This window comes from Chiroxiphia lanceolata, chromosome Z (genome assembly GCF_009829145.1).
Source record: "Chiroxiphia lanceolata isolate bChiLan1 chromosome Z, bChiLan1.pri, whole genome shotgun sequence".
Lineage (NCBI taxonomy): Eukaryota > Metazoa > Chordata > Aves > Passeriformes > Pipridae > Chiroxiphia > Chiroxiphia lanceolata.
The window spans coordinates 74,202,414-74,308,023 of NC_045671.1; the positions used below are offsets into that span (position 1 = coordinate 74,202,414).

General features: G+C 41.6%; 3 protein-coding genes across 5 annotated transcripts; 2 read left to right on the forward strand and 1 right to left on the reverse strand.

The window, feature by feature from the left end:
* Window positions 1-616: 616 nt before the first annotated feature.
* On the reverse strand, window positions 617-26,683 carry HABP4 (hyaluronan binding protein 4). 2 transcript variants are annotated; one of them, XM_032676520.1, is made up of 7 exons: window positions 26,352-26,683; window positions 16,617-16,764; window positions 15,560-15,754; window positions 13,480-13,563; window positions 7,400-7,568; window positions 5,526-5,702; window positions 617-4,436 (listed from the first exon to the last, which is right to left on the reverse strand). In XM_032676520.1, the coding sequence occupies exons 1-7, from the start codon at window positions 26,647-26,649 to the stop codon at window positions 4,380-4,382; spliced, it is 1,128 nt and encodes a 375-aa protein (XP_032532411.1). In that variant the 5' UTR covers window positions 26,650-26,683; the 3' UTR covers window positions 617-4,379. The 2 variants fall into 2 exon arrangements, with proteins under 2 accessions (XP_032532411.1, XP_032532412.1); XM_032676521.1 differs by having other exon boundaries at window positions 15,560-15,721; window positions 26,352-26,682.
* A 5,420-nt stretch (window positions 26,684-32,103) lies between these two features.
* ZNF367 (zinc finger protein 367) lies at window positions 32,104-39,555 on the forward strand. The gene is made up of 5 exons (XM_032675607.1): window positions 32,104-32,561; window positions 33,578-33,728; window positions 35,366-35,485; window positions 35,840-35,978; window positions 36,965-39,555. The coding sequence occupies exons 1-5, from the start codon at window positions 32,211-32,213 to the stop codon at window positions 37,203-37,205; spliced, it is 1,002 nt and encodes a 333-aa protein (XP_032531498.1). The 5' UTR covers window positions 32,104-32,210; the 3' UTR covers window positions 37,206-39,555.
* SLC35D2 (solute carrier family 35 member D2) lies at window positions 37,232-61,149 on the forward strand. 2 transcript variants are annotated; one of them, XM_032675609.1, is made up of 12 exons: window positions 37,232-37,788; window positions 43,417-43,450; window positions 45,023-45,109; window positions 47,892-47,959; window positions 50,418-50,489; window positions 52,170-52,238; window positions 53,261-53,363; window positions 54,084-54,176; window positions 55,823-55,890; window positions 56,633-56,711; window positions 58,395-58,477; window positions 59,067-61,149. In XM_032675609.1, the coding sequence occupies exons 3-12, from the start codon at window positions 45,023-45,025 to the stop codon at window positions 59,167-59,169; spliced, it is 825 nt and encodes a 274-aa protein (XP_032531500.1). In that variant the 5' UTR covers window positions 37,232-37,788; window positions 43,417-43,450; the 3' UTR covers window positions 59,170-61,149. The 2 variants fall into 2 exon arrangements, with proteins under 2 accessions (XP_032531500.1, XP_032531499.1); XM_032675608.1 differs by lacking the exon at window positions 37,232-37,788 and adding an exon at window positions 40,343-40,500.
* Window positions 61,150-105,610: the final 44,461 nt, after the last annotated feature.

Consider the following 105,610-nt stretch of genomic DNA (forward strand, 5'->3'; position numbering starts at 1 on the left):
GTGTCTTCAGTATAGTTTATGTTACTGTAAACCAGAAATGCCACGTGACACAAACTATCTTCAATTAAGTACATTTGTTATTAAACATGACACCCCCCATCCATGGGAAAAATCTCCAAGAACCTTGTCAAGTGCTGGACTGTGACAAAGAAGTTGGAGGAAAGCACCTTGGAAGTCTGTCCTTTAAACACACCTGGTCCACATCTTCCCTGTTAAACTCTGTCCCAGTCCACAAAGCTCTGGAAACCAGCACACAATCCACAAGTAACAGAAACACAACCAAACCACTAACAAGTACAGAATTCCTGGATTCTCGTATGTCAACTTATTATTCTCTTCTGGCAAGAATTAAAAACAAAAAAACCAAACCTGTACCTTGCTGGTATTTTTACCTTTGGCAAGGTTATCCTGCTAATTCGGTTACATTATGCAAAATTCAGTATCTTTCATTCAAATGGTAACTACCGTACAAATACAGACAGAGGAACTACTTCTGCTAAAAGCAGACAAGAACTTACTGAGTCCTATTAACTAGCTGTAAACATTGCAGAGACAACAAACAGAACACAGATTGTGAATATTCACACTACTGAGCCTAAACAAGAAGAGCAAAAACTTCAATTTATTAAGGGCTAGTTTGTCTCAAGCATAACAAACACTGTCCTTAAATGTGATACAGCATCTAAAGCTGCTCTGGAGACACAACCATCTCTCTGCAACAGTCATTGGATCACATCTTCAGAAGGCATTTGTTTGCAGACCAATAAAATTCTGCTGAAGATATAATAATGTATTTCAAATTAAATTCTAAGTAGCAATCAAAGTGTAAGTCACTTTGATTAACACAAAGTGTTACTTCTTCCAAAGACTGAAGGTTCCACTTTCAAGCACAAACTGTTCTTGTTCAGTGTGTTACTGAAAAAGTTCTAATTTCATGCCTGTTATTCGGTGACTGAAATGTACTTTTTGTGCAAAGTAACCACGTTTCACATTCAACTGCTGATTGAATGACAATGAGTCAATGTTGCATTACTTTGAAGACTATATATATGTGTGTATATATATACAGTTATTTTCTTGTGTATGTGCCAGTGACAGCTCTGAAAGAAAGAAAAAATTACTCAAAAATTGTGCAAGAGTACTTTTAATTACATAAATGTACTAGGGCTATGGATTTGGGGTTTGGGCCCAAAGGATGCTCATACCCTAAGGCCTGTTTTCATAAAAACAGGTTTAACCAGAGCTGAAAGCTTATTTCCCATGAGCTCAAATTGCCCAATATGCCTATTTATCAACTCAGGTCCTTCTGAGTATTTTTCTTCATTCTTTGATACTTTTAAGTACAGACATTCCTCTTTCCTCTAAAGGCACTTTCATATTAATATATTCTTGACAATCTTAAACCACAGTACCACCTATGATTCACATCAACACTATCACATATAAACAACAGCCCTGGAGAGAGGGGAATTCCTCTCTTTGCAAACTTGATTAATCTCAAACTGGAAGCTGAAATGCTTTAGTTTCTCCTGAGCCACTCACTGTATTAATCCATTGAAGAGTAACGTGACTCAGATCTGCAACACAGTCTCAGGGTGCTTGTGTATATGTTTACTAGTGCTTGCGCAGTAGTATTTATTATTTATTTAGTATTTATTATTATTATTTACGCCTGCTCCCAATTGCTTTACAGGAAGGAGTAAAGCTAAACCAGGAGTGGCTGTTAGCAGCAGAGATGTGCTTAACAGAGACAGCTATTTTGGTACCTTAAATGTGACAGATGGCTGAGATTTACTGTTCTCTTGTCACAAAAGAATTGCATCACTGTCACCACTTACAATTAATGATTCCTTCTCTACACTTGGATATACCATCAACTAGAGAAGCTCTGAGGCCACAATCAAGTCGGACAGACTGAAAAGCAGAATTGTCACATGTCACTTCTCTAAGAAACTTCATTTTTAAGCAGTGATCAACTACACTAACACTCATTCTCACGAAGTTTGGGGTTCTAGTTTTGGTCGGTTTGTTCTGGTTTTTACTTAAACAGACTTGTAACAAGCTTTTTTTTTTTTTTTTTTTTTTTTTTGTAACCAGGTGTTTTTCTAACACTCTGCTGAACTAAAAGTTGATTACACAGATACACTTTGACAAGTACTTTAAAGCATTCCCCAAAGAACCTATTTGTCATTCTGTTTGGAAAAGCAGATCAAAGTTGGAGGAACAAACAGTAACTTTGCAGCAGCAGGAAACAGCCTGAAATATAAAACAACTCTTTCAGCCTTCACAGAGAACAGTCAGAACTGAACTAGATTACACCAGATTCAGCCCATTAGCACACCAAAAGTTTCAATTTTTTGGTAGAAAAAGAGAGGGTTACTGTTAAATATTTCACTGCTTTCCTTAGGAAAAAGAGGTACTGGGAGAAGAGGAGGCTACACTTCCAACACAGGATGGAAAATAGAAGCAAGCCTTGCAAAGAAGCTCTCTATGTCTATACATACACTCACTCCTGCAAGTAAAAGTGTAAATAAAAATTCAGAGACATTTTCCTGTCCAATGGAAAAGTGGAACAGGCAGGGAAGAACAAGCAAATATATTCCATGACCCCCACAGACAAAATCACTTATATTCCACAATCAGTAAATTGCCATTTTTGGCAGAAACTCACTGCCTGGGAAAAGGGCAGCAGCAGTTAAATTTTAAACTGCACTGATTTCATGTAGCAACTTTTCCTACAAGGTGAAGGAGTCACGTATATTATTTCATCCAGTTCAATTAGTCAAATAGCAGCAACATGGATTCCTCTTACACCAGCACCTGGTCTGCTTTTGCGCACTCTTTCTACTACAAGTTGTCAGAGTATCTCTCTGCTACTAAAATGAACTCCTTGTAGAACATGAAATCTCATGTTATAGCAAATTGTCATGTAAGTAATTTAACAAATGCAAGAAAAAAAAAATCCTTTGGGCTGAACTACTCTGCAGACCCTATGTTTGGAGCATACAGAAAAGTCTGTAGTCTTTCTAGGATGATTTTCTCCTGCTTGTGCAAAGCCTTATCAGTGAGATAAGTCTTTTAAGTTGCTGAGTACTCCTAGAGCTTACTCCAAAGCAAAACATTTTTTTCCTTTTAAGTCTCATCTCATTTGCTTTCTAAGTAGACTGCTTAGAAGTGAGGTAGAGAACTGGAAAAAATGAAAGGTTGTATTAATCTGCTTTCCTAGTAAACAGAAAGAATGAGTTCAATGCATTTGAAGACTCCTGTGAGCTACTTCCAAAATGTCCAGTGTGGTCATCCACTCATTTTTTTTTCTGTCATTGCTTCTGGCACTATTTCCTTGTTTCTCTCAGATCTCCCAGAATGGTTCTGAGCATCCCCTTGGACAGGAAACAAGTGAGGCTCAGGTGAGGAAGTGTGTTAAAGCTGCAATGAAGGAACATTCCATTTCTCCCCAATGTCACAAACTTCTTGGTAAGGCAGGAAACATTTTAGTTTGTAGTTGCTCCTGCTGGAATCAAAAGCTTCCTTAACAATTTAGTTCTGTCTTTAGCTCAAAATTCTTACTGTACTGAAATTTCAACATCTTCAAAGTAGTTGCAGATTATATCTTGGTACTGAAGTGGGACTTATCAAACAAAAAGCATCTGTGTGCCTTAATTTTACAGATCACTTTCATTTAGAGAGATGTAAAGACTGCTGTTTGAGGTTTGGGTTTGGTGGGGGTTTTTTTGATTGAGTTTTTGGTTGGTTGGTTGGGGGTTTTTTGTTGGGGGGGTGGTGGTTGGTGGGGTTTTTTGGGGTCTTTTGTTTGTTTCTTATTTTGTTCCAGACGACATCCAAATAGCAAAAGCTTCATTCTACCACTCTGACTTTTTAAAATAATACCTCAACACCAAACCAATGAGCACTTTCCTTTATTTGCCAAGCTAAGAACTGCAGCTCGTGACTGTCTGAAATATACACTTCACTCAAAGAAAATCAGCTTTCAAATGTACAGTGAAAGAGTCTCAATTGTAGACCGTGTTGTACAGTTCACATTTCACCATGGTGGCATGGAGAACTTGATAGAATCTCTATATATATACATTTTGTAAAAACACTGTTCCCTTTAACTTCATTTGAAGCCTGGTAGTGAAGTCCTGTGAGCCTTCCCACAGCTCTAACAAAGGAGACACTGGGACCTGCCGCAGGATCCCAGTCCACCCATATTTGTAGGACCCGCCTCTATTAGCAGACAGCTGCAATCATTTCACACCAAACACCTAAACAACTTTCCCACAAGGAAACAGGCTTCCTTTATCCCCACCCAGCATAAAACTGGTCTCTTCACAGCTACTCCAAAGCTACTTTGGGAGGCCACCATTCCTGGTGGTTCTTCAAGCCAAAGCTGGAAAATCCTCAGGATCATCAGGATTTGGAGCCACAGGCTGCACCTGTAAAGTAAGAAAAGAAGCTTTATAAAAATGAATGCGTTTCAAAAAGCACCTGACAGCCATGGAGATGTATTTTACCCTTAAAAGGGTTCATTCTTCCATTCAAGTTCAATGCTGCTGCTACTAAATCCCACTTCCAGTCAAGTTGTATCCATCACTATCACAGAAATCAGGAACATTTATCTCAGAAGTTACGACTACTGTAATTTCCGCAGTGTGAATGGATTTATAATGCTGATCCACTGCCTGGAGAGGGCCAGAAGATCATAAGGTTTGCAGCACTGAATGAACAGAGAAAGTAAAGCCCCCTCAAGAGAAATACTGTGTGGTTTTATAAGCAGCATTGCTATATTTTTACATTCTAAAACTACTGCACAAATTGGGTTGTAGCTTTAAACACTATGCTCTGTTTACTATAAAGAGCCTTTTTTATTCAGATGAAACAAATGCATCAACACTTAGATATTATTCTGAAACTTCCCAGCCTTAAAGCATTTTAGTCACAGTAAACTGAGACCTTCCATTAGTGTGAAGAATAGAGATGTCATTTTCCCGTGTGCAAATGCCTTTTTTTTTAAAGAAAAATTAAGTAGAAGGTTTTTTTAATGGCTATATTGAACTCATCATTCTGTAGGATCACTGATTACTGAGAGATCAGAAAATCTAAGTATCATTACTGTACTATACTGAAATTTTTCCCAAGAGATACAAGCCTTTAGTAATTTTAATTACTTTCCAATTTATGTCAAAACTCATTGCAGAAACAAATCTTCACTACATTCTTTCCTCTAGTCACCATTACAGCATCCAATAATCAGACCTTTTGAAATACATGCATTAAGAGCTGTGAGCATGAACCAGTATTTGAAGTAACATGATATGGGCCAGGAACTCAAAATAAGCAGGCCAACATACTATGACGCAGGAATAGGAAACAAGTCTGTCACTGTGGAAATCAATAATTCCACACAAAAGGCAGTGGAACAAACACACAAACACCAACAACCCAAAAACAAACAAAAAAACAACAACAAAAAAACCCAAGCAAAACAACCAAAAAAACTCATATAAACTCATAAAAACCATTACCACTGCTTTTGATTGAGGTCTGATCTCTCCAACTCTTCCGCCACGACCACCTCGTGCCCCTCTTGATCCACAGCCAGGGCGAGGAAGGCTCCCAAAATTAATATCCAGCTGAGATGTGATGTCATTCACCACTTTTCGAAAGACAGGAGAATCATATTCAAAGGCTTCTTTTTGCAACTAAAAAGAAGATCTGGTTAAAGCCCACAGTTTCCATGGACAAGCTTCTCCCCTCCCCAGCACAAACACACGCACTTGTGTTACAGACTAAGCAGCAAATGGATCGAGGGGACACCTGGAATAGAAGGCACGGGATTTTAACAGAGATGAGGCAATCACAGCTTCCCAGATGCCTGGGAGAATTCTTTGTTGGCTCAGAAATTCCTGGCAACAAAATCTTCTGTACCAGCTCTGTAGTATTGAAGAGGTTTTTCAGAAATATCATCTAGGAGGTTTTCAAAGGCACTAGAGAATCGGACCTAAGCTGCTTACTCCTACAGTTACCTCCAAGTAATGGACAAAAGGCCACATCATAAAGCTGTGTAATTGGCGTATTTGTCTGCATGTCTTCAGCTATGAGACTGCTGTTGTTCTAACTCTGGGTGTTCCTAACAGCCAGTGGATGCCAGACTATCAGACTATTGCCCATCACAGGTTTAATGTGCCCTGTAGTAATGATAATGTATATGTTAACTCATCCCATACAATAATAAATCACTTATTCAATGTCTGATTAAGGGATTTGACTTGCCCACATTACACAGTTCCTGTACCTCCTATTCCATGCTCATTTTGACAAGGTCTCTTGGTACTGCCAGAACTGCCAGAAACTTTATGGGCAAGAAGAACAGAAATCTGTATGCACTCCTCACACATCTGCATTTTCTCTTCAGAGTGTGGGAGTTATTCTCCCCACTCCTACCACCACCTCCCTCAGAGAACGAACAGGGGATAATGGCAACTCTGACCAGCAAAGTCCCACTAAAGAGAGCACAAGGCCACTTCAGGACCAGTGTCTGCCCCAGAAGTGCTCAATCACCTGAAGGGATTAAGCCTTAAAAAATTGCAAGGTCTGATGTTAATATTGTAACTAGACACAAGATAATATGTATCCATAAATGCATGCAAGGATCAAAATTCACTTTTGTGACCCCCCCCCAAAACCTGAAATGTACCTAAGCAAGGGTCTGAAAGTAGCCTGCCCTCTCTCTCCAGACCTAGACTTTATCCCTGAAATTTCAATCTCAGGGACATCAGGAAATAAAATACAGGGGGAGGGGGCAGAGTGGGTAAGCACATCACAGCAGAACAATCTGTCCAGAGTTAGTTATTAGAAGCAGGACCCTAAAACTGAAAAAAAAAAAAAAAAAAAAAATTAAAATTCATATATTCCAAGTGCACAGTGAGAGCTGGAATCCAGCACAGATGAAAAATAGACCACTTAGCATCCAGACTGACAGATGCCAAAACCTGAGTTTAATATATATACATGCAAGTGTATACTGGCAGGATTCAGAGCTAGGAAGAGAAGTTTTTAGTAAACCAAATTTCTCTAGCAGCATTACCAGACATCTACACAGGTGGCAGCAGCAAGGACACATTTTATATGGATAAGACTGAGCCATAAGGTAGAACAACTCAATACATTATGTATTTGCATACAAAATAGGTGTGATAATCTGAGAGGGAGGAAAAAAAAAAATGAACACACAGTAAGTTTAAAGCAAGTTTCGGGCCACGTGTCATTAAAGTAATAAAGCTTAGATACTGTTCTCTTGTCTGTTCAGATTATACTAAAACTAATAAAAAAGAACAGAGACAGTTTCCTAATCCTGGGCATAAAGGACAGTTTACAGAATTCCTGAGGCAATGCTTACATCATGGCTATATTTTGACTTGTGAATCACCACTGCTTTGGAAGGAACAGTGGATTCTGGCTTCCGGATGTTGAATTCAGGCTTTGGTCGATTCTGTTGCTGAAGACTTTTCCACTCATCTAATGTCATTTCTTGAACTACTTCTTCCACTGGCTCTGCTTCAGCAGCTCTAAAGGTTTATAGTTGTAAAGTAAAAACCATTAGCTTGCAACATGCCAGGATGAACAAGAACACTAAGCTCTAAAGTAAGGATACCAAACAAAATATCTGGAATATTTCTCACCAAACTGTTGTCCTTAAATTCACTTGCTCACCACAGTAACTCTGTGGGAGAGTTGTACATTAATGTAAGTTGGAGCATTGTTCAAAGTCAGTCATATGAACAAATGCCATCTGCAGCCACCTCTATTGCTGCTCATCCAGTAAGTTCAAGCACTTAAGATTCTAGATAAAAAACACTCTGCCTTTTGATCTCTCATACTCTTAACCCTACAGTTTAATAGTGGATCTATCCCTAGCAAATACAGCCACAGTAAAATAAGCACCTAGAGCAGTTTTAAAACACCCCAATTGCACAGTTTCATTGTCCTGGAATGAGGTGGATTCACGTTTCAGTGTAGTTTTCAGTCATCAAAAAGATATGATTATCACATCCTGGGATCTTCTAGGTAATTATTAGCATTTTCTTTGTTAATTTCACAAGATGCTTCTTTAATTTTTTTTTGTCAGATATAGTAACACACAAGGAACCATTATTTATCACCCAGAAAAACCAGATTAATCCTAGTCAAGTTTTAATTTGTCACAAAGTGCAATGATGATGGAAACATATTGCATATTTTTGAACTATAAAGACAGAAGGTTTTATGTCTGTAAGATACATAAATAAGACAGGATACACAAGACAAAACTAAAGATTCTTCTCCACTCATCACTGCTTTACTACTCTCATACTGACCACAACTGGCTTGCCCTGGACCAGCAGCTCTTGGAACACTACAGGTATATTTTTTAATAATACCTAGAGAAAGCTGTCCCCTGCCAAGCAGTACCACACACAGGGAGCACAAATCACTTCATCCCTGCAACTCTCTGCTGCCTAAACAAGTTAAATATCATGAACTACAGGAAAACCCACACTGATTATTCCCAGACACTTGAGAAACCGTTTCTCCTTCTCCCACAAAACTGCTATTGCTATAGCAGTTGAAGCAGTTGAAATTGAGTATTTCCCTTACGCTGATTTTTCTGGAAAACCCTTTCCTTAGGTCCCATATGGGGGAGAACTATGGATTTGGTTTTCCTCAGTCAGTTGCAGTTCCAAGTCTTCTGCCAAATGCTGGTGATTTTCCCAATGTAAATATACAGTTTATTAGATGTAAGTTAGAAATTTTTATCATGGAGAAAAGTAGAGTCAAATGACAGTCAGTAAACTGTGCATTTTGGTTTTTGAAGTTATAAGAGCAGCCCATCAGACTGCACAAGTTTGTTTGGAGTGTTCTGTACATTATAGAACTATCTTATACAGGAACAGGGCTGGTCCCTCTTCCTACTTGATCTTGAAGCAAATCATTCTATTTCTTGCCAGTCAAATTCAGACAGTATTTTTCTGAGACACCCAGCATGTGACAGTTAGAAGCAGAACTGAACAGTAAAGCAGCTCTTCATTTTGATTTTAGGATGAACACAATTTTAAATTCACTTGACAGAAGAACAACACACAAGTCCTGCACTACATGCCTCCCCCTCTGACATGCCCTCAAGCCCTGTTATTTTGAAAATTCCAGCTGTATCAACCAAAAATTAAAGGTTAAAAGACTGGTAAGCAGTCTGTAGTTCCATGCTGATTAAGATCTGAAACTATACTAGACAGATTGAGTTAAATAAAAAAGATACTTGTGAAAGAAGCAGCTACTTCTGGAAAAGCACAAATGGATACTGTTCCACGTGTAACAGCATTAAGAACAAATTGCACCCCAAACATTTCAATTTGTTGTCTTCAAGAGTAAGAGGCCAAATAATTTTTGCTCAGTTACCTCAAGTTTCAGTTTTGGGAGCAAGTGCTGGAAAAACAATATTAGTGGTAAACACCCAGAGGAATTAAAAAAGAGAAAGCAAACCAATAAAAGGGGTCTCTATTAAACTGGTTTAATTTCTTCTAAAGCCTACCTCAGAATGGAATCAGTAAATTGCATATCTGAACTTTAGGAAGTCCTCTCCCATTAAGTTTTCAACACATTAGAGAGACGATGTCTTAAGGGGTGAGAAGCCTTTAAAGGTGTGGTGAGGAAATACAGAACACTAAAAAAAAGGGAGGTTTTGCATATCCATAATAGCAAGGCAAGACACTCAGCTGAAAAAAAAAACAAACAACAAACCCTAACACAGCAGCTTCTCTTTTTTAAGTATTAGAAAGACCATCAAGGGACATTGAAATCTCTCTCGGGACATTAAAATCAACCAGACAGGCATGAGAAGTGACAGCTACAGCTAGTCATGCCTTGGGTCAGAAAGCCCCCTTTCAGGTTTAAATTGCCATGACCACAAGATAACAGGAGGACATTTCACTATACAGCAACTTGACCTCTCAAAGAGCAAACAAAGGCATTGCTTTGAAAAGTACACGTCTATCAAAAGCAACCATTTGCCAGTTCTAAAGGAAATACTTGTGGATCTACAGTGTAATATTTGTTTTTTCAACTGCATAACACGGTTTGATTTTTACACCAAAGGATGGTTTTAACTGCTAGATTATTAGCAGTTAAAATTTGTTTTAGGATGTCAAGACTCCCAAGGGAAAACACCTCCCATGAGTGAGGCACATCAACAGAAACCTGCATATCACATTTTGGACAGAGACCCAATTGCAGCAGGTTATTTTGGGGCACCAAGCCTGCATGGGAGTGCACTCTGTGCATTACTTTCTACCTTCTAACCTTACACATTTCTAGTAACTGCTCGGTGTGCATTTTGATTAATCAAATTAATAAGCTCCTTGGTACATGAGCAATCATGCTCACAAAATACTGCCAGACAACTAAATGCAATCTCTGGACACAACGGAAGTCCCACCAAATCACTAAACAAGAGCCTTCAGTGACAGTTCCTACTGCTTTAATGTTTTCAGTGGATGCCCATAACCCTCTAGCTGTGCCTTGATTACTGGGCATACAACAAACAAAACACCTTTTCTTTTTAACAGAAGAAATGTAAATAGAAAGTAATGGCATTCAGCTCAGCTATTATTTTCACATCATTAAAAATGATCATAGCAAGTCTTTATAATCATAGCAAGTCTTTGTCAGATCAGCTTTTGTACTGTTCAGCTGCACAAAGCAAATTCTTAGCCAGCTTTTATCAAGAAGTCAATGACATGAATCTTTCCCACTAAACAGCACTTACAGGAGCATTACCACCAGCTGTAGCAGAATTCAAAGTTAAACAAGGTAAGATCAAACAATGACTGTACGACTTTACCACAGAAGAAAAACACGAACCAAATATTTATGAATCTCTGTCTTGATCTGTGAATAGCTTTATGTCACCACTGAACAAAAAACCAACCAAACAACAACAACTAAACCAAAACAAACAAAGAAAAACAAAAAAAGAGATAAATAGCTCAAAAAGCTTGAAGATAAATTTACTAACTGTGCAAATACCCTTTAGGAACAGGAATTGATTAGCCTGTATGTTGTACCGAATAAAAAGAAAAGTCTATTAATTTGAATTAGTCAACACAAGTGTGTCACATTGCTCTGACTGTGAGGACAAGTTCAACAGAAAGCAGATGTGAGGGAAGCTTATCCTGCTGTACTACCCTTGTATTTTCTTACACTGTTAAGGTCAGGTTTTGCTTTTGCAGCAAACCAAACCCCAGTTATTAGCATGCAATTTGGGGTGATATAAATAGAGACAGATATTGTTGATATACTCAATAAAATTTGAGGGTATGGGAAAAAAACAACTTGCTTCATATTACAGATGTATTAAAGCAACTCTTGTCCTGCAATACTTTGTAAATAGAAGCTCAGGAATGGCAACACCGACACAGTCCTCAGGGCAAGACCCCCTAAATTAGAGAAGCTTACAGACTCTTTCCAGAGTTGCATTGAAATTAGCCACTACCACACCAGAGAGACTCACAGCATCTTCACAGGAAGGTTATTCCCAATTTGCAGGATTATGTTTTTTTACAGATTAATTTTAAATGGAAACAGTTACAACAGGAAAGAATGAGAGAAGAAGCAAACCCAAGCCTTCCATCTCTTTCTCGACAAAAGCACACCATTGCAACAAAACAGCAGAAGAGAAAGGGTTTCCTTGCAATCACTGCATTATAGAGCCAAAATGAGAAAGATCCTAGCAGCAGCCTAAGCAAACACACAATCCTATATAATGTTGAGGCTGCAGCAAAAGCGGAAGGCAGCAGCTCTGGAGAGCAGGGGCAACCTAAGCATATGAGACTTTTAAATACATCCTGAAGCATAAAACCAGCTTTTGCTTTTAAATATTAAAAGAACAACAACCAAAAAAATAAAATCCCGTATGTTAAGACATATGCCTACAACCATCCCTAATGACCTAGGCACTGTTCCCACATTGCCTCCTATTTTAAAATACATAAAGTCACTGAGCTGACATCCCCCCAAAAGGTAAGTGCAATGAGATAAACGTAACTCGTGTTTTGTATATATATTTGTAAGCCTTCAGGACAAGACTTACTGCACTGAAAAGAGCACAACCGCAGAATTTTCTACTTGTAGCTTACTCACTTTTTTTTTGGATCTTATGGATTTCAGTGGACTATTCCTAAATGCAGCTTTTAAAAAAAAAAACCAAGCAGGAGTAAAATCTCCAGAAAGGCTCACAGCCTGACTGAATACTTAGTGATTTCTAAGAGAGGTAAAAGAGATGTAGACAACTGGTAGATTCTGAGAGGGGCCTTTTCCAGTGCATACACTTCTCATGCCTTCAGCTCTACAAGGAACTGCTACTGGGACATGTCTCCAAAGAGCTTGAGTCGAGTTAGAAACAAATACAAGTGTGAAACAACTAAAGGTACCAGCAGTTGACAAAATAAAAATAAAAAAAGCTGAATAATTTCTCATATTTAACTAATACAGTGCATTTTTGACAATGTATCTGCACTACCCATCTGATTTAAGTTCATCTAGAAACAGTTTTTTGGAAATTCAGTCATAAGTCACTCGATTTCAGAGGAAGATTTCCCCATGTGTACACATCTTTAGTTATATATTAAAAGCTACTTTAAAATTAAAAGAATCAAGGCTGTATCAACTTAACTTCTTGGGGGGTTAAACAACCTGAACATATAACACAGGTTTTGTATTCCAGTTAGCTTTATAATTAAGAAATGAACCCACGTCACTAATAACTGGAGCAGCACCATTAGGTAAAAAAGGTCATCTTTCACCTGTCAAGAATGCAATTGAATTATTTGTTAAGTCTCTTATTTGGCCAAGATTGTCCAGTTACTTTTTCTTAAGCCAGTGTTTATCTGCTGTTAAGCAAATTCTTTCCAGACACTGGACAGAATGAAAGCCAGAAGACAAGGGGCAGATTTCTCTTCTCAATTTCCCTACTTCTAAGGCTCACTGCATTTCCAGAAAGTTTTTACAAGTTCTGCATAGCCCTTCATGAATAGATGACAACTGCAGCATATTAGTGACTGATTACTACAGACTTAGAGTATCTTAGTGCATTTTAAATGTACAAGCACCTTGAATACCTTTTCTCAGAGAATTTCAAAAAGCACAGTAGTTCTCACAAATTAGCCAAGTTAAAAAGGTAAAAGATAATATGTAGCTCCTCCTGAAATCTTAGGAAGATAAGCATCGTGGTGCAATTAAATGCAACCTCCAGCCACCTGAAATCAAGCTTTAGTCAGAATTACGGATGCATTTTCTATACTCACAAATATAGACAAAGCTTTTCTATTTTTAAATATGTGCACTAGCAAAACTTCACAGTTCACATTTCAAGTGTCTCCAAATACAACAGTAAAAATCAATTGTTTTCTTTGCATTTAGAAAGAAAATATTTAAGTCAGACAGTACTTGCTCAGAGGGTCTCCTTCAGATGTCCCTGGCTGTTCAGCAGTTTCTACAGTCTCTTCCATAGGTGCAGCCTGTTCCATCCCACTAAAACAGGAAACAATAAAAAACCACCACAAAGTCTTTATGAGTCACACTGGAAAAAAAAAATACCTTGCAGACCAATACATCACTTTTTTTTTCTAGAATTCCTTGGGAAGAAGAAAAAAAAGTAGAAAAGCTCTTTGATCATAAGCAGAAAGATCTATTAAGTGACTGGCTGAGCAACTAACAAAATGAGGAGGATTAGGAAAATACAATTTCTATTTCTTTTTAAACAAAAAACATGAAAAGCATGTATGAAGACAAAATAATCCAATCATGAATACTAATACAAGTACTTGGTTACAGTATAACACTGGTGTTTGAGTTTGCCTTTTTGCTTCTTTTCCATAATTAAAGTTTGCAGCTTCTGTAGCATGGACATCAGTTCACTGTCAAATGAGAGCAGTAACTTATTTGCCTTCCACTGGTAAGTATACATAATTAAAATTAACACCTTTTAGCTTTGATGCATGATTAGTGCAATTGAGGCCCAGACATGCTTTTAGAATTGTTCAGATAGCTTCAATTTAATGTCACTTCTACCACATCACAAGAAATCCTTCATATATCATAAGTTCTGATGCTACTGAACTGGAAAAAAAAAAAAAACAAACCAAACAACAAAACTTTACTAGGGAGAAAAAAATACAAGGGATCTTACACTTCTTGTAACTTCAGGAAGTTCACACAGCCTTCCCTGACATCCTACAAAAGATAGTTCTCAACTGATAGCATAAAACTAGCTGACCAAAAGCACAAAACTATGTTAACCTAGCTGATACTTTGATAAGCCAGAGCACCTAACCAATCTACTTTTAGTGTGAAATACTATAGAAGAGAGAGAAGTTAGTACAACCTTTCAGAACTTGGAATATCAAGTCCCAAAAATTATTACAAACCAAGGCTGCATTTTTCAAACCTTTAGCACAATTGCCTGAGTCCACAATCTAAGTTCCAAAGCTTAGATTTTAAGATAAAATTTGATTTTTAGAACAATTTTGTGAATGTGTACGTGGCCAAAGACATTTGCTGTAAGTTCAAAGCGCTGCCTTTTCTCTGCCCTTTATCAGCCTTCAATTAGTGTTCTAGATGTACATGAGAACAAAAGCTACTGGAAAGAGTAGCTTATTGCTAGGTGCAGAGAATGGACAAAAGCCAGCATTTTCAGTGAGATCTTACAAATCTGAACAGAAACCAGTGCCACTACAAGAAATACAGACCTGAACAGAAAATTCCTATATTTTTTTTAATCTAACTGACCATTAGCTACTGATTTTCCTGTGCACTTTAAAATGCATTTCAGTGGTAGAGTCAGCCAAGTATTAGCTCCAGAGCCACACTGAATTGTATCACAGTTCTGCAGTTTAGGAATGATCCATAAAACTCAAGAAAAAGAGACTGGACTTTAAGCCTCTGAACAGAGTTTGAAACTTTTAATCAGCATTTTGGAACAATGCCATTAAATACCACCTGACTATTGAGAAAAGTCACAACTTATTTCCCTTAAAGGACAAATTGGCTACAGTCAAAAGATTTTGGCAGTCTCAAGTGAACAAACACCATCATGCCTTTGCTACAATTTAATCTTACCATCAGGAAGGAGACAAGTTTACAAAACTGTGGAACATCACAACAATAACGGAAAACAACACTTATAAAGCTCAAAATGAACACAAAAATGATGAACAGAAAATGATCTAAGGTAGGGCATGGAAAATTCTGACCTATTGTGGACACCAGGACATGATGTACCTCATGTCAACTTCAACTGCTCTGCAGTTGCAAGCTCCACCTCCACCCTTTTTGTTATCTGCTTTCATTCCTCTGGAGAGGAAAACAGAATTCTGTGACTTCAGGAGCTTTTTCCCACTAGGACCTCAAACTAAAACCAGTAGTGACTTTTTGCCTCCAGCTTGGATAGAGAAGGAGAGAACAGAACACTCAGGAGACACACTACTGTAGTGTACACCCAGCAGGAAACAGCACACAAAACACTTACCTTTTGTCATTCCCCCTCTTTCTTTCAAATTCACGTTTTCCTCTTTGGTCAAAGCCACCAAAACTTCTGTTTATTCTACCACCTCTTCCTCTACCTCGCATTCCACCTCGTCCTCCACCACGACCTCTTGTTGGTCTTTCACAGTCTAATCTTTCCACTGGCCTACAAAGATGACAACCAGTAAGATTTTTTTCCCTGCAGAACAGTGAACAAGGAGGAAAAAAAAAATCATATGCTTATATTTGTGCAGCTGCGGGACACGTCAGTATATAACAGCTACTGCACGGTTTTTAGAGGGCATCTTTTTACAGCACACAGTGCAGTTGTTTCAGTTTTGTCATTAAAAATGGACATTGACTGAATACAGGAGGAATTATTACAACAAACGAGAACAGAAAGATCAGCTGTTTCTTGGTAACACTGAAAACATCACAGAAGTTAAAGAAAACATTATAAAACTGTCAAATCTTCAGTAACTTTATTAGGCAATAGCTCCACTGTCTAAATCCAGATTTAGACGCAATTACTAAAAATTTCAGCCAATTTTTTAAGTACCAACTATTGTGATGTAAAGGAAGAATAGCCACACTCTGAAGCATAAAAGGTTTAGTTGGAATTTCCTACTACTTATGAAGAAAGCAAAATTGATATGCATTCACTGTCCAAACAGTAAGTAACATGACAAAGGTCTGTTTTCAGTTTGAACAGTAAAAGTCATTCAACTTGGAACCTCACCACATGCTCTGCGAAGCTTGGCATGTGAGCTCAGAAATGAACATTATTAATATGTTGCAGACTAAGTGTTACATTTTCAGGCCTTCACACTTCAGTTTCATCTTAGATTTCTGACATTTAACAAAACCGCTCCAAATCAACACGCAAGAAAGCTGGAACTGCAGCTGTGACAGGCATGAGCCAAATCCTGCAACAAATCTACACACTAATAATGTGTAGATCATGCCTTCAAATCATGCCTGGCTATTAGAAGAAGTAGCTTTTTAAGAAGGTGATCACTCTTCCTTCCCACTCCTGTGCAGATCCTCCTCATGGCACATACTTTTCCACTTGGAATTCCACTTGTCTTTGTGCTCCATCAGGACGGTATTCCCAGAAAGATGGTCTCCACGCAGCCTTGTCCTGTTTCACCCCTGCTCCTCTGTTGCTGAAGCCTTGCTGTTCTCCCCACCAAGGCGGTCGCTTCTGGCCTGCACAGACACACACAGATCACCAACAGCTCATCAGTAACTGTAGTAGTTTAGTCTAGGCCTTCCTTGGTGACCAGCTTGTAACCAAGGAAGTGCCCATATTACCCAGTATTCTCTACGATTTTTACATAAGCCAAGAGTATAAGAAGAAAGGAGGAGAGGCCTTTGGTCTCTTTTTTCCTTCCAGTGGCTCTGAGGGTGCGGATTCCCTGCTGTTGAGTCTGCTGTGTTGGGGAGTGAGACCTGGTGAGGCCTTGCCGACCTTGGGAGATGGAGGTTGCTGGCGGTCGTTCCAGCACGACTTTCTGTTGTCCCAAGGAGAGTAGTAAGATATTCTTTTGCTAATTCTTTAGTTTGCTAGATCCTGAGTTTCTGATCGTGTGTATATCTATTTTGGTGGGGTTTTTTGGGGTTTTTTTTCCTTCCCCCTTCCCTTTCCCTTTTCCTTTTGAAATTGTACATATATTTCAATTGTATATAAATGTAATATAAGTGTAAATATATTTATATATATTGCTTTAGCTGCCTCTCTCTCGTTTCAGTTCTCTTGGTTTTTTTTTTTCTTTTCCCTTGGTTTTTGGGGGGGAGCTCTTGCAGTGAGGTTTGGAGACTTGGCAGGGAGCCAGCTTCAAGAACCACCTCAGTAACTGCATTGCACTTACCAAACCACTGACTGAAAGGAGCTGATTACACTTTATACTCTTCAGATTTACCTTCTCCAACCTCAAGTCCACCAAAACATTAAAAGCCCTCATAGTTAATGTTGCCAGCAACTGTTTGAAAGACACTTCCTACCTATTCTGTATTGAGGAACCTGCAAAAATACTCCAGGTTTTGACGCAGGTCAGATGTTTCCAGAAAAGACAGTCTAGAGAAAAATCTAATTTTGCTCACATTAAGTCATAGAAAAGGAGAACAGAAAGTGTTTCATGTATACTGCAGGATGAGGCAGAGAAGCTTCAGTGGAAAAGAGTAATTGCATGATGGCTGCAGGAGCAGTGAACGAGGGCAAGAGGAGGACCCTCAAAGACAAAGTTGATCGTGAAACCACACACCTGACAGACGAGCTCAGTTTTGCAGTCTGAGCCTTCCACTCTACTTTAAGCTCCTGGCTATGGTATCTAACAACCAGAGCAGGGTCACTTCCTTCTATTACTGTTCTATGGAGAAAAGGACCACTCACCAACACCACAGGGCACTGAGTTTAAGTGGCAGAAACCCAAGCAGTGAGTAGAAAGGCCTCAACGCCACTAATTCCAGAATGTCAACATATTTCAACATAAAATATATTTTCAGACTTTTAGGGTTTTGTTCAGTCATTGTCAGGGTCAAGGAGGATCAGGATGGGAAGGGTGAATGGAGAGAAACTGTACACTGTAAGAGAGAATAAAGTGAGGTTTTCTACTCAACCTGTATACATCTAGCAGAAGATTAGGGTTCATTATGTGCTTCCTTCCCGATTTTCCCAAATTCTGTGCTCCATCTGCGACAAAGTTCTCCAGAAGCAAGCAAGCCTTTTGCCTCCTAGGCCTCTATACTTACACTGAAAAGGGTGTTGGTTTAAGTCAATCAATCAAGGAACTACAAAAAGATGGCTCTCAAATCAAAAACTGAGCTACTCTGTCCAGGAGAAGCAAACCTGAGCAAATTACTGAACTCAAGTCACTGAACAAGTGACAGTCCTGGCTGGTGGCACACAGAGAGAGAAAAACCTATTCTGTGCCACAATATAAAGATGCAAATTAATTCACAGCTCAACAGAAATGACCACATAAGATCTCTGATCAAAGCCTCGGTGGCCAGCACAAAGCCTAATATCATCCTTCAAAAGAAAATTTCAAAGAACTATCCACTTAGTGAATAAGGAAGGAGAGAAGTAAATAAAGCTTATTGTTATACAGTAACGACAGTCATATTTGTACACACAAGACAGTAATTCTCCCTTCTCAAGGTCTAGGACTACTCAATCCTTAGAGCAGCAAGCATGTGTGCATTCCCCAAATTACAATGTTATCTCTGGCTGAAGGACAACTTTTGAAATTGGTGTTTGAGTAAGCTAAAAGTAAAAGTACAGTACTAAAAAAAAGTACAGAATTGTACATCTGTCTGCTCTGCACACATCTCAGCTACACTACCAACTATACAAGTGTTATTTCCAAATTGGAATCTTGCTGTAGAAAAAATGACCACTCGTTTCTGAACTCATTTTTAGTTATTTTGTTTGGGTCTGAGTGCATGACTGCAACAGAAGACTGTATTTTAATTTATTTTTTATCCTCTCATTGGCTGTCAGAAGCCTCAGTTATTCTAAAAAGATTTATTTGGCAAGAATGCAGTAGTCAGAGACCACCTCCCCTATGTACTTAGTATTAAGCTCAGCTTCACCTTCAGATTCAAAGAGCTCCTTAGAACCAGTAAAGCAATGCCAAAAAAAAAAAAAAAAGTGCAAAAGTAATTTTAACAAGACAAGACTCTGGTTCTGTTACCCAGTACCATTTAGAAGTACTTCAAAACAAGCCCTCTTACCAGATATGTCAGATATGACATGTCACTAGCACTGAACATTCTGGACAAAGCAGTCAGTTCTACTCCAATTTCACTGTAAGGCTGTTCCACTTTGATTCTAACAGGTGGCTACAATTACTGCAGATGGATTTTAAACACTAGAAAGATCATCTGTGGCATTTATTACCTGCCTAAAAAAAACACCTGTAACTGGTTTGACAGACATGAATTAAAACAGTATGCAGCACCTATACCTCTCTAATAAGATAAGTCAACCCCAGGGCAGAAGTTTGTGTGACCTGCTTGTAAATCAGTTCAAACACAACTTTCAGCTCTGCACATAAGTGCAAACCAAACCTGGCGGCAGGGATAGCATAAGCTGTACAATTATAGTCCTCTGCCGTATGTATGTCCCAGTGTAGACTTATTTAAATTTATGGAGCTGAAGGGCCACCTACCCTTTAGGGCCAAAAAGGAAAAAAAAAAAAAAAAAAAAAGGCAAAAAACCCCAAGACAAAGTACGAGCAATCTTGTATAGCACTGCCACAGTAGCTTTCACTTAAAAAGAACTGGGCTACACTCTGCGAGTACACCCCAATTTTGTCTGCTTGTTTGCATATATAGACCAGTATGCAAGTTTTCTTCAAAATCACACACAAAAGAAAAGCTCTGGAGTTTTGTGGGTCATCTGCTTGAGGTCTTACAAACATCACACCGGAAACTGAAGCTCACTCTTTCCTAGTTACCCAGTCTAGCCTCTCTTTAAAGTGTTTTTTCTGTGTCTTACAGTTACATCTGTAATCTGTATTCACCTGAAGATGCATTCCACCGTTCTCCACTTCACTACAGCTTCCCTGGAAGGTTACTGCAGCAGCCCGTTCTCTTGGATAAGTTGCCTGTTGCTTTACTTTCTAGAGGAGGAATCAAAGAAATCTGATGCTTAAACTGTTTCAACAGACACAGCTTTTTTTTTTTTTTAATTCCAGGAGAAGCAGCTTGAGCTATTGTTACAGGAGAAAACACCTGTAAATACTAAAATTACAGGTACTAGAACTAGACACTGCTAAAGAAAAAAGCCTGGTTTTACAAGCTGTGGAGTAAAATCAGCACTGATGCAGACCTGCTAGTTTTGGCTTAACCCATAAATAAAAAAAAAAAAAAAAAAAAAAAAAAAACCACAAAAGGAAAAAACCCCTCTCCAGCTCTAAAACAGTATCCTTCTTCCCAGGGAGATGAAAAGAGCATTCAAAACCACACAACAAGGTACAAGGAGTTTTGAGAGTAGGTGCATCACCATATAATACTTGTCTATTGCTCATGAAGAACAGATTAGATGAGGATGTACCAAAATATCACTCTGTATGACATTTTCAGGCAATTAAGCAACTTCCAAGCCTCAGCTGTGCCATCAGAAAGTAAAATATCTAGTACTAATATTAAAAAAAGGACAAAGATTAATAGACCCAAAACAGGTGCGGGCTATGGTAGAAATACCTTGACCAGCAACCAAGAAAACAATTGTAAAGAATATTTTAGGTACAGTAGGATACTGAAAAACCCAAATACCAAGTCTAGGGGACTTAAGTAAACCATTGAAAGAAATTACCAAGGCAGAGGAAGTGGAGTCCAGAGAAAGAAAAGATTTTCCAAGCTATAAAAGGAACGTTGGTTCTGGGTCACCTGACAACTGTGTGCACCACATGAAGTGGAACTGATTCTTAAATGACATTCTACACAATCACTGTCCTCTCAAAAAACACATTGTTCTGAATTTAAAATCATTAATTCACCTACTATTACCCTGAAAAGATGTCATGTTTTGAATTCAGCAACTTCACTGTTTGTTCCTTCCAACAGTGAGCCACATCATGGTTGTTGTGAGGTGTTTCTGTCCAGTCAGCTATGGGAAGATCTGCAAAATTAGCCTCCAGAGACCTCAGATCTAATCCTGTTCACCAATGGATCTTCATACCACATAAAAAGAGAACAACACATGCGTTGTGCAGTGGTGAGACACTGTGAGGTGCTTGAAACAGAACCTCTACAACCCTTGGTGACTGCCCAAGAGGCCAAATTAATTGAATTAGCAAGAGCAGCCTGGTGGGAACGCGACCAGCAAGTGACTATTTATACTGATTCTAAATATGCTTTTGGAGTGTGTCATGCAATGGGTATGCTATGGAAAGAATGAGAGTCCCTTACTTCAGCAGAAAATAATATTTCTAATGGATCTGAAATCCAAATGCTCTTGATAGCCATTAGGCTTTCAAGGGAAATTCCTGTAGCACACTGTCCAGCTCATAAAAAAGGCTTCAACTGAATGCAACAAAAAACCCCAAATCAAAACAAAAAGAATTACTCAGATTTGTAGTCAGACAGATTTATAATGGCCTCGAGTTTAGGAATAGCACTTCAGGATTTTATGCAATGTTGGGAAATACTCCTTGCCAGCATATAGGGTTGTCATCAATAGGAAGAGTGAATGGGAAGGGTCATAAACTGTCCTACTATGTACTTGTTTTGCTGTTAAAGCTTTAGGATATTATGCCTATTGCTTGTAATAACACTGGATTGTAGTCAAATGCCTTGAAAGGCTTCATGAGTTCTTTTTGACACAACAGCAAGAAAGCTTAAAAACAAAGGGAGAACTGTTGTAAATTAAGTTTAGTTAGCTGAACTCTTAACTGGATTCTCTTACCAAGTAGTTTTGCTTACTAAAAGCAGCTAAAGTTGCTGCAGCTTTAGGCAGCAAGCTGCAAACTTTCACCTTGAAATGGTGAACTAGTCTTGTGCTATTGTTTAGCTACAATAAAGGGAGGCTCTGAGACCAGTGCAAACCAAAAGATTAAGAAGCCCTGACTATCAGCAAAAGCTGCAACCCATCCAGACAAAAACAGCTACAGAGAAAGAATGTGATAAGGAACAAGAAGACTCCAGAACAAGAAAATCTCCATTGAAATCAGAGGTGCATGTGAGGTGTGTGATGTGTGTAAAGCACAGGTGCATGGGTTGTAAGGGTATAAAATCCCAGGGATCTCTTTGTTCTGGGTCCCTCTTGGGAAGCACCTAGGTGGAGCTGTACCAAGTGCAGTACCATTCAATCACTAATTTTTCCCCCTAGAAACTGGATGCAAGACTCAGATGAGGGAAACCTAAGGTAAAGAAATTTATTTAACAACTTAATCTTCCTTTACAACAAAGCTGCATAACTGGAAGTAGTAAAAGGCAGTTCACACTCTCAGGGATTTATTCTGCCATACTTCAGAGTGTGGTAGATTTAAGACTCCACAAACAATCTTACTTTCTCCCCTTTGAATGTGTGTGTCCACATGATTTTATTACCAAACTTCAATTAATTCTGTGAACTAAAGCATAGCTAATTACATGACTTGCAAAATAATAACAGAATGCCCCAAAATAACAAAAAAAGGCTTCAGCTACTGCAACACACCCAAGAAAGTCACATGGAGCTAGACTTTATTCTGTGGTCTTCTGTTTTCATGTGTGCCAGTACTCACTGAATTACAGAACTGCCTACTACAGCTTTCCTCTAGAAAATCCTTATGACACTGTAGCTGAAAGAATGCTATCAGGATAAACTATTTAAAAATACAAAAATTGCAGCCAGCCTAAGACAAAACTCCCCAGAAACTTCCCATGCCATATTAGCTAAAAATTCAAACACATAGTATTCAGAGGGACTATATATAAATGGTACCAAAACCATCAAACATACACGAAAGAAGAAAACCTCTCAGAGGTATTAGCAACAAAAGTTTAGAGATTTCAAAAGAACCGAGCTTATTACTGCATGATCAACAAATTCAATTTGCCTGGATCGGTAAAGAATGCAAGCTCTGCAACTGGGCCTTTTGAATAAAGAGCTGGCAAATGCAGTTTGGTCACTGTGGTAAGAATGAACTGAGTTAACATTAAGAGGTGCAATTAGAAGAATTGTAATACCTACAACCAGTCTTTACCCAAATCCCAATATAGTCTGAAAAAAAAAAAAATCACAAAAGAGTCAGTAAAAGACAAAAAAATACATCATTAAGGTCAAAAGTGTAGGTTTTGGTAGGCCATGAAATAGGAGTCCAGTTTCTCCTTAAAAAAGAAAGATTAAAAAGTTGTCTCCTTACAGTTGTGTTAATTCATATAGTAAATAGCTAGATTTTAAAAGTCAAACTATTGCATTGCCTGGCAAAGTCCTCTGAAGAGGTTGCTTCAAATTGAAATTATCTCCAGAAATTTAGTAAAAACTCCTCTGAAAAAGGCAGTGAGGAACTACATAAACAAAATGCCAACTTACAAAACTTTCTGAGCAAACCTTCCATTTTAACTTTGAAATATAACACCACAAAAAAAGTTTCTCCAACTACTGTAACACTTTTTATATTACAAGACAGAAGACTAGGTTTGCTTTGAGTCTTTCTAAAGGTAAAGACACTTTTGTTCTGATTTAACATGCTCAAGAAATAATACTGTAATAAAACAAAAATCATGAAACTTTTAACAAGACTTTTTGTAACCCAAGCAAGCAAACACTTGAGAAAAGACTGGAAGGGCTGTGTCTCTTCTCCCTGGAGAAGGCTTGATAGAAGCCACATCACAGCATCCCAGCACTGGAAAGGCTACAAGGAGGATTAAGGCTCTCTCTTCACAAGGAGTCACATGGAGATAAGGGGCAAGAGTGGGGATAAGCTACATGAGGAGAGATTTTTGTTTTTTTACTTCAACCAAAGCAGCACCAGAATCTGATTCAGCTGTTAAGGTGAGTCTAGATGCTATTTTATGGTGTTTAATTCCTAATCAGTGAATTTTAGTTATGCCCAAAATAAGGAGGAAAAAAAAAAATCAGTAAGAAAGTCTGGAAAGAAAGTCTTAAAATACAGCTTGGTGTGGGGGGTTTTGGTTTTGTTTGTTGTTTTGTTGTTGTTTGTTTGTTTGTTTTAATAACAGTAATTAGTTTCACCATTTAGTAATTTTAATCAATATTATTTATTTCCCCAAGCAGAAATGGACTCTTCTAGCAATGTGTCCATCATTAGAAGTTTTATGGCAAACTCAACTAGTTCGAGGACCTTCCCAAGAAGTTACTCATTCTCAACCATTAAGATGATACTTCTCTGACCCTTTTATAGAATCCAGAAGCTTTCCAGTTGAACCCTGTGTAAAAAATCAACTTTGTATGGCCCAAATAAAAAGCTGACCCCCCACCTTACTGAAGACTTTTCCCCCAACACACCATTCACTTTATATTTGTCAGCTACACCATCACTATGTAGTTGCCCTAATTCACAAAGTGATCTCTGCCCTACAGAGCAGACATGCTAAGACAGCACATCCAAAGAAAGAACACATAGTTAGGACCAAGTCTTGACTATCTACCCTGGTTTAGCATCCTGAGCAGTCCTTATTTCTTAACACACCCAAGGCAAACATAAAGCACACATAAAATCCAGGATAGCCATTTTATTTAAAAAAAGAAAGTGCATTTTTCAGAAATAACTCTTCTTAAAACAAATGTTCATTCCCTTTGAATAAGGATACTATAGCCAACAGTCTTTTTTCCACTTTAAATTAGCAGGAAACGAGGTGCACACGTCTGATGCCTCTGTATGAGAAAATGTGTTCCTTAACACGAAGGTTAAGAATAGTCAAAGATACTCCACAGTGCCACTGTGTATTACCACAGAATTAAGACACTGTCTTACAGACAAGCAGGAGGTAAAGGATGGTCTTCACATACTACCATGCTCCTAGTAGGTCACTGATAACCACCAGTCCTTGTTCAAGAACATTTTCATCAAAACTTGAGACTCTGCTGTTCACTGAACAGGCTCCTACACCTTCTGTTGATAACCACAGCAAAGTATCTTTTAAATAAAATAAACTGTTACTACTGTAAATATTGGTCTTACAGGCAGTGATCTCTGACAAAGTCACATATCTACAGAGGAACCTCAAAAAGATGAGTTTCACATAACCGTCCAAAGGGACAGTGACAATTTTTTGATATCATCCTAAGATGCTCGTTGGCCAGAACATGGAAAGAGTCTCTGCTCAACTAATTGCTGTGGGGAACGGTGTAACAACTGAGCCTAAGCAAGTGAATTGAAAGCACCAGTTACAACTTGATGAAGAAACCACACGGAATCAAAGGTCTTTTTCTAGGACATTAAAACACACAGTTCAATTATGGTGAATTTAAAGGAAGCCTTTACTACAGGAAGAAAATATCTTTATAATAGATTATGTGTTAAGCTTCATTGCTTGCTACAGGAGAACAGGAACTTTAGAGGCTGAAACTCGAATCTTCAGTGCAGAGATTCTCCGTATTCGGAAACAATCAGCCAGCCCTTGGATACTTTAGATACTGAATCCAACAACCTGCAGCTCAGTACCAGTAGTAGTAACAATCAGACTCACAAATGCTGTACCTCCAAATGCACGGAGGTACAGCACAGCAAAGCCTTCAGCTGCAAAGAGGACTGTGCCAGACTTCTTGGTACAAAAGCTGACCAACTCCCTATTTCACCAACCAATATTATGCATCAGAACCTAGCAGCTGACATACAACCCCGGCCATCACTCAACACCGTGATGAAGAATTCACCCGGGAAATAAGGCTGGCACATCAATGCAAGATTCAGTTAAAATAAGCACAGATCCCTGGAGACGTTAGAACCCTGAAGACGTTGAAATGCCAAAAAACCTACAGATACTGAGAAAATAAGCCCGAAAGCAACAAACACTTAAGGATAACGTCCAGGGCGATGAAAGACATCAACAGGGCTGCTAAACCAGCATGAAAGCTACAGACGCTGCAGGGGAGGAGTTAATGCTCTTGCACTTGTCTCTTAGGGGCTATTGCTGAAGTTTTCATTTACACCTCCAAAGGCTGGGAGCACGGCCACCAGGCTTAACACTACTACTGCCCTGTCCCCGGGGGCTTCCAGGTGTGCCTTCACCACGGCAAACAAGGGTTTTCTCAGCCTTGCCGTGACCCCGCTGCTCCGGCCACCGCTCTCGGCACCGCTCCCCCCTCGCCCGGGCAGCCCGTGCCGCCCGCCCCGCCGTACCTGTCAGTGGCGGCTCGGCGGCGGCCGCGGAGCACCCCGGCTGCCTGCGCTCCTTCTGGCTCTCCCTCCTGCCGCCGGGCACGGCTCTGCCGCCGGGCACGGCTCTGCCCGCCGCCGCCTCCTCGCGCTTCTTGCGCTGCTGCTGCTGCTGGCGGCGCTCGGCCTCGCGCAGGATGTCGAAGGGGTCCGAGTCGTCGTCCAGGAGCTGGTAGAAGCGATTGGCGACGGTGCAGCCGAAGCTCTCCTGCGTGACGGCGGCCACCGCGCTGCCCACCGCGCTGCCCACCGCCCCCTTCATCGTGCGCGGGGGCGCCTCTCCCGCCCCGGCAGCCGCCACCGCCGAGGCTGCCGCTGCCGCGGGGCCGGAGGTGGTGGCGGAGGAGGAGCGGCCGCCGCGGCCCGGCCCGGCCGAGCCCTGCTCAGCCCGGCCCAGAGTGCCCCGCCCGCCCCGCCCGCCGGCCAATGGGGGCGCGTGGCCCCGCGGCCACCGCCCATAACCACGGCCGGCCCCGCCCACCGCCGGCGCGCGAGGCCAATGGGAAAACAGAGCCGCCAACGGGGCGCTGGGCCCGCCCCCAACGCCGCTCTGCGACCAATCAACGCGCGGCACCGGTGCCGTCAATCACGGCTCCTGACCAATGCGGTGCCGAGCTCGGTTATTCACGAGGTGTCACTCGCACCCCACCCCGCGGGAAGGCGCGCGCGGCGCCGGGACACGGAGAGCGGGAATGTCCCGTGTGAGGGAGGCACTGGGCATTCCTGCCTGAACCTGAGGATATACATAATCTTGGAGTCTTGGGACTTTTTTTACCACTCGTGGGATCCAGAGAAGGACTGTGACCACCACTCTCACCAACAGCTTTTCCCCTCCTTTTACTTTGGACTCAGGGAGGCCCAACGAACACTACTTTGTTCACGCCCCAGGGTGCTGGGTTATACATTTGAGGTTTGTGGGTTAAAACCAATTGTTTGTCTGTCTAATTGTATTTATTGTATCATTTTATTAAATTGTAATTCTGACTTATAATCTCTCTTTTGAGTTGGGTTCATTTCCCCTGCCAGTTTACCTTTAAACCAGCACACCATCACATACATTTTCCAGCAATGCAATTCTACTGAACAAAATTAACTACATGAAGCCTTAATCCGAACAGTAACAAGCTACCTCAGCAGAGATGGACATGCTGATAGCAAGCACTTGTTGAGGAGCACACCTCGTGCCAGCAGCTCTGCACGTGAGCTGGGCATTGTGCCCTGGCTGGAGCCCCAGGAAAGGTGGCCAGTCATCCAGAGACCCTGCAGGACCCAACCAGAAATGAGAAGACCCCAGGTGTTGATATACTGATTTGACAGAAAGAAAAACTTGGAAGATGTAATAAAAAAGACTCAGATAAAAGACACTACGACTAATGATAAGTTACTACATAAGTCCATAACATACAATTAAGTCACATGCAGTGTGGTTAAGCATTTGCTATTATCTATCTAAAGGCCATCACCTTCTCAAAGTTTTCTGAATTTTGAAATATCGCTAGAAATGGTTGAAGCATGCTTTAGAGAGGCAAAGTACCTATTTTCATTTTCATCTGTCATGTGTTTGTGTTCTGTTTCAGAGAGTTAGCTGTTGTTTTTATTTCAGAGTTTATTATCCCAAAACGCCATAGTCATCAGGTCCTTCTTGAGTCTAACTAGCTGGACAGAACACAGGAACTTTTTCCCTGCTTTCTCTTGAACCCTTGCTCCCTATCCTTTTACAATTCCTGTATTATGTCACTGTGATAAAAGGTAAACTTTGTTGTAGTAAGTAGGATTTGATCTGACTGCAGGTTGTATCACGTTTAATTATCTCAGTCCTTCACCTCTCAGAGAGAACTTTCTCTTTTTTCTACACTAAAATATTAATGCTTTAATACATTAAGCCAGTAGCATAGCATCAAAGTATTATAAAGAACAAACATATTTAATATTGCCAAGACACTATAGCTCAGATGATTCTTTAGAACTTTTTTACATAATGTTACATGAACTGTTACTTTAATTCCCTGTGTAGTGACAAGCAGTGTGTTTTATGCCCTTTAAGCCACACACATTCTGTGTGCATGTTTCCTCTTCCAGGAGCAGGATCTAGACAGCGAGTTAACTTCTCTCTGATTATTGTTATTACTACGCGAAACACTATTGTTCAAAACAGTTAAAATATCACAAGTGGCATCAACTTACTTCTTCCCTCTCTTGTGTTTCCTCCATGAACAAAGTTCTATTAGTTGGAATTAGAAAAATTTACAAGATCCATGTAAAGAAGTTAATCTTCTGCCAAGCCCTTGAATATCATCACAAAGAACAATGGGGTGGCACAGGTTAAACAGGGAGATATTCAGTTGCTCACAATGCACTGCATCATTTCCAGTGTCTACAGTTCTGTGGACCAGCTCATAACATTAGTTCCATCTGTCCATCTGAGTTCTTCAGCAGCTACATACACTGTTAAAACATCAGGCAGGTAATTTTGGAAAATCATGAAGGGTTTTGCAGTTTGGTTTTTGGGATGGAATTATTTTAACATGAGTCATTTTTTCCCCCCAGTAGATTTAACATATCTTTCTGTATTACCAGAACTGTTCACAGTGGGTTATTTTCAGGGCTGAAGGTTTTTAAGGGGGTCAGATCCAAGCATATGGAAAACAGTTTCCTCATTCTGGAAACAAGTGTTGCAAGTTGCAGCATTTTCTTTCTGGCCTGGTAATCATGGCCTGAGCTGGCACAGTAGTGGTAGGACTTTATCAAGTAACACTGACTGTGAGAAGCTGGAGTATCCTTACTATGAACAAGCATTTGAGTTAGTTTAAAAGGACAGTTGTGACAAACCAAACTGTAATTAATAATGAAAGGGCTGCCAATCTCAGGGTGGATATTTAATACTGCAGTCCAGTACTACAGCCTTTCTGTGCTCAAAGAACTGGTGTAGTCATACGGTACAAAATTGGTCTTCCCTGCACTTTCCTGTTCCTGTCAGCAGTGATGGTTGTGCCAACACTCCCAGAAACAGTGGCCTGCAGCATACAGACTGGTGAACATAACTGAGCAGGGGAAAAATCTCACCATTTTTACAGCTCTGTGGCTTGTCTGTGCTCCTGATATTGGCCTCAAAATTTAGCTATTCACGTAAGAAACAGGATTTAATTCTTTCTCAGGCCATAACTAGTCAGTATGATTCACTGCAGTGGTAAGACACTGAGGCAAAGGGAGCATGTTGATGTAACACTACTAGTCAACTTCAGCATAAGAGGCCCACATCAAATGCCATTAATGTGCTCCTGCTTTAGAACAGTGAGTTCTATTGCTTAAAAAAAAAAAAAAAAAAAAAAAAACGCAGAAAACCAGCATAAAATAAATTAAGTACTGCTGTCTCTGATACAGCTAACTTCTTTTCAGTTTCAAGTAACCAGAGTTCCAAAGGATTCATAAAGCAGGCATGGTGGCTGCTTGCAGATTTAAAAACTGAACCTGTGTTTTCACCAGCTGTCAGAGACTGAAATGGTTGATGATTTATGCATTCCAGGAGACTCTTGCAGGATTTTGACTTTTGCATTATACCTCTGATGGGCAGTTGGGCCCATCCCTCCCTCCAGTGCTGAAGGTGTCAAGCCCTGAAAAGGCAGGACCTCTGATGACCCATCAAAGCCCATTCCCCCCTCTGCCAATCTAAAAGGGCGGGAACTAGACCAGACACAAAAACTCTGCACAGGCCCAGGGAGAGTTTGGAGGCTCGAGGCATGGCCCGTGACACTGACCATGGATATAATAACTCATAACTTCTTGGCGTGTGGGGGCTTCCCTCCTTCACCCCCAGCAGATCAAGGCCACCACTTCAACTGACAGACATGGAAGCTGCAACTCCCAAGTGTCATCGCTGGACCCCGTGGGCGGTGACTATAGACATCTGTCCACTCTCAGCTTTGCTTTTTCCTTACTCCCCCTTACTCTTATCCTGGCTTTCTCTCCCCTATGCATTTTCTCCCCCCCCAAAGGTTATCTCTATGTCATATTGTTATATGACAGCACCCAAAATGCTAGCATAGCTGTTGATACAGAATTGTTAAAATAAACCTTATCGATATGTGTTTTCAGACACCGATTATTCAGTGTCTTTTCACTCTAATCCACCCCAAGGGAATTATTGATAAAAACCTGGGTTACTCTCCCTCCCCTTTTCCTGGGGCGGGTCGTAACACCAGCTAAAGCTGGACCAGTGTCACTGTATTTCCAATCGCTTCTAAGTAACACCAGTTTTTCCACACTTGGAACACACAGCTCTTACACAGGTGAGTTAAAGCTGACACAGAACAAGGCTGTGGGAGCCTTGCACCCAAGCAGACCTGCAGCCTCCCTGTTTGGGGTACCAGGCTGCACAATTAGACTGGGTCTCGGTTTCAAAGGGCACAGGCTGGAAGACTAGATTTAAGATGCCATTTTAGTTAATCACAGTGTATAAATGCTTGAACAGCTATAATAGATTGGGAGGGGAAAAAAATTAAAAAACCCAAACGAAACAGCCAAAGACCTCCACCCCTCAAACACAAATATACTAAAACTAGTGATCTGCACAAACTTCACGGAGTCACAGAATAATTAGGGTTGGAAGGGACCTCTGGAGAGCCCCCTGTCGAGGCAGGGTCACCCAGAGCAGGTTAAATAGGAACGCATCCACGTGTGTTTGGAATGTCTCCAGAGAAGCAGAATCCACGACCTCCCTGGGCAGCCTGTTCCAGCGCTCTGCCACTTTCAGTGGAAAGAGGTTCTTCCTCATGCTGAGGTGGAAGTTCTTACGTTTTAGTTTATGGCCACTGCTCCTCGTCCTGTCGCTGGGCACCACTGAAAGGAGTCTGGCACCACCCTCTTTAAACGCCACCTGCACGAAGAACCTGCCCGTGCAGACGCCTCCTGCCCACCTACAGCCCCGGGGCCGCTGCCCGCAGCTGTACACCCGCGGGTGCCTCCCGGCCGCGGGCAGCGCGGCTGGAAGGGGCGTCTCTCCACCAGCGCCATAACGGCCGCGCCGCCACGACAGCGCCCGCGCTCGCGGGGCGCCCTGTCCACCGGTGAGGCGGCGGGGACGGGGACAGGAACAGAGCAAGGCCTGCCGGCCGCCGGAGCCCGTGCCCCCCGGCCGGGCGGCGCCGCCGTGTCCGCGGCCCCTTTAAGGCTCTGGGCGCGCCAAGACCCCCGCGCGCCCGGGACCGGCCCCGCCCACGGACAGAGCGCGCCAAGGCTGCCCGCGCGCGCCGGCCCCGCCCCCCGCCGCGCCGGACCAATCAGCGCCTCTCGCGGGGCCGCCTGCCCAATGGGATAGCAGCAGTCGCGGCGCCGCGCTCTCGGGACCCGCCTCCCAGGGCGGGGCCGCCGGCTTCCTCGACTCGCGATTGGCCGGTGGGAGCGCGCGCCCTGTGACGCTCGCGCGCGGTGATTGGCTGCGCTCGGGCGCGAAACGTAACGCGGGAAAAGCGGCGGGTCGGCCAGGGCGGCGGCGGCGGCTCCTCCGGGCGCGCGGCTCCGGTAGCGCTTCGGAAAGGTGCGGACGCGCTGCCATCGCTTCGGCCCCGCCGCCGCTAGGGCCAGGGGCCGCCGCTGACGGCGCAGGTCTGGTCGGGGGTGGCCGCGGAGGCGGAGGGGCGCGGGGGGAAAGGCACCGAGAGCGCGGGGGGCCGCCGTCCCGGTGATGAGCGGCTGAGGCGGAGCCGCGCGGCGACAGGTGGCGGCCGCTGTGGGACGTCCGTGCGGCTGCACGGCCCGGCGCGGGTGGCGGGGCCGTGCCCTCCCTCTCACCGCGCTCCCCTCGTCGCTGCCCGCGAGCGATCGGTGATGGCGGAGCGGCTGCCGCCGGGAGCCCCCTCGGTGATTTTTTGCCAGGACTCGCCGAAGCGCGTCCTGGTCTCCGTTATCAAAACCACCCCGATCAAACCCTCCCCGGCGTGGGGCGGGGGCGAGGAGCCGATGCCCGTCCCGCCGGTCCCCACCAGCCCCGGCTTCAGCGACTTCATGGTCTACCCGTGGCGCTGGGGCGAGAATGCGCACAACGTGACCCTCAGCCCCGGGGGCGGCGACAGCACCGCCGGCCCCTCGGCGCTGCCGCCGCCCCGCGGGGCCGCGGGCAGAGCCCCCGCCGGGGACGAGGAGCCGGCGGAGAGCGGCGGCCGCCACCGGCACCGCAAGGTGAGTGCGGGGAGGGGGAACCCGCGCGCGCCGCCCGCGCCTCCGCCCGGGCGTTTAAAGGGAGGGCACTTCCGGCAGCGGGGCGCGCCCGGGGCAGAGCGGGACGGGACCGGGACCGGGACCGGGACCGGGACCGGGACCGGGACCGGGACCGGGACCGGGACCGGGACCGGGACCGGGACCGGGACCGGGACCGGGACCGGGACCGGGACCGGGACCGGACCGCGTCCATGGAGGACGCCCGTTCTCTGCCCTCCCAACGGCAGGGCTGTGTCCAGCTCAGGGCTCTCAGGGTCAGGGAGCTCCTGCAGCGCGCCCAGCACGGGCTGCGAGGGTGGTCAGGGGACAGGAGCATCTCTCACACCGGGAAGGGCTGAGGGAGCCGGGCCTGTTCAGCCCTGAAAGGAGACGCTGAGGAGACCTCATTAAAGTGTGTAAATACCTAACGAGGATGACAAGAGGACGGAGCCAGGCTCTGCCCATGGTGCCCAATAACAGCACAAGGGGAACGGGCAGAAAGTGATGCACAGAAAGTTCCACCTGAACATGAGGAAGAACTTCCTTACCGTGTGGGTGACCACACACCAAACAGATTGCCCAGAGAAAGGTGGGGTCTCCCTCACTGAGGATATTCCGGAACCCTCTGAACACAATCCTGTGCCATGTGCCATGGGATGGCCCTGCTGGACCAGGGAGGTTGGACCAGATGACCCACTGTGGTCCCTTCCAGCCTGCCCCATTCCGTGGTTTTGTTGCCAGTTTTGTTGTCGGTTTCTCCCCATGTTCCTGAGTGCGTGATGGAGTGCTGGCAGTGCCTGGCATCTCCCCTGCTGCCACAGCCCAGCCACCAGGAGCAAGTTGGGGATGGGCTGGACATGGTCTGGGCTGTTTCTGTGCTGTCACAGCACCACTGTCACCATCCTCAGTGCTGTCACTCCGGGGCGTGCTGTGCCTGTTGGCCACACTGCAGAGTGGGGAAGGTGCTGGACTTTAGTTCCCTCATTATTTACGCCCAGGATGGGATCAAACGTGGGCGGCCGAGAGCAGACACCGTCCGAGACCTGATCAGTGAAGGAGAGCACTCCTCCAGCAGGATACGCTGCAATATCTGCAACAGGGTCTTCCCACGAGGGAAGTCACTGCAGGCCCACAAGCGCACTCACACGGGTGAGTAAAAGGGAGGGGTGCATTGCTGGGCTGAGCGCTTTGGAAGCAGCAGGGAAGGAGTTAAAACTCTGCAAACAAACCACAGAGGAACTCCCCAACAATTGGCCTGTTAATATGTTATTGTAACTACGAATTTAATCATACTTTACTTTCACTGCTTGTTAGTCACTCACAGTCTTTGTAGCTGTGTTTGTCGTGGTGAAGTGTAGCAGCAATTGGGGCTGTAATAGTGTAGGCAAATTACAGAAATATTTTATCTGTTGCAGTCACAGACCTGCTTTGTAAGAGGGAGAACTCTTTTTGAGCTTGGTGCTCTGCACTTGAGCTTGGTAGCACTTTGTATTCTGACTGCCTCTTCTCTGTTATTTTTTTCCCTGTTGCTGTTGTGTTTTTCACACTGCATTGAAGTTTCTTGTAAGAGGTTACAGTAACTTAGAAAGTAGATAGCAACTTCAGCACTGTAACACCCTAGAAGTGCAGTTTAAATGTTGAGAAAAGAGTCCACCTTCTTAAAATTAGCACCCAGTTGTTTTTTCCCACCATCTAGAATTTATTTTCTTGGGTCATGCTAATTCTCTGAGCAGTATTTAGTAGGCAGCTTGCAGTTAAGTGAAAATGTAGGATGAACTCATTCAGCTGGGCTTGAACTGGAGATACTGTTGGTTTAGGTTTTTCAACCAAGCAAATACCTTTTTTTTTTTAATTCATGTTTCAACAGCACTCTGTATTTGCAATAAAGTGTGAACTAATGTAGCTCACAGTACAGACACAACCATCAGCACTCCCCCCCAAGCCAAGCAAACAAAAGCCCACAGAAACCTTGGCTCCCACCTTCGCTTCTTCTGATTCAAGTCCCTACAACTAATCTAGATAAAGAAATTAAACAGCAGTTTCCTCATGGGTTTTGGTCAAAAGACATCATTATTTCACTTGGTTGTACAAGCTGTTGAACTTGAAAGAACTTCTTACCTGAGCAGAGCTTACCCTGCTGTCATTCCTCCGAGTCACCTCTATTTGCTCTCCTTCCTGAGGAGCCCTCTCAAGGAAGGAGACACTTGCTGCCTTGTTTTGTCTGATTGCAGTTTGCATGGAGAAGTCTTCCTTGGTGACTTTTCTAAGAAAACTTTGTTGACTTAAGTCTGGAATAAGTTTTTCATGCAGCCTGCATTGTTATGACTTTTCTCAAAAGCGACACTTTCGCCTAATGAGAGATTTCTGCAACCTTGTATGTTATTATAATGTTGACCTCAAGTATTTCACCCTAGTTCAGGCTATGTTAAGGATAAAATTTCTCTGGTTACAACTTGAATTACATCACTTGTCCATTTACTTCCTATATTTCTTGCTCTATAGGGGTCCACAGTTTCACTGGACAAAGCTTATTTGGTGTTATCTAAGAGTCTTAAATCAGAAAACATGACAAGGGAAAAAAATATTTTTTTTTCCTTTCTGGAAATAAGTATATTGTCCAGTAGCATAGAACATGTACTTCAGAGTAAACCAGGACTTCTTAAGTAGTTGCAAGTGTCTGAGTGGCTAAAAGGAGAGCTTGCTTGTGTAAGTCTCATGCCAGGGATCACCACTGGGTACTATGACTCATAGTCAGCTTTCATAAATCTCTGTTCATTATTTTTAAGGTGAAAGGCCCTATTTATGTGACTACCCAGATTGTGGGAAAGCTTTTGTACAGAGTGGGCAGCTCAAAACTCACCAGCGTCTCCACACGGGAGAGAAACCATTTGTCTGCTCAGAAAATGGTGAGTCATCAGAGAACAATTTGCAGCTTTCTAGGGTCAGACCAATACTGGAATTGTATACAAGTTCACTTGGCAAAGATACATAAAAGCCTTGGAGTTTAATTTTGGTGGAACTTCTGGGGTGATTCTGCAAACATGTATCTAAGGATTGCATATGTTCTCTGTCAATAGATACTAACTTATAAAATGACAGGACATATTATGAACCTTGCAACTTTGTTTTCAACCAAACCTAGGGTTTTGTGAATGAGGAAGGTTGGATTCAGTGGCATCTTCATCCCACAGATGTTATGCTTAGTCACTGGTTGGCTGCTTTCCATAACGTGTTCTTCATTTTTGCTTGGTGTTTTTAAGGCTGTTTGAGCAGATTCACACATGCAAACCGTCACTGCCCAAAACATCCCTATGCCCGGCTGAAGAGGGAGGAGCTCACAGACAGGCTGACCAAGAAGCAGACGGCTGACAATAAAGCTGTGGCTGAGTGGCTAGCAAAGTAAGTTCCCTCAGGATGTCACGTTCCTTGAAATACTTATAAGGGTGGTCTGACAAAGCATTTTATTCTTCAGAACAGTAAAACCCCAACAAACCAAAACTATACGCTCCTCCAGTACATATCAGCCCTCCTTAAAGGATTCTGAACTCCTTTAAGACAAAGTTCCTCATGAGACTTTTTTTCTTCCAGTTTTGTTTTGGTTTTGCTCTCTGCTTAAATGCCCTTCTTTGCTTGATCAACCCCTGCTAATATCTTGTTAGTGCTACAGTTGCTGAATTTGCCATTGTATGAGGGGCAACAACTGTGTTTGCCTAGGGAGAAATGCCTGCTGGGAATACCATGTAGAGGAGAAACCTGTCACAGATATTCACTTGGGCACTTCACACTTAAAATACTGAATAAAGAAGGTTTCTGACAGCATAAATACTGTCCTATAAGGGCTGAAAGATAAAATCAAATGCAGTGCTTAGTCGGATGCAAGTCAGCACTTGGGGAGAATTTTGGCAGCTTTGGATTGTTGTCAGGTGTACTCATAGAATCACAGAATCAGCTGGGTTGGAAGGGACCTCCGAGATCATCAGGTCCAACCCTTGATCCAACCCCCCTGTGGTTCCCAGCCCATGGCACTGATGCCACATCCAGGCTCATCTTAAAAACCTCCAGGGACGGAGAATCCACCACTTCCCTGGGCAGCCCGTTCCAATGCCTGGTTACCCTCTCTGGAAAGAAATTCTTCCTAATATCCAACCTAAACCTCCCCTGGCACAGCTTAAGACCGAGCCCTCTTGTCTTGCTGATCGTTGCCTGGGAACAGAGACCAACCCCCAGCTGGCTCCCCCCTCCTGTCGGGGAGTTGCAGAGAGTGAGGAGGTCTCCCCTGAGCCTCCTCTTCTCCAGGCTGAACAGCTTCGTTGCTCTCCTCTGGACCTGCTCCAGGAACTCAATGTCCTTCATTTGACAAGCGTTCCCCACATTTGGTGTTACAGATACTGGGAGACCAGAGAGCAGCGTGCTCTTGCTTTGAAGACCAAAGCAATGCAGAAAACGGACCAGGAGCAGCAGGACCCGATGGAGTATCTCCAGTCTGACGAGGAGGACGATGAAGATAAGAGCAGCTCTCACTCAGCCGCCTGCCTGCGCCGGCTGCAGGAGCAGCGCGAGCGCATGCACGGGGCACTGGCTCTCATCGAGCTGGCAAACTTAGCCGTGGCACCCCTGAGACAGTAGATGGGAGCAGTCTCTGCCTACACAAAACATTACCTGCTGGTGTCACTTAACCAGTTAGATCCCAAGCATAAGCTAAGCACCTTATTTGCTTATCATAGGCTGCTATTCTGTAGAATTTATGAAGAATGTTGTTGCCCCGTAACACGGGGTGAGAGAATTGCACTTTTGATAAGATAGAAGACATATGTAAAGTTTATAAGTGTTTTGTAAATATAGGGTTGACAAATTTATGTGTCTTGGGAAGCTAGATTTTGCAAGGTTAACTCATTTATTTGGAGCAGTTTTCACAGGAAGCACTTTCTGAACAAAGTGTTCACAATTAGCAGAATGGTACATGTGGCCAAAGAAGGCTGACAAAAAGAAAAGCATTTATCTGACTATTTAAACAAATTTATAAAAAGCTATAGGTCTGGGGATACTGTTAAACAGCAACAAAACTGTGTTTTTCTAATGTCAGTATGTCTTTACCTAGTATCACCAAGGTGAAAGGCAAAGGTTAATCATCTCAACTTGCAGTGGGAAAGGAACTGCTTCGTGCAGGAAATCCTAAGGTTGTTCAGTATCTTCACTGTGACTGCTCAAGGTATGAGGCTTGACTTTGCTGCTTTACATTTTCTGATTTGATTTCAGCAGAATCTCTTGGTAGCACTTGTTATTCCTAACATGTGACGTTGGGAACTTTTGCACATTGTTTTGTCTGAAAATGATTAGTCTTGCAAAGTCTAGACAAAGTTAAACAATTGGTAATATTTTTTCAGATGTTTTTTGACCCTATAGTGGTTTGGCACTTGATTTTGTTGATAAAGGGGGTATTTACAGGGTGGTATGGATTTCTAGTTAACTATTCCAGATCTTCTATTAGCAAACACTAAGTTTTAAAGTATTGCTTTCATATGATGATCAGCAGATATGAGCCTCCGTACTTTCTGTGCCTAAAGCCACCTTACTGCTTTATTTCAGGATAACATGCCAATTTTGTCTTCACTAACCATAGCACAGCTATCAGTTAAACACTGCAGGAAAGTATTCACTATACAACTAGAAAATAGGCTTCCAAAAATAGTTACAAGTGTGTTAGCAGTGGGATTTCATGTATTTCCCAAATAAATGAAGTTACAGAATGCTGCCTAGTACTCAGATGTTGATATAAAATGTTTAACAGGGTATCTTGTCGCTTTGAGAATGCTGTATACTTCTCAGTAGCATCGTCTCATGGTGATCTTTTTCCATAATTTTCTTTGAAGGCAGCCAGAGATTCCTAATATTCTAACAAAACTTTGTTTTCAGATTGGACTTCTTGTCGTGTGGTTTTGTTGTTGGTTGTTGTTATGAAGCTACTGCTTAAGGGGATATTAATAATGTGCATTTACTGACCTGCTTGCTTTAACTCCTTCCTTTTGTTAGAGGTCAGGAAATTCAAATGAGAAGGGAAGCCTCTTTCTCTCTCACTTAAACAAGAGGAAGAAATAATTTTATCAATCACTTGATAAAGGCTGACCAGATGCATACAGCTGTTCCAGAAAAGTAGAGTGGTTTTACACCAGGAACTGCAACTAGTGAAATGTGTTCTCTGATAACCTGTTGTGTTTGAAAATCTCATTAACCCAGTTCGTTTAAATATTATGTTGATGCACTTAGCTAAAGAGTAATTGAATAATTAAAATAAATCGCTTTCATTGACTGTAAATGATTTTGCACCAGTGATACGGTTTAATTTTTGCTTCAGCTTCTGAAAAAAATAGAAAACACTAGTCATACTAGGCTTCTTAGCCTATGTAAAACTGGTAATTCATGTATGTAGGTTTTTGAGTTTCTCAAAAAAATTACATGCTGTTGACTGTTAATCTGGCTTCATGCAAATAATCTGATCCCAAAATGAGCCCTGGACATAAATCCGTTGTAATTCTGAGTCATAACTGAGAATTGCTCCTGAGTAGTGTTTCAAAGGGCAGGAGACTCTGTAATTACCAGCCAGTTGCAGACTGGTGTTGTAACTTCATTAGGATTTTTTTTTTTTTTCCTAGTCAGCTGTAATGCTTTGGGCAACTTGCAGGATATTTCCTCAAAAATGACAAGTACACTGAATTGTAGTTGGCTGTAGACAAAATTCAGACCGTTGAAGCAGTTCTGGATCATGACAAGTTTTGGGTAAAATACCAAGTAAAAGGAAAACCCAGTGCGTGTAAGACTGCTTGTTGTTTTAAGTGATTACATACAAGGAGTAATTACATGAAAGTGTTCAGTGCTTTGAAAGATTAAGTTGTAGTTTGGCATGAGTTAAAGGCAGAAGAGTTGATGTGCTGTCATTCTAATAGATGCTTTCAATAAAAACTTTAATTTTCAGGTTTAATGTGTGCTGTTTGGTAATCCTTTAAGTATTCATCCTGCTCCTTGTTTCTGTAATCCTTACAACCCGACTTGTCGCAGAGGGTGAAGGTCCAAATTTGACCCAAGTTAAACTACCCGAGGCAAATTCCGTAGAGCGTTTCTTTACAGTTCGACAGAGCTGTGGGAGTCCCGGGGGCTGCTGCAGCCCATCCCTGCTGCCGTGCCCGTGCCCGGGGGCTCGCACCTCTCCCTGGCCCGCGGGCGAGCGCCCGGGGCGCGGCTCGTTCCCACCGGGATGGTTTGACACCAGTGGGGGCTCGGTGGCACTGCCGGGGGGTGGCCATGAGCCTGGGGAGCCGCTGAGGCGGCGTCGCGGCGCCCCGGGCTTTCACCCCGAGTCCTCTTGCTCGCCGGCCGAGCCCCCACAGCCGGGCCCCCCACAGCCAGGCCCCCCACAGCCGGGCCCCCCACAGCCAGGCCCCCCACAGCCGGGCCCCCCACAGCCGGGCCCCCCACAGCCGGGCCCCCCACAGCCGGGCCCCCCACAGCCGAGCTCCCCACAGCCGAGTCCCCCACAGCCGAGTCCCCCACAGCCGAGTCCCCCACAGCCGAGTCCCCCACAGCCGAGCTCCCCAGAGCCGGGCCCAAGAGCGGCGCCGGGGCGGCAGCAGCGCCTCCTCGGGCGGGGCCTGGAGCCGCCGTTCCCCGGCTCGCCCGGGCGGCGCTGCCGCCGCCGCGGTTGGGGCCGGGCCGGGGCGGAGGAGCAGCAGCAGCAGCAGCGGCATCAGGAGCGGAGCGGGGCAGCGGCGGGCCCTGCTCGGCCCCTCCTCGCCGCCATGAGCACCGGGCAGGCCGCGGGGGAGGCGGCGGCGGCCCCGGCGCTGCCCAGGGTGCTCTCGGCGCTGTTCTACGGGACGTGCTCCTTCCTCATCGTGCTGGTCAACAAGGCGCTGCTCAGCGCCTTCAGGTGAGCTCAGCCTGCAGGTGAGCGCCGGCCAGGCCGGGCCCGCGCGGTCCCGGGAGCCGGGCCGGGCTCCCCGGCTCGGACCGACCCGTGCCAGAGTGTGCGGGCACGGCGGGCCCTGCCGGGAGCGGCGCGTCCCCCGGCTCTGCCTCCCGAACAGACTCGTTGCCTTCCTCCTTCTCGGGGGTAGCCAGAAATGAAAAGTGAACTTCGTAAAATTGCTTAGTCATAAAAACACTGAAGGACTCTTTGACTTGACGGGGCTAATTCCCATCGTTCCGCATCCCGTGATGTGAAATCATTGTGATAATTGGCATCGTGTAGCACTGTGTTAACTACAGACCTCTTGCACTTACCATTCTCTTGCAGCTCGGGAAACAGAGGAACTTGAGCATTCCTCTCCAATTCGTATTTGCCAATCTGGATTAGTACTTGGACTTCGATGATTCTCATGGGTCCCTTCCAACTCAGGATGTTCTGTGACTGTCCTGTGGCTGTGATTTTTTCTCACCATTAATATATTTTACTTTATCTTTGCTCTAGTTTTGCTGTGGTTTTCCTCATTATGTACCAAAATCAGAACAAGAAAAAAACAAAAGGAAAAAGAAAAGTTTAAAAGCCAAACTGGCTGTTATTTTCTAATGTTTGCTGCTGTTGGAACACACAGGAACTGTGTATAACATCTCTCAGTATGCAGATGGAGAATGGCCAGTTACTGCCATACTTTGAGTAGTTTTAACTTGGTGTACATTAAGGGGGGGGGAATGGAGACACTCAGGCTTTTCAGGTGTTCTGCTTGAGTTTCTGTCTTCCTAGCTTTTGAGTATCTGAATCCAGGAATATCCAGGGACCTGCGATGTGGATACTAATTAGTATTATTAATATCATGATGGCTGGGCTTCGCGAACGAAGATTTGGGAAGGCTTTATCCACATTTGTTACAGGCACGTTGGTGACTTATGAGGCCAATACGTGACAGACATATCCGATTGCAAAAGGCACAGCAGAAAGACTCCTTAGATGGTGTATTCCGCAAGTATATATTAGTATATACTAATATACTTAGTATTATTAATATTATTAGTATTACTAGTAATTAGTTCTCTAGAACTAATAATGTAGTATCCAGGGAACTACAGGCTGGTCAGTCTCCCCTCAGTGCCTGGCATGATCACAGAGCAGGTGCTCCTGGAAACTATGCTAAGGGACATGGTAAATAAGGAGGTGATTTGGCTGCGCAAAGGGCAAATCATGCCTTGACAAATTTGGGGGCCTTCTACAATGGGATTGCAGCAGTGGTGGATGAGGGAAGGGCACCTGGACTTGTGCAGAGTATTTGACTACGTGACATTCCTTGTCTCTAAGCTGGAGACACATGGATTTGATGGATGGACCACTGGGTGGATGAGGAATTGGCTGGATGGGCGCAGTCAAAGAGCTGTGGTCAACGGCTCAGTGTCCAAGTGGAGAGTGATGAGTGTTGTCCTTGGAGAGAGGTGCTGGGACTGGCACTGTTTAACATCTTTGTTGGTGATGTGGAGGCTGGGATCAAGTGCACCCCCAGCAAATTTGTGTAGTTGACACACTGGAGGAAAGGGATGACACCCAGAAGGACCTTGGCAGGCTTGAGAGGTGGGCCTGTGTGATGCTCATGAAGTTCAGCCAGGCCAAGTGCAAGGTCCTGCCCCTGGGTTGAGGCAATCCCAAGCACACATACAGACTGGGAGGAGAATGGATTCAGACTAGCCCTGGGGAGAAAGACTTAGGGTTGTTTTTGGAGCAGGCAATGTGTGCTTGCATCCCAGAAGGCCACTTGTATCCTGGGCTGTGTCAAAAGAGGTGTGAGCAGCAGGTCCAGGGAGGGGATTCTCCCCACTCTGCTCTGATGAGACCCCACTGGAGGGCTGTGTCCAGGTCTTGGACTCCCAGCACAAGAAGGAGCTGGAATGAGTCCAGAGGAGGATCACTAAACTTATCACAGGGCTGGAACACCTCTGCTGTGAAGACAGGCTGAGAGAGTTGGGGTTGATCAGACTGGAGAAGATTCTGAGACATTATTGTGGACTTCCAGTACCTTAAGGGGGCTACAAGAGAGCTGGAGAAGAACTTTTTACAAAGGCATGTAGTGATAGGACAAAGGGGAAAGACCTTAAGCTGAAAAAGGCAGGTTTATATTAATGTTAGGAAGAAATTCTTTACTGTGAGAATGGTGAGGAACTAGAACAGGTTGTCCAGAGAGGCTGTGACTCTCCATCCCTGAAGCTGTTCAAGACCAGGCTGGATGAGGCTCTGGGCAACCTGGAATAGTGGAAGGTGTCTCTGCTCATGACAGGGAGCTGCAACGAGATGATCTTTAAGGCCCCTTCCGATCCAAACCATTTTATGATTCTATCCGTGCTTTCAGCTAAAGCTAACTGAAGCTGAAGGGAATGGTAGGATTTGGTAGGAATGTAGCCCTTTAGCAGACAAGGGATGTTTCTACAACATTTACCCAGGAATCTGATTTTCACAGAAACATATTACTAGTACATTTGGACTGTCGAGATAAGCTTCCAAGTTAGGGCAAGAGCAAGAGATTTAAGTTACTATACCTCCTCAGAATGCATAATTTGTATGTGAGGCCACTCAAAAAATGATGCATTGTTAAGAGTTCACTGAGTGTGTTACCTTCACTTACAAATGTCCCCCAAACTATTAGCAGTTTAGAATTGACCGCCTGTGCATTTCCAGTATTATCTGGATTACGTTTTGCTGCGTAAATAAAATATCAGGACTACAATAAGTGTAGCCCTGAGCACTTCTGAAACACAGGTCAGTCATTCTGTCAGTTGTTGGTTTTGGTATTAAATTTAAACTTTTTTTTTTCCTGATTGTTGTTTTTCCATTCCTCAGTATTAAGTATCTGTTAATGCTTTTCAGCTTCCCATCACCAGTGTTTCTTGGAATCGGACAGGTATGTTCACAAGTACTTTACGTATTCATTATTTTGTAAGTTAAACTAATGAAAATAGAGTTAGATTTTAGAGGACCAAAATCCCAGTTATACTGAACTGCTCATCTTCTGGATTAGATAGACTATAAGGAACTGTAATTTGCTTGATGGAGAACTGGGAAGTTGTAAGTTCAAGTCAAAATTATTGCCTTAAAAGAGTCACGTAAAAGACTGGGAATGCCATTTATTTCTCCTTACGAAGTTCAATAATTAAGAGATCAGGCCTTCAAAACTGTCAAGGTTTGTTCTAGAAAGTGCATACATCCTGTAAGAGTCCTTGAGCATTTAGATATTGCCCCTCTTTGTAGCAAAACCATGTATTTCCTCATAAATATGTCCCTCATTTCCCAACAGTTTTGCAATAGCACCAGCACAAAATTTTGATTCTCTGTTGCTTTATTTCCAAGTCACAGTACTGCAGCAATGTTTTTTATTATTTTTGTTGTCAGTAGGCATCGTAATAAAATAAAAAAAGTTCACATGTTTGTAGGTGTGGTCCGTAAAGAAGAATGTGTGACTGCAGAGGGATCACTGGGAAAGATAGAGCCTTGAAGAAAGCTTTTTTTTATTTAGGCAAATACATTTTAAAGAGGATTTGCTCTCTGCCAGGGTTGCATGCCAGGGGGTAGTGAGGAAGAGGTTAAAACAGGGTACTACAAGCCTGACGTCTCTGCTGTTCAGTGCGGGAGACAGTAAAATGTCTTGTAAAGTCTTTGTAAGTGGCAGGGAGAGTTTTACACATCCAGAATGTTCAAGGAACCACAGATCATGTTTCAGTGGAAGACTACAAAATGCAGCAATAATCTATGTGATGCTATGGCTTTGTTTCATTGCAGAACCTAAGACTTAATGGCATTTCCATTTTTTTTTGTTGACTGATCCTTCCAAGATTTCCCTGAGCATTTTGTGAAGTACATAATGTATGGTATAACACTTTAGTCTGCAGAACATGACTCCACTGCTTCTCTAAATATTCAACTGCTGTATTTTTGTATAAGGAAAATTTTACCTTTTTTTTGACTCCCTGAGGACATTAACACTTGTGGTGCGATATGTGATTGCTAGGATATTCATCTTCATTCTGTCTATTATCTGTATTATTTCTTCCTGATATTATCTACAGACTGATCAATGCACAACCACTGTCTTGCATTACGAAAAAAAAAGCTTTAGGAGTGGTTTTGCAGACTAAACAACTCTTTGAGTAAAAATCTCATGGTTAATCTGGGATTGTGTCCTGTTTTATTTTTCAGCTCCCTCTCAACATGCACTGTTTCACAGAGTGCCACCAATTTTCTTCAGATAGGAAAGGGCATGTGTATATTTTACTTTTAAATAAATAGCTGGCAAAATTGGTAAGAATAAAGTTATTTCAGTTTGTTAACTGCATGCTGTGTTGTTCTTTGACAGAAATACATAATACATAGTATTTGTTAATTGCATGTAAAGATTTTGTCTTTGAAGCAGTTCTTTTATTCATACATTACAATTTTGCTCTTACATGACTTCTTTTTGTTTTTTCTTTTTGTTTAGATGGCAGCCACTATACTTATCTTGTATGTGTCAAAATTAAATAATATTGTTCACTTCCCTGATTTTGACAAAAGTATACCTGTGAAGGTAAGAATTATGTATGTCTTGATATTAATAGCAAGGAGTTATTTCTTATAGTGGCATTCTTTCCTATGCAGACAAAAAAAAATTACATTTGTTTGTCAAGTGGGTTTTATTTGTATCTATGTTCTGTTTAATACTGGATTTGATAGTTTTAAATTCTTAGCAATATTCTTGTATGTTTGGGCTGTAGGGATAAGCTCTGTTTGCAGAGAAACCTGCTGCCATTTGGTTATGGAGTAGATGGGAAAGGGTGCTGTACCTTCATATAGCTGGATGAACTCTTTCATATTCATGAAGTGTTTTTCTGATATATTGTGGTCGTTTGACAGCTCTCTGTGGGATCAATGGGAGATATGAGTTTGTGAAAGACTTCTGCACACAGCATGAAGGGAGAAGGGCTGCTTGGAAATCTCAATGGAGCATGTGATGAAACAGTAGGAAAAGAACACATGATAGACCAAAAGCCTGAACAACAGTTGACTCTAAATGTGAGATTTATGTCCCATAGGAGGGGCTAAGATAATGCCCACTGAAAATACTGTAGGGAGCAGCTAGGTGCATTGTACAGACCTTAAGTGCATATGGTCTAAAGAGGCAGGCCAGAGCAAATAGGAAAGGATCTCCTGTTACCTCAGTTTGGGAACTAGGATGTGAAATGACTGCAGCAATGATCCTTGTAGATTTTTGCATCAATGTGCAATGTTGCTGGAGTTTTACTCTGATGCATTAGCCCATGAATTTGAGTCTTGTTGCATGGTGTTGGTTGGTGTTTGCTCAGAGGTACAGAGATGGTTTCCAGCTCTGCTGCAGGGCTCAGATATTGTATCTTTTCAGGACAGCATCTTCATTGCAGAATCTTGTCTTGTCCGTGTGAGGTTTTCTATGGATGTCTTGCAGACTTGTTCATTCTTAATGCAGGTTGAAATCATTGGCATTTCTGCATGTAAAAAGTCTTGGAGGAAAATCTGTGGTGTCAATCCTAAAATGGACAATCCTTCCTTATTCCAGAATAAGAAAGAAGAGGGTTTCCCAGAGGATAGCTTTGAGTTCCACATATAAGCAACTTACTGAGACCTTGAGAAGTTCCTTCCCTCCACCTCCCTCAGTCCCACTGTGCTCCCTCTCTGCTGTTGTCTTCACTTTAATGTCAGGACAAAGGCATTAGCACAACACAGCTCCCATTTTCTTTATCCTAATAATATCTGTTCTTTGGAAGACTTCCCTGGATGGACTGGGAGCAGCCAGCACTGGAGCACCCAGGACTTGCATATTGCTTGTAGTGCTGGATTTGACCAGTCACAGTGAATCAGCTGGATTGCTCATTGCTTGTTTCTTTACTTTTTAAAGAACCCTTAGACCAGCTCTTCATCCTTTTGACAACTTCTGCTTTGACACTAAGATAATCATTACTTTTCACTCCTGCAATGGTTTATGTCTTCAGTGCTTTCAGCTAGAGTTTTAAAGTAGTGAAATGCTTATTTTAGCGATGAAGCTTTGGAGTTCTTGACCCTTTTTAAGTATATTATTTACTTATCTCTGGTGTTGTGCTGAATGTTATAATTTTGTCTTTATAATGGATAAGTTTTAGAGGAAAGATAATATAATGTCCTCTTTTTGTTCGGTCTATGTATGAAATAAACCAAAATGTTCCAAAAAAAGTCTGTGAAAGAGATAGTACATTACAAAATTTTTGCAAACTTATGTTGACAAACTGCATATTTATTGTTACTTATAGTCCTGCTTTCTTTATAGTCCTAACTTTAACTGTTACTTTCACTTAAAAGTTAACTTCAGTTAAGTATAGTTAACTTTTACTTCACTTTTCTTCTCACCCGCTGTAAAAGAAGTGCAGAATTTTTGACATAGATAAAATGCAGCCCACTTCTCTGTATGCTTTTCCAGCAGACCATGTTTTATCTCCTGAAGCTTGTGAAGGAACAGCAGCAGTTATTAGGATAGAGGTCTGCTTTGTCTTCCTACCATTCCAGTTCCACCTGACTGATAGTGAATGGGACTAACTGCACACACTACCTTTGTCCTCATTGATCACTTTAGTTGGTTTTTATCTTCTGCAAATTCCAGCCTCACCCCTTCTCTGATACTGCAATTTTTCTGTAACGGAAAAATTAACAGCTTTGAATTGCAGCTGAGTATTGTGTGGAGATCCCTGCCTTCTTTTCTTAAGGTTCTGAAGTTCTGTTATGTTTTCTCTGTATTGCAAGTCAGTCTCTTTATGCTAGAAGCTATGATGGGTAAAGTTTAATTTATCCCTAAATACTTATCTTTCCTTTCTAATGTCTTGCATAACATGATTTGTTGGGTAGATCTAAAATGTTGTAACTTCCAGGCTTACTAATATATGTGGAGTCTGTAGAGAAGCACAGCATACTTACAGTTTATTCATTGTTTTATGCCACCTGTTCACTTGCTTATTTAGCTACTGTTATTAGTATTTATACCTAAAATTAAATATGAGGGTGGGTATCAATCTGAGGATTATAGTAATTAAAATAAAACTGACCAACATTTAGTCTAAATGGAGTCTAAGTCTTCTTAGAGGTAGATTGCAACTCTTTTAATGAATCAGTGAAGCTGTGGTTGTGAATGGTCACATAAATGTGAGCTGCAGATGAGTTTGCAGCATAGGCACATTTTTTCCCCTCAAAAACCCCCGTCTTTCTTGCTAAAAGTACATCTGATATGGGTACCAAATTCTATCAAGTAAAGTTTCTCAGCAGTGCTTCAACACATAATAATCTGAGTTATGCTCTTAATTTTATCACAGTTGTTTCCTCTGCCTCTGATTTATGTTGGAAACCACATAAGTGGATTATCAAGTACCAGCAAACTCAGGTACAGTAAATGGAAATTATAAGTAGATTGTTTTTTGTCTTGTGAGGTAAAAGACTTTTCTCTTGTGAGGTAAAAAATAAACACTAAAGAAGAGCATTGGGTAGGGCCTTAAATGCATGTGGTGTCTGTCTGTCTCTCTAAACCCCTTGTGCTATTAGGAAATTCTTACCCAGTCATTTGATCTGTTTACAAGGTGTCTGCTTCTTTTAAAAGGAGCTTAGCCAGACCTGTACTGCCATAAAATCACAATTTTTCTATGTGACCATGAAAGTGCTTCCACTTTGCCCTCACACCCAAGTGCCCAGCTTTTCATGGGTGTCCTAACCAGAGAGCTGGAAAACTCCTAAGATGTTTCTGAAGGAAGAAGCATAAGTTAAAGAGGTGTAGCATGATGTCATTGCAGGTGTTTAGGAATCACCAAGAGATGGGAAAACTACTGGGTAGTGGGGTGGTCGTAGATCCCCAAAAGTAGGTTGTTGGGGGGTGTTGCTGAAGGGCTCCCAGACTCCTGTGTGCCTGTCAGCATGGATTAGTGAGAGTTCCTTCCACACTAGTGCTAAAAAGGTGCAAGTTATGTACCCAGCATGCTGTAATAGATTGAATGACCAGATTTCCTGTGGAAGAGGAATGCAGAAACATGATGGCTGCATCAGGACTGGAGGATACAGCCCTGCCATTGTGGTGGTTCTTTATGTGTTACTGCAGGCTCCTAGGGGTTTGGTTGCAAGCTAAACCAAAACAGGGAATTTTGCAGGTTTATTGCGTTTCCTAACTTTGAGAGAGATGCTGGGAAAGAAAACAGAATCATAAAATCATAGAATTGTCAAGGCTGGAAGAGACCTTTAAGATCATGAAGTCCAACCATCAACCCAGCACTACCACTATAACCCCTGAACCAGTAAACCATATCACCCAAAGCCAGATCCAGATGCCTCTTGAACACCTCCAAGGGTGGTGACTCCACCACCCACCTCCCTGGGCAACCCATTTCAATACCTGACCACCCTAACAGTAAAAAAATTTGTTCTAGTATCTAATCTCCCCTGTCTCACCTTAAGGACATTTCCACTTGTCCTCTCACTGCAGGCACAGTAGAAGAGAACAGCCCCCACCTCACTACAACCTCCTTTCAGGTAGTTGTAGAGAGCAACGAGGTCCCCCATGTATGACTTTTAAGTTGTTTACATTTCTTTTTATTTCTTTTTATTGTTTACATTTCTATTTATTAATTCTCTATAATTAGAGAATTAATTTTCCCTATCTAGAAACACTGGATGCCTGATTCTGCAACTTTTTGTTATATGCATTCAGAAATTGTTCCACTGAAGTGACTGTTTAGGCAGACAAAAAGACTTAGGCAGTACTGTCCCTGGTAGCACTTCAGCCATTGTGAATGTGAAAGTAGTTCCAATCCTGTAAAAGTTTGATTCATGGGTTTTTCTTTCACTTTCCCCGACTGTAATTTTAAATGTTTAGTATGGTATTCTAAACATACGTGCACCATCTACCTCTCCTGTGGCTGATATACCTCTCTTAGATTTACTATTCATAATTAATTTTTATAACAGAAAAGTAAAAATGGCTGCAGCATTTCTACCATTAACTTATTGTTACAGCGCATTTTGTTATGATATGTGACATTTGTTTATGCTGTGGAATTCTCCAGCTAGTTTGGATTGTCTGGAAGGTGTAGATGATCCAATGCATAACTTAAAAATACCTGTTTTAAACTGATTAAACTCTGTGTTAGGATTTGTATCGTTTATTAATGCAGTTGGTAGTAACTATCTTAAGCAGAGGATTAATTGGTCCGTATGGCCATGCTGTCAGATTTCCAAAGTCAGATGCAAGTGTTTTCTCAATCAAAAAGATTTCCAACTGCATTACTTCATGAAGATCAACCATATGTTGCTCAAAAGTGACAGTTTGGTAGTTGCAGCTGGTCCCCACCTTTCATGTTTCTTGTACTTGCTCTGATTTTTTTTCTCATGGATTTGTTTTACTTTTTTGAAGGTACATCTTGTTTACTAAGCATGGTTTGTTTGTATTTTATTTCTTTTACATGTTTTCAGAGACAAGTTTATTGTCCATCCTCTAAGTTTATTATAGAAATAATTTTTACTTAACCTTGCCCATGAATTTTGAAAAAAAAAATAAATTTCATGGGGTTATGCTAGGTAGAAAATATCTATTAAATTCCATTTCACTAATGCAGAGGGACCTCTAGAAGGTAGCCAGTTGCACTGGCTTACAAATTATCAAAGCTTGTTATTTTTCAACAATTTGGTTATCTAATCTGTGTCTAATGTCAGACTGATGCTAAGTGATTGGATATTTGATTTGTTCTTTACTACTGGACTAATGGTTCCATCCTCTGTTTAGGAAGATAAGAATTAGAACATAAGAATGTTGTTAATCTGATACTATGCTTGGATTTTTATTTTGTTTTTTTTGACAGTTTGCCGATGTTTACAGTGCTCAGGAAGTTTACCATTCCACTTACTTTACTGCTGGAAATCATCATACTTGGGTGATCCTTTTTGTTTTGTTTTGTTTCTTTTTCATTTAAGATACCTTTATTTTAGATCACATCAAATGGATTGCTTGCGACAGCTCATCAGAATATTGAAAGAGTGATTTTTGCTGACAAATAGAGAAAAGCAAAGAAAGTGGTTTTTTTTTGAAGACACAGATGCATAGATTTTAGGGAATGCAGAAAAAAAATAACCTTGCTTTCATTTGCACGTCTCTCTTGGCTGTTGCACAGGATTCAGGTAAGCAGACACAACTCAGACACTTTTAGTGGTTATGTTTGTGTCTCATCTGGAAGGCCCCTAGGCTTCAAACAGACAAGTCCTTTTGTCTCAAAACAGTGGTGATAGTATAAATACATCTTATTTTGTCTACAGCTTCATAGTTCTATCCACATGGCTGGTGGTAGATTAAGATGAAGTCACAAAGGGAAAAACAACTTGCTGAAGCTGAACCCAGGCAACAAGAGAGTGACGACCAAGCTTTCCAGAAGTAGACTGTCATCTCCTTTTGCCTGAAGCAGCAGCTGATCAGTGTGATTCATATTTGGAGGTGCTCTGGTATTCTTTGCAGTTGTAGGTTCTCACAGGGAAAGCACAACTTGCTGTCTTCTCCTGTGGGCCTGAAGACTCCCACAAGCATGTGAGAAAAACATAAGTCAGTGAGATTGTCATATGTGCTCAGCTGGACTACAGCCATGTGTCTGTGAGTGCAAGCAGCATCCTAACATCCCTCCTAAGGGAAGCTTAGGAGCCTGGGACTGTGTATTTCCTCAGGGCTGAAGATGAAAGGACTCCAGAGAGTCTGTGCAGGTTTATGTCAGGCTTTGAAAAACAGTCAAGGTATGGCTTGTTACTGTTGAGAGTCATTATGATCAAAGATTGATATGTCCAGAGCCTGCATAAAGCTTTATTGTTGGGACTGTGGTCCACAGCTGGGCTCCTTTGACACACAGAATTTCTCCAAGAGCATTTTTCCAACAGCACTGTACATTTTGTTTTGATGGATCTCCTCTCTCAGGCTAGCCTGACTGACTAAGGACTAGGGAGATGTCTCTAAGGTGTATCACATGTGGTGCGAAAAATGAGCACTTAAGGCATTTCGAAATAAAGTAATGTAGCTATATAAAAGAAAGAACAGCTTTACATTATGCTTTTCACTGCTTTGTGGCAGCACTGTGGTGGTGAAGAATATCATAAGCTCCGTGCTTTCCCTTTCATGCACGAAGTTTCAGTTTGACTTCAAAATAAGTATCTGTTTGAAAAACAGTCCAGATAATGTGTTTTTCCCAGGAAAAGTGATATGAAAAACTAAGTGAGAGATACACAGTGATTTTCCCTTGTTGGATTGCTGCGAGACACTGAAATATGTCCATTACAAATACCAATATGCATTAAATTGGTTTATTCCAGCGCTGTTACTTTAAACCTTTAGTATTTACTGCTGTAATTATCCAGTAGCAGAACGCTCACGGTGCTTTTTCAATCTCTGTTCTCAGGGGCCAAGGTCTGACAGTGTGGCACATGGGCAATCACGTTGCTTCTGCAAGGTTATCAAGACTTTGCCCTCCTGTTAAATGTTCTGTTACTACTAATTGCTTTGAAGCTTTTCAGGCAGACAGCCATTTAGTCTCCTCTTCAAATAATGAAAATGTGAACTGCCTTATTTTTGCCTACAGGAAGCGGTACCCACTGAGTATTATAGTCAGCGTGTTTGCCATCATTCTTGGGGCCTTCATAGCAGCTGGGTAAGGTTTTAGTTTGTTATATGAAGCCATTTTATGAGGGGAGGGAAAACAGAAGGGTTTTTTCCTGGTTTAGTTCCAAGTAAACCTAAGTTTAGATCAGTTACTCTGGAATAAATTGGTTTGTAAAATCTCTCTGCTGACATCACTGGGAGGTGCAGGAATACAAAGGGGAAATTTTGGTTCCTGCTGGAAGTATTTGGGTGCTTCTATTTTCACGTCTAAGTTTTTCCATGTTTGCAGGATCATAAATGAAGCAAGCTAAAGCTGTGTGAGGAATGTTGCTTTTATTTCATGGTATGAGTGTATTTTAATATTCTTAGAAAAAGATATATTCCTGTTCTGGATAGAAAGACTGATTTTTTTGGTTGTCAGATATTGAGTTAGGTATTGTCTAATTTTAATCACTTTGAATAAGTTCAATTGTGAGATTAAGTTCACAAAGCACTCTTATGCTGTTGTCCTGTGCTTTCTTTCTGTTTGAATATTCCTTTACCTAATTGGAAATGAAATGGGGTGTTTTGTTTGTTTCTTGGCTTTGCTGTGTACAAAGGTAAATAATTTCCATGTGATGTGACTCAGATAGAGCCATGTCCTATTAAGTGAATTACCCTATATCCATGAGGTAACTGGTCAAAACAGAAAGGATGACAATATGTCTGGCCTGACTGTAACAAACCCTAGCTACTTTTTGTATTAAAAGTAATAGATAAGTATACTCAGTAATAATTGGACTGGTTGTCAGGGTTGAGATGGGTGGAATTTTTCACTGACTGAAAATTGAACATTTCCTGCCACTTTCACACTGACTGCTGGGAACTCTCCAGTGGCTCATTTGTGAAGGTTCTGTGACTGGAGAAATGTAGAGTACTTTGACTTACAAAGAATGCTTGAAGCAAAACCTGTGACTTACTGGAGCTATCAGGATTTGCATATCCTCATTTACAGTGTCCCTCTAGGTAAGCAAGGCAATGCAATGCATTGCATACTGTTTGCTTATTTACAGTATAATATTTCTTCCCCAGGTCTGATCTGTCTTTCAATCTGGAGGGCTACATCTTTGTGTTGCTGAATGATATCTTCACAGCAGCAAATGGAGTTTACACAAAGCAGAAAATCGATCCAAAGGTAACTGTGGGGTGATTAGATTGAATTTAACATTATGACAATATGATAACGGTGGATTACTTGTTATGTAATTTTATGTACTTAACAGTTATGAACTAATGAACAGTTTCATTTACTTTCACATTTCCATTGATATATGTGTCTTCAATACAGAACAGCCTCGGAAAATTTATTTGAATCACTGACCAGGCTTAGGTAAACAAAGAGTATATTTTTTAGTTTCTCCCAGGTCTCCTAGACAGAGTTTGTGGTTACTTTAAAACCTTGCTTTTGGGAAAAAAAAAAAAATTAATCCAAACCATAAATTAATCATTTATGTGTCCGACTTCATTCATTTTCCTGTTACATGTTTTCATGGTTAACTTGCAATAGGTGGAATGAGTAATCCCTTGGCTAGGCAGAGCATTATGTGGAGTCCTAAACAAAGCAGTTCTGGACCAGTTCTTTGGGAAGTTTCTGGCTAGCTGGCATTGTACAGAAACTGTCCAAGGTATAACAGAGCAGTCATATTGTGCTGAGTGTACAGACAAAGTGACTGAAGTGGAAATTAAGCTTAGTACAAAACAATGAATCCAAGGATCACAAGGCTGTGTTTTAAACTGAAATGTATTATGTCCTGTCTGCTCATTGGCAATAAGGTCAGGAAGGTTGCCAGAGTCATATGTAGTATTTTGCTCCCAAGTGGCTTGTAGTTCCAAACACCATCTTTCATTTTCACAGGAGCTGGGAAAATATGGTGTCCTGTTCTATAATGCTTGTTTCATGGTGGTTCCAACAGTTGTTATTAGCTTTTCTACTGGAGACTTTCAGCAGGTAAGTAGCAGTATTGCATATCTCAGACTGATAAATTTATTTAGTTCAGGTTTTTTTCTCTTGGGAAGTGGGTGGGCTTTTTGTTTGTCTCTAAAGAGGTAATTCTACCTCCATGTTATTGACTAATATATGAAAAGTGTACCTTGGACTTGCTCTTCACAGGTAGGATCTTGTGATTATTTACTTAATAAGAAGGTGAATTTGTGTGGTAGTCCTCATATGAGGCTTTGTTTAAGAACTAATATATGGCTTTCAGCTAGAGCAATTTGGTTGATAATCCATCTGCACTGTGTGGTTTGCCACATGCTCTAAAATGAAATTGGAAACACACGGACATTTCCAGTCTTTCTGTCATTTTGGTGTGTAGGACAGATTTCTGTTTAGTCTTAGTCTAGTTTGATAACCTACATTTTGCATTCTCATGGAATGACAGCAAGAGCCTTCATAGCTAATCCTGATACAGTCTCATAGTCAGCATGTCCTGACACATAAAGGATCAGACCAGAAGGTTTGTGTTTTTCTGACTCCCTCATAGACTCGCTGAGTTGTCTTTTTCTTACCAGTAAAACGAGTCTAGTCACTCATAGTCTTTTTTAGAAATGTTTGAGATTTGCCACTGAAAATTCTTTGGAGGGTGTCATAAATCATTGCTGTATTCTCTGTTGTATGTTGTTGTGCCCTGGACTCCCATGATTTTGTCATTGTGTTCCTAGAAGTCTGTAATAAGTGGAAAAAATTATCATTCCCTGAAAGTGATGGATTTAGGTCTGCTGTGAATGTGAAATCTCTTTGTGACATCAGTCCATCATGATCTTGAGCCAGTTTAGGAGAATGCAGCTGCTGCCCTTCATGGAGAAAGGGCCCAAGTTTGTGTAGTTGCAAGGTTTGAACTGCTGTTCCAGCACACAGGGCTGGAGGCATTTTGGGAGACCTGGGCAGGGAAGTTTAACTTGTTGCTAAGTTTGCTCCATGGGAAAGATAAACAGTGTGCTGTGGCCACTGCCTGATTTGGGGCAAGCAACTTAGTGCTCAGTTACCTGGAAATAATAAATATATATCAGAGAGATCCAGTTTGCCTGTTGTGTATTGCATTGGCTTGGTCACTCAAAAAAAAGTCCTGTTAAATGATGCAGGTAACCAGTGTCAATGTGACAGAAATTTAATCACAGAAAAAAGGGAGAAAACGGAAAAATACTGATGAAAAGTGAGCAAATTATTGTAGATAACACATGTATTTATCAGATTTTCAGGCCAGCTTTTATCCTAGCAGAACTTATTGTGTTGCTCCATCGCAGACAATGCACAGCATATGTCTTTTGCCAGTCAAAACATCAGTACCATGTCTGTGTGATAAGGACATTGCTTCTGCTCCTCTAGCTAGTTCTGGAACAATAGCTACCACCTCATGCAGGCTGTAGTTTTTGAGTGTCCCAGTTATTCACTTCTCTTTTACCAGCTGGTCCACTGTGAGGACAGTTAAATGCACTGAACTGTTTCCAGTAGTAGTATAAATGATTCATAATTTTAGTATGAATTAAATGTATTTTGTCATTTTGCACATTTTCATATTAAGCACGTGTTATGTGTGTTTACAGGTAATTATATAGCACATAATTCTCTCTCTCTCTTTTCTTTTTTTTTAATAGGCAATACATTTCCAGCACTGGACAAATTTTTTATTTCTCTTTCAATTTACTCTTTCCTGCTTGTTGGGGTAAGGACACGGGGAAATCAAGAAAGATGTTTTTATGACAGTGTTTCAAATTGCAAATCTCGAATGTAAGACTCACTAATAAGTTATGTTAGAGTTCAAAGAAAATGTTTTTTTTTTCCCCCAGGCTTCTGTTGTGTCTTTTAATTATTTCTGATGTTTGAAATAACCGTTTCAGTACTATCTGTGTTGTTGACCTCACAATACAGTGAGGTAACAGCCTGATATTTAGCTTTGTACTTTCTGTACTCTCTCTTTTATCTGTCTCTTCTGACGTTTTGCAGTAAATGACATATAAGTCCTTCAGTGTAGGAAATGTTTCAGTGTGTTCGTTCTGTAAAGTAGCTGGTGAAAGTATGGGAGACTCAAAAGCAGTGACCCAATGCTTTGTTCCTGCTGGAACTGCAGAGTCAAAGGAAGAACAGAAGAATGAGTTGCATCTTGTTTTCTCTTCCACACATGACCAACCAAGGGGTCAAACTAATTTCAAGTACTGACATTTAAAAAGCACAGAGAAGAGGGATGGCTCTGCTAGGGCTCAAGCATGTATTTTGAATATTCTGGATACATACATCATTAATTTAAAATACAGATCCACAGGTTTGGTGGGTTTTTTTAGGGTTTGAAACAGGTGGGATTGAAGATCCAAGAAAAATACTGATCCTGAAAATGTTGAACATCTCAAAGTGTTGCTAAACTTCTGAACTCCCTGGGAAGAATTTATAAAGTTTTCTCTGTTATTTAGGTTTCTCTTGATGTATTCTACTGTCCTATGCAGTCATTACAATTCTGCACTCACAACGACAGTAGTTGGTGCCATCAAGGTGAGTTATGGAGCAGAAGAGGGAAACAAGAATGCTCAAATAGACAGGGAGGAGCATTGGCTCAGTAGTGATTCTAATTATACTCCTCTGAGATGGAAAGTCAAAATGAGAGCTAATAGTGAGACACTGCTTGTGCCACACCAAAGGGTGACCTTGTTCTCTTCCACTAAAGCTCATGTATGCCCTAGAAAGCAATGTTAGTGTTCGTTTATATTTTTTTTTCCTACAAGAATAACTTGAACCACTTTAATTTAAAAACGTATATTTAACCACATTTCATCAGGTACTATCTGCTTCTGGTCTTTATTAGGTTATTATGGGTGAGTCAAAGTGGCCTGCTGCAAATGCAGGTGAATTGACACAGACTAAGCTGAAGTAAGGAGCATATTCCTTTTTGTTTAACTGCCTCAGCCTCTGTGTGAGAATTTGTGTGCCAGCTGAATGGTTCGTGCAAATTCTGGTCAATTTGATCAGCAGCAAAACATGCATGTCTTAAAAAATCGGTTTCTTAAAAACTCAGTGTCTTTACAGTCTGTTTTCTCTGACACAGTTTAATTTAAAACCAGTGCAGCTTCCTTGGTGTTGTTGAGGCCAACAAGTCTGAACTGGGAACATCTCTGCCCAGGCACCTGGAACAGCTTTAGAAGGAGATAAAACTGGTGCAGTTGTGGGCCAAACACTATCAGAATCCAAACTAGTAAAGGCACAGCAATAACAGTCCTCAAGGTCATCCCTTATGTGGGTGGCTAAGGAAAACAATACCTCCAGCATAGCAAAACCTGCAAAGGGAGGATGGTACTGCACTTTTCCCAGGGTTTTTTTTTCCCTTTTTTGAAAGCTGGCAAGATTAATGTAGTAGTTTTCATTCTGTGGCCCTGAAAGTGTTCTTTACATTTTATATGTCTGCATATATGAAGTCAGAGCAACACAATTTCTATTTTCTGAGCTATGATAGTCCTTGAGACGCTTTGTGCAGCTTTAAAGTTGAGAAGCAGTTTATGATGCAGCAGAGTCCAGTAGAGGCCAGTACGAATGATGTTGTTGTCCACGCTAGGTGCTAAAACATCTGAAGGCAACAAAGTGTTGGTAAAATGATCACACAGTTCTATAGCTTTCTTTCTATTTTTAGGAGACATTTTTTCCAAAGCTTGAAGGGGGTGGGTGAGAGTTAAAATCTAACTCTGCCTGTGTGGAACGGGTGCCCAGTGCTTTCAGTGCACATTTCGTTGGCAAAGTAAGCAGATAACCATGTTAAAGTAATAATAAAGGAATTTTATTGTAACTTTTAAGTGTCCTTTTTATGCTTGAGAACCCAAAACTCACTTTTAAGAAATGGGATTTAAAGGGAGCCTTCCAAAGATTATAAAGAAGTAGATTTCAAAAGGTGGCCATAGCTCCATTTTGCCTAATGTCAAGTAGCTCATTTTCTTTCTTTTATTTTTTTTTAACCCAGAGAAATCACTCTCAGTGCATTTAGAAAACATGCTGATTTTATTATTCTGTTTCATTGCTACATTATCCATAAGGCTGACATCACATGAAAGGAATTTAAACACTGATTTTAGAGTGGTCAGTAACAGAGTATATCTGTTTCCCTAGAAAAGTAATTTAGCTGATATCACTTATATTGATGGGGATGAAACCTGAATTAAATAAAGGCATGACTTTTTTTTTTCCTTTCAGAATATATCCATCGCTTACATCGGAATGTTGATTGGCGGAGATTACATATTCTCTGTGTTAAACTTTATAGGCCTAAATATTTGGTGAGTGAAACTTGAATAGCCTTTATTTGTTAGAGCTGAAAATCTCTCAGTGAGCTGTAGATTTAAGGGTTGTTTGATTTTTTTGACCTGATGAAGCACTGCCTCAGGATGTAAAAGTACATTACAGTTAGTTTTATCATGTCTGTTTTCAGGTATTGAATCAAACTGTGGCAGGGTCTGAACTGTGGAAGTATTAGTAAAACTGTGAAGTTTTACTGTGTGGGATTGAATTGATTTTTTTTTTTTTTAAATGAGCAGCAGTTCTGAGCTGCAAGGCTTGCAAGCAAAAGCCCAGTGGTGTAGGAAGTGAGAGCACTGACTGAATAAGTTGTGCATGTTGAATATAAGTTCTGACTCGTGAGCTGTTGCTTTTTGTCCTTGGATGAGCTGTTACATCTGTGTGTATGAATCTGTGTGAGCAACTGGTGATTGATCTTTGCCTGCTCAGATGGCTTACCTAGCTCTGAGGCACTCCTAATTTATGGTAGCTGGTGTTCTTTAATCCTCTGGAAGGAAGGGTTCATATCTATGAAATGGCATCTGTAACATCAGACATCTCTGACGCTGCTGTTCATTTCCTTTTCTTTAGCATGGCAGGAGGACTGAGGTACTCATTTTTAACATTGAGAGGAAGCAGCCAGCCTGCACGACCTGGGGATGAAGAGAATGCACGTCCTGCCTCAAAGAGTTAGCCAAAATGCCTGCCTTGAAAGGGACTGAAGATACAAGTGTGCTTAGCATTGCTGAGAACTTAAATAACTATATGATGGGACACATTTGGAACTAGAAAATCTACCTCGATTGTCACAGATGTGATTCATTGGCTCAGAAATGTTCTTGCACACCATGTTTTTTACATATAGACTAGTTTAATTTCAGGTTTGGTTTTTTTAATACCACAAGCCAATTTATAGGAAGGAATGCTATGAGCAAATCTCAAGCCGTAAATTTCTGTATTTACCTGTGTTTGGGTGCTGTTTGTACTCACCAAGATCAGTGTCTGCCAGTAGTCTCTTGAGGCAAAACTCCCTTTAAAGACCATGAAGCCTGATTCACTGTTGCCTTATGCCATGTGCAATCCTTACTGTCAGTGAAGAGATCAAAAATCCTGGTGGTGCAGACTGTTTTCACATTTACCTCTGTGTGGGTGATACAGAACATACGGGGCAAAGAGGATATGTTCCCACAGATTGTTTCCTGTGTTAGTGTTGACTAAAAAACTGGGGATATGTCCAGGTGTGTTCAGTATACATTGTGTAGGCATTCCCTTTCAGTCTTTTCTTCATCCTCAATAACACCCTGGTGCTCTGCTGCAATTGGCACTGTTAAAAGTGAATCCTCATAACTTTGCAGCAGGATCAAGGAGAGCAGGAAAATGACAGAGGATTTTTTAGTATTTAAAGTTGTTTTTGTGCGTGTGTGTGTGAGAGCAAGTACCAAAAAAAAGTAAATCTGTTTTTGTTTACGTGAATTTTTCTTTTAGAACAAGGATCACCTCCTCTGATATTTTGTCTCTATCTTACTGCAGAGAAGTGATGCTGCTATGTACAAACATAGTAGGGAGGAGAGACTGATTGGTATATGGGAGACTAACTCGTGTTTAAAATGAGAAAAAAGGCTCAGTGTCTTGTTGTGTCTTTATACATGTACAGTGAAAGTTTGTCTGGTACTAGTTTATGCTTTAAATTCTGAGCAAGGAATCATTATAAGCCTGGGGATTGCTGGAGTAGGTACAGTCCACACAGTGATGGTCTGAGTTGTCATCTGGGACAACATTGACACTGCTCTGTATCTGTATTTCCTTCTTTGAAAATATGGTTGACAATGCTTACCTGTGCCTCTGAGGATAAAGTGTTAACCTCTGAAAACGTGATAGAAGCACTGCAGCACTGGAAGACAGCAGAGTAATTAATCTTGTTGAAAGTCTCAATTCCCTGCAAGCACGAGCCAAGATTTTTGAAAATGATCAAATCAAAAGAAGATTTCTGAAGACTTTGACGTGGAACCAGTGTGGTCTAATGACTTGTTTGATCCCCCTCAATTAAAGCAGAGCTAAATCTGAAAAGCATTACTCTGTGTGTAGCACATGGATGACCAGTTGGATTAGGTTGAAGAGATGTGGGTGGATCACACCAGAAGCTTCCGGGAATGACTGGGCTTCCCACTGCCTGCATGGGTGTGAATGGCAAGTGAAGCAGTGACTGGAGATACTACAAGTGGAATTTAAGGGCACAGTTGAAGTGAAAAGAGAAATCTGAGCTCTCACAGCTATCCTAAGAGATGTGACTTGCATTTTCTATCTGTTGAAGGTCTGGGGGGGGAAGGGTTTGCTGCAAATATTTTAAGAGTTTTTAAAGATTTCCTTTATACTTAAAAAGCTTTCAAAATTTTTGAGTGCATTCTTTTGTAGGACTCCTCTTTTTCTGGATCATCTCTACCTCCACAATCCAAATTATTGAACCTCAACCCTCTGCAGTAAGACAAGGCACTGGAAGGTTTTCATTGATTATGAAATGATTATGAGTGCCATTTGATTGCAATACTGATGAACAAACAATGGCACCTGCTAAATAAGATGTAGTTCCCACCAAGGAACACCTACTGTGTGCATTGAATTAATTAATATTTTGCTGTACCTTTTATAAATAAAAATATATGAATTATGGTTTTAATAAGTTTTTTGATTTTTTTTTTTTTCCCCCATGTGGATGGACATCTACTCTCAAGCACATGCCCAGGACAAATATTTGCTTTCTCTGTAATCAACTGCTATAACATCCTTGAGGTAGTTTCATTGGTTCATTCTGTACCACAGTGGAAATGACTTTATTTAATTCATTGTTCGTGTAATATTTTTGAGGTCCTTCAGACTCAGACTTCTCACCTAAAATACAGACCTGATTTTCATAGTCTTTATGATAGTATTACTCAGAATTATTTAAAAAATACATTTAGGAATAACAACAAGTTGGTACAATCTAGAAGATCTTGCAAGTGCTTGCATACTTTCACAAAGCAACTCAGCTTCAGTCACTTACTATTTTCCTCTGTATCTGCAGAGATAATGTAAAAGATGAAAATTTGCTGGTTAAAACCCCGAGAATATGGGCTCAACCAGCCACAATATTGTGTTAGAATTTAGGCAATTACAGAAAGGGCTGTTTCATTCAGAACCTCAGAAATTGTGTCTTTCAGCTGATAAGATAGGAATTTAAAACTGATTTTTGTTAGATACAGCTGTTGATAGTCCTCACCTTTTCTACAGATTTCATATTAATGAAATTAAGGTTTTAAAAATTACACTGGTACCATTACAGGAGTCAGGGTATATTTAATACAAGGGAACATACAAAGAAAAACAGTAACTGGACTAGCAAAGAATATTGTCCTGTACCTTGATCTGTTCATACTCTAAATTTTATGGGGATTTCTTAGCAGGGGCCTAGCTCTAGTGGAGTGAGATTAAGAGACAAAAAAATATGGTCACCCAAAGAACTTCCTGTCCATGCACTTTGTAAAGTTCTCGCAGTGATTCCTATGAAAGTCAGAGAGGCAATATCTCAGACAAAAACCTTAGAGTGGGCTCAATAAACAAGTCTTCACATTCTTAAGAATTTATTATTTTCCCTCTCAGTATCTAATTTACTACTAGGCCCCTGAAGTTCCATAGTCCTATCTGAGACTCCTTGTCGACCTCAGGAAAACAAAAATGACAGGGTAACAGGGAAGAGTGGAAGAGAAAACTGGCAGCTATGGAAGTCTGTGTTTTGAGTCCATCATCAAATTTAAGGGATTTTTAAAATTATTATTATTATTTTAATTTAGAGGAGGTATTCAGCATTATTTTTGCGTATGGAAAACAGTGAACCTTGTTCAAATTTAAACTATTCCTTGAATAGGGAGTGATTCTTTGGGTAATTTGTGGTTGTTTGCCTTCTTTTAAAATTTGACTGGCCTTACCTATGAGGTAAAACAAAAGTGGAAAAATTAAGACAGCTTTAGTCTGAGGAAACTGGGTTGTTGTTAAGATGGTAATGATATTTTTATCTTCTTGTTTCAGATAGTGTTACCTGACTTGTGATCTTTACTTGTAAAGCATCTTCATATTGTGGTTTTCTGTCTGAAGGTGTCAGTAACATGACATGTTAAATTTTTTGTTCTGGTTTCAGCGTGAACCCTCAAGGCCATACAGCAGGTGAAAATCGGCAAGGCAGCTGGGGTTGATGGAATTCCACCTGAAGTCTGGAAACATGGGGGCCTTGCACTCCATACCAAATTTCACGAGTTTGTGGTGCGCTGCTGGGAGCTCGGTGAACTACCGTCAGACCTTCGTGATGCTGTCATCATCACTTTGTATAAGAAGAAAGGTATTAAATCAGATTGCTCAAACTATTGCGGTATTACTCTGCTCTCCATTGCTGGCAAAATCCTGGCAAGAATACTCTTGAACAGACTAATACCCACTATAGCAGAAGGAATTCTACCTGAAAGTCAGTGTGGTTTCAGAACCAACAGGAGCACCACAGACATGGTGTTTGTTCTCAGACAACTGCAAGAGAAGTGTAGGGAACAGAACAAAGGTCTCTATGTAACCTTTGTCGACCTCACCAAGGCTTTTGATACTGTGAGCAGAAAAGGTCTGTGGCAGATTTTGGAACGTTTAGGTTGTCCCCCCAAGTTCCTTAAAATGATCATCTCCCTCCATGAGGATCAGCACGACCAAGTCAGATATGGCAACGCACTTTCTGAGCCCTTTTTAATTAAGAATGGTGTGAAACAAGGCTGCATTCTCGCTCCTACCCTATTCACCGTCTTCTTTAGCATGATGCTCCAAAGGGCCACAGCAGACCTTGATGATCAGGACGGGATCTACATTTGATACCGTACTGATGAAAGTCTATTCAATCTAAGGCGTCTGAAGGCCCACACCAAGACCTTAAACCATCTTGTCCAGGAGCTGCTTTATGCTGATGACGCCGCCCTTGTTGCCCACACAGAAGCAGCTCTGCAGCGTTTAACATCCTGCTTTGCCGTCGCTGCTGAGCTCTTTGGGCTGGAAGTCAGCTTAAAGAAGACAGAGGTCCTCCATCAACCTGCACCTCAGGAAGTCTTCCATCATCCCCACATCACCATTGGCCAATCAGAGCTCAAATCAGTCCAGCAGTTTAATTACCTTGGTAGCCTCATCTCCTGAGATGGTAAGATCGACGGAGAGATAGACAACAGGTTAGCTAAGGCATATAGTGCTTTTGGAAAACTCCACAAAAGAGTATGGCGTAATAAACACTTGAAGAAAAGCACCAAGATCAGTATTTACAAAGCCATAGTGTTGTCTGCTCTCCTATACGGCTCTGAATCCTGGGTCATCTACCGCCACCACCTGCGTCTCCTCGAACGCTTCCATCAACGCTGCCTCCGTACAATCCTAAACATCCACTGGTCACATTATGTGACCAATACATCTGTACTAGAGCAAGCAGCTGTCACAAGTATTGAGGCCATGTTACTGAGAACGCAGCTGCGATGGGCAGGGCACGTCTCCAGGATGAAGGACCAACCACCCCCTCCCTAAGATCCTGCTCTATGGTGAACTTGCCACTGGCTGCCACATGAGAGGAGCCCCAAAGAGGAGATACAAGGACTGCCTGAAACAACATCTCAGCCTTGGCCATATTGTTCACCAGAACTGGTCTACTCTGGCCTCCAGTCGGGAGGCCTGGAGACACCCCATCTATAACGCAGCTGTCTCCTTCGAGAACACACGCAGGATCACTCTCGAGGAAAAAAGGCAACGCAGAAAGAACCGTGTCTTGCAGAATACACCACCTGAGGAGTCTTTCTGCTGCGCCTTTTGCAATCGGATATGTCTGTCACGTATTGGCCTCATAAGCCACCAGCATGCCTGCAGTAGATGTGGATAGTGCCTTCCCAAATCTTCGTTCGCGAAGCCTAACCATGACAAATGTGGTTGTACTGTATCAATGTTATTCTAATCTAAACCCTGGATATTCCTTGGAAAAAACAAAATCATGTGGTTTGATTAGTCTTCTCACTTCTGTCCCTTCAGAACAAAACACAGTTTCTGCTAACTATGGTTTGCTTGATTTCTTTTCCTTTTCTCCTAAAACTTTGGGTTTGTGGGCCTGAAGATCTTTGGTTGCTTGGAGAGAATAGAGAAATAGTCAAAGTGGTAACAGCTCACACCCTGACATGTAGATGGGAATTCTCTCCCTGTTCCTACTTCTGATGTTTTTTGCTTTTCTGCAAAGGCTTTCATTTTAGTAGCATATCCTTAGTTTCCTGGTGTGTGAAGCAACCAGTTTGTGTCTAGCATATGTTCTCTGCTTTTCAAAGTAACTTTTCTTTGCTCCAGTGTGGGTTTTTTCCAAAGTGGTGACCTCTCCTTAATGGTATCATTAATGAGCTGAGTGTGCTCTAGTCTAAAATCTTCAAAGGCTGCAACTTGGCAGTGCTTTTTTTAAAGATAATGTGCATTCTCATAAAATAACAGGAAAGTTTAATAAACACCTTCTTCTTCCCATTGATCACTGATGTCTTTCTTAAGCTTGTTAGATGATCAGTGTGAAGGAAGAATGAACAGGTACTGCAGTTTCTGAGTCCCTTGGCTACAGATGTTGCTGAAAGTGGCTTCTTGTTAAGAAATGAACTGAACAGTACACTCACGTTTCATTCCTTCCTCCTGCCTTAGAGACTTGATGTGACTGGATTAAATATACCTTTAATTAGCACATCTCACAATGGATTAATAAGAAATTAAATCCATACCTGTGCAGAAGACCTTCCTGAATACCAGATGCTTCCGAAGCAGTGCATAAATCCCATTTTTATTGAAGTGAGGCAAGCACCTCCCTTCTGTGCATGACATGAGGAGCAGCATGTGGAACTTTCTGTGTAAAATCTTCATTTCCATTGAAGGTTGGGAGACTTCTTTCCTTTATGATCTGTTTTTATAAACAAAGTCTTTTGGGCCCAGTAAAACTCACAAATCTTGGATAACTATGTATCCTGTGGCACATGAGATTCTGAGAATCATGAAAATTAAAGTTGGCATATAGAAGCTTGTTTCCCAACAGGCTCTTTCTTTTCATTTCCAAGTCTGCTAAGCAGGTAAAGATTCACCAACTGCTTCACTGGGATCTCATTTCTCTGTGAAATGAGAGAGTAATTGCTCTTCTGTTGGCAGCAATTAACCATTCAGAAACATCTATCTTTCCCTGTGTCTCTTGCAATATAGAAGTCCTTAATCCACATTTTTTTGATATTGACTCTTTTTTAATTTGCTCTGAAACTTATAAGATTTACCTCGTACTTGCTTTGGTACTTTGCTACTTTATTTCTTCTAATTTCTAAGGTGAGAAGGAATTTCTTTTTAGACTTCCTCTTTGGCATTTATTTGCATAGCATTTAAAGTTTAGGATGCTTTACAAATCCCAAAGATAGTTTGTTTTCCCAGTAACACTAAATCCAAAAGTAAACTGAGTAGAGCAGCTCTGAAGGAAGAGCATTTTCTAGATTATGGTGAATTTGCTGTGATCTTTCCTTAGGGATAGATTTCTTGTGTGAGAAATTGTTATATCAGCTTCAGACACCAGTTAGTCCTTGTCTCCTACTACTCTGCCACCAGCAAATAATGCCAAGCAGAACTTGTGAAAATGTATATGTGGAAGAAAATTCTGCCACATCTGAGGTACTTCTTGCTTGTTGACACCACTGAAAATGAGGGTAATAATCACCTCCTGTTATCACCCTGTAACCTCAGCAAGGTTACCCTGGGGAGGGATTTGCTTTGAAGACAAAAATTGCTGGATGCAGTAACTGAAGGATGCAAAGGTACAGGAAAAAAATTTTTTTTAAAAAATTGATTCTGTGCTTCAGGAGAGACACATAGGTTGCAACATTCGAGAAATGCAGATGATGAAGATTAAGGATTCAGAAACAACGAGCTAAAGCAGAGCTCCAAATGGAATCCTTATCCTTCTTTTTGCTTTCTCCAGTAGTCACGGGAGCAGGAGATGGGCTTGGAAAAGTCCATCCCTTTGAGGTAAGTTAGAATATTTACCCTTCAGTTTGTTTTAACAAAATGGCCATTGCTATCCCTCCCTCAGTCTCTGCAATTTAGTAAGATTATTCTAGAATTCAAAGCTGCTGTGACAAACATGGTGCTAATCCTTCTCCCCTGTATGAGCAGAGTAGTGTTAATGAAATTCTGAAAGGAAACTTGTGCTGCATTTCAGAGGAAAGTCATTCAGACCTCAGTGGTCTTGTCAAACCAGGGAACTAAAATGAATAATCCATGAATGTCTGTCCAGAGTAGGAAATCTCCTAAATTGTCCACTTTTTCCCCAGTTTCACAGTTAATCTGTTTTTTCACCTTCAGTAGGCTGGTCCAGCATTAACACACAAAATGTACTTTTCTAGCTTTTACACTTGCAAACACATTTTCAAAGTTATATGTGAAGTAACGAATAAGGGAGGAAGCTGTATAAATTAATATAAACTGAAAGTTCTGAAAATTATAAGGAATGGTTTAATTAGGAGTAGCTCTAGGAGGCTGCAGGAGGAAAAGGATGTCTGTGCTGTCCCTGTAGCTGTGCAGAGTCACTGCAGCAGCACCTACCTGTTGTCCCCTGCTGTTCAGCACTGAAGGCAGGGTGGCCTTGTCCTGTGTTGTTCCAACCTCGCTACTGCTGATAGTGACTGAGGGGTAGATTTTCTCTTTGGTGCCTTCATTTTACACTGTCTCCCCTTCTAGAAGGTGAACAGCAGTGAAACATGAGTTGCTCTCTTCAGAGCTGAGGTGACTGGGTAACAATTATCAACCCGTAGTATGCAAGAGTTCAGATGTGATGCCTTCTGCTCACAGGTTATAAAATATATCTCGCAGGATAGGAAAATGAGTTGGCTTTTCATTTACAGGATTTTTGCACTAGTCTTTTTAGGTGTGTCCGTAGTTTAAACACCTACCTCGTGATTTCCATTACTGGGAGTGGCAATACAGTAACTACTTTTGAAGGAATATCGAATGTAGGAAGCACAAGATAAACACCAGATATTAGAGTTTAACATTTGGCATAGTTGTGACAAAAATCAGAAGCTCTCCCATGGCAGAGAAGGGACAATGTTGCCTCCTGTCTACTCACTGAGTTGCTGTAGTGGTAAGCAAATGGGACAGATCTGGTGAATACATACATCCAGGGGGAACTCAAGGGGATCAACACAGGGAGAAGAATAATCAGACGTACTTACACATTTATTTAACATCATGCCTCTGGGTGTAGTCCCCTGTACATGCAGCTTGCTGGAATAATTGTGTGTGAGCACCTCTAAGTGGTCAATAAAACCACAGATCCCAGGTCAGGGGTAGAAACTGGGATCTTTACTGAACACATGACATGCAGTATAAGGTCTTGGGGGCAGGACACGTTAATGAAGAGGATGTGTTATGCTAATTAGAGGATTGCATAATTCTCTATTACAGTTACACACATGGTTAATATTTCCCAAAGTGAGGAACCACATGGGGAAGAGAGAACAAAAGGTTTTCTACGTGATGTTATCTGACAACATCACCACAGAGTCTTTCCATGTCTTGCTGAAAGAGACAGGACAGTCAAACATAGCTAAATATTAAAATATTAACAGGTCTTGTAATGAGGCTCCTCAGAGTAAGGAGCTTCTCCCAGCTCCTGCTGTCCATGGCCTACTACATAATCCTATCAGTTCCTTTTCTGCTGATATCCAAGTTTTGGATTGCAACAAGCACCTGGTGATATTTTATCCTTGTGAAGCATGCAAGAACCTGCGAATGTCTAGATCAGAGCTTCTGCCATTTTTCTGCTTCCTTTGTGCTATGTGGGTTACACAACAGTAAATCCCATTTAAAAGGCCAGCTGTAACATGTTTTATACCATGGCTGCTTTATACCATGAGAAAGAGTACTACTACCTTTTTTTTTTTTTAAACATCTCTGGAGCTGGCTAGGTTTTGTGGAACATTTGTTCATTATTTTTGGCATTTGTGGGATGACTCAGAGCCATCTTTGTCCACGCTGAGGTGTCCCGTCCTCCCTAGGTGGTCCCTTTGATTGAAGCTGTGCTCAGCTACTGCTCTGTGGGGCAAATTCCAGGCTCACACCACATGAGCTCATACTTGGCACATCTTGCTGGCCGAGGTCGAAGCACGGACTTGTGCGTGGCTTGTGGATAAATAAACCTGACCCTGCTGTTTTCGTATCTCTGTGCCTTCAGAGTTTCTGGCTCAGCGCTGCTGTCTTGCTGCTCTGATGTCAGGGGCACAAAACTCTCTGATGTTCTCCTGCTGTAGGTTCCTCTGGTGTTGTGTGCTGATGTGAAGGCAAGCCTTGTTTGATGGTGTGGTGGCTTGAAAAACCCTCGAAGCCCAAGAGGAGCTGCTCAATGGAGGTCAAGCAGCTGGTGGGGGGGTGCAGCCTGACCCCCCAAAACCCTGATTGACAGAGAGAGAGACAGGCTTTAATTATCTCCCCGAAAACTTCTCCTGAACTGATGTGAAAGGGAGTGTCCAGGGGTGGTAGAAATTGTGTTAATACTGTGTATTTATTTATTCTTTAGTTTAAGTTTTTTTAGTTATAGTTTTCATACTTAAAATTGTTGTGTATATATGTATATATGTTAATAATGGTTATAATATATTTCCCCTTTCCCCTGTACTGAGTTCTGAGTTGTCTGTGTCTGGGAATTTTTTCTCTCACACACTGAAACAAGTGGTGGCAAAGTTTTTGAAACTAGCTTGGCTCTTGGAGCCCCCGTGTTTTTCAAACCACCAGAGATGGGCAGAGTCTTCTGTTCTTCTAGAGTTTGAGTTCTGACACCAGGCGATGAATTTCTGACATCCTGAGCTCAGGCAGGGGCAGATAACAATTCCCAACTCACTTAAGGGTAGTATATGCTACTTTTGATGGTAGTATATGCTACAGGATACTAAGAAGAGCAGTTTTTGTGTTTCAGAAGGCTAATGTGGTGTGGTGTTGTCTGTTCAGTGTCTTGTGGGGAAAGCCCAGTAGGTGGTTCATGGGGTAAAACACAGCAGACTGAGGTCCAGGGAAGGATGACAGTGTTTACTGTTTCAGTACCCTTGTTTCCAAGGTTTATGGCTAGATACAGGTCTCTGCAAAATCTCCCAGGTTCCAAAGCTGCCTGGGGCTGTGTGAGGAGCCTGGCAGCTGTGAGGTCTCAGAACACTTCTTTGTTGCTGCCAGGACACAGACCTTTAGCTTCCCAAGCTTGTATTGAGAGGCAACCACACACACAACTTGAGCACAATATCTGTGTTCAAGTAGACCAGGGTGATTTTGAAGGACTGGTCTTCCTGAGGATAAAGACCCCAACCTTTTAACTGACTAATGTGGTGTCAGAGTACTGGGCTTTGGGGTCTATTTTGCTATACTTATTTGAAAAGCCAGGTTTCTGTTATGCTTGGTCCATGAGTTTTTGTCTTGGTTTAAAGTTTAAACTGTGTGTGGTATTACCAGTAGCATAATACAAGTAATAAATATTATCTGAGTTTTCCTACTCCAGTTGTAAAAGTATTCTATTTTCTCCACTTGATCTTGGATTTATTCCTGAAAGCGCTGCTATTCTACTTGCATTGAACAGATGTAGGGCTAGCAGAAAGATTGCAAAATCCTTCTGTCCTGTCATCACAGTCCTGGTATGCTAGACCAAAAAAGGGTTAAAATATTTGGATCACAGCTTTGAATGAGTGAGTCCTTCAATCACAGAGATCCTACAGGTCTGAACCTCAGGTAGGGAAAGACAAAGGGTGAAACACTGGGGCCATATCAGCACAGTCCTGGAGAAGAGAGAAGAATCTCTTTTCTAGTAGGTAGAAAATTATGGTAGGCAGCTACAGGTTCCATAAAGCATTACAAGGGATTTTAAAGTATTACATCCAATGATCCATGTAGAATATAATGAGCTTGTCGGGGTAAATGTAGCAATTGCATGCATGATTTGAATATAAAACCTGTATCTTGCCTTTCATGAAGCTTTATTGTTTAAAAATTCAACTCAGACTGAGCTGCAAAAATGTGCTAGAAAGTGCAGAGTGACTTAATCCTCATTTAATGTGGGTTTAAACTTTTTAACCGTGCATTTGTGAGATTCCAGAGCGCTGGTCCTGCTTGAAATGTATTATTAGCCCCATTTCTAAATGGTGACTTGTCATAATTCCTCATGGCTGGAGTCGGTAACAGTGATGTTACTTTTTGGCAGACCGAGTCTCAGGAGCATTTCAGTCCTTTGCCACTGGGAGTCAGGCTTTCCTAGCACGAGCAGCTTCACATGACACAGTGCTGGGAGCCAGTGCTTGTTCTTTACTGGGAGGGGAAATACCATCCTCTAATGCCAAAGCCTTTGTCTGTTAGGAAAATCCTATGTGCTAAAGTTACACTGAAAGTTACCTTTATTTGAAATATTGGTCCAGATTTAACCTTTCCAGCAGATGGTCAGGAAATTCTAAACACAGTTCTTTTTGTTTACTTGACAGTCCATTTGAATCTTGTGTGGTTGCAATGTCCTAAAAATCTAATTTCTAAAAAGGATGCATATTTTCTGTGTGGGTGAGGAAGCAAAAGAGACCAGTCAGGTGTGCAGCCTACTTTGCCCTGAGAAATGCCTTATACTTCTGGTTAGCCTGGTGCACAGCAGCAAGGGAGATTCTTCTCTCCTGGTGGGTAACAGTTTTACAGGACTGCCCCAAACGTGTCCTTTTAGCTGAAATACAGTGTGATCTTAGTAACAGCAACCCTTTTTTAGTTATGTTTTAGGAGGGATTTTTCTACCATATGAAATACAGAGACAAAGCTGGTATGATACTGAAAACGCCAGTAAGGCAGAAATTTTTTTTTTAATTTTCTGTGTGACGTGGCTGATATTTGGTCTTGGGTCTGAAGGTGCAAAAATTAAACCAGTCCCTATCCAAACACCCTCAAATGGCAGAAAGGAGCAAGTGAACATGGAAACAGAGATCACATCTCAGATTGGAAATGGACTTGAGTCAAACTCTTTGTAGACAAAATCTGCCAGTATGTAGACAATTAGAATTCTCTTCCTGAGAATTTCAAGTGGAGTGCTTGAAAGAGACTTTTGTGGTGACCAATTTATCTCTTATTGCTCTCATGGGCATTTTTTCTGCTTTTAGTTTTATCTTTACCCACTCAGCAACTCAGCTCAGCTTCTACTTGTTAATAACTCAGTCTCAAAAGCTGGGGCCGTGTTTCCTTCTCTGACCTCGTTATATTAAATAGTATTTGCAGCTATAAAATTCCAGCTAATTGCCAACATCTTTGTGGATGTACTTTTATGTTACTCTATTTTGAGCATTTGTGTGTGGACTTCACCTTTTTTTCCTTGATTTGATTTCTGATTGGTTTTCTTTTCTTCTAAGTTTACATCCAATTAAAAAAACAAGGGGGGGGGGATTGAAATTTATCCATCTGCCTGCATCAAATTTTATTTCTATTACAAAAAAAAAAAATAAAATGCAAATCCTTTCAAACTATTGGGTCTTCAATTAAATATACTTAATCTACTTCCTCAGGATAAAAAACTGTTACCGTGGAAGGTGAAGTTGTAAACCAACTGGGGAACCATCAACATACCTGGGCTCACAGACCCAAATGAAAATAAAGGTGTGTTTTTGGGAAATATCATGTAGTTTTCAGTCCTTGAAAGCTTTCACTCATTTGAAGTTGGCTCTGATTATTTATTTTTGTTCATATTACTGGGGTTTGATTCTTGTCCAGTCTGTTTTCCTTGTAAGGGTCCAAGAAGGCTGATTATTGTTTGGCCTGGTTTTAATACCTGTTGTTTACCCACTAGGCAGGTGACAGGTGAAAGAAAAACAATTTAAAAAAATCTATTATTGCTTTAAAAATTTTTATTATTTTAATATTATTTTTATTATTTTATTTTTTAATATATTTTTATTTTTATATTTTTTTTTAAATAATACTGTGTCACTTGAACCCTTCTAGACATGGATCTCTTTAAAAATATATCCTGTCTTTCAAAGAGCATAGTGGGTTCGATTAAAAAAAAAGAATGTGTGTTCTTTACTGCATTTATCTGCCCTTAAAATCTGTAAATACTCACAAAGGAGATGTAATAGGAGATTCATCAGAGGGATCTATCAAACAGTTTGTGCTTAGGAAAATAAGGTTACCTTTAAAATAGTTCTTGGAACACAGCAAAGGAGGACTAAAACTGAAATGAAGTTTGTTTGTTTGTTTGTTTAGGTTTTCAAATTACATTTGGCTCTCGATGAAACAGTTTCTTTAGAATTAATGTTCCTTTTCTTTCCCTCAAAGGAAATTAGCCATTTACCCTGGGGAACAACCTGTAGAAATACACTGAGATTGACAGTTAGAATTTATTTAGGAGTCAAATGAGTTTTATCCTCCATTAACTTCACAGATTGCTATAATGAAGATTATTCTTTGCACTGCCTCTCTTTTTATACGTGGCTTCTGTCCACCAGATTTCTTGGTTCACTTGTTTAAGGTATGTGCCACCCCAAGACCATATCTCTGTTGTAAAGACTTGTCTTTAAGGAGGTCCAGCAGGCAACTCCAAGGAGCATCAAGTCAGGACACTTCCCTGAGAGAGAGCAGTGCATCCATCAGGGATGTGCCAGGCTTGAAGCTGGTAAAAAAGTCTCCAACTTTTGAACTTGTAGCTACCAAAATCAAGGATTAGACTCTGAAATTTTCTAACCAATATGCTTTTTTTTCTTTTTTCTTTTTTTTTTTTTTTTTTTGGTGGGGAGGGGGGTAGATTTTTTTTCCCTTGGAAAGCAAGGAACCTCTGAGGAGGAGAGCAAAAACCCCCCTCACTCTGTCCCTATAAGAAGTCGTAACTGTGACACCAAAGTGGCAATTTCTACACGAGTCCCTCTTAAGTGAACAGCCATAAAAAAATGATTTCTTTGGGAAGTAGGTGAGCTCTGGTGCCATTGCTGCACTTCTTTGCAGCTGTGTGTTAGAGAACCACAGTAACAGAAACCTGAAGAAAAAAAGGCTAAAGAGTTTTTATAGTTTCTTTGCGTTGTAAATTATAAATAGAAACAAAGAAGAAAAATGGTTTCCCGAGACTGACATAGCTAAGTAAAGGAAAAAAAAAGTGTTGGAGGGCTGGGAAGATGACGTACTGTGAATTCCTCTGCACTGTGATTTATTACAAGGCTTTATTTATTATTTATTATTTATTACTCTACACCTTCCTCATGGAGGCCATCCATGTAATCCAAGGTGTGGAGATGTGGCTCCAGGAGATCGGACTGCACTGATCAGGTATGGACACTGCCTTCAACTTGGTTGTGGGCAGAGCCTTCCCCAAAGCTTGCTGAGATTGGTGGCAAACCCCAGTTTTCAGTGGTTTTGGTGGGTTTTGGCTGAAGTGCAGAGCGACTCATCTGTTATTTGTTGTGTCAGGTTGGAAATGGGTACATAAAAACAAATAGATGGCACAAATAAAAGGGAAGAGAATAAAATACAGCGATGAAAAGCACAGAGTATCTGATGTGGAGGCACTAAAACCAGCAAGGAGCCCTGGTTGTAGGCTTATGTTAAATTTTTGGAAATGTTCCATGGATTCCAAAGTCCAGGCTCAGGCTTTACTGTAGTTAAGCTAAGCAGTCATTGGGAAGGAAGGAAAGTTTAATCTTAGTGTGATGTTGCGAGCAAATAAACCATAGAAGCCAAAAATGAAGCAGAAATGTGATCAAGAACGATTGTACTCTTTTTTAAATTTTGTAACTTTCGGAGATGTTTTCTTTCTAAACCACCTAAACAAGAAGTATCTCACTCCAAGCAGCTGAACACACATGCAAGGAAATCAAGGCACTGAAAGACACAAAGAAAAAAATATTGGATGTGTTTGTTGCAGGACTGGACATGTTAATCTTCTTTCCTTTTTTTCCTTTATTCTTTTTTTTTTTAGGCATCTACAGCATGCATTTTTCTCCAGTCAGTTGGACACCATATTGGCAAGACTTGACTCCTTTTTCAAACTGATGGTATTATTTGCCTGATCACAGTCACATCAGTTTGGTTGCCAAGCACTATAAATTAAAAGAGTCTAAACTGGGGGGTAATTTCAAAGATCTCAGTATTTGGCCTTCCAAGTCCTGTGGGCCACAGGTGTGAACTGGAGCAGGTAAGTAAAAAATAGCAAAGTAAGTGCAGAGAGAACCATCGCACCAGGTATACTGTGATTTTAACACGTTCAGTAGTGAAACATTGATCAAACCACAATACTGGGGGATTATAAATGATGGAATGCTGTTCACTGCCTCCTTTTTTGTTTTTCTGCCTGTATTTCCTAAGCAAGCTGACAGGCAGAGTTAGGTCCTCTTTGCAGAATTATTTCTTAAGACCTATTTGTATGACCAGGATTTGTACCATTTGGTTGTTAAATGCCAAATAAACAAACAAACAAAAAAAAAGCCACTTCTGTAAGATGTAAAATTCTTCACAAAAAGTGTGGTTGGGTTTTGTGGGGTTTGGTAGGGATTTATTTGGGTTTTTTTGGTTTGGGGCTGGGGGGGGGGATTTTTTCTTTCTTTTTGGTGGGGTTTTGGGTTGGTTGGGGTTTTTTTTGGTAAAAAGAAATCTTAGTTTAAGGGAAAATAAGCTATGTGACCCTCAGTAAAAATAGAGCTGTATCAGTGTAGACTGGCTGAGCATGCAGTTAATGAACTTGGATTTGGTGATGCAGGAAATATGCAGAAATTATGCCTGCTAATATACAATAAAGTAGTGAGTAAAAAACCAGTCAAGATACAAAATGTGCCTTGCTCCCACTGAGCCCTGTGAAGGTGCTGGTTCATTTATCTGTCCTACCTGCTGTGATACCCTCTTAGTGATACCTTTTGTAACATATCAGATTAAACAACTTCATTCAGGTTTTTAATTTTCTCTCCATTAAAACAAACCAGATCAACAATAGCAACAAGAAAATAACCTGTCTTGAAGCTAAGTTTTTTGTGTCTGAAATGTTTAGGACTTTTAAACAGAGTTGTAATGGCTTGTGTCTTCAAAGACTGTCATAAATCTTTGTCACAGAAAGGGAGAACCATAGGAAATATTGGAAATTGTTTTTTGTCTCACTCCTTTGCAGAATTGTTATAATTTCTGAAGAGCTATCCCTGGATAATTCATTTGTCAGCATGAGGGTTTTACTGGTTTTTTAATATGTTGGTTTATTTTTAAATGCATCAGAGGAAAGCCATCTGGAGTGCTTGTTTGTTGGCTGTGCTGGCTGGTTGCAGCAGTACAGCTCTGAACAGACAAGTCCTTCTGCAAATAAAGTCCAAATCTTTCGAGATTTGTTTGCTCCTCATTTTTATGTTGCTCTAGTTTTGGCTGCCCACCTGACTGCCCACAAGAAAGATGGCCATAACATTGCTGCACTTTTTAAGACCATCTCATTTTGTTTATAGAGTTCTTCAATCAGAAGGTCACTGTAGGTGTCTGCTCCAGCTGTTGCGCTGTTCTTTCCCACTCAATTGCGTTGACACTCACGATGTCCTTTTATTTATAGTTTCACCACTGGCCCAGCCTGGGACCATGACGGGCTCATTTGCCACTAGAGTTGCTTTTATAGGTTGAAGGTTCAAAGGATGTTTTGTCCCTTTCATACAGAGAACTGCAGCTTGGAAAGAGAGCAGGGAAAAGGGCACTCCTTCCTCCTTTCTTCTGTCATGGAGACAGATGTCCTCTAAAATTGCACACAAGATGCAACCCACATTTCAGATCTGGAGTCGCAGTGCCTGCTTTTTCGTCAAACTGCATTGCTGGAGTGGTGCAAGGTGGTAGAGACTTGCAGTTTGTTCAGGGGCAAAGAGGAACAACTAGGAGGGAACAGCTTTATCTCGCCCTCCAACAAAGGCTCTGTTTTGTAGCAAGTTGGCCTGGTGGACCCAGAGCTAGCTTTTTGCCAGCCTTGCTCTCCTTCAGGAGCTGGTGCAAGGCTTCTTCTTCCTGCTGAAAGCACATCCAGGGATGAGGCAGAATTTCTGGGTGGAAATCAGTGACTCTGATTCTTATTCAAGGCAATGCTCTCTGCCTCCTGTACGATAAAATCAGGCTCCAAACAAGCAGGGACAGTTTCTCCAAGGCATGCTTTCTGCCATCTGTGTGCACCTGAATTCCTGCCACTTGCCGAGAGCCTGCAACACAATATTCTATTGACATTTCCAAGCTTCGCCTGTCACTTTGTCAGCAAACTTCATCAGGATTTCAGGTTGCCCATAAAAACTTGAAAGCAGCTTTAGCAGCAAGAATTTACAATGTGAACATCTAGTTAGAAGAGACCTTACTGGGCCCCTTTAAAGGAGAGCCTTGCCTTTAAAAGTGAGTAAATAAGAGCTTCTATGACACTTCCTCGTGAAACTTCATTGAAAATATGAACAACAATAAATCCACTGCTGAGAAAAATGGTAATGTACAGCTGGGCTCCACTCCTGCATAGCAATGACACTGGAAAAATCACACACATTTCCCTTTTCCTTCTGTGTAAATTGACCTTTTCAAATTTAAGCTGTACCCTCTCTAAAATGCCTTTTGATGCTGCAAAACCCTGGGTGAGGTTCAGTCTGTGGGATCACAAATGTCAAAACAGGCAAGGAGTTGTTTGAAAATAATGCAGGAAATACTTTATCACACCCATCCTTGTTTACCCCTCCTCCTGTGTAAAAAGATAAGTTCCACTTGTTAAAATGCTCATCCATCAAAATGCTTCTAAACCATTCTGCAAAACTGTGCTTATGTAGAGGATCTGGCACTCACATTCATCTGTCTTACCTTTGCTGACAGTGTTCATCTGTAAATATTATGATATCCAGGAGAATAAGTCCTGTGTGGTTTATTTCTGCATTTGTTTTGTTTTACCTTACTGAAGGACCAAATCTTGTTTAGATTTTAGAAGAAAAACTCCATTGATTTTGGGGCATAAATCCATCCTATATTTTGCCAGGCCACTTCCCTGAAAAAATTAGGTAGACTGAGAGTGTTATGCTTGTGCTGTATTATTTCTTAATGGAAGAAAGTTGAAATAATTGCTTGTACAATGGAATTACTGAATGAGAGATCTACTTGTTTCTCAACATTGATTGTAATCGTTACTTAATTACAGCTCTCCCTCTTTCTGGGTAGATGTAAAAAGGTTGGGGGTTTTTTTAGGTATTGTTTGTTTGCTTGTTTTATTTTGAGGGTTTTGGTTGGTTTTTGTTTGGTTGGTTTTTCCTGTTTGTTTGTTTTTAATTACAGAGCAGGCCACAGGTCAAAAGGTGAAGGTTATACAAGCTGATTTCACTAAAAATTCAGTGTACAAGAACACTGAAAACAGTCTGAAAGGGTTAGATATTGGTGTTCTGAGTGAGTCATTAAGGTCTGTTAATTGAAGAGTGTTTTATGACTGTGGTGTATTAAACAAACCCTGGTATAAATGATCTGTCATAACAAATTAGCCAAACTGTCTAATGCATTTGAACTTTACTCATCATGAATTTTAAAAGTGAATTAGGATTCTCCAAAGTCTTCTTGCTTCTGTGTGCTGTGGGTTCTTTACTGTGACACCTCTTGTGCCACTTTACAAGCAGCATCCAACTTGTGGGGTGACTTCCATTTGACATCAAGGAATTAATTTTCACTGTTGGTTGTTTCACAGCTGTTGGCAACTCTTATATTCATTCTGAAATGAGCCTGTGGCTGACATTATCCAGTATGATTCATGAAGGAGCAGTGAAAAGATGGGGTTTTGAAGGTTTTTGCTGTTCTTTTTTAAGATGAAAATCTTTTTAATAGTGAAGCAAATGAAACAACAACAAAACACAAACAAACAAACCCCCAAACTGTAGCAAAAGTCTGTATTTCTGTTCCCTGTAGTCAGCACTGATCAGAATTGGTGACTTTAGTGAGAACAAGACCTGATGCTAAATAGCATTTTTCTTTACATACAGCTCAAAATCTCCTGGGTCTTGAGGAGAAGCCATTTGTTTAACCAGATGAACTATGCACTTTGTCTAGATTTGGTTCTTACCATTATATTTTCCTTGACGAGCTAACAATGTTGAAATGCTTCATAATTCTCTTTCATGCAGTTTCCTTAATGAACCAGACATAGATGATGCAGGATTATTCTGTAGATTTCTACTTCTAATATAGCAATGAGGAGTTGTAATTGCATTGAACAAGGGACAGATTCTGCCCCTGCTACAATCAGTGTGTATTCAATTGAGTTGGAAAAGAACTGGGCCTGAAGAAGCATATTTTGATTGTCTCCTTCCTTTACAAGAACATTTAGTATTTCGCGCTTTCCAGCTGATTAAGATTTGTGTTTCTCTGCTGTTTGCAACCAGCATGTTGACATGAACACAAGAAGCAGAAGAACTTTGTAGTTCATCTCAACCTTGGCTTTCACTCCTTTCATGTCTCTCTAAACATGACATGAAAATTAACAACAGATGCTTATCTTTCTTTGACTAGTAGAATTTACATCCTAAATTTGTACTGCTGCTTAATGACTTCAGATAGCAAATAATGTAATATCAGTTGAAGCAAAGTAGCCGTTTAGTGAACTTGATCCTCTTGGGGTTTTCACAAACAAGTCCCCTTCTTCCAAATTACAAAGAGGAAAGTATTCTTTTGACCAGCATCCCTTGTGGTTTGGTCCAAATAATCTTCAAATCTTTTTTTGGTTTTCTTTTCCCCTCCCTGTCTGGATTCCTGCTAGGATCCTGCTCACCACTTCTTGCAGTGTGATGCCTGAGCTCCAGGTATCCTGGCTCCCACAGATGTCAGTGGGATTGTCAGCACTGCACAAGAAGGACCTTTTCCCTCAGTCTGCACTCACGTGGGAAGTTGCCCAAGCCAATGTGCAGGACTTTGCACTTGGCCTTGTCGCACTTCTTAAGGTTCACATTTGTCCACGCCTCAAGCCCGTCAAGGTCCCGCTGTGTGGCATCCCTTCCCCCAGCTGTGTCAACTGTGCCACTTGGCTTGGTGTAACTCACAGACTTGCTGAGGAGACACTTGATCCCTTTTTCTATGTCCCAAGTGATGCTGGGACATTTCATGACCTTCAGCTGGAAGAAAAGTTCCATCTGGTCAGGCTTGCGTTGGATCCCAAAATATAATATCTGCAGAGAGAGATTTGAGTGGTCTTTGGAAAAAGCCATGGGATACAGAAGCTGGGAAAAACCTCTTCATTGACCTCATCCGTGTGGATTTTTCCTGCCTTCTCCATCAGAATGTGAAGAGACTCTTTGCATGATGTTATTACATGCCCTGCCCAAGCCAGAGAGTCTCACCCAGATCTCATCAAACCTGTGCAGAAGACTTATTGTGCTTTATCCCTCCCTTTGTGTTCCCTGAATCCTTGCATTCTGTAAACCAGAATACCTTTTTTCCCCGGTAATTCCCCCAAGATAAAATAGGTTTTCCCCTATGATGTACATGTAAGACCCCAAATTTGTTAACCTGGGTTTTCCCTTTACGTCATCCCCTGAAACCCAGTAATTATAATAACTGTAATAATAGTTACAACCCCCTGTTGAATATGTAGACCCTAAACCCTGTAAGTCCAATAAAGCATTCCAGTTTCCTGCCTCCCTGGGATCATCTCAGCTTTATTGACCTCCCCAGGTTTGTCCTTCTTTGGGCTGCTTCACCAGCTGTCTGCACAGTGTGTGTGTGCGCCTGTGCCTGGTGTGATGCCACGGCGTTGGTGGTTTTGGTTCCCTCGAATGTGGCCTTCAATAATGGTCCCAGTTTGGAGAAAATCTGATCTTTCTGACCTTCAGTCTTCTTTCAGGTATCATAGTGCAAGTGTTCACTGAGGGGTTTGAATGTGAGGGGCCAGTATAAAGTTGAGTTTGGGTTGTTTTGTTGGTTTTTTTTTTACTTTTGACTATTTTTTGGTTTGTTTTTCCCCCAAATCACTCTTTTTGAGTAAAGCTAAAATGATTTATGGATATGGGATGCAAACAGCAAATCTTTGCCTCACATGGATTTCAGTTATTGCACTAGTCAGGCAAAGAAGAAAATCACTCCAGGAAGAAATTTAGTTGGTTAGTCTGCAAGACTAGAGTAAGGGAAATGGGAACTATGCAGTGCAGGATTGCTTTTAACAATATGTTTCACTCAATCAGTGGATTACATCAGTAATCAAGTCAAAGCCTCACTTTCACAAAGATCAGAGCTTAAATCTGCCTATAGACAAGTAATTTACAGCAAGGAAAAAAACCTAAACCATTGAATCCTAATGTTGTAAACAGTCTGTTATCATGTCTAGCAACACAGACAGGGCTCTACTTGCCTCAAGGACCACCCACAAGAGGAGAATGTGATATGGCAGCTTGCCTGAAAAATTGATTTGCAATACCTGGTGTGTGATAGCTGCATGAAGAGTTGCAGGAGTGAAGATTGCCCTTGGCACTGACTGCTGTATGCACTTCAGAAAATGCCAGTCCTCCTAAAACACAGAATAAAGACAGAGAGTCTTCAGACAGTGTCCTGACTATTCTGCTCTGTCCTCTCATCTCTCCATCATAATGGCATTTCAAGAGTCACAAATTAATCATAACACGTGTAAAGGAGCAACTGTCTTCCCCTCCCCATCTCTTCTTTGATTCTGGTGTATTTTAACCTTTCAGAAATTGTTAAAAGCAAGAGTGACTGAAATGTTACATAAAATATATTTCTAATTAAAGCTACCTAAATTTCTCCGATGTTTGAAATCTAATTGAATTCGGGCATTTGTCTGAGGAATTCAGACAAAAAAAAAAATGAAACCACCTGTAAAACAGTTCTGCCTCTCCATAATGTTTTGGGCGTTTTTGATGATTTTGGTTGAGTGGTTGCTTGCTTGGTTTGGGGTTTTGGTTGGTTGGGTTTTATTGGTTGCTTGCTTATTTGTTTGGGGGCTTTGGGGGGGTTTTGTTTGGGTGTGGGGTTTTTTTGTTGTTTGTTTGGTTGGTTGGTTTGGTTTAGTTTTGGCAGTTTCTTGGGGGTTGGTTGGTTGGTTGATTTTGTGTGGGGCTTTTGGTTATTGTTGCCAAAAAAGAAAGCTACATGGAAAAATAAAGTCTGGGAAGTGTTCCTGGCTACTTACTCAGTGAAGAAAAACACAGGAAAAGGGCAGCTGGCCCAAGAGGGCTATTACATTCCTCTCTCCCCTTCTCTTCCCTCCACTAGTCTGCAAACTTCAGAGTTGAGGGATTCAGAGAAAGTGAGTGGAGAGCAAGGTCAAACATAGCTTTAAGTCCCGCCTTGACAGCTTTGCAAGCACGAGGGGAGAGTGTAAAATCTACTGGAGGAGAAACTACTGCAGTTTGTACCTCCCAGATGTATCAAGGCAACTAGGACTGTTACTCCCTATGAACACATAAAAAATCTATTGAACTTTCCCAGGGAACCTTTTGGAAACTGTGCAGCTAAACAATTGTGCTTGCTGCTGCTAAACAGGATAAAGGCTTGTTTCAGTGCAATGAGAGACTTTGCTGAAATGTGACCGAGGAGGAGATGTCCTCCTGCTGCCAGACCTTGCTACGTTGTGAGCACAGCGTGAGTTTGTGCCTGGGAAATAATCTTCACTGAGCAGGTCAATGAAAATTAAATAAATGGACATCAAAGTTCTTCTCACTGTCTTCAAATATACTCTGATATAGAATTTACTAGTAACTGGTGGAAAGAAATAATGGTAAAAACGTATTGGTAAAGGAAAGGAAGGAGTCCAAAGCAACTTTGATGTAGACTAAAACCTATTTGGGGTGCAGGAGAGAGAAGGGAATGGATAAATCCGGTGCCTGACCTGGAGCAGTGGAAGGGGAGTGATCCGGGCTGAGAACTGGCGCCGTTTAGGGCTCAGTAGCTGGTCTGACATGATCATTAAGACCTCTAGGGCAAAGTGTCCCCCCATGGAGGCAAGAACATTTATCCCTCATCAGAGATACTGAGATGTGAAGCCACTTTCTTGGAATACTTCTTGCATGCATAGGGATGGCTGGTTTAGTGTTACTGCTGTTTAATGACTCAGAATATGTTAACACTGCAAGAGCTGGAATATTGAATCCTTTCTTTACAGATTGTTCAGCCTAAAATAACTTCTTGAAGAAAAAAGATGCAGCCTACAGTAAGATTATAGCTGCTTGAATTCCCCTGTGCAGGCTAGGTTAACTTCTACAAGTGTGCTTTAGAAAGTACTGATCTGTCAACATGGAAGGCAAGGCAGAAGAAAGATTTCCAGTGACCTCAGTGGGCTTTGGCTCAATCCCCTGTGAGACAGAATGGATCAGCATAAACCCAGAAATCTGCTGATAATGGATATTGTGTTTCAAGCGAAAGTGTAGTGTTGTAATTCATCTTATTTAGACACTCAGTCCCGGTAGGGTTTTTAAAGAAGCACGAATTTCTTGCAGGGAAGTGGCTTGGCTGAGTTAATCAGACCAATTAATACCTCTTAGCGAACACCGAACTGCTGTTATAGAAACTCTGGGCTCGCCACTGAGAGGTGCTGCGGGAGCGCGTGAGCGAGGCAGGAGCGGCAGCAAAACCCCAGCCTGTGCCTGGGGAGAAACCGCCGTGCTCGCTAAAACCTACGGGAACGGAGGGTGCTCGGGAGCACACCGGGTTGTACAAAAATCAGAACAAGTCAGGGTTCGGAGAACAAATTAGATCTTTAGGCTTGTACCGTTTGTACAAATAAAAAAGTTTAAAAATTATGGGGAGCCACACAGCTGTGTGAGCAGATACCTCGGGGGGGCACTATGACCGCAAAATAAACCCCTGCCGGGTTTGGCTGCTAATTTATTTATTTCGTTTCTTCTAATGGCACTGTAAGCTTCATGCACTCATTCAGCTACTCTGTCCAAAGGTATATACTGTATTTTTTATTTAAAGGAGTAATTAAAAAAAACAAAAACAAAAACCCCCAAACAAACAAACAACAACAAATGCTGATTTCAAGGGTGTTTTTCTTAGCCAGAACTCAGCAAAACCCAGGTAAAGACACCATACACTGTGGCTCTTATCTTTTTCACTGTGCTCCACCCAAGGAGAAATACTTCTGGGTCTTGCTCTGGTAGAGCAAACAATGATAGAAGTGACATTGAGGTAAACGGAACATCTTTCTGCCTTTGAAGAACATGAAAGAATGTTAGACACCTTCTCACTGATCAAAGGTGGTTATATTGCCCTGCTTGTTACACATACAGACTGCTTTATTTGTCTAATATTTACAGCAGATACAGCCATTTTAATCTGTCACTCCAATTTCCTAGTTTGTCTTTGGACAACAAGGCTTAGTGTGAAAATGTAACTGAGTATTTACGCTCTCTTTTTATTCTAGCTTGAGTTTTTACCTGCATCTCCTTTCCAAACCACTCCACCCCCTACTCTCCAGCCTGTGCTTAGCAGCATTGATGATTTAAGATTACAGTCATACATTTCACTTCCGATAGAACGGATATATCTCAGATATCACCAAAATATTCTCCCTCACACACATGCGAGCAGTGACAGAGGGACCTGAGAGCACAGGGGAGTGGGAGAAAGAAAAGAAGTCTGGAAAAGGACTTTAGAGTGAAGGATTCAGCTCAGCTTAAACAACTGAAGGAGCTCATCACAGTGAGCTCCTCCAGGGTGTGCTGTGGCTTGGGCTGTGTCTGATTCTTTCACTGATCTCAGGTACGTGGGTAGTTCATGCTGTGAATTGGTTTCTCGACTTCCTCAGTTTGTTTTGATCCTTAGCTGGGACCCATGGGAAAAGTAAAGACCTTTTAATATGAAGATAAATTAAACATGTTTTCCTAGCAAGAATCAAACACTTTGTAACTTCAACCAAGAGCCTGTCTCTCCTTGTTTCTCTCTTCTCTCCTGTATTTTACAGTGCAAAAATGTCTGGTTCACCTGGAAAGAAAGTGTTTTACTGAATAAAGGTATGCATTTTAGGAAAGCACCTAGGAGAAGAAGAGAATCTGGAGTCAAGAGTTTCCTAGGGAAAGGCATAAGAGATTTACAGAAGAAGTGGACCTGGTGGCAAAAAAGACTTGGAGAGGTGTCTGCAAGATGTGAGTTTTGAACATAACCTCCAGTGAGACAACCTAGGAATGAGATCTGGAGACAGAAACATTAGGAATGTGTCAATTCCTTACAGTTGAGGGACAAGAACAGAGACCTAGGAGAGCAAAAGATATAGGCACGGAGATGGAAATCAGCTCATGAGGCAAATGAGAATTTATTTGTAAGGAAGTTCTCCAGACTGTAATGACTAAAAGCTTCTGAAGATGTTGTATGTATGTCACCCTTAACCACTTGCACTCAAATGCAATATGTGAGTTGCTCAGAATGGATAAACAAAGCACATTCTGCCTTTTTTTTTTTTTTCCAGAGTAGCAATAGTTTTGAAAAGGAGGATGCATTCTGTACCAAAAAAAAACAAAACCAAAACCCAGCAGAAGCTCTTGGTGTCTGAAACAAATGTTCGCAGAGCACTAACTATCCTCACATGCTGATTTTATAGATTCAGGCTTTAAAAGGCAGCTTTCTTCCCCCAGAGCCCGACCCACATAATAAATCAATAAATAGATCAATAAATAAAGTAACCAAATGTCTGTGCTGCTGATACACAGTAGATGCCAACTTCTCTTCCTGTTCTGTTTGGCACATTCCCATGAACGGCACAGGGTGGGTGGCCCATACATTGATAATCACCTCAATTTCCAGGGCTGCCTCTGTTATTAAGCTGTGACACTGATCCCATCTGGATTACAGAAACCCGTTTTGCTGATGAAATCACAGCGAATTTCAGTAAAAGTTGAATAATACTCTTTCGGTATTGAATCACTGCGTGGATCTGGGCATATGGCAAACACATGAACGACATGCTGTACTCCCAATCTATTGTTTTACTTTGTTTCTAGCAGTTTCAGTCCAGAAAAATCCACTGCTAATAAATTACTTGTGATGGTTTGTTAGGGGAAAAAGATGTTATAGCAGAAGAACATCCTCCCCTCCTTGCTGCCTGCCTTTTGAGGCAGTATTAATGTTGTACACAGACAACTTTTTAATTTTTTTTTTTATTATAAGCAAGTCTGGCAAAAAGAAAACTCTGTAGTAAGAGTGAGGCAAGGTTTATCGGGAAAGATAATGTCCTTTGTTAGCTTGAGTGTCATATTTGGATAAAAGAGGCAATCTTACAGACACATATGCCCTTCTTCAGGTTCTAATGTATTAAATAATAAAATATTGTCTCTCCTGACAAACCTAGTCTGCTTTTACCCTTGTACCTTGTATCACAGCTACATCACCACAGCTGTTAGTATAATGAATTCATATGCTTGTGAACAATGTTCATAGATACCTGAACTTGAAAATTTCAGACGTTCCTTTTGGAGTTTGCTTTCTGAGGATATGGTCTCATTTGTCTCATTTTTTTTCTTTTTTGTTTCTTTCTTTTTTTTACATTCTGTAATGTTACAGGTTTCACAGTAAAAATGAAAACCCCTGTATTTTCAAGATTTCGTTTTGATTTTTAGATTTGCACTTTGGATATCCTCTGGTGTGGATACAGACCTCTGCTTAATGTCAGCAGCAGCTTTAATGACTCTGTAGAGACAGTCTCTTGCTCCCCAGGTGCCATGTAATTCCAGCATTGGGCATATTCTTAATCCCATTTAAATGTGAAGTAATTTCCTATCTTTTCTCCTAAAGAAGGGCCACCCAGCACTGCCTGATACAATGGGGGTGCTCACAAACACAGCAAGAAGGTGAAAACTGCTTATTCAGTGCATTTTCTCACCTTGTTTACACTCCAGCACATGTAGCTGGTGCATCTGTATCTATGCTGAAGATGGATATATCCTGCTTTAGAGCTGTTCCTGCACATGGATTTGGCCTTCTCCTTTTTCTTCACCAATCACTTCCTCATGAAACCTTAATTTCTGTTGTAGGATGTTTCTTCCCTGCCCGAGGAAGCAGTGCAAAGAGTAACTACAGCCTCTCACAGGGTTTGAGATGCTTCCCTTCTGCCTCCATCTGCGACTGGCAGCTGCATGGGGCATCCCTCCTCCTCCTCCTCCTCCTTAAAGCCTTCGTTCCTGGTGCTCAAACACTGTGCTGCTGACCCTGGCCTTGAGCAATATGAAACTGTGCCACATGATTTGATATGAGGTGATGGGCCAGCCCCTCTAGGGATGAGGTGCTGCCCCAGTTCCACCATCTCATGGCCGGGCTTTGCGAACGAAGATTTGGGAAGGGCTCTGCCCACGTTTGTTACAAACACACTGGTGGCTAAAAAGGCCAATACGAGACAGACATGTCCAGTTGCAAAAGGCACAGCAGAAAGACTCCTTAGGTGGTAAATTCTGCAGGACACGATTCTTTCTGCCTTGTCTTTTCTCCTCAAGGGTGATCCTGCTGCGTTCTCAAAGGCATCAGCAGCGTTATAGATGGGGTGTCTCCAGACCTCCCGACTGGAGGCCAGAGTAGACCAGTTCTGGTGATCAATATGGCCAAGGCTGAGATGTTGTTTCAGGCAGTCCTTGTATCTCCTCTTTGGGGCTCCTCTCTTGCGGCAGCCGGTGGCAAGTTCACCATAGAGCAGGATCTTAGGGAGGGGGTGGATGGTCCTTCATCCTGGAGACGTGCCCTGCCCAGCACAGCTGTGTTCTCAGCAACATGGCCTCAATACTTGTGACTGCTGCTTGTTCTAGAACAGATGGATTGGTCACATAATCTGACCAGTGGATGTTTAGGATTGTTCGGAGGCAGTGTTGATGGAAGCGTTCGAGGAGTCGCAGGTGGTGGCGGTAGATGACTCAGGATTCAGATCCATATGAGAGAGTAGACAGCACTATGGCTCTGTAAACACTGATCTTGGTACTTTTCTTCAGGTGTTTATTTCGCCAAACTCTTTTATGAAGCTTTCCAAAGGCACTGTATGCCTTTGCTAACCTGTTGTCTATCTCCCCATCAATCTCACCATCCGAGGAGATGAGGCTGCCCAGGTAATTAAACTGTTGGACTGATTTGAGCTCTGATTGGCCCGTGGTGATATGGGGATGATGGAAGGCTTTCTGAGGTGCAGGTTGATAGGGAACTTCTGTCTTCTTTAAGCTGACTTCCAGCCCAAAGAGCTCAGCAGCGTCTGCAAAGCAGGATGTTAAACGCTGCAGAGCTGCTTCTGTGTGGGCAACAAGGGCGGTGACGTCAGCATAAAGCAGCTCCACCACTCGCTGAGTTATCAGCACACAGCCTGGACACACAAAAGTGGAATTCTGCTGATTTCACCTTCAGAAATCGCTTTCTCTATTGAATGTGGCAATAGAATTCAGGAGGAAGGCAGAGCTCCTCTAGGCACTGGTAAGCTGCTTGTACACCCTGCCGGGGGTGAGTGTCCCGGTGGTTCCAGCAGCATCATGCTGGTGTAGGGAATGCTACCCCTAGGCTTGGAAGTCAGTGTAACACTGGGCTAAGCCCAAGCAGCCTCTGTGCCATGTAAGTCCTTTTCCACTCCTGAGGGGACCAGACACTTTAGCATTCACATAAACAAAACGTATGTGAAACATCTGTCATTATCTCCCCCCACACACATGTGCATGACATGAATGTTTTGAGACCGTTGGGTCATTTATAATCCTATTTGGTTTTTTATTACCAAGTAGACACAGTACTATTCATGCACGCAACTTGTATATTCCCTATTATTTTCAGCTGTTATAAAGTAATAAATGTTCTCATGCACCTGGTCATAGTGGTGTTGCAATTCTTATGCATTTGCCTTTCTCCCATCATTTCTTTTAAAAGTCCAGTATTGCTGAATGAAGTTTTGAAAGTGTGACAATTATTTTACTCTGATAGAAGAAAATAAAAGAGGTTACTGGATAAAATACTTGTCCATCTAATATATGCTCTGAGATAGCAATATTGAAGAGATAGTTAGACTATCTCTTCAGGTGAACCAGACATCTCTCTCTAAACTTTTGGGTTCATTTATTTGCTCCTGCTGCTGCTGTAATGATATCTTTGATTTCATTATAAGCTGCAGGGACAATATAACCCTCTGATATTTGTGGCACCATTCATGCTCCTGGCCCCCTGTAAGTCATAAAACTCATACCCATTTGTAAAGGTTGTCACAACACAGATAGCAAAAGTATGTTAAAACAAAATTCTGACAATTCTGACAATTCTGACAGCTTCCCCCCATGTACAAAAGTGAGATGGAACTACAACAGCCCCAAGTTGTCTTGCTTGAAGAGTGTGGCACTTGTGCTTCTGTGCTCCAAAGAAGTGCCTCACCTCTTTCAAACCACACACTGAGCACAATAACCACAGCAGCACCTGTCACACCCAAAATTCAAACTGGCATGAGCTGCAACTGCATATCTGGTGCAAGTGCACAGGGGAGATGCTGTAGCTGCCACTGCTCCCCATGGGGCAGTGTCAGGGAGCCTCCCCTCACAGCACAGTGCCAGGGCATTGCAGGCATATTTTGGGTTTCTCTGACATTTCACTTTGCTAGTAGAGGACAGAGCTTCAAATACCAGGAAAAGGAAATAAGCTCATGGGGGTTTTTTTCCAAATATTTTCTGTGGTGTTACTCTAAATATGTGTATGATTTGGAAAAAAAATAAAAAGGGAATGCCACTGGACCTGCCATCCCACTGCAATCTAGTTGAGACAAAATTCTGCATGGTGCTTCAGGAGAATGGCAGATAAATGTCATTTATCCCTGAGGTGTGTTCCTAGCTGCCCTCCCCCCTACCCCCAGCAGTCTGTGTGGTGCACTGACATCAATTTGTACTTGTGGGAGTTCACTACCACATAGGGAGCAATTGTTGCCTTTCAGGATGCAGCTTTTTTTCTTTTGAGACCATTAGTCTTTGCTATCAAACCCAAACAATGGAAAAAATGGGGAGAATAAATCCTACAATGACTCAATTTACAAGGCGTGAAGCTTTAGGATATTAAAATGTACTGAAAAAGGATCTTCAGTTTGTTGGGCTCCCTCACGTCCTCTGCTTTGAACTTGACTCACTCTAATTAATATGAAGTTTCCTGGAGTCAGGTTAAAAAAAAAAAGAACAGAATGAATCATAAAGGACATTTAATCAGGCAAATGTCTTTGATACCAGGAAAGAAGGACAGCACTAGGGAAAATCTGTTCCATTGGAACATGGTAGTTCAGAATATGTTTATGCTTGTAGAAGCATAATAGTCTTTTGTTCTCCATTTAAATATATTTTGGAAGTATAATAAGAAGTTACCCAGTACTTTCCCATCAGATGGTGTCCTGGGTGTATTCTGACCCATAGCAACATTTTGGAAATGGCATTTAACGTCTAAAATGAGATGAAACAATTCTTCAAGTTTATGAGTATAGGTTATAAAGACCATGAATGACGGTCTGGCAGAAGGGTCCTGGTAAGGAGGATTACAGTGGATTTTAATAGGACTTTGGAATGTAATGAGGGTACTTTTGATGTCTACATATTTTGGTCTCTGCTTCTCCCTCCGTATGTTCCAGGCAGCATTAGAAAAGCTCAGTGAGTGCTACTATGCCCATGATACTGTGCAGATTTAACTGCTGGATGGTGCCGTGGGTAGAAGCCACTGAAGAAAGCCCTGGCACTGGGTGTAGCATCCCTGCAGCTGTGGGATGAGTCAAGAGAACACAGGCACCCATGTGACAGTGTGTTTTGATGGTCCATGTCTTCTCCCCTTTCTGCATCTGCTGAAAGATCCTTTATCCCCAGATCACTGAATACCATCCAGGACAAGGCTTCAGGTGACAGAGTCATCAGTTGCTCCTTCTGCCCTGCTGCTGGAATGACATTGTGATAAAGGGAAACTTGATGCCTTTCTTGCTGGCAAATGTCATGGAAGGGGTTCCTTACAAGGGAACTGTTACCCAGAGGAGACACCCTGGTCGTGACCAGCAGGCTTCTCCAAAAACCATCACAACTTCAGTAATAATTATGCTGGCAATTCTGCTTCCTCTTTTTAGGTAGGTGGGATTCACTCATGATGAGGGGCTTGCACTGCTAAACCCAGACAATGCCTTTTGTTTTTCCCAGTAGATGAAAGATGAGAAAGCTTCTTAGAACAAAGCCTAATCTGCGGAGAAATGGGGAACTCAGCTCACTCCCTTCATAAAGAAACCTCCCAGGAAATCTTCCCTGTTAAAATCACTCTAGTTTAAAAGCTGTGGAGTCATAGAATTTAACTGAACAGTGGTTTTTCATGTAAAGGGCTCTTCAGTCAGCAGTTTCTCTCTATGCTGTTCCAAATCTGTTGGCTTCTGTTGCCTGAAGATCAAGAGCAGAAAAAATTCCAGACAAATCTGATACAGATAAGATAGAGAACAGCTCTTTTATGAAGGCCTTTTGGCACGAGGAGTGCATAAATTTGATACAAAAAGGGGAGAATAGGGTTTGGTAAGTGTTAACGACTATCCTAAAGTGTGACAGACTATACAACTGCAGCTAAAAATCCTAAAAATTCCGGGGCATCAAGTCAATAAGATCAGATGCTCAAACAGTCAGTGCAGGAAACAATGTGACTTCTGTAGGTTTAGCAGCTGTTCAGTATACTCTGTTGCGGTGGGTCTGTCTGTCTATGTGCAATTTTGTCATGTTTTTCACAGACTTCCATTATTGTGTCTATTAGACAATACACAAAAGAGATCAATTTTTAAAGTAGTTTGGAGAGGGGCTTGAACATATTTATTCAAAGATTCTTAGTTAATTTAGAGTCATGGTTCTCACATGTAAAGGAATAGTTTCACAACTGCAGGTGTGCATAGGGGCACAGAGATCTGGCCTTCTTTGCTCCAAATACATCATTGTCCCCCTGCTAACGTGTGAGCACTGCATGAGTTATCTGTGAAGCTTGCTGCAGATGTACCAAGTATTTACAAGCTTGCTGCAGTGTTTTGTGGGAAAAGTAGGGAGAGAAGTACCATTCTTAGAGCAGTGGTGTGAGCTGTTCTCTTACCACTTCAGAACACATTTCCACTCGTCCCCTAAAAACATGGGGTGCAAGTGGGAGCTGTTTCTCTGTTGCACAAGATTTCAAAACTGTCCAAGAATGTGCATTTCGAGGATGAGCTTTGGTTTGTTTAGAAGGGAATGTCTGTACACGATTTTGTAAAAAGCCACTGGTGATCAGACAAGAGATGAGATAAACTTATGATAGATTAATTTAGGATAATAAGGTCCAGATCCAGAAAGCTATCTGGGTGCCATGTGAGTATGGCCAATCACTCTTTTTGATCCCAACCTAAGAGTTGTGGATAAAACCAGCATGGTGTTACCAAGTCATCACAAACAGTTTGGGAAAGAATATGCACCACAGAAAGATATTTCAGTTGAAAGGGAGTGGTAAAAAACCAATTTTGATGTGATCACTGTCTGAGATTTATATGTTTAAGTTTATTTAGGTAACTGAGTTTCAGATGCATATGAATATTCACTGATATCTTCTTTAATAAGTGAAGAGAAAGAGGATGTTCTAGGGCATGGGGCCTCTAATCCCATGGCAGGTATGTAAACAGCTCACAAAAAATCCTCCCCACTGACTGCCAATGAAGTCCAACCTAACAGCTCACACCAACTAGATGCAGCAGTAGTTAGTAAGTACAATTAATAAGATAATAAATGTTGATGTATAATTTTAAGCACCTGAACTGAGATGAAATTAATTTTGCTCCCTCTAACTGAGGAAATGAGCCTCTCAAATACTGCTGAAGCTGAAGGGAAGTCGGTGCTGCATTACCAGTACTGAGCAGTTACAGACCCCTCTGTCAGAGCTGCTGAGTTGGCGCTCAGAAGACCCAGGATGAGACTTCAAGATTCCCTGATTCTCTTTTAAGGGTGCATTAGGTTTGTGACAAGAGCCACAGGAAATGAGTTGCTCTTATTCAAACTTTTCACATGATCAGGGTTCGTGAGAATATTTTGGGTATGGAGGAGTGAGTTTATGCCATTCAGCAGGCATCCCTAATGTGAAACCTCCCCCACAGCTCCTTTAAACAGAGCATTTGGGGCACCTCTTTTGGTCACAGCTAGAAGAAAGGGAAAATCTAGTAGGAAAGCCCAAAGCCATCCAGGGCTTTGTAGGTCAAAGTCAACACCTTCGCCTCAATCTGGAAAAGCAGCAGGCGAGCAGCAGAGATCACAGAGCACTGGTGTCACACGTTGCCATGCTGAGGAGTTGTCAGCAAAAATCCAGCTCAAGGAGTGCTAGAAAAACAACAGATAGCAAAAGGTTTGTTTTGCTTTGTTTCAGCTGAGTTGTGAGGTTACCAACCTTCGCAGAACGACAACTACAATGTACATTTTTATAGTCCAGCAGAGTTCAGAGCCCTGGTAAAAAAGCAAATCGCTGCTTGGTCAGCTCCACACAGGCACAACAGTTCAAGGGTTCGTGTTTTTTCTCTCTCAGCTAAGCTGTTTTCCCAAGAACATCTTTGTTACTTTTTGCCATAAAACAAAAGGTCGAGTTTGATGTTGCTCCTAGAAATGTTCTTGTTGTTCTGTTTGTTTATATAATCCCCTTCTCCTTGCATCTGATGGGGAATGTGCTCTGCTGCTCAGTGCCAGCTGCACACAAGATGATGAGAAGAATGACAGCCCCCCAAAAAAGGGGCCAGGGGAGGGGGGACACAGAGGGGTGAGGGAAATAAAGGGAAAATAAGCAGAGCTTTGCCTCTGGTCATTTTGCAGACAGCTTGTGAGATCCTCACATCACACACATTGCTGGGCTGCCTGTGACGTCTCTGAACACACAGGCTGTTATTTCCTCACGAGGAGTCAGCACCACTAAACCCTTTCAGGCAACGTGGGTGGGCGCTTTAGAAGACACACTGTCTCATCCCATTCAGGAACTGCCCTCTGTCACTGCTCTCCTGGCATGCTGGATGTTTGTTGTTTAAGTAAATAAACTGGCTTGTGTCTCAGGCTAGCTGTGAATGCTGTGTCCTCCCACCACCACCCTTTCCTGGCCGCTCCAGGGAACAGGAGGAAAAAAAAGAGAAAAAAAAGAGAAGAAGAAAACAGCCAAAAGCAACAAGAAGATGAAAAAGTTCACAGAGAGCTCGATGCCACCCACTAAGCCCCAACCTACAAATAATCAGTGACCAAATGGTCATTAGAGGCCCCAACATCCTGTCAGCACTCGGCCTTCCGAAGGAAGTCCATGGTGGAGGTGATTTCAAAACCATCTTTCCTGTCTCTTTTCAGAAAGAAGGTTCTGGGAAATGGCTATAACAGGGTACCTCATTTCTTCCAAATATACCTTTACTTTGCAGCACAGTGGTCAGCTTCAGCAAAACTGAAGTAATATTTTTTGAAGCCCTGTTGTCAGCTTGCCTCCTTCCAAGCCTAGGGAATGTATGTCATGTAGAAGGGAGACATAAGATCATGAATCAACACCTCTTTTGGCAAAGATGCACAAGCGAGATCACAAACAGGCTTAATTTGCATTTTGCTGCATCCCAATTGCATTTATTTTATCTTGGTGTTAAGGTACAACAGGGGAAACAGATGTCTGCTACAATACAAATTGTCTCTAGAGTTAATAGGAATTTTCCACGTTGGCTGGCACAGCATACAGTCTTTCATATTCTTCTGTTGGTGAAACCATGGGTATTCACGTTCCCCAAATGTAGACATTTCATTAAATCATCTGGCTAACCACCCTTACTATGCAGTCAGTGAGAAAAAAAAAGGCAGGTCAAATTAGAATAATTCCAGTAACTTCTCTTTGAAATCATCCTCTGCATGATTTTCTTCCTGTCTCCTTTTATCTTCCCTTCCCTCTCTCCACTGCCTCTCTGCTGCTGGATCCACCAAGTGCCAGTAATTGAAGAAATTAAATTTCTTCCTCATGCATTAGCCATTGTGCCTATAAAACCTGGGAACAGAGTTTGGCACTGAAACTCTGCTTCTGGAGAAACCTCTTGCTCATTCATCACGCAAAAAAAGTTAATTAAGGGAGAAGTACTGAAAGTGGAGAGATCTCCAGGGTTTGCTCCACTGGTTCTGCTTTCCTCCACAAACATGTTCACCTGTTTTCAGGCTGGACTGATGAAAATCAGCCACGATGAGAGTTAAGGCATGGATGAACCCCTTCACTAGCTGTGTCCTGCAAATGCAGGGTGATAAGCTGAATGTTTCTGTAGGATGCATAGTAAAACTGGCTTCCAGAAGTGCTTGCAAATGTCATGAAGCACGAGTTAGAGAGATGCGGTGAACATTCACTGATTTCCCTACTCTCTCAGTACAATTGTCCATAAATAATCTAAAACAGACACTTTTCACAGTTATCAGCACCTTTCAATCAGACATGTAGGGTAACAGGGCTAAGCCCACCAGCTGAAATTTGTGGAGAGAGGTAACAGTGAGCACAGACAGGTTACTGGAAATCCACCCAAACCCCAGGCCCCAGCAGCTCGCACTGTGTTTCATCACACTGCATCCATCTCCTGCTCCCCAAAGCACCAAGACTCAAAACTGAGAGGCAGATTCCTACGACTGAGTTTCTCCTGATTCAGCAGTGTTAGCCACCACACGAGCTCTACTGTTTTGCATCCGAAACTGATAAAAAAAGCAAAAAAAACCCCACCCCCCAAACTCCAACCCTTAAAAGTAAGGCTCGTTTCTATCCTCCCATTCGACTTCTTCGTTTTTGCATGGCCCTCAACAGGAGGTCTTGTCACCAAGGAGGTGGTTTTTACTTCTACAAATAGGCAACATAAAAGAAAACTGGTCTAATGCCAAAGTTGGGGCATACTGTGAGTAAGCACAAAAACTGACAACAGAATCTTAAGTGCTTGATATCAGCATATTTAGCAGCTCCTGGGGGCCTGCTTCCACCTTTGCAAAATCCTGGCTGTGTGTTTTATTTGGAGACCAAAGAACATCCTGTATTTGACAAAGATTTCAACAAATTTTAGGCAAGATTTGCAATCACAGGAAGGAATATTCTATTGCTTTCACAGAAAAATAAAGGGATTTCATGGGATAGCCTTTCTTTGCTGTTAAAGTCGGGGACGGCCAATGCGACACAGAATCTTCTTCCAAAGCAGGGGCAAGATTACAAGAAGGCTGCAATCACTTTATTGTAACAGGTTGCAAACAATTATACTTTTTACGTATTGCACATGTCAACTTTCTATTGGTGTCTCCATATAAACATATATCAGGCTATACACATGTCATCCTGCTATTGGTACACATAGATCAGGTCATACTTGCCACCTTAATTATTGGTATTTTTACGCACACACACATCAGGCCATATTCATGTTGATCTACTATTGGTGTCTTGATGTATAAATAAATCAGGATTGGCTGAAATACAGTAAACACAGTTTTTGTCAAGTCATCCTGACTTGCAGAAAGTACAGGAAGTCCATTTCTGTCCTCCATCTTCTTCCTGTCTGAAAGTTGCCCACATTCCTCTGCATGCTGTGTTCTCCTCCTTTCAGGGGTATCCTGTAATGCGGTTTATGCCCACTGCTTCGTCAATAAATGCCAGGCTGCTGACAGGTTTGCTATCAACCCTGACACAGGACAATGGCTCTGGAGCCTTTCTGACCTGCTGTGTGAGCCCTGGCTTTCGCTGTGAACATTTCAGAGCAGTCCCAGTCCCATGATGCTGTATATCCCTCCTCCCAGCCCAATCAGACATGAATGGCACTGTAACAAATGCAACAGTGCTACCTATCTCATAGACTATCTAGATGTCATCTTTCTGTTGGAGAAACATATTTATTTTTATTGTTTCTTTTTCAGTGAGTATATGAGTTTGGGGTTTTTTTATCAGGTTCAGCTTTGCTTTGGAAAAACGACTTTAAAATGGAAATGTGTTTATTATGTGTCTCACAGGTTGAAGTCAAACGTGCTGTGTAGATCCACTGGCCATGAAAGTACACACTGGTCACAAAGGACAAGGCAGAAGGTCTGTGCTCTGTGTGTGTCACTGAACTGACTTGATACACATTGATTCAGAAACACACAGACTAGTAAATTCTGTGTTCTCACAGGCACTCTATAGGAGAGAGCTGCAATTGAAGTCTGCAGTGGTGATGCTGAATACTAATGAGATAACGTAATTTAATCACAGTTGCAATTTGGAGCTGTTATTCATAGAAATCATACATTTTAAATTAGCTAAACCCCAAGTCTGACTGGCAGTGTAACTATCCTATTTTCTTCCTTGTACAATTTCTGGTGAAAAATCAAAGCCAAAGTGTGGTTACTATGAGAACTATAATAATATTCTGGACTGTGATTTATCTTTTTGTGATTTGCTCCATGCATGCAGAGAAGGCTGGAGAGTTAAGTAACTGTGCTTAAATTGCCACAAGCATGCACAAAAGGAATGTCTCTCCTCTTTTCCTCCTGTCCTTGAAATAAGGTTTTACAGAAAAACAAACTAGCACAGAAACTATGCCTGTGAATCCATTTCAGCTTAATTAACACTATGCTAGTTACAAACGCAAACAGGTTCCCAAGCACACAGTTTGGCTGCCCCTCCACTCTGTGAATTCAAGTTTGACTCCTTGCTTTGTTCTAACAGAACAAAGAGAGCAAAGAACAACGTGACCCTGACCCTCCTTTACCCCTTCACACACAAATGATCCCTTTTAATATTCAGACTCAGACGAGCTGTGACATGAAGAGGTCCCACGAGAACAAACACCTGCCACTTCTCCTGGACAGCACTTTGACCAGACATTGCCTATCTGGTTTTTGAACGACTTTTATATTCTAGGGCTGTTTCATAAAGAAGATGGCAACACTTGTGTTCTCAGGACACAGCCTGTGTTTCCGCACAGCAGCACACAGTGCGGGGTCCCTTCCCACTCCACAGCATGAACACACTCCACCTGCAACCCCTCAGCAGTTTTCTTTCCTGGGGGACCACTGGGATAGTCTTGGAGACAGGGATGCTCCAACAGTACAGCTGCAAACTTCCTTTGAACATGTGTGTGTACATGTGCTTGGACTGAGATAGGAACCCCCAGTCTCCACACGCTCTCCCTCTTCCTCAGAACCATCAACAGAGGAGAGTGTTAGGAAGTTGTGGGCACTATCTAGACTGAAGGTACGTTTTTGTGCCTCAAATGCACAAAATCTGTGCATTAGTGATGGGACAGGGGGCACTGTTGTGGTGCTGCAGACACATGTGGGCAGTGTAGAAGGCAGATCCCCATGTTCTGTGCACAAACTGCAGCAGTCTGGCTTCTGTGTCTGCTCCAGCAGCACTGGGAGCTGGGCTCTGATGATGCTGGAAGTTGGCATGAGGCTAACAGGGTTTGTTGTCTGGTGACTAGAGGATATTCATCCTGCCCCAGAGGTCCCCAGGGTCCTTTCCTGCATAGCTGTACAGAGTACTTGGCTTATTCTGAAAAGCTCAGTAACAGACAGAGAAGTCTGGTAAGGCACAAATAATTCACAAAATGATGTTATTCCTGACTGACACTTGACAAACTCATTCTTAGAAGCCTTTAGCACTGGCAATTCCTTCATCCCCTTCCCCCCTGACAATCCATGCCAGTGCATCACCAACCCCACCATAGCAAAAACTTTCTTAAAATCAGGTACAAACCTCTCTTGTGATGATTTGTACCCACTTGTGTCCTACCTGTCATATGGACACTGACAGAAGATTTATTTAAAAGAAAAGTGTCGCACAGGATGGAAACTTTGCCCTGCTAAATGCAGTGGTGCTGAGTCTGCTCTAAAACTGCTGCATCCAGTGATCACCAAGATGTTCTTTTCACCAGTGTGGAGTTCAGAGTAAGAGTTGGTTTTACATTCAGACTTTCTTCCAAAAAAGGAGCTGTGCTGCTACAATTTTTAATAACAGAAGGCATGCAAGACAGTATCAAAGACAAAGGGAAGAAAGGAAAGCCTAAATCAGACAGTGCTGGGCTTTGAGTTTGATGTGGTCTGAACAAGATGGTTTCCCCCACAGTTCTCATCCATCCAATGGACAGCAACACTCCAGGCTGAGCAGAACAAGTCAACAGAGGCATGTGGACTGCTGTTTGCTCTGCAAAGCAATGGGAACTAGATTCTGACATATCACTCAGACTTGTCAGGCAGTTCGTACTTTCGATTTTGACTGAAGTTGCAGGAACACTCCCAGTCCTTTCTGGTAGGCAGCAGCTAAAAAAGCCAAACCAAAGTGTTTAGGTCAAAACAGTCTTTGACGTCTCATATTCTGCCAAAGGCTCAGGCTACAGGAAAGATAGGCCAGCTCCTGAAAAAAATCGAGCCTAATTCCCACAGGAAGCAGTCATGCCATTGAAGCCAATGGAAGTTTGGTACCAAGCACTTGGAAGTAGCTGAGCATCACCAGTTAGTATTCTTCCCAGCCACTATCTGTGAGAAGGTTTTCACTTTGTTTGTCTACTGGAAACAATAAATTTTTGACATTTTTCCCATTGCCTTGTTTCCCAGCCAGAAATGCAGGCTTTTCCAGGTTAGGTGATGTGACAACCAAACATCACATTGCGTGAACCGAGCCAGAGCTTTTCTTTTCAAGTAAACAACAGCGTTTTCAGCATATTTAGAGGCAGCTCACTGATTGCCCTCACATCCCAAATGAGCTCTTCCCCATGGTCTAACACTGACAGAGATTGCTGCTCTTTCAGTAACAGCCACATCATTTTTCCCTCGGCCCAGGAGCAAGTCCCCGGCACCCCACAGACCAGCTGGGGCTGTGTTTCATCCTGAGGTGTCCAGCCACACCTGTAAGTGAAGGTGCCAGGGGAGGTTTAGGTTGGATATTAAGAAGAAATTTTTTACAGAAAGGGTAATCAGGCATTGGAATGGGCTGCCCAGGGAAGTGGTGGATTCTCCGTCCCTGGAGGTGTTTAAGGACAGACTGGATGTGGCATCAGTGCCATGGTCTAGGAACCACAGCAGGGTTGGATCAAGGGTTGGACTTGATGATCTCAGAGGTCCTTTCCAGCCCAGCTGATTCTATGATTCTATGATTCATCCAAGTGCTAAACTGCAACCTAGTGTGGGCAAGGCTGTTTGCTCGGGGGTGGAGGTGACTACCCTCACCAACTTCCTTCCACAAAGGCACCTGGAGCCAAATACTTTGTGGCATCTGATGTGCATGTTGCATGTGGCATACTGGTACATGCCCTCTGACAAGAGGATTCCTGCAGAGAACAGTAATTTACAAAAATAAAAATATGTTGTCTGTCTATACTTTCTGCTTCAATCAGTTTTCTGCTAACAAACGTGTTCTTCAGAATATTTGCTGCAGGTCATTAAAAACGTGCCACTGGTTGTTTATACGTTCAAAATGAGTGTAGTGGTTCTTCTAGTCTTTACTCCATTTCTGTTTGTGCTTATTATTTTCTGATCCCAGGGAAAGCTGAAAGGACACAGAAGAATGCTTTTGCTTTAACCAAGCTCCCCAAGCTTTGATCAGAGACCTGAGAGGAGGAAAAATGGGTGACCCTGCTGGTTGTGTCTTTAGGGGCAGAGCTTCTCAGACTGAGGAGATCTCCAGCTACTCAGAGATGTACAAAACCACAATGTACAAAAATACAGCTCCCTAGCTGTACCATCAAATGCTTGGCCATCAAATGTCACAAAGTGAAGCAGAGTGTAGCTGTGAGAGAGGTTAAGTTAGAATCAAGAGTCCCTGGTTTTCATTCTTCATCATTCAACAAATTTGGATTGAGACTTTTCCAAAGCTTTGAACAGAGGTTGAGACCTGACAACTGTCCTCTCTTTGGAGGGAGGTGGTGCTCTGAGCAGACACTAAAGGGGCTTGGGAGTTAAAAGACACCAAAGATACTCCCGGGCTGTGTTCTTAAATGTACACTAATATATGGCTGAATGACATTTTGTGTTCCTGGGGATAAAAGACCCTGAGTGGTGGGAAGAGCAATGTATATATTCCATCAGAAACCTGAAACATGTAAATGGTCAGATAGAAATTGTCAGAGGGATGTGAGAAACCTGTAAATTAACAACAAATGCAGGAAGAGGAAATCCAGAACAAATACACTGATGTTTTTCACAACCATGGAGGAGAGTAATCCATCGTTTTAAGAAACATTTGGTACACTAAACATTAGTGGGGTAACAGGATGAGAGATACTTGGCACTGGCCCATGGAAATATAAACACAAGGCATTTCTTTCATTGTGTTTCTTTTTCTTTAAATATTTACTTTCTGTGTTTTTCCAGGATGTAGTTTTTCATCCCATATGCATAACAAGCTACCTTTCCAAGAGCTGACTTGGGAGGCACTCTGAGAGTCACTGGTTTGATTCCAGTAGCTCTTCGTTGGGATTAAGCCTGTTCCATGAGGGAAAAATAGCCAGAGCTAACTTTCCTCCCCAGTTCCCAAGCTCCCCATGCCCCACCACTGTATTTGATAGCCTTTTTGGCGAAGATTGTCAAGAATAAGGACTGGATGAGTTTGGAAAACAGGAAGTGCTTGCTCTTCCTCTTTTTCACAGGCTGCAGCATCTATGAACCAGGTAGGGTTAAGTTCTGTGGTTGCATGGAGTGGGAAGGTGGGTACATATTCTTTTCTCACTTCATTGTAATAACGTTCCTTAGGCTTTGGAGGCAGCTTGGGTGGGGCTCAGCCCTGTGAAATTTCGTGATGTGGAATAAAATGTAGAAATTGGGAAAAGTGCCTTTGTCAGTGTGTTCATTTTCAATGTTGGCACATGTTGGAACTTGTAATTCCTGCTCTGTGGGTTTTCAGTGCCTTGCAGGAAGACTAGATTGGTGTCTGCACCTTTGCAAAGGTGTCATTCGTGATTTCAGGTGCGTCAAGAATCATTTTGATGATTTTGATTTGAAGGCCAGGTGAGGGAAGTGTAGGAGGTGGAATTACCACCTGTAAGATCAGGAATCCACGCAAGGTTGTCCTTTGTAGTCCTGAGGCTCCACAGCTCCTGAAATGCTACGTGTTTGGAGAGATACCCCACTTGGTGCTCAAGGATCCCCCCTCCTTCTTCCCTCCCATCCTCCTCCAAAAGGAGAGTTTGAGAGGTGTTGTGGACAGGTCGGTTTTTCGTCAAAATTTTTTGTCAAATCTGGTGCAAGAGTGGGTGTTGGGAGTGGTGAAAGGGGGAACATTCATTTTGATTGTAAAGTGATTCCCTGCATATTGACAAATCTTTGATGAGAGCATTGTTCCACAGAGCTACTTGATATTTCTCACAGCAAAAATATTCTTTGTATATATACATTTTTTATATTTTGTATATATACATTTTTTATATTTTGTATATATTTTTTTTTCTTTTTTCACTTCCAGGGAGATTCAGACCTGACTTAACAAATGTAGATATTACTGATTGATTTGAGCAATAAAACACTGCTTGTGCTGAGACAGGAAAATAAGTGAAAGACAAATAAACACATGAGAAGTACATTAATTAATACTAATTCCAGCATTCTTTATCCATCTCATACCTCACAGAGGGCAAAAAGGTGGATAAAAGAAAGGACTGCAAATGTATTTTAACTCTGCAGGGGGGTTTCTTCTTTTCTGTTTTCCATTTCATATGCATCTCATTAAAGTTGCAAGATAATCAAGTCCTTTCTTCTTTTATGTTTATGGACAATTCCAGAAGGAATAGCTGATTGAAAGCTGAACACTGAGATGTTCAGAGCAGGTGGAAATGTGCCCTGGCAACAACCATGGACATTCATTTACCAGCACTTCCATAACTCCACTTTTCTGACTCATCCTCCTTTTGGATCCTTTCTTTACTTGCAAAGCATGTCTGTGGCAGGAGGAACAAAATGATACCATAACATTTTGGATTTAAAATTACATTTGAGATAATAAAATATTCCAACATTATTTAAAACATTTTTAGTACAAACAGTGAAGAATGAAAAGCAGGTACATCTTTATTATTTATGTGTAGTTATTATCTTGCTTCTCACCAGGATATCTACTGAGTTATAAATTTGAGGCATGACTTCAGAATGCTCCTGTTCTGTGCCAGCCCTTGTGCCCCTGTAATTTCTAGCTGGCAGGATCTGCTGCCACCCCAGGTGGACATCCCAATCTACAAAGTGGAAAACACACAGGAGAAAACTATACTGATGAAAGAAAAATTACAATATAGGTTAGAATTTGACTATCACTTGGGAAGGACATAAGGAAATAAACAAGTCTAAATTCTGTTTTCTTAAAAAGTGTGAATTCTACTCATAGCTTATTTTGGTCTACATGCTGAGCACACGTTAGAACATCTCTACAGGACTGATTGAATCATTATTTCATACATCTATGGAAGTTGGAACTTCCATAGTTCCAAAAACTCCATTTTATTTTGTGTGCAAATGATGCAACTTTTAGTGTAAATTGAATGCTATTTTTTGTCTTTGATTGTTGTTGGGCTCTATTCGGACCATATGTAGAGAACCTACAGCATCCGAAATATAAACCCTATAGACACTGACAGGAGGAAGGATTGAAGAATGTGCCAATAGGCACGAGAAGACTAATCACTGTCAGGAGGAGCAGGAAAAGTTTACAGAACCAGATTCCTCGACTTTTTCCCATAACAAATTGAGTCAGTCTCCCAGGCTGCCATCCACTTATCCCATTTTCCTCCACGGGAAATTTTTTCTGGGAAAAAAGGATCTTTCTTAATGCAAATTATAAAAGCCATCAAGAAAATAATCTCCCTCTTAGCCATCATCGACAGGCACTGCTTTTCTGCAGTATTTTTTGATGTTGTTTGCATGCTGGTGTTGCCAAACCATCTGCATTCTGATACAGGCAGCTTGTGAATGTCAAGCTAATTAGCCAAGGCTAATGTCTGGTTTCCTGTAGAGAGCTTTTGTGGGGTAATTACCTTCCTCGAGGTCAAACTGCTGTAATTACAGGTCCTTAATTAATCGAGATAAACAGCCTTTGAATCCTTGCAATGAGACAACCAATCACTCTAATGGACTTTTATCTTAACCTACAACAATAGAGTATTTTGACAGGTGATAGCAATGCTTTTTATTTGTATGGGATCTAAAGAGTATGAGCTTTCACTAAAGCCATAAAAATTATTAACATTCTATTAAAGTCTCTGCCCAGGCTGATGGCAAAGTCATTGTTACCTGCTTCTCAGTGTAGACATTCATATTTAAATAAAGCAGCAAGTAGGTTTTTCAGTAGAATTATACGCACATGAGTAAGAGGAGCAAGAAGGAAGTATTCTCACTCTAATTTCTCTCTCTGTCTGGTTTTATTCCTTTCTTTTTAAAGTAAGATCAAATTGTTCTTTGAAGCATAGTATTGAGGCCATTTAGAAATAACCTTCCAAAGAGCCAGTTTCTCCTGCTTGTGTGTTTTCCTTCCTCTATGTCCCCTTTGCTCCTCACACCTCTCCCTGAGGCTGATATTTTGGTCTACTATGGGAAATCTGGCAAATGTTTCTTCACCTAACTGCATTATTTCTAGGGCTGATTCTCTGTAGGATTTCCTCCTCAGAAACTGTTATTTGCTTTATCCCCTTTCCTCCTGCACTTTGGTGAATAAAATGTCCAAAATAACATCCCATTTTATAAGAAATAACCACCCTACTTCCAGTATACTGAGGGCCTACGCTGATGAATAAAACGAAATGGAGTGTGAAAGGAAATTAATGGAGGCTTGGCCTCCATTATCTTCTTCTTAATACTTCAGCTTAGCTTTGGAGTGCATAACAAGTTTAGGTAACATATTTCCCCGATTTAAGAAGTAGTATATATTACTAGAATACTAGTAGTATTACATTACTGCTAGTAGTAATATATTACTAGAAACACATGTAAGTTTTGTTTGGGTTTCTGCAACAGATCAAAACCAATATTCGGGAACAACTTTCAGAGCAACAACTTCCCAACAGAGAAGAAAAGAATATCCATAGTTCTGCTTTCACTTAATTGATTTTTTTATATCTAAGCAATTGAATTTGCACACTCCTGTTTGCTTGGGGCTTTTGGGGGAAGAGGATGTGGGGTGATTTTTTTTTCTGTTTTTGTGTGTGTGTGTGTGTGTGTGTTTTGTTTTGATTGGAGTTTTTTGTTTGCTTGGGGTTTTTTGAGGGGTTTTTTGTGACTTGTTTTGTTTTTTGGGTTTTGTCTTTTTTTTCAAATAAACCAGGACTGTAACAGTTAGAGCTTTACAGTAAATTAACTACTGCTTAAAACACAGCATGGTGAACTGTAGAATGGTAACTCATGACCAAACCTTATTCAGCATCAGAAAGAATTATACTTCACATAAGGCACTAGTTTGGTAGGAATTTGGTAGTCATGTATGTAAAGTGACAAGAACAGCTCTTCAGTTTTGTTAATTTTACATACACGGCACACACTGTGAATCTCCTGTTCTTGCTTTTTGTGAGCCCTGACTCCCACTGGGTCCACGTGTTATCATGCAGTGCTAACACTGTACCACGTCACCAGTAAGGACTAGTAAGGGTTAAATGAGCTCTTATTAACAAAGTACCTACACATTTAAATCCCTTTTTCCAAATTCTGAACAAAAACCTGACTTTTCAACTACATATCTGCACACATACATGTGTGTGTGTTCTATAAAATATTTCTCTCATTCAACCTCTGCCTCTGAAGTATCTGTTCATGAAGACCAGTGGAAAGGCCATGCCCAGGTCTAAGACATCAAGCGACACAAATACTATTTGCCATGCTGGCACCAAGGCTTCTCTCTATGACAAGACTCAGAAAGGTCAGGGGGGGATGTGAAGCAATGTTGGAAGATGTTCTTGAAGTGCTGAGTTGTTTTGGGTGGTGTTGTGTCTGTCTAACTACAGTCAGGCAAAGTTTATAATGCACATAACTTCCAATGAGGTGGTCACCCCACTCTTTTTACAGCCAGTAGGTATCAAGTCCATATCCACTGAGTAGCGGGGAATGAATTAGTCCTTTTTAAAGTAGCTTCTGAAGTAGTATTACCTGCAGAGGTAATCTCTGTTATCAGTAAAAGGACCATAGAGATAACACTGTCAGCATGGATGGAGATAGAGGTGGTGGAAGCCCTACCCCTCCTCTACCAGC

Coding starts and splice junctions, on each gene's coding strand:
- HABP4 (XM_032676520.1), bottom strand. CDS start 26,649: ATGAAGGGGGCGGTGGGCAGCGCGGTGGGCAGCGCGGTGGCCGCCGTC. Junction 16,765..26,351: donor CGCCGAGCCGCCACTGACAG/GTACGGCGGGGC, acceptor GTGTCTGTGCAG/GCCAGAAGCGACCGCCTTGG. Junction 13,564..15,559: donor AAGAGGGGGAATGACAAAAG/GTAAGTGTTTTG, acceptor TTCCTGTTTTAG/TGGGATGGAACAGGCTGCAC.
- ZNF367 (XM_032675607.1), top strand. CDS start 32,211: ATGGCGGAGCGGCTGCCGCCGGGAGCCCCCTCGGTGATTTTTTGCCAG. Junction 32,562..33,577: donor GCCGCCACCGGCACCGCAAG/GTGAGTGCGGGG, acceptor ATTTACGCCCAG/GATGGGATCAAACGTGGGCG. Junction 35,486..35,839: donor ATTTGTCTGCTCAGAAAATG/GTGAGTCATCAG, acceptor GGTGTTTTTAAG/GCTGTTTGAGCAGATTCACA.
- SLC35D2 (XM_032675608.1), top strand. CDS start 40,370: ATGAGCACCGGGCAGGCCGCGGGGGAGGCGGCGGCGGCCCCGGCGCTG. Junction 40,501..43,416: donor GCGCTGCTCAGCGCCTTCAG/GTGAGCTCAGCC, acceptor AATGCTTTTCAG/CTTCCCATCACCAGTGTTTC. Junction 50,490..52,169: donor CTGGAAATCATCATACTTGG/GTGATCCTTTTT, acceptor TTTTGCCTACAG/GAAGCGGTACCCACTGAGTA.